This window comes from Oncorhynchus tshawytscha, linkage group LG11 (genome assembly GCF_018296145.1).
Source record: "Oncorhynchus tshawytscha isolate Ot180627B linkage group LG11, Otsh_v2.0, whole genome shotgun sequence".
Taxonomy (NCBI): domain Eukaryota; kingdom Metazoa; phylum Chordata; class Actinopteri; order Salmoniformes; family Salmonidae; genus Oncorhynchus; species Oncorhynchus tshawytscha.
The window spans coordinates 27642340-27750704 of NC_056439.1; the positions used below are offsets into that span (position 1 = coordinate 27642340).

General features: G+C 42.9%; 1 protein-coding gene across 6 annotated transcripts; it reads right to left on the reverse strand.

Moving 5' to 3' along the window:
- Nucleotides 1–9001: 9001 nt before the first annotated feature.
- LOC112261629 (fermitin family homolog 2) lies at nt 9002–100874 on the reverse strand. 6 transcript variants are annotated; one of them, XM_024437102.2, is made up of 16 exons: nt 100488–100874; nt 99590–99747; nt 55174–55407; nt 41792–41923; nt 37976–38008; nt 31541–31869; nt 26928–27035; nt 23808–23942; nt 17298–17347; nt 16036–16160; nt 15779–15885; nt 15417–15641; nt 13115–13135; nt 12190–12314; nt 11818–11959; nt 9002–11624 (listed from the first exon to the last, which is right to left on the reverse strand). In XM_024437102.2, exons 2-16 carry the CDS (start codon nt 99744–99746, stop codon nt 11451–11453), a joined length of 2097 nt encoding a protein of 698 aa, XP_024292870.1. In that variant the 5' UTR covers nt 99747; nt 100488–100874; the 3' UTR covers nt 9002–11450. The 6 variants fall into 6 exon arrangements, with proteins under 6 accessions (XP_024292870.1, XP_024292871.1, XP_024292873.1 ...); XM_024437103.2 differs by having other exon boundaries at nt 41795–41923; nt 100488–100873; XM_024437105.2 differs by lacking the exon at nt 37976–38008 and having other exon boundaries at nt 100488–100872.
- Between the last annotated feature and the right edge of the window lie 7491 nt (nt 100875–108365).

The following is a 108365-nucleotide window of genomic DNA, read 5'->3' on the forward strand; positions in this document are numbered from 1 at the left end:
CTCTCATGAGGACCGCCACAGGAAAAGAAGACCCAGAGTTACCTCTGCTGCAGAGGATAAGTTCATTGGTGTTACCAGAAATTGTAGGCCAAATAAATGCTTTACAGAGTTCACAGCATTCTGACAGCACACAGCACTCTATAGTAATAAGACATCCTATCTGGTATGCGCTTAATGGGACTATCATTTGTTTTTCAACAGGACAACGACCCAACACACCTCCAGGCTGTGTAAGGGCTATTTGACCAAGGAGGAGAGTGATGGGAGTGCTGCATCAGATGACCTAGCCTCCACAACCACCCGAGCTTAACCCAATTGAGATGGTTTGGGATGAGTTGGACCGCAGAGTGAAGGAAAAGCAGCCAACAAGTGCTCAGCATATGTGGGAACTCCTTCAAGACGGTTGGAAAAGCATTTCAGGTGAAGCTGGTTGAGAGAATGCCTAGAGTGTGCAAAGCTGTCAAGGCAAAGGGTGGCTACTTTGAATAATCTAAAATCTAAAATATATTTTAATTTGTTTAACACTTTTTTGGTTACTACATGATTCAGTATGTTATTTCATAGTTTTGATGTCTTCACTATTACTCTACAATGTAGAAAATAATAAAAATAGAGAAAAACCCTAGAATGAGTAGGTGTGTCCAAACTTTTGACTTGAACTGTATCCACACCGTATCCATCTATCTAATATAACTTTGTGATTGGTTGAGGAGCAGTATTGCAGACCCTAGCACTCCCTCTCTCTGAGTTCCATCACCCTGAGGGCTGCTTTCACCCCTTCCAACCCTTGCAACACACACTCCTCACACACACACACACCTCTCACACACACCTCTCACAGTGGAAAACATAAACATCATTCCTGCCCATGACATCACTGTGGTGGAGCTGGGCTCCAGGAGAGGAGGGAGTGAGAACAAGGCGCCCTAGTCCCTGTGTAGAGAATAGGGTAAACAGGGGGATGAGAGGGGAGCGGAACGGTAAGGCCGCTCTTCTCCTAGCACGGGCCGCTTCTCCTCTCCCCATGCGGACAGATGGCTGCCTTCTCTGATTCAGAGGGGTTGGGTTAAATGCGGAAGACACATTTCGGTTGAATGCATTCTGTTGTGCAACTGACTAGGTATCCCCCTTCCCTTCCTCTGACTGATCAAACACTCCATTCAAACAGGGCATTCATGTGGCTTGTTTATTCAAATCAGTATGTTGAAGAGTTCATACCCTGGTCATTACAGTGAAATAGGATTACGTGAGAGATGTAGGAGAGAATTGATCTTTTATCATCTGATGGGTGGGAAAGCAGGGCATGAGATCTGCATGTAAGATTAATATACATGTGTATAGTTTATAGAGGACAAGGCTTCATTTCTAGCGTGTGTGTTTGGTTGTGTATCTCCTTGAACCAAACAGTGGGAGTAAATCAAACAACAAAGAGCATGTTTTATATTCTTTCATCAGAGTGATTTACTGGCTCTTGTTAAATCTTGTCTTATTTTTCAACATTTCAAATCAAACAAATGTTATTGGTCACATACACATTCTGCAGATGTTATTGCGGGTGTAGTGAAATGCTTGTGTTCCTAGCTCTAACAGTGCAGTAGTATCTTACAATTCACAACAAAACACAAATCTAAAGTAAAATAATTGAATAAAGAAAATATATAAATATTAGGATAAGCAATGTCGAAGTAGCATTGACTAAAATACAGTAGAATAGAATACAGTATATACATATGAAATGAGTAAAGCAGTATGTAAACATTAAAGTGATTAGTGATTCCATGTCTATGTATATGGGGCAGCAGCCTCTAAGATGCAGGGTTGAGTAAACGGGTTGTAGCCGGCGAACGATGGCTATTTAACAGTCTGATGGTCTTGAGATAGAAGCTGTTCTTCAGTCTCTCTGTCCCAGCTTTGATGCACCTCTGCTGACCTCGACTTCTGGATGGTAGCGGGGTGGACAGGCCGTGGCTCGGGCGGTTGATATCCTAGATGAACTTTCTGGCCTTCCTGTGACATCAGGTTCTGTAGGTGTCCTGGAGGGCAGGCAGTGTGCCCCCGGTGATGCGTTGGGCAGACCGCACCAATAGTGGACATCTTGAAGCAAGTGGGGACAGTGCATACCCAAATTATTTTGTTCCAATTCGAGTAGATTTGTGTGAAGTCAAATGCTAATCGTCATTCATCTCACAACCTTTTATTAACGTTAGGCAGGAGAGGCAGGCTGAATTTCTGTGACACGTCACCCATAGCCATACCATTTATTTGAGTCACACAGTTGGGTCGTGACCTGACTCGCATTATAAATAACCTAACTTTTCTTGCGTTCTGCTTTATGTCTCACGATTCCCTTGTTCAATTAAGTTGCTCTGCTCGAGTGTATCTCAGTTTAATACCTAATCATACTTTATTCTAGCACAATGCTCCACACAAGCGGAAGTAATTAAGCTCTGTTGAGCATTTCGAATTGGATCAGATTCACTATGGTAATTCGACTGAACATTTCTAAAGAAAACAATGAAACAGTGTTTAGAGTGAAGGTGCAGTATGCTTTATAATTCCAACTACTACTTCCTTGATGAGGTACGGTCAGGCATAACGGTTCGTCTTTAGAAAGACTTTCTCTGCTGTTGAACAATGTGTCACGTGACTAGGATTGTTCAATGACCTTTCAATCACAAGGTGAAAGCAGATCTACTCTACAGCCTGGCCTGTGGTATACACCAGGAAGAAAAAGAGTAGACTGTACACAAACATACACTTGTTTTGTGCTTGCTGTATTACCTTACAACACTTCCCGTTCAACAAATATGTTTGAACAACACAGTACTATGCAATTATTTCATCTCAGGGAACCCTTATTGAGTACTTGCTGTGAATACATTATTTCCTATCCCAATATGTTATATAATGTTCATCAGCAAAGAAGAAGAATCTGCACTCCAATATAAACTCAAATTAGTTTGAACATTATCACAATAAACACATAAGGGAGAATTGACATGTATTGCAGAGCAATTATATACTAAATAGTGGGCCGCCAACGATGCACTCTAGAACTGATGTTAAACTGGAAGCTTTACATGTTGCCAGTGCCTTTTTATATGGAGACTTCCCTGAGAAGCCATTTCAGCAGGAAAATATCATTGAAAAGACATTTACAGCATTTTGATTTCCTATATAAACTCTATAAAATCACTTTGATTAGACTTTGAGGCAATAAGTATGAATCAATTAAGGGCTTTCAAGCAGTCACAAGTAATTCATTTCTGGTCAAAAGAAATCGTACTTGTAGTAGGGCGGTAGGTAGCCTAGCAGTTAGAGCACTAGGCCAGTAACCAAAAGGTTGCTGGTTCAAATATCTGAGCTGACTACATGAAAATCTGACGATATGCCCTTGAGCAAGGCTCTTATCCCTGATTTGCTCCAGGGGTGCTGTACTGCTTGCTATGACTGACCTGGTAAAACAACACATTACACTTAACCTCTCCAGTGTGTGACAATATGAAGTGCATTGTGCTAACACTGAGAAAACATTTCATCTTGCGCTTTGCCTAAAGGCAGCATCTTAACTTAGATGTGAAAGCAGGAATTTCAGAGGAATCCCTGTATTGGTTAATATTCAGCCATGTGGAGTACAGTGCCTTGCGAAAGTATTCGGCCCCCTTGAACTTTGCGACCTTTTGCCACATTTCAGGCTTCAAAAATAAAGATATAAAACTGTATTTTTTTGTGAAGAATCAACAAGTGGGACACAATCATGAAGTGGAACGACATTTATTGGATATTTCAAACTTTTTTAACAAATCAAAACTGAAAAATTGGGCGTGCAAAATTATTCAGCCCCCTTAAGTTAATACTTTGTAGCGCCACCTTTTGCTGCGATTACAGCTGTAAGTCGCTTGGGGTATGTCTCTATCAGTTTTGCACATCGAGAGACTGACATTTTTTCCCATTCCTCCTTGCAAAACAGCTCGAGCTCAGTGAGGTTGGATGGAGAGCATTTGTGAACAGCAGTTTTCAGTTCTTTCCACAGATTCTCGATTGGATTCAGGTCTGGACTTTGACTTGGCCATTCTAACACCTGGATATGTTTATTTTTGAACCATTCCATTGTAGATTTTGCTTTATGTTTTGGATCATTGTCTTGTTGGAAGACAAATCTCCGTCCCAGTCTCAGGTCTTTTGCAGACTCCATCAGGTTTTCTTCCAGAATGGTCCTGTATTTGGCTCCATCCATCTTCCCATCAATTTTAACCATCTTCCCTGTCCCTGCTGAAGAAAAGAAGGCCCAAACCATGATGCTGCCACCACCATGTTTGACAGTGGGGATGGTGTTCAGGGTGATGAGCTGTGTTGCTTTTACGCCAAACATAACGTTTTGCATTGTTGCCAAAAAGTTCAATTTTGGTTTCATCTGACCAGAGCACCTTCTTCCACATGTTTGGTGTGTCTCCCAGGTGGCTTGTGGCAAACTTTAAACAACACTTTTTATGGATATCTTTAAGAAATGGCTTTCTTCTTGCCACTCTTCCATAAAGGCCAGATTTGTGCAATATACGACTGATTGTTGTCCTATGGACAGAGTCTCCCACCTCAGCTGTAGATCTCTGCAGTTCATCCAGAGTGATCATGGGCCTCTTGGCTGCATCTCTGATCAGTCTTCTCCTTGTATGAGCTGAAAGTTTAGAGGGACGGCCAGGTCTTGGTAGATTTGCAGTGGTCTGATACTCCTTCCATTTCAATATTATCGCTTGCACAGTGCTCCTTGGGATGTTTAAAGCTTGGGAAATCTTTTTGTATCCAAATCCGGCTTTAAACTTCTTCACAACAGTATCTCGGACCTGCCTGGTGTGTTCCTTGTTCTTCATGATGCTCTCTGCGCTTTTAACGGACCTCTGAGACTATCACAGTGCAGGTGCATTTATACGGAGACTTGATTACACACAGGTGGATTGTATTTATCATCATTAGTCATTTAGGTCAACATTGGATCATTCAGAGATCCTCACTGAACTTCTGGAGAGAGTTTGCTGCACTGAAAGTAAAGGGGCTGAATAATTTTGCACGCCCAATTTTTCAGTTTTTGATTTGTTAAAAAAGTTTAAAATATGTCCCACTTGTTGTTGATTCTTCACAAAAAAATAGTTTTATATCTTTATGTTTGAAGCCTGAAATGTGGCAAAAGGTCGCAAAGATCAAGGGGGCCGAATACTTTCGCAAGGCACTGTATTACTGCTACAGTGCTAACTAAATGGGCTGTGACGCATCCAACATTAGTCATCACTAGGACCCTGACCAAGAAAAAAAAACTGGCCATTAGTTATAGTTTATACAGCCAATATAGAACCTACAGTATAGCTTGGGTCTTTCTTCATCAGAACATTTCACACCGCCTCACTTATCAGCACAACGCACTCTGCTAACAAGAAATAATGCATTATCACGGTCTGGGACGAATGAGATCCTTAGTGCAGTCGTCTATCTTTACATATACACTACAGTTCATAGCATAGCTTCTCCTCTGCAGTCCCTGTATCAACTGCAGAGACCTCATCTTCAACACATCCCACCCTTGTCTCCCCATGTCCCCAGCAGGCAGTAACCCAATCAGTGACGACTCTTTGTTTTGTTGTCAGATAACTGTCAGCCGGCCAGCTAATTTAGCCAATCAATGGCCAGACAGCCCCTGGGTATGACAAGCAGCTGAGGAGCCAATTCTATTTTCCAAAGTCCAATTTGGGCTTTATTACAGTCAGTGTCTCACATCGGGAAGTTCTCATATCTATACCGCAGAGGGCTAATGTGGCGACACGTAGGCTGTCGGGTCCCGGGGATGAATGGTGGTGACGGAGCTTATTGCCTATTACGTTTCTATGGTGGAGGGTGTTAGAGATGTTAAGCAGCAGATATGGAATCAATAGATACCTGGAAACGGATGAGCTGACTTAGAAGAGGGTAGATTTGGACCCGGTGGGCGGCTCCTGTCACAGTGATCTGCCAAGGACAAGATCATTGATAATACATTTATAATTGATTGTGTTGAGGCGATGTAATTTGGCAACACACAATCAAGAGAGATCTCACTGAGACCTCTTAGACAAGGCGGTTTCTTCTAAACATAACGAAATAGGCTACTGTACGTAATTAATTTGCATACATTTTTATTCCTCCCTTGGCTATCGTTCTCAGTGGTTTAGTGTTGAGATTGATGTTTTTTTTACGACTCTTACACAACATGTAATGTAGGCCTATGTCAATGGAGCACTTCTCCCACCCCCCACAGGACATGCAGGTCCCAGCACCCCTGACTCATTGTTGATCCTCACACCCGTTTTCCATGTTCTTAAATAAGGTCAATGCTCCAGACTGCATTAGCAGTCGTGTGAGAAACAAGATTTTACTGAATTATAAAGAGGCTTTTGGGGGTGACGGTAATGCAAATGAGCCAATTGAGTCAGAATGCCTGAAGCTGCAACCTACCCTGGGAGAGAGGATTATACCTTGAGAGGTTCTGACTAAACACAACTAGAGAGATAATAAAATGTTTACCAAGATGCAGATTTGACTTGGGAAATTATATTTAAAATGTGATTATTATGTGATATTTAGTTAGAATTTGATCAACAAAAAAAAGCAATATCATTTGGGAGTGTGTAAAGGGGTGTTCACAGTGTGCCTGTGAAAGTAACGACTGGCCGCAAATTATACAAACTTTGTTGGCTCCCATTAGACACAGCTCATCTCTATAAACACCATCTGACCTCATCAGAGAAGACACCCTTAGATCATGTGCCAAAGTCTTTATGACGTACAAGCTTCACACTTAAGGCGCATGCCCTGGCCCCAGCCAACAGGTCCATCACTGACATCTGTACGTATCAATGGTCCTTGCTAATCAAACAAGGCTGAGGACGTTCAATACAAGTTGAGTGTTTAATGATTGACTTGACATGATTTGATGTGCGTGCACTAATGTACCTTAACCATGTGCGCTCCATAGCACCTGAGGAAACGAGTACCCTCTACAGGCAAGGAGAAATCCTACAAGGTGGACATAATACATCCATTGTCCAGAATGCAATCACTGTATTTACTAAGGCAGCATCTGAACACAAAGACAAACATGTTTCCCCAGTATGGGAAGATGCCTTCGTCCTGAAATAAATAAATATCCAGCTCCAGAGAATGACTGTTTAATTGCCCATTGGTTTATAGCCTATTGTGGTCTGCTTTCCTGGACGGCATTACACTATTCCAATGTGTAACATTCAGTTTTCCGATAGACTGGGAGTATAGAGTTGCCTGCCAAATACAGTTGGCCTTTTGATGCAGTCATGAGGAAATGTAAGCAGTGCACACATTTTAAACATCAACCTCGATGAGGATGAATGTGTACACGTACGTACGCACACACACACAAACATTAGGAGCACCTTCCTAATAGTTGCACCCATCCTAACAAACAAAAATCCTCATTCAATCAATCAATCAAGTTAAAATTACTCAACCCTCAGTTCCATTACCTTAACTAGGTATGAGGAAGACGAGGAAATATGCTTCCTAGAAATTAAAGCACTGTGGAAGACAGCTGGCACTTGAGTAGTTACGGGTGGTGTCAGATACCTTCCGTGTAATGCATGTCATTTCATTAAATCAGTTGAAACGCAATGTAATTCTATTCAAACTCAACAGGGTGGATTTTCTTTGAAGAGTTCTACTCCTTCTGCTCACATCTCGGTGGACGTCACCCTGTTGTACCATGAGGTCACAGGAATTCTGTGACACTAGGTGGAGTGGCGACGGGTTGAGGACAGGCACTTCCCCACTTCCCATTCAGCATCACACACACAATGGGAATATTCCCTCTGGAGAAGACCCAGGGAAGGGAGCATGGGGAAAGGATGTGGCTGGCTGTGAGATGAGGAACTGACACAAAAGCACACTGAGGATACACACACACACAGCTTTAGTTGGTTGAGTGACATCCTCCATGCAGATATACATGTCTGAACCACTACCCCTAATAAAAATAAGGGTGCTTTGAATAGTACTTTACTGTGTAAATGCTACTGCAGAAGAATGCCTCGTTTTGTCCCGATTCTGTCATTCTGACATCTTTTTGAAGGGCAGGGTGTTCCTTGTAGATTTCATTGTACCCAGAGCTACACGATTAACACCTCATCTGACCTCAGGACAGGACTGGACTGAGGGTGGAGTTCTATTCACATAGAGGGATACTGAATGTAATAGCCCAAGGCAGTAATCTTAAATAATCCTACATGCTCAGATGTCTCTGCGATTCCATGAACATGACTAGATTATACTTCCCATTTTGTTTTCTAAACTGCACTGTGATGTGCATGATAACATTTTCTCTCAGATAATGTAGCTACGATCACATATGTATAATCCAAAGAGACAGAATAAATCCAACCGTCTACACCTCTGACACACTTGCTGAGCATCCCCCCCATGACCCCCCCCCCCCACCTCTGTCGCCTGTCTGAGTCACACCCCACCACCTCAACCTACAGGATGCAAAGACACTGCGGGCACCAGGTGGCCCGAGTGCCATCATCATGGCACCTCCACACCATAGCTGCTCCACAGGTGAGACGGACGGTTGCCGTGGCAGGACGGGGAGCCTGTAAACGAAGACAGTTGGTAACTCTGAGCTCATTTTAACTCCCCATCAATCTGCCACTCTGTTTGACAGATGCCAGATAACATTGGAAGCCGCTTTAAGAACAGTGAGTGACCTTTAGAGAAGTTTGGATCCAGTCCTGGATATGTTGTGAGTGCAGCAGTGGGTGGAAGATTGAGTGGTTACGTACTGCCCTCTGGTGGAGACAGGGTAGAATCACCCAAATTTCAATTGTTGCAGATACAGAAAATTACATACTTTAGCTTTAAAGCGGTATCCTAAATGATTTCTGGTCCTCAGTAATCATTACTGCCTCGATGTTTGAATAAGTAGGAATATAATATTATAACTCAAACCTTAAATAAAAAGTATTTTTATTTTTTAAAATAAATGCATTTCTTTGCAGTCTGAAAACAGCAGGCCATGCACTGCTGCTCTGGACATTGGGGGCAAACAAAAAACAACATTATAGTAGGAAAAAAAAATAGGCTAAGCTTCCTTCTCTTCAGTTAATTTACGCTCGTTTGTCTCAAACACTAGGTTCCATCTCAACTAAAAGGGTCTCCTTCATACCAAAAACATTGTTCAAAGAAAAGCTACAATGGTGATCAAATCTGAAAATTAAGTGATATATTTTTTAAAGGCACTGAACAGAATAAGAGTTTGATAGCCTAGGGAGGTGTCATTGGTGAAATTTTACAGAGCTAGAGCGCAAATTCAGTGCCAAGAAAAAGGCAAGAATAGAAATTAGCAATGTAATTCTGCTTATAGGAGAGGCAAGAAGAAAAAAGTACATTGAAAAGCCCTTTTATCAATGGTTCTGAAAATAATAATAAGTAGTGTGAGACAAATCTTCATTAACTTTCTACCAACCTGGAGTTTGAGACTAGTGTTATCTTCATATATAGATCATGTTAACTCAATAAGACCGTAACATTGGCAGGCACAAATCTTCATACTACACAATGTTGACTAATGGCTCCCCGCTCTTATCTGGGAAAAAAAATACACCCCCCACCCCCCAAAAAAAAAGCAGCAACAAAACAACTGTACAATTCAATTAAACCTGTGTTTTTACATAAGTTACAAAAAACGAATACTTCATTTAATGTTCCTTCATACCGAGAAAAAAAAAACCCGGACTTTGCATAATTCATTCTTCAAACTTGGTGACCTATTGCTGGTGCGTAACAATGAAAACGGTACTGAATAATAGTAATACTATACGGTGTAAGATAAAGAACGTCGATAACATAAAGGAGGCGGCTGCATTTGGGAACGCTGTTATTGGTAATATCCCTCCAGCTGTACTATACATGCACAATGCAATGGCAAGGGTCTGAGTCTCAAGGCAGAGCTGAGGCCTTTCCTACATGCTGTGGGCATCTGACAACCCTATGTGGCTGGCAGCATGTACCTGAGCCACATCATTTGGCCAACAAGCCTTCATGGCACCACATGTTCCATGACAATAACATACTCATTCGCATTTTCAGTAATTACCTCAGGACTTGTCAACATAACCAGAAAAATAACTTCTCAAACAGAGTATCCTTGAGTGACCCCTTCTAGATGATCAAGCACCACACTGACATATTTTAGCTGTAAGAACTAGGCATGGTTATTGAGGTGTTTACAGAACACATTGTAGGACATTCACCCTGGTTGAGCTCTGTGTATATTCAGAACCGGTTTTTCTGACATACTAAATAATCAAGACAACAGGAAAACACGACTGTAGGTGTGCACCAAGGCTTGTTTCAACTCTTCAAGCACACTACTGAACACAGGGGAGAGGAAACTGCCACTGGAGGTATGCTCAGAAAGAAAACACCATAAAAAAACATTAATTTAACTACTACAGCTTATTCATAAAGGGATCATATGTACACTGGAGAAGTGCTTACACGTGACTTCATATGGACTAGTTAGATCAAATGAAAATCCTTCATTGGGTGGAGAGGACAGTCTCTCCATGAGCTATGCGTTCCTCAGCCTTTCCTTAATGACGGAAGGAAATTACCCCATATCACTTCCTGTCTCTGCCGAGGAAGTAAGTGTGTCGCCGTTTTGCTGATACTCAGACTTTGGTGATTGCTACTGCCTATATTGATACTAAAGGGAGTTAATATGTGGGTGTACAATACGTGAGAGTGAAGTGGCACTCCGCAGCATAAATTAGACAGAGTATCATATCACAGGAGTAGCATGTGAGGCAAACCACTGGCCACTTCAAAGACTAAGTAGAGCACCACATCTTACTAAAATGCCAGATTAAAAGAGGAAAACAAAACATGGATAAATAAATCATGTGATTCTTCATTAACACATGATTTTGTGGTCTGGTCGGATTACGACGACGTAGTGGAGTTGCTGACGGGCCAATTTGATCAGTTCCTTCAGGTGAGTCGGAGTACGGGGGGGGTCTCCTGACATGTGATACGTTCTCAGGGACATAGCTTTGTGATAGCTGCTTGAGGAAGTAGACGATGTCCCCTGTGCATTGGAGAATGATGGGGGAGCCACAGGCAGGGTTTGGAGTTCAGAGATCATCTGGGCTGCAGCATTGCGCAAAATATTAGTGTTTACAAATACCTTTGTCAGCATTAACGCAACAAAAAATAAAGGGTGTCAGCTTCTTAACAGCAATAACGATAGTGGGCAGCCGTGTGGGCCTCTTCAGCACAGCTCCAAAATAAAACCAGCAAAAATATATAACAAATCAAATAAACTGATAAGATCTAGTCCCCACCATCCCTCCCCTCTTGACCCCTAATCTCTGACCCCTGGAATAGGGTAGTCAGACTCAGACCCAACCGCTGGTCAGCTTGTAGAACATCTCCTCATCCAGAGACTCGTTCTGGTCCTTGGCGCGCGTGGACAAGAAGATGTAGCCTCCGATGAACTCATGTACCACCTTACAGTCCACCTCCGCACAGATGAAGGCCAGGCTGGGCTCATCTGCAAACTCCACCGTCACCTAGGGCACAGGGTGATCACACAGTCAAAACCATAGGACTTTACAGACAATTCATTTAGTAAAGATGAAAGATTTACATGTGAAATGCCATGTTAAGATGGTAAAGCGAAAACAAACTGACGGTGACTGTATAGATTACTGAATGCATCGTCTCAAACTGTTAATTTCCTGGTCTATAAGCTGAAATTTGTACCATCTTGATCTCCCAGTTGACGTTCCACTGCTTCATGTTGGCGAACCTCCAAGTCTTGATGGCGTCTCCGGTGTTGGCGTCCATCCGGATCAGACGGTTGTAGGTGATACCGATCAGCTCATCCCGCTTCCCACCCTGGAATCTGGGAATGACAGAGAATTCCAAGTGAGCACACTGCTTGGGATGTGGTTCTTGGAAGTAATATGATTATTGGATTTCAACCATGCATCTTTGTATCCGACAATAACATCTCTGTTAGCCATAAAACAACAAGTCCAAAAACAAACAGACACCGAGAGAGGCAGACAGAGACACAGACTTGGGGAAAATGTCTGTTATTTTCTGTATGAAGAAGAAGAGAGAGGGACTCACTTGGCCAGGAAGTGAGTGATGCCAAACTCGGGCAGGGACTGCCAAGCCTGGATGAAGCGCATCTTGGCCTCGATCAGACTCATCTGGGCCACGTTCTGGTGGGCCTCCAGGATCCGGGCCGAAATCTGATTAACACACATTGAAAAGCTGTTGAACACGTGACACACCAACACCACCTCCACTCTGAAACCAAGCCCCAGACGAGCGCTGTTCAATGTTTGTCCTGGAGGGCTGAAACACCTCTGGTTTTCATCCTCCCTTTTTAATAAGGGACTAATTCAGACATGGGACACCAGGTGAGTGCAATTAACTACCAGGTAGAAACAAAACAAAAGATGTTTTTCAGCCCTCCAGGTCCTGAATTGAACAGCCCTGCCCTAGACACAAAGACATTGGTCTACTGTGCACACATGGCCCCACCCTCACCACACTAAAACCACGCTATAAACCCCTAAACCCAAAGACACCTTCCCGTAAATATAGGAAGGCACACAAGGTCACCGAACTAAAGTATGAACCAACAGTTGAGATCCCCAGAGGCCAGTCTAAGTCTAATGGCCCATGAAGTGCCTCCCCGCCCTGGCGCGAGTGTTTCTTTACAGCCCTAAAGTTGAGTTCGGAGCGGAGCAGAGCAGCCCAAACCCATGGTGTATGAGTCAGTGGGATGAGGAGTAGGACAGATGCTGACCTGGGTCGTCAGGACAGACTCACCACTTGACCATCTTACTATCCCATTGAGAGTCTGTTAGTAGTTGAAGGAGAAATGGGGAAATGAGGCTTGAACAAAACTCAGTTAGCAATCACCCTTAGACTGGGAAGTTTCAGTTTTCTTAAGACTAAAATGAAACAAACTAGCTATTGAGACTGTTAAACTACTACTATGGTAAATCTACCACGACCCCAAGACAAAGCCATTTCCACTTACCAGGTCCCTGATATAGCCTGGCTGAAGAGGGAGGGAGGCAGGGATGGAAGAAGAGTGCAAAAGGAGGAGAGGTAGAGAGAAAACAGAAAGGAAGAAAGAAAAACAAGCAGGTGAGAACAAGGCCATCGAGCAAAGAAAATAGCTCCAAAATAAAGCAGCAGAATCCGAATCAGAACAGGGTAAATGAACAGGAGAGTTGAGGTCTGAAGGATCATGCAGCAGTCTCCACGTGGAGAGAAAGCAGCAGCAGTCACAGTACAGTATATGTCAGGGCAAGCAGAGGGTTTAGTTATTTGGACACAAACGATTACAAACTGATTTAATTGATTTACAAGTTCGAAACATTTAATTGGAGTAATTATTTCTTGAAAGACCTGGGTGACAGTTGAAGGTTATATTTAACACTTAACTAGCTTGAGTACTATACTATAGGGCAGGCCAGTTGCCTTGTGTATGCAATTCCCATTATGTCCGCCAGGTGGCAATACCTACCAAGGCATCACACAGCTGTAGCATAGAGAGCTACAGCTCTCTGGATTTGGTTAATTAGCAAAATCCTGGTGTTTGTTATTTGGCCTCTCCAGTTTGCTTTCTCTTATGTAAAACTGTATGTTTAGCTAGGAAGTTAAGAAACCATCTATAAATTCCTGTGCATATCTGCTGGGATTGGAGCACGAAGTCCCATGGGGAGGGGTTGAGAAGAGGAAGTCCAGTTTGGGGGGGGGTAAAGGGAGAGGCAGTACCCTGAAAACATCTCTCCCACAGCACAACTAGCTGACTGACAGAGTGGCTTTTCTCAGCCTAGCTTCCCATTCTGCATTCCCAGGCAGAACTAATTTCCTCAAACTCCCCTCCCAAACACACACAAAAACTACAGAACAAATTCACAAAAAGCACACAATGCTCTTCAAAACTTCCTTTGCTAATCCCACTACCAGTAGCCCTGTCCAGCCAGAGATGAAAGGAGTGTTTCATGAGGTGCCTTTGGGCCATCCCAAAGACAGAGACGGGCCAGGACCACAGCCCCATACAGACAGACTGCCCCACAGGCCTGGGTAAAGAGGCTAGGAGGGGTGAGAATTTGAATGAGATCTGAGTAGGAGGCCCATCACACTACAGACTATACACACACCTATCCTGTTTTTAGGCAGCAAAGCCAAAAACAAGTTTGGCTCTTTCTCATTCCTTTTTTTTTTAGAACAAAAACACAATTTCAATGTGATTCAGTGGACACAGTAATGACTGTTTTAGGATGTCCACCCAGGATAGACATTTCCTGTTTGATGAGCTCTCCCCTCCTCCCTTCTCACTCACACATCAGGAGTGGTCTTTCCCCATGCTCTTTTCCTAGATGACCCAGTAACATGCCAGGCTGAAGCTATGGTTACAGTCCAAACCCAGACTAGTATGGAGTCATCACTTAACCACCGAAACACACACACCCACACCAAAATAACGTCCCACTTTTCCTATACAGCTTAATCAGAACCACATTGAGTGAGTCAGCGAGGGAAGGCCACTCCCCCTCCCATCTGTAGAGGCATGTGCTCTGCAGGTCTAATGTACAGTATATACATCAGCCTGTTATTTACATGGGAACACAAGTACAGAGCACAATTATACTGCCCCTTAAACAAGTTAATCTAATGCATAAATGTGACTTATCATTGGTTGGCTTTGGTGGTTTGCCTCTGAGTTCTCAGTGAGACAACTCCTTTAGGTTGTCTGGATTTCTCTGGCTGCGTCTCTCAATAGTCTTCAGTATTATATTTCCTCTTCTCCTTTCCTTCTTGAGCACAGATCTGGCAGGGCATGGATGGGTGAAATTAACATGGTTGGACCTCTTTCCAGTCAACTAGCTTCCTTGCTAGTCACCTTTCAGTTATAATGACAGAAAGGAGACGAGAGAAGGAAGCTAGTTTAGAGTAAGGAGATCGCCTTAGAGCTTCACTTGTGGTAATCCTCCCTTTTAGACTGCTGAGTGCATGGTCCGCTGTACTGGGTTCCCCTTAGAGGGAAGGTGGGAGCGAGAGAGGGAGGGAGGTTGCATTCCTGTGCAGGACAACCCAGACGCCAGGAGGCGCCCAGCTGGGGTGCATCGGGTAGGGGGTAAACAACAAACTACCCCTGGAACAATTACTTCCCCATTATCTCGCCAGGGTTGTTTTCTGCTGCCATAGCTTTGTCTGTCCACTCGCAGTGTATGTATCCACCTGCATGCATATTTGAATCCATGGCCATTCAGCTGTAGGCTACATAAATGGGGTCTCCTCTCCACACAGACCCTTGTTATTCCAGTTACCTGCTTGTTCTTGTACTTCTTCAGGTAGCGTGGAGACACCAGGCACTCAGAGTTTATGTCGTTGGTGACTGCTGGCTCCGCAATGAACTGGGGGTCAGGGTTCATGTGCTGCATCTTGAGGAAGGACAGAATGTTGTGGACCTCCAGATTGTAGGAGCTGTCTGCCATGGTCTTCCCCTTAGAGGCCAGCCGGCACGCTGCCATCCAGTGGGCATACTGCTTCTCCTGCATGGGGAGGGGAGGGAGTAGACAGAGAGAAGGATGGTGGTTATGATTATAAGATGACTATATGGACTGCATTTACAGTATCAGTGTTTCCCCTGGGGGGGTCTGCCTGTGGGGGGCCAAAGAGCCGTACTCACAGCGTCACACCGCAGCCAGATCTCGTTCATGCCGTCAGCTACCGGGATAAGTAACTTGATGTTGAATTTCTGAGCGGAGATGTTGACATCTGGTGTCACCTCGCAACCTACAAAAACACGAACAGTTCAGAGAGAAAGGGGGCGGTAGGTGGTCAAAGCCATCCATCACACACCATTGGGGATCACACAGACTCAGGTCGTAAAGGAACTGTTGAATTATTTAGTGTGTGTGTGTGTGTGTGTGGGTGTACTAGTACCTCTTAGATTCATTTGGAGAGAGGGTGTCCCATGAGCCTCCTCTTTGCTCTTGTAGCAGGAAATTGTGATGTCCTTGAACGTGCACCAGTACTGCTTGTAGCCTTTCAGTGTCAGTTTCTTTGGCCTGGAAAACACATAGAAGAGAGAGAAAAAGAGCGACAGGGGGGTAAGTCAGTTCTGCTTGAATCACAAAACACATAGCTTAGCAACGCAAACCCAAACCCAGACACCAAGAGGAGAGCCGTCAAGCCACATAAAAAAGGGGGTGCTTTTTCCACTTGAGAGGGGCCAAGTCTAACAGAAAAAGACGAGAGAAAGAGACAGCGAGAGCTTTCTCAGCCTCCTTCTGTGGTCCATAACAGAGTCAGTAGCATGAATGGGAGAGGAGCCAACGTTGGACATGAGTTTTAATGGAGGACAATTACTGTGGAAATACCTCTCAGTAATAGTCTACAGCTTATATTTTTATAACATTATTTAAGCTGCAAGAGCTACCTGCTTGTCAACACGGGCCTGTGGCCAAAAGGCTTTTATGACTAGGGCCAGGGGTTTTACTCACCACCTGACCAGACCAGGAAAAACTTTGGGCGCCTAGCTATGTATAAGATATTGCTCTGTGCCCTAGTTAGAGCCTATAATACAATAATAATATAACATATTCCATTTAGCAGACAAAAGCAACTAAGTCATACGTGCATAGATTTTATTTATGGGTGGTTTCTTGAATCGAACCCACTATCCCAGTGTTACAAGGGCCATGCTCTACCAACTGAGCTACTGAGGACCACTATAACCCGTCATGAGCTAAAGAGGACCATTATAACTGGTCCTAGTCCTAACGTAAACCCAAATCACTGCAGTAATCAGTGTTTTTGATACATCCTGAGCCCCACCAATAAGCTGGTCCTGGGAACAAGCCAGCCCACAAACCCAATCCATACAGCCAAGTTTGATACTGAACAGACAACAGCTCTCCAATTTAGGCCCAAACCTTGTTTCCTGCTCCCATAGTATTAGATTTAACATCCCAGGGACAATGCCTTCTTTAAAGGCGCATGGCCAGTCATTAGCAAACATCAAGAAAGGGCTAAAATGAATCAACGGAGGCAGTCTGGAGAGTTAGGAGGAACTGGCTGGTTGGCTCTTTGCCACTATTCTAAGGTCAGTTTAGAATTTTGCCCTAATGGATTTCAGGATGATACACTGATCCTAGATCTGTGATTAAGACAACTTCTACCACCGAAGCAGTTGTTGAACTTACTTGAAGACTTTGACGTAGTCAGCCAGTTCGGGAATGGACGTGATATCACCCTGAAAGGAAGAGAGGAACAAACATGTTTAGTGCTGGTTGAATGGCTATTATTCAGAAAGGACAAGGACAGGATTATAAAGCACAACTTTAACAATGACCTCAAGTTTGACTTTCTATGTTTGCAATGTCATTGCTCAGAGTTGCATATAAAAGAAAACAGTTAGTTAATCAAGCTTCAACTTCCTCAGATAAGCTGTATAAACTTCAGTTGGTTGGGGCAGACAGTTTTAACAATGGCCAAATCATGTGATACCCACTACCCATACAGAATTGACCAATAATTTATTTATATATATACACTAGGGTGATATACACTAGATAACTGACAGGGGGTGCTGTTTAAGATACCGTACCTCCATCTTGGCACTTCCCCACCTTTGTAAAAACTATTTTAGAAGCTATAGAAATGTATTAATGTCAACATGTGTTTTTACCATGTTTATTCTATTACAGACACCTAATGCATACTTTTAAATTATATGTGAGCTAAACATAGAAATAATCAAATATATAACATTCTCCTTAAAGTATAATTGTTAGAAAGTGTTAATGTTACAGTCCCCACTACAACAACAAAATACTTAAATACACGTCATTTTGTCCTTTAAATATTTAATTGAAATACTGTAGAATTCCATTCATTCTTGTGGAGGACCGCTATTACTGGGGAGTGCCAATATGGCTGACCGGTGGCTTTAAAGCCTCTCACTGACCAACACATAGCATCAGCATTCTAGTCTTTATATACATCATTAGAACGTACACCTTCTGAAGTAGCTTTTTGCCCTGCAGTGAAGTTCTCACCCAGACCCTAGTCAAACTAAAAAAAAAAGGTTTTAAGTGAGAAGTAGGCATTGGTCTGAAGCTGAAAAAGGAAATGTACACCACAATGCGTACTTCACCGATGCTCTAAGGTTTTCCAGCACACAGCTTTGACCTAATGTACTATAGTAGCTATGCTGGTCTATTGTACTACAAATAATGTGTAGGCAGGTTGCTTAGGATTCAAACTTTCTACTACAACCTGAATAATTGCCATGGTTTTTACACCAGAAGGTGCTTATACAACACTATTTCACAACATTATAATACAGCAAAACATAACAATAAAAGTAAAGTAAAAGTACACAATAATGACAAATGGCAACTGAAATAATGTAGTTATTAGTATTTATTTTATATTAACAGCTGATTTTCCAGAGGGAAGCGAAAAACCAGAAACCCATTTAAGCCAATATATGGTATAAACTTAATTATTTTTCACTGATCTCTTGTAACAATAAAAACCAGAAACCCATTTAAGCCAATATATGGTGTAAACTGAATTATTTTTCACTGATCTCTTGTAACAATAAAAACGAGAAAGCTACTGGAAAATACAAAATAATCAACATGTACCTATTAACATGAAAATGTACTTTAAAGTCTACTAAAGAAACGCCTAGTAGGATACTACATTACCTGTAAACAATATTGAGTTATTACAAAATATACAATGTACAATCGTATATTCATCAGATATAGTTCAGGGATGGCCATAATTGCTCTTTAAGCGCTACAGGGTTATGCAGGATTTATTGTTCAAGCACAGTTCTACCACACCTGACTGTACTATTCAAGGTCTCGATGAACAGCTGAGGTCTTGATCAACAGCAGAGTAGTAAAATCAGGTGTGGTAGCACGGGGCTTGAACAAAAAAAGCCTGCATAACCCTGTGGCTCGTCAATAGCAATCTTGGTAACTCCTGATACAAACACTGTGGCAAACTGCTGAGAAACACCTGTAATATACAAAGTCAATAGACAAGTACAAAACACTTTTAAGAACACATATTTACGAATCTGACATTGGATTGGCACGCTAAATTAGGTACAAATGCTCTTAGTAATGCTGTACACAGCTGTCCAACAGCAGTAAAAGAGCACACATTCCCACATTTGTAAATGGCAGTATAAATATGAAAACAGATGGGAGTACTCATTTGGAAGAGAACATAGGCTGCTTAAGTACTACTGATAGTGTACAATATGCTTAAGATGAGTCATCTTTCAGCTCCACCCAGGCCAGCTTGAGACATTTCTTAGTTTCTCAAAAGAAAGTGGCGTCAGAAAAGGAAACGTTTACGACCTGTGCAATTTATTGTGTGCATTTGTACTGCAGGGATGGAGTGCGTGTTTTGGGAAAGGGAGGGGTGTCAAAATCTATACACGACAGAGAATGGTCAAAATATCCCCTCCGGTAGGTGAACCCAGGACCTTCAAATCCGAAGGGCAGTGATGCCAACCGTTATGCTACGAACCCTGTTATAGATACATAAACTTAACACTATTTAAATGGATATCCAGGTTCCCAGGTCAGCAGTTTACACAGATGATTTCAGCCATATGAAAAACCCTCCATAGGAAAATATACCTAGCTACCTTCCTTTTGCTTCTCATCCAACTGGTGTAAGCTAGCTAACTAGCTACAGCTGCTAGATTTCTACTAGTCAAGTTGCTCTACCCGGGCTGCGGTCCAAAACCACTCACAGCCCTCAAATTTTGTGGACACTTCTGATGACGTATCATGATGTCTGACAAGTATACACTTGCAGGGCAAGGGAGCAAGGAATTATTTTTAAATGGACCATCCATGGCCGGAAATTCATCACTCGTTTATCCTGTGACGATTGTGTTTTCAGCCACCGGTAGCTTGTGTGTGTGTTTTATATGCACTGTGTCAATTATGAGTGCATGTCTATGTATATTAAATATATTATTATTCACCTACTGTATGATAGCTATCAAATTAAATAACATTAGCCTGCCTAGCTGGAACTTCTGAAGGAAAATGTTTTATTTCTACAATTTCCAAAAGATTTAAAAATATATATATTTACGCGACGTGTTTGTGCATTAGTAGCACAATTTCAAACTTATTTGCATTCGTTTTTACTTACACTTGTAACGTAAACGCACCCCATTCCGTGCAACTGCAACATTCAAACGAGGCTACAAAGAAAACTAATGGGACTGTAGCGACTGTGTTGACGTCAAAATCGGGGGTGTGAACTAGGTTTCTTTTCAAGGGGTGATTGACATGGTAATGGCTCTATAGTATTGGAGAAAAGTTTTAAAAAACTGACCCTCCGTTACATCGTGACGTGTCGTAACGTACAGCACGCATAAAGGAACTATTTCTGTCTTACAATCTCTCTCCACCAGGTGTAGCACTTCTATCATCCTTTAAAAAACAAGAAATGAACAGTGACGGGAGTAAGGGGGGATACCTAGTCATTTTTTTCGTCATCATTGCATGCGATCATCATTCTCAAAGCCGCTGTTAACTTCGAAGATCACTTTAGCACAGCCCTAAAAACACGATTCAAATTCGACACAAACCTTCAAATAGGCATGTAATGACACATTATATAAACTCTTTATTGTGTTTTATTTACATTTTAAAGGCGATAAGGTGATAAGTTGGACAGATCGAGTGAAAAAAACAAACATCTCTCCTTCTCACTATCACGCATTAGTTTCGCTTCCCCACCTGCCATTTTTAAAAAGACCCGACGGGGCTCATTGCCTGCTTGAATTATGCAGAAATGGGCAGTGTTTAGGTCATGTAATTGATTCTGTTGGAAAGGGGAGAAATTGTGCTTTACAATGGTATGGACATTACCGTTGATCTGGAAGTATTACGTTTTGGGGTGCTAAAATAAGGGCGATTGTACGGACCAAGGCGATGTACGAGTTTACGGTATGTTGACTTCTCCATTGATGTTGTTTTTAAGTTTGAGACTTTCCTTAGCGGATGTACAATCGTCGCAAATTGAATTATGGGGAGTTTCAGGCCCCGGAGTGAACATAATTGTACACTCACAAAGCCGACTAAAAATGAGGGCTGAGGGACTTACATTGCAAACTTCCCTTGCTTGTCTAATCATTTGGACCACCCTCCAAGATGGCAACAGCGATTCCCCAAGGGCATAAGGAGGGTAAGTGGACGAGGGTGTGTCTTCTAAGTGTTTTGACCGCAGCCCCGGTTTTAGAACTCTGAGATTTGGCAAAAAAATATTAGCATTGTCAGAAATTAATTGTCAGAAAAAAAGGTAGCACATTGATTTTTATTGGGCAGAGATGTGCATGTAGTGCCAATTAACTTATCCAGTCTAAATGGATCTAAGTCTAATGGTCACCATATGGACGCTGTAGCCTCGTTTTAATCGGACGTCTAGAATTTGAGCTAGGTTTGGGCAAAAATAATTCTGACAACCGTAATACTAACAAGACCCCGTCAACAATCCAGTATAGTGGTTCTCGGTAACGGCCGGATGGATTATGACGAGAGGTGTGTTGTGTACCTCAAATTTTCATCTACATTGGTGTCATATTGGCATAAATATGATGGTAGTGAGATTTGAATTTAAAATTCCGATTCAACCATAATATGCCACTCTGGATGTGCCCAATAACATTTGCTCTAATTGAATGTACCACTAGAGTAGCATTGAGGTAAAGTACAGTAAATTGCATAACTACGGTAGTGTGTTTTACAGTAAAGTGCAGTAGTTGTTCCAGTGTATTGAGGTCTTGCCTCCCTTCAGGGTGATCTCTGGGTCTGGCAGGGTTAGGGTTACAGTGCCTTGCGAAAGTATTCGCCCCCCTTGAACTTTGCGACCTTTTGCCACATTTCAGGCTTCAAACATAAAGATATAAAACTGTATTGTTTTGTGAAGAATCAACAACAAGTGGGACACAATCATGAAGTGGAACGACATTTATTGGATATTTCAAACTTTTTTAACAATCAAAAACTGAAAAATTGGGCGTGCAAAATTATTCAGCCCCCTTAAGTTAATACTTTGTAGCGCCACCTTTTGCTGCAATTACAGCTGTAAGTCGCTTGGGGTATGTCTCTATCAGTTTTGCACATCGAGAGACTGAAATTCTTTCCCATTCCTCCTTGCAAAACAGCTCGAGCTCAGTGAGGTTGGATGGAGAGCATTTGTGAACAGCAGTTTTCAGTTCTTTCCACAGATTCTCGATTGGATTCAGGTCTGGACTTTGACTTGGCCATTCTAACACCTGGATATGTTTATTTTTGAACCATTCCATTGTAGATTTTGCTTTATGTTTTGGATCAGTGTCTTGTTGGAAGACAAATCTCCGTCCCAGTCTCAGGTCTTTTGCAGACTCCATCAGGTTTTCTTCCAGAATGGTCCTGTATTTGGCTCCATCCATCTTCCCATCAATTTTAACCATCTTCCCTGTCCCTGCTGAAGAAAAGCAGGCCCAAACCATGATGCTGCCACCACCATGTTTGACAGTGGGGATGGCGTGTTCAGGGTGATCAGCTGTGTTGCTTTTACACCAAACATAACATTTTTGCATTGTTGCCAAAAAGTTCAATTTTGGTTTCATCTGACCAGAGCACCTTCTTCCACATGTTTGGTGTGTCTCCCAGGTGGCTTGTGGCAAACTTTAAACAACACTTTTTATGGATATCTTTAAGAAATGGCTTTCTTCTTGCCACTCTTCCATAAAGGCCAGATTTGTGCAATATACGACTGATTGTTGTCCTATGGACAGAGTCTCCCACCTCAGCTGTAGATCTCTGCAGTTCATCCAGAGTGATCATGGGCCTCTTGGCTGCATCTCTGATCAGTCTTCTCCTTGTATGAGCTGAAAGTTTAGAGGGACGGCCAGGTCTTGGTAGATTTGCAGTGGTCTGATACTCCTTCCATTTCAATATTATCGCTTGCACAGTGCTCCTTGGGATGTTTAAAGCTTGGGAAATCTTTTTGTATCCAAATCCGGCTTTAAACTTCTTCACAACAGTATCTCGGACCTGCCTGGTGTGTTCCTTGTTCTTCATGATGCTCTCTGCGCTTTTAACGGACCTCAGACTATCACAGTGCAGGTGCATTTATACGGAGACTTGATTACACACAGGTGGATTGTATTTATCATCATTAGTCATTTAGGTCAACATTGGATCATTCAGAGATCCTCACTGAACTTCTGGAGAGAGTTTGCTGCACTGAAAGTAAAGGGGCTGAATAATTTTGCACGCCCAATTTTTCAGTTTTTGATTTGTTAAAAAAGTTTGAAATATCCAATAAATGTCGTTCCACTTCATGATTGTGTCCCACTTGTTGATTCTTCACAAAAAAATAGTTTTATATCTTTATGTTTGAAGCCTGAAATGTGGCAAAAGGTCGCAAAGTTCAAGGGGGCCGAATACTTTCGCAAGGCACTGTAGTATAGGACAGTAAGGTGTAGTACCAGGGTGATCTCCATGTTTGACAGGGTTAGGGTTGGGGTTAGTATAGGACAGTAAGGTGTAGTACCAGGGTGATCTCCATGTTTGACAGGGTTAGGGTTGGGGTTAGTATAGGACAGTAAGGTGTAGTACCAGGGTGATTCTCCAGGTCTGACAGGGTTAGGGTTAGTATAGGACAGTAAGGTATAGTACCAGGGTGTTGGAGGTCTTGCCTCCCTCCAGGGTGATCTCCAGGTCTGACAGGGCAGCGTCCACCTCGTCCACCTCCTTCTCACTGTTGTTCATGTGGTTGTCTGACGACATGATGGACAGCTTGTTGATGTGGTACTGGGGGAGAGAGATAAAGAAAAGGGACTAATGTTTAGCCAACAGTCCTTTATGCCATGACTGTGAATAATGTGTCAACACCAGTCTCCTGTTTGATATTGTGAATGTCATTACTGGTAATGTAACTTTTCTGGTTTGCTCCACTGGCGCCCGTTTCTGTGCACATTGGTAGTGATTTCCTCGTCCCTTTCATAGCATATGAAGTGGTAAAGTGGTAAAAACACAAAAAAATACCTGCTTGTCCAATAAATACTTTTGAGTTTCTTTGGGTGTTGTAGAAGTGAGTACCATGAAGCACTAACTGTTGATTAACAATAATTCATTTGAATTCTTTGAAATGAGTAAAGGGGGGGGGGATATTTAGTTGATGAAATAGTGACTGTAAATGTGTCTTTCCTTGGAGCACATGTGAGTAGTGCAGACTTGGGACATTGCGTGCAGCATTTCTGCATTGATTCACAATGGAAATACCATCTAGTCTGGTCAGAATCCTGGTTGTTATATTGGGACGAGTCTCTGGCCTGGCCATTCATTCACACTATCCTCTGGACCAACATAGAGCCAGTCTCACCATGTTATGTTCTGGTCTGGTCTACCCCCCCTATGCCTCAACACTAAGACCAACTTGTTGACAAACTGTATTTATACTGTCAACCCCCCCACCTCCTCAATATGAATGAACAGCTGCCTAGAGGGAGCGAGTGAGTTAGAGAGACAGTGTGGGGGTGAGAGAGAGGTAGAGGGAGAGGAAAAGAGAGGCATATTTCAGGACACACTGCACTTCTGTGGCCATAGCCAGCTAGGGTTTCAGAATGTAGGACAAAGGCTTCTCCCTCCATGTCACCATCTCTGACGCCCACGCTCTACTGACACTGGGGAGAGGGGGATGGTGTGTGTGTTTCTGGTGCATACATGTGTATTTCTAGCGCATATGTTTTGTATGTGTAGGGTTGGAGTTGGGGGTAGTGGGCTAACAGGCATGCCCTGGGCCTTTATCCCCCAAATACAGTCATGTTTACTGTGCTGAACATGGCAGGCTAATCGCTATACTTAGCCACATGGACATATCCAGGTGATAGGCAGAATCCCTGGACACAGAGACCATTCAACTCTTACTGTAATAAACCCACCCCTTCTCTTCCTGCCTGATCTCCTCAGTGACACCTTAGCCATGACTGTCACAGCTACCATTAACTTAGCAAGAGATAACGATAGATAGTGGCGCTAACAGACAGGTAGCGACATGCTAGCTGCTAATCCAAACACACTACAGATTAGCATCTTGAGCATCTCTTCAGGGGGGATGAACCACTAAACCGACAACCAATGATGTATTAATAAACACATCGGCTCCTGTTGAAGACCCTAGCAGTGTCACCTTTCAGTGTAATTGGGGATATTGAGGAATGTGTAGGAGATTACAGGTTGGGTTGGAGTGATCCCTCCAGTGGGGTGAGTCCGGTGGCTACTCTATAATTACCCGGTGGGGAGAGGACACACTGGCGTCCCCATGTCCTGTCCCTCAGGCTTTACGAGGTTCGGAAATAGCAGGGCTGCCAGGGTCTCAGGGAGCAACCCAAAGGGATACAAGAGACTCGGATCCCCACACCCCCCCAAAATCATACCTTCACTGTCCTTCCCGCTCTTCACTATTCCTCTTATATTACACAACTTGTATAAAAGAAGCAGTGACATAATCAATACGTCCACAGAAGTTAACTATGGTGTTGAACAGCACTTGAACAAGTCTAAAGTGTCAGTGACGTGTCTAGTCTAACCATCTTCAATGACAGGTATCTGGAATGGGTTGTTTCTAGAGCCAAGGCATCACAGACAGGATCATTTGGTTTAATTGTAGTTGCTCCGTGCAAGCATACAGCCTTGCATACAGTTATCAGGGGGACCATGTTTCTGTGTACTGCTGCAAAGGTGGAAAGTTTTAAGTTTCTCAGTATACACATCACAGACACACTGAAATGGTCCACCCACACAGTGTGTTGAAGAAGGAGCAACAGCGCCTCTTCAACCTCAAGAGGCTGAAGAAATTTGGCTTGTCACCTAAAACCCTCAAACTTTTACAGATGCACAATTGAGAGCAACCTGTCGGGCTGGTATGGCAACTGCACAGCCCACAACGGCACGGCTCTCAAGAGGGTGGTGCAGTCAGCAAAACGCATCACCGGGGGCAAACTACCTGCCCTCCTGGACACCTACAGCACCCGATGTCCCAGGAAGGCCAAAAAGAAAACAACCACACGAGGAGCCACTGCCTGTTCACCCCGCGACCATCCAGAAGGCGAGGTGGTCAGTACAGGTGCCTCAAAGCTGGGACCTTCTATCTCAAGGCCATCAGACTGTTAAACAGCCATCACTGACACAGAGGCTACTGCCTATATACAGGTCTCAAAATCATTGGCCACTTTAATAAATGGATCACTAGTCACTTTAATAATGTTTACATATCTTGCATTACTCATCTCATAAGTACATACTGTATTCTATACCATCTTGCCTATGCCGCTCGGTCATCCCTCATCCATATATTTACATGTACATATTCTTATTCCATCCCTTTAATTAGACTGGTCTGTATTAGGTAGTTGTTGTGGAATTGTTAGATTACCTGTTAGATATTACTGCACTGTCGGAACTAGCAGCACAAGCATTTCGCTACACTCGCATTAACATCTGCTAACCATGTGTATGTGACCAATAAAATTTGATTTGAAGCAGACCAGTCACCCACCACATCAGTGTCAACACTGGACAATACGCCCATTCAAATAATTTGCTGTTCATCAGGCAGTGAGACCATGGAGAAGATAACTACTGCAGTCCTCAAATCAGGCCAATTAACATTATCTCTACACACGCACAAACAAATCAAATCAAATTTTATTTGTCACATACACATGGTTAGCAGATGTTACTGCGAGTGTAGCGAAATGCAGACAAACTGACACACACACATTACACAGGTCTCACCTGCAGGGCAGCAAACATCATCATCTCCTCCTCGGTGCACTCTATTTCCTCCAGCAGGATGGCCCACTTGGCCTGCTCATAGAGCTGGTTCACCCGGATGGCATCATACTGCAGGGGGAGAACAAATACTGTTAGCCCTGGCACCAAGCCTGTCTCTGCACAAGCACAGATCCACACACAAAGCACTCCGAGACAGTCCAGCTGAGAAAACAGGACAGCCCAGAGGGGTACTTCCTCCTCTCCACACCCCCCAAAATCTGTCAGCTGCAGATGCTGAAGGCTGGTGGGGAGTTGTGTGTGCGCATGTTTAAATGTGGCATTAACATGTTTTAACCACTCCTATAAAACAATTGTAGACTATCAGATACTCAGCAAGAAGCTATGATTTCTCCATTACTGAAACAGGACCCAGATGGTAAAAATAAAGATCCTGTCAACCCCAAAAAAACTGGAGACACCTTACACTTGTGTTGTGATGCCAAAATCCTAGCAAAATGCATGGCTTATAGAATTAAAGGTATTGTCGGATATTATTCATCTATCGGACAGTTTTATTTTTTTACATGACAGTACATTGGAGATAATATACGACAAGTACCGGAAACAATAGAACACGATGAAAAATCTGGGAAACCAGGCCCGGTATTCAAAGCTGACTTTGAAAAGGCCTTTGATGAAGTATGACTGGAATTTATATATAAATGCCAGAACTATTTTAATTTTGGAGAATCTCTTATGCAATGGGTTAATGTTATGTATAGTAACTCTAGGTGTAAAATAGTAAATAATGGCTACTTCTCAGAATTGTCAAGAGGAGTAAAACAAGGCTGTCCGCTAATCTATTTATTATGGCTATCGAATTGTTAGCTATTAAAATCAGATCCAATAATAATATCAAGGGACTAGAAAGCAGGGCTTAAAAACAAAGTTGTCATTGTATGCTGACGATTCATTTTCTATTTTAAATCCGCAATTTGGATCCCTACACAGCCTCAGAGGATCTAGATAATTTTCAAACCTCTCTGGATTAAAACCAAATTAACATAAATGCAGGATATTACGTATCTAAAAAAAAATGCAACCTTGACATTACCGTGTAGTTTACCAATGAAATGGTCCGACAATGAAGTGGGCATACTTGCTGTAAATATCCCAAAATAAATAAATTCTCATTACAATACATTTTAATAGAAAGTTAACCAATTGGCAACCATGGAAAGGACAACACCTGTCTATTTGTGGAAAAACCACCCTGATTAATTATTTAGTCATATTTACTTTTGGCCCTGCCTACACCTAACGGCCTGTCACTTTTTTTTTTAAATCTTTTTTTTTTTTTTACAATGAATTCGTTAAGTATTCAGACCCCTTTGCTTTTTCCACAGCCTTATTCTAAAATTGACTTAAATCGCTTTCCCCTCTCATCCAGCTACACACAATACCCCATAATAAGAACACAAAAACAGATTTTTAGAAGTGTGCGATTTTAAAAATTAAATATCACATTTACATAAGTATTCAGACCCTTTAATCAGTACTTTGTTGAAACACCTTTGGCAGCGATTACAGCCTTGGGTCTTCCTGGGTATGAAGCTACAATCTTGGCACACCTGTATTTGGGGAGTTTCTTCCATTCTTCTCTGCAGATCCTCTTAAGCTCTGCGAGGTTAAATGGGGAGCGTCGCTGCACAGCTATTTTCAGGTCTCTCCAGAGATGTTCGATCGGGTTCAAGTCCGGGCTCTGGCTGGGCCACTCAGGGACATTCAGACTTGTCCCAAAGTCACTCCTGCATTGTCTTGGCTGTGTGCTTAGGTTCATTGGCCTGTTGGAAGGAGAACCGTCACCCCAGTCTGAGGTCCTGAGTGCTCTGGAGCAGGTTTTCATCAAGGAGCTCGCTGTACTTTGCGCCGTTCAGCTTTCCCTCGATCTTGACTAGTCTCCCAGTACCTGCCGCTGAAAAACATCCTCACAGCATGATGCTGCCTCCACCCATGCTTCACCGTGGGGACGGTGCCATGCCAAATAGTTAAATCTTCGTTTCATCAGACCAGAGAATCTTGTTTCTCCTGCTCCTAGTGTCTTTGGGTGAATTCCAAGCGGGCTGTCATATGCCTTTTACGTCTGGCTACTTTATGGTAAAGACCTGATTTGTGGAGTGCTTTCAATGAGCGGGACACTAATCCGGAAGCTTGTAAGAAATCCCGCTATGGCCTCAGACGAACCATCAAACAAGCAAAGCGTCAATACAGGATTAAGATTGAATCCTATTACACCAGCTCTGGCGCTCGTCGGATGTGCAGGGTGTGAAAACTATTACAGACTACAATGGGAAACGCAGAGGTGAGCTACCCAGTGACGCAAGCCTACTGGATGACTGTGTGATAACGCTCTCGGTAGCCGATGGGAGCAAGACCTTTAAACAGGTCAACATTCACAAAGCCGAGGGGGCCAGACAGATTACCAGGATGTGTACTCAAAGCATGCGCGGACCAACTGGCACGTGTCTTCACTGACATTTTCAACCTCTCCCTGACAGAGTCTGTAATACCTACATGTGACAAGTAGTGCACCATAGTCCCTGTGCCCAGGGAAGCGAAGGTAACCTGCCTAAATGATTACCGCCCCGTAGCACTCACGTCGGTGGCCATGAAGTGCTTTGAAAGGCTGGTCATGGCTCACATAAACAGCATCCTCTCGGATACCCTAGACCCACTCCAAATCACATACCGCCCCAACAGATTCAGATCGCACTCCACACTGCCCTTCCTACCTGGACAAAAGGAACACCTATGTGAGAATGCTGTTCATTGACTACAGCTCAGGGATCAACACCATAGGGTCCTTAGCATAGTAATGAGGTTTGTGGGCACTAGGACTAAACACCTCCCTCTGCAACTGGATCCTGGACTTTGATGGGCCGCACCCAGGTGGTAAGAGTAGACAACAACACGTCTGCCACCCTGATCCTGAACACTGGGGCTCCTCAGGGTGTGTACTTAGTCCCTTTCTGTACTCCCTGTTCACCCATAACTGCGTTGCCAAACATGACTCCAACACCATCATAAGTTTGCTGACGACAACAGTGGTAAGCCTGATCACCGACAACGACGAGACAGCCTACAGGGACGAGGTCAGAGAAATGGCAGTGTGGTGCCAGGACAACCTCTCCCTCAGTGTCAGCAAGACAAAGGAGCTGATCGGGGACTACAGGAAAAGGCGGGCCGAACAGGCCCCTAAAACATCGACAGGGCTGTAGTGAAGCGGGTCGACAGTGTCAAGTTCCTATGTGTCCACATCACCAACGTACTATCAAGGGCCCAACACACCAACACAGTCGTGAAGAGGGCACGACAAAACCTTTTCCCCCTCAGGAGACAGAAAATAAATTTGGCATGATCCAAGTTCTACTTCACCATCGAGAGCATCCTGACAGGTTGCATCACCGCCTGGAATGGCAACTGCTCGGTATCCCCAAGCCATAAGACTGAGGAACAATTAATCAAATGGCCACTGGCCTTTTAACATTGACCCCTCCCCCCCATTTGTTTTGTACACTGCTGCTACTCGCTGTTTAATATCTATGCATAGTCACTTCACCCCTACCTACATGTACAAATGACCTTAACTAACCAGTAACCCCACACTGACTCGGTACCCCCTGTATATAGCCTCTGGATTGTTATTTTATTGTGTTACTTTGTATAATTTATTTTACTTTAGTTTATTTGGTCAATATTTTCTTAACTCTTCTTGAACTGCACTGTTGGTTAAGGGCTTGTAAGTAAGCATTTCACGGTAACTTCCCCACTTGTATTCGGCACATGTGACAAATAAAGTTTGATTTGATTTGCTGCAGAGATGGTTCTTCTGGAAGGTTCTCCCATCTCTACAGAGGAACTCTGGAGCTCTGTCAGAGTGATCATAGGGTTCTCGGTCACCTGCCTGACCAAGGCCCTTCTCCTGATTGCGCAGTTTGGCCGGGCGGCCAGCTCTAGGAAGAGTCTTGGTGGTTCCAAACTTCTTCCATTTAAAAATGGAGCCACTGTGTTCTTGAGGACTTTCAATGCTCCAGAAATGTTTTGGTATTTTGGAACCCTTCCCCTGATCTGTTCCTCCATACAATCCTGCTCTCTGAGCTCTACGGACCATTCCCTCGATCACATGGCTTGGTTTTTGCTCCGACATCCACTGTCAACTGTGGGACCTTATATAGACAGGTGTGTGCCTTTCCAAATCATGTCAAATCAATTGACCACAGGTGGACTCAAGTCAAGTTGTAGAAACATTTGAAGGATGGATCAATGGAACCAGGATGCACATGAGTTTCGAGGTATAGGGTGTATGTTTTTCTAAAAACCTGTTAATGCTTTGTCATTATGGGGTATAGTGTGTAGATTGATGAGTAAAAACATGTATTTAATCTATTTTAAAATAATGCTGTAACAATGTGGAAAAAGGAGTATGAATACTTTCCCGAATAGGGGATTGGAAATGATGCAGACAATTACGTTGATAGAAGCCACAATCTATCTGCAATATTAAAGCTGATCTACCCCCTAAACATTTTTTAATAAAGACTCATTTGATGGAAAGAACGGTTCACATACTGTACCTTGGGGTTGAGGTCAAAGAAGCTATGGTATTTAAACCGCAGGAGGAGCACCTCATTCTCCTTGACATCCTGCTCCATCAGAGACCTGGATGAGTCCATCCAGCCCTGGTTGATCTTGGCCTTGTCCAGGAGGGATTGGGGCTTGTAGAGCTTGGCCAGGATATCGGGCGAGGAGATTGGCTGGCTGACAGCGAGGATGCTGGGATTGCCCTCGGACAGGGGGCTGTCTCCAAACCAGGCGGTAGTGGGGGATAGGGGGCTTCCGTCTCTGGAGTCATAAGTGGGAGTCATGGTCTTACTGTACAGGCCGGGACTGGAGTAGATGCTCCCTGCAAACCAGACAACACATGTTTAGTACCCTGGGGTAGACTGAGGAACATTGGGCTCAATTCCATTTCAGTTTGGGAGATTAATTGAAATTCCAATTTTTTAAAAACTGAAAAACACAATCAATTTATTTATTTTTTCAATTCTTAGACTGGGATTTCAATTAACTTCCTGAATTGAAATTGATCCCAACTGTGTGACTGAGATCCATGAAGACAAAGAAAAAGACATCACCATACCTGCAAAATACTGAACATGATAAAAAAACATGCTCACAATACAGTCCACTGCAAAACAATCTACAAGACACATTTGGTACCAAGCACAAGAACCTCCAAAAATTAAGTGACCATGGTTCCACAACACACATTTGCAGCCTGCAATTGACAGTAATGTGGCTGGTAGCACCACCTATCTGATAGGTGGTCTTGATGCTCTGCTGTTGCTGCTGGGGAATTATGATGCGCTTTAGCATGCAGATGTTGCACACAATCGTGGTCACATGGTCCACAACCTGCGAGGTGCACATGGCAAACTATACAGCACAACCAGCAGCATATAGGGAGGGATATGGGCATAGGGATGGGGCAGTGGAGGGTGGTACACCAATGTGAGACAGCGTGGTACCCAAAGCTAGCGTCACTCTGCTTTGTTTGTGTTCCATTTTTGGAGAAAAAGGTGGATGTGTGTTTGGAGGGAGGAGTGTAGATGAGTGTATGCACGTGGATGTGGTTGGGGAGTGTGTGTAGAGAGAGATGTGTATGTATGCAAAATGTTGTTCTATTCGGATTTAAGCCATTGCCAAAAAACAAACAAATAACCAATCTGAAACCATGAAATGTCTTGTTGGCTGGCTTTGGCCAGTATGTTAGGGCATAGTAACAGCCCACACACTATGCAAGTCTATAAGTGACTTAATTTAGCCTTAAATTCTAAACAGGCAAATGACAAATCAATACAATGTTTGCAATATCTATTCCTAAATGGGTATGCATATTTTGTGACAAAATTCTAATTTTGGTAATTTTAGGTAATATATTGCATTATTAGTTTCATGATGGAGTATGCATGACACCTGACAATTTGAAAAATAAATAGTGTGTTTAATATTTAATTTCCAATATACTGTCTAGTACAACACTAACACATTTAAAAATCAAATGTAAATGCTTAAAATGACAAATCATTACTCATGTTTGCCATTTCATTTCCTTGTCGTGACAAAAATAAAATAAATTCTCAGTTGCAATTGGCAATTCTTTTCCATACTCTGGGTGGTTTAAGACTGTCAAAATTCAAATTATCAATATAATTTGATAAATCAATCGCATTGCTTAATTTTGCCATTTCGTTGCGCATTTATTTTCGATATGTAGGTGTAACATATCGAAAATAAAAACGCAAAAGGTGCAACGAAATAGCAAAAGTGAAAAATTAAACAATGTGAGGTGGAAGAAAAAAAAGTGAAAAATTACACACACAAAACATTAAGAACAGCAGCTCATTCCATGACAGACTGACCAGGTGAAAGCTGATGCCCGATGTCACTTGTTAAAGCCACTTCAAATCAGTGTAGATGAAGGGGAGGAGACAGGTTAAAGAAGTAATTTAAAGCCTTGAGACATGGATTGTGTATCTGTGCCATTCGGAGGGAGAATGGGCAAGACAAAATATTTAAGTGCCTTTGAACGGGGTATGGTATTAGGTGCCAGTCGCACCTGTTCGTGTCAAGAACTGCAACGCTGCTGGGTTTTTCACGCTCAACAGTTGCCGTGTGAATCAAGAACGGTCCACCACCCAAAAGACATCCAGCCAGCTTGACAACTGTGGGAATCATTGGAGTCAACAAGGGCCAGCATCCCTGTGGAACGCTTTTGACACCTTGTAGAGTCCATGCCACAACGAATTGGGGCTGTTCTGAGGGCAAAAAGAAAGGGGGTGAAATCCAATATTAGGAAGGCATTCCTAATGTTTGGTATACTCAGTGTATATATTTTGAAGTTTGATTTTGTCGCACTGCTTTGGCCAGGTCACAGTTGTAAATGAGAACATGTTCTCAACTGGCCTACCTGGTTAAATAAAGGTGAAAAATTATGTTTAGGCCATTAGGGTAAATGCAGATAGGCAACCCCATGCTTCAGCCTATTTATTTGCTCTTTGCTGCATCAGTATGGCTACAGGTGATAATGTTTATTGCTAATAGCATACCTGGTAATATGTACCATGCATAGGCTATATACATGGCCCAATCTGTTAAAATAATAGTAAAAAATGTGTTATTGGGTTCATTCTGGAGGTGGAAACTATATTTGAGATGGTGCCCACGTACAGTTGTAGTCGGAAGTTTACATAAACTGAGTTTAAATGTTTTTGGCTAAGGTGTTTCACAATTCCTGACATTTTAATCATAGTAAAATGTACCCGTCTTAGGTCAGTTAGGATTACACTTTATTTTAAGAATGTGAAATGTCAGAATAATGATTTATTTCAGCTTTTATTTCTATCATCACATTCCCAGTGGGTCAAAAGTTTACAACCTCAATTAGTATTTGGTAGCATTGCTTTAAAATTGTTTAACTTGGGTCAAACGTTTTGGGTAGCATGGGTAGCCTGAGTCAGGACTGTAGGCCTCCTTGCTTGCACACGCTTTTCCAGTTCTGCCCACACATTTTCTATGGGATTGAGGTCAGGGCTTTGCGATGGCTACTCCAATAACTTGACTTTGTTGTCCATAAGCCATTTTGCCACAACTTTGGAAGTATGCTTGGGGTCATTGTCTATTTGGAAGACCCATTTATGACCAAGCTTTAACTTCCTGACTGATGTCTTGAGATGTTGCTTCAATATATCCACAGAGAATCATGAGGAAGGAAAATTATGTATTTTGTGAAGTACACCAGTGCTCATGATGCCATCTATATTGTGAAGTGCGCCTGTCCCTCCTAGAGCAAAGCAACCCCACAACATGATGCTGTCACCCCCGTGCTTCGCGGTTGGGATGGTGTTCTTTGGCTTGCAAGCCTCCCCCTTTTTCCTCCAAACATAAATGGTCATTATGGCCAAACAGTTATATTTTTGTTTCATCAGACCAAAGGACATTTCTTCAAAAAGTACGATCTTTGTCCCCATGTGCAGATGCAAACTGCAGTCTGGCTTTTTTATGGCGTTTTGGAGCAGTGGCTTCTTCCTTGCTGAGCAGTCTTTCAGGTTATGTCAATATAGGACTCGTTTTATTGTGGATAAGGATACTTTTGTACCGGTTTCCTCCAGCATCTTCACAAGGTCCTTTGCTGTTGTTCTGGGATTGATTTGCACTTGTCGCACCAAAATACGTTCATCTCTAGGAGACATAACGCGTCTCCTTCCTGAGCGGTATGACGGCTGCGTGGTCCCATGGTGTTTATACTTGCATACTATTGTTTGTACAGATGAACGTGGTACCTTCAGGCATTTGGAAATTGCGCCCAAGGATGAATCAGACTTGTGGAGGTCTACACATTATTTTCTGAGGTCTTGGCTGATTTCTTTTGATTTTCCCATGATGTCAAGCAAAGAGGCACTGAGTTTGAAGGTAGGCCTTGAAATACATCCACAGGTACACCTTCAATTGACTCAAATGATGTCAATTAGCCTATCAGAAGCTTCTAAAGCCATGACAATAATTTCCTGGAATTTTCCAAGCTGTTTAAAGGCACAGTCAACTTAGTGTATGTAAACTTCTGACCCACTGGAATTGTGATACAGTGAATTATAAGCGAAGTAATCTGTAAACAATTGTTGGAAAAATTACTTGTGTCATGAACAAAGTAGATGTCCTAACCGACTTGCCAAAACTATAGATGGTTAACAAGAAATATGTGGAGTTAAACGAGTTAATGACTCCAACTGAAGTGTATGTAAATTTCAGACTTCAACTGTACATACATTTATTTATTTTCATTCATTTTGGAGTAGAATGTCCTTTTAGTGATGTTTTAGTGATGATAGTGATGTTTATTTTGATGGGCAAGGGAGGAATAACTTGTAGTATTGGTCACCATCTGGATTTGGTCACCATCTCCAATTTGCTCCATCCTACTTGATTTTATTTAGAGTCGGACAGCAGCCTTCACCATAAATTACTTGTAATATTGGTAGTAACCATGTGGATGTCACCGTGACAGTCTACACTGCTCAATGGGGAGAACTTGCGCTGCAAGCCGGCAACAACTGCACGGACACAGTCCTTCGCTCCCCCTTGTCACAGTAAGGAGGGAAATAGCTAGCTTGAAATTGTAGCCAATATCAGGCCAGGGTGACAGCTAAAATCACATTTATTGTAGTGATTTTCACCAAAAAAATGTATAACTATGACATTAACATTTTTTAAAATGAAAAACGCTCCTTAAGTCCCAACTTCGGTAGACAAGTTTAAAATATTTTCTGAAGTTTCTAGCCACAAGCATCAGAACGACTGACTAGCCTGAACCCATTCGTCTCCACATGTCCATGTAGCCTCCCCTGTTGCCAGGAAGCAAAGACAACCTCTTCCGCCTCACGTTACCGAAAACCCACCCATAATGGATCGACAATCAACGTCGAAAACGATAACACAAATGAGGAAATTAAATCACAAAATAAAGAATTAGAATTGATTTATCGAATTTGCATTTTGACAGTCAACCACACAGAGTATGGAAACGCATTGTCAATTGAGAATGTCACAATTCATACTAACACAACAAGGTAATTAAATGGCAAACATGAGAAATTATCATTTAAGGATTTACATTTGATTTTTAAATGTGATAGTGTTGCACTGGATAAAATATCAAACACACGTTGCGATTTATTTTTCAAATTGGCAGATATTATGCATACTCAAACATGAAAATGACAATGCAATATCTTTTTTTTGCATTTCAATTAGAATGTCAAAAAATGCACCCCCATTTAGGAAAAGGAATTGCAAACATGATACTGATTTATTATTGTACCATTTGCCTTTCCAGTAGATTTTCGGCAGCTAAATACTTCCATAACACACTGACCAGTCCCCACTGGCCTAAAAAAAGCAGGCAGGCCAAACCACTAACCAAAATCCAAACAGGAAATGGTGTGTGTAATACAGTAGAGGTCATGAGAACAGGGACCAGGCCACAACAACCCACCCCTAAGGGTTTATGGAGAGTTTCTAGAAGGGAGGGAGGAAAATAAGGTCAGCTAGTGTGCTGCTCTCCCATATGGTCGCAGGAGACATCCTAAATATCTATAGAGAAAGCTGATTACAGTTTACCCCCATCTCCTCTAGAGAAGAAAAAGAGTCATGCAGCCTCATGTGTTTACTCCCAGCCTTTGACTTTCAGTGGGATAGTGCCTTCCACAGGCTGGAAGGCACCGACTATGTTAACGTTTCCTAATCCTTAATCCCCTTTCACTGGGTTCTGGTACGGTCTGGACGGCTAGACCACCCTGCACTTTGTCGCCTAGATGTAAACTAGGAGGGCTCATTACCATATAAAAAAGTGTCACCACATGGCTTCTGTGTGGGTTTGGGATGGAGGCGGTGGTCCATCTGAAATGAGGCGAATGTGTTGTAGACATAGAATCCCACTAATAGCCATTTATTCAGTTCCATTTTGATTCTTTAGGGCAGCGTTTCCCAAAGTCGGTCCTGGACATTTTGTTTTTGTCCTAACACTACACAGCTGATTCAAATGATCAAAGATTGATGAGTTGGTTATTTGAGTCAGCTGTGTAGTGCTAGGACAAAACTAAACGTGCACCCAGGGGAGGTCCCAGGACAGACTTTGGGAAACCCTACTTTAGGGTACCTGTTGAGCAAAATGTGAACAGCTGAGCTTTCCAGCAGAACAAATGCAGTGTGCAAAGCTTTTTTATATTTTTCAAAAAAAGACGGGAGCGAGTTTGGTCCTGTTGGAGTGGGGCAAAGCCTATCATGTGACCTGAGTCAGCAGATATCCTCAAGTGACAAGGGCAGCAGCTGGCTTCCTTGGGATACAGCCTAGGCAGGTGACCAGAACATCACTCCAGCTGAGCGGTGAGTGGGTAAGGGAATGGGGAAGCAGTGCAGGAAGAGGGAGGACAGAAGACCAGGAGAAACCTTACCTTTGACCGGCCCGATGTAAATTATCTCAGAGGCTGGAGTGGAAAATGAGAAAGAGGGAGGGAAGGAAAGCAGAGGAAGAACAAAAACCAGAGGACAGATGAAAGAAATATTAAATGATAGATATTAAAAAGACGAGGGAGAGGAGGGAGGAGGAGTTTTTTTAAAGAAAATGGACGAGAATGAGAACCAGGGAAGGGCTGTGCCAGTGTGCCAACCTAACCAACCCAAGATTAGATGAGTCACTTTGCCCTCTCAGCGGCGGGAAAAGAAACATGGCACGACAAACCCTGGTCAGTTCCCATCCATCCACCCATTCATCAGGATCCAATGTCATTCCTCATTGAAAAGCCAGGCAGGGTGTTGGTTAGAATGACCCAGCACTGCATAACAGTTCTAGTGAAATTAAAGTTATGGACAAATCAACTTTCCACCATGAGAATCCCATAGATATAATCATCTGAGAGGAACAGTTCAGCAGAGTAGCAGACCCAATGGCCCTGAAGGAGTAGACAGGGCCATGGTTCTAGTTGTTATTCGTAGGCTACGGTTTGTAATATGGGCTATTCCATAGTAACGACATGCATGTTTCTCTTAATGGAATGTGGGTAGGGGTCTGGGATTTCCCAGACATGTGGGTGGAAGTAGGTTGTGGTTTTAGACTCAGAAAAAGACTGATTCTAATCTAAACACTTCTAACTGGACTTAGAGCACAGATCAAGCCCCCACATCCTCTTGGTCTTGGGTGAACTTCTAAACTAAAATCTTGCCAACTCAACTTGACCTCAGTATTGACCCGTTACCCAGTTTCCCCTGTGGTCCAGTGAGTGTGTAAGGAAGGAGGTGAAGACTTATCAAGAGTTGACTCAGAGAGGCCACAGAGGGCCACAGAGGGTGGAATGGACTGAACTGTAGGGAGAGGCTGTGGCTGAGCCCCATACAGATTGCATCAAGTGTTAGGGAGATGCTGTGTGTGTGTGTGTATGCGCGTGCGTGCAGACTGCAGCATATGCCCTTATGAGTACCATCAGGCAGTGTGGTGCTGGAGACCCCAGCCTTTCCCCAGAGGGGAGGTAACACAACATCAGGAATAACTCCCAGCAGCTTGGCCGTGAAACACTGCACATTAAATACTCACTCCTGCCATGTGAGCTGGGGGAGGTGTGTGCAACTTCTGCACATTTTTTCTTTGTGCACTGTACACAAGTGTTCTCCTGCATGTCTTTATTATCTTAAAGCGATTCTGAATATTTGTACAGAGTTATGACTTGGCCTAATTCATTTTAGAAACCCCTGGTCAACAGCTCATTAGGATAACAGAGTGTGGATGTAGTTGGAGCAATACCAGTCATACATAAGGGTGTAACTCATGGAATTAGGGAAACTCTGGCTTTGTTCTAATAATCAGAAAGACTCCCAGGATTCCCATGGAGTCAAATGGCAATGGGAACCAACAAGCATATAATTGTCATAACATTGACGAGGGAGCCAAGAGTCAGAGCTGCTTGGCTTAATGTCCCTTCTCACACTCCCCTTTTTCCCTTTCCTGCCCCTCCTTACACTCTCCCCTTTTCCCCTTTCCTGCCTCTCACCTCCTTCTCACACTCTCCCCCTTTCCCCCCCCCTCCACACTCTCCCCCTTTTCCCTTTCCTGCCTCTCTCCCCCTTCTGTCCCCTTCTCACACTCTCCTCTTTTTCCCTTTCCTGCCTCCCCCTTGAGCCTAAAGGCTGTGTGTGTGTGTGTGTGTGTGTGTGTGTGTGTGTGTGTGTGTGTGTGTGTGTGTGTGTGTGTGTGTGTGTGTGTGTGTGTGTGAGTGAGTGATGCCGGGCCAAGTAGCTACAGGGTTGGGCTGGGTCTTTAGGACAATGAGGACCATTCACAACGCCTTAGCCAAAATCGCTAAAGCTAACTAACGCTGCATAGATACCACAGCATGGCCCCAAGTGTTCCTCCTCCCTCACATCAGTGTAGCTCATTTATTGACAAGACTAGCAGGCGGGAGGAAGAGGGGCTGGTGTAGCTCAAGCTCTGCAGCCTGGTTTGGATATAAAATGGCATGGTGACCAACTACGCAAGGAATCCCAACCATTCCCTCTCTCCCTCCCCGAGTAAGGAGCCCAGAGTCCGCAAATCATATCATACCGCTGCTCCTCACTCATTCTTATTTGGGCACATACAAAAACAATTGTTTTGGCACTGTCTCGACTTGTTTTTAAAACCCTATGGGCGGATATTGATAGAAGGGTAGATACAGTGGGGAGGACAAGTATTTGATGCACTGCAATTTTTTTTAACAAAGCATGTAGAGGTCTGTCATTTTTATCATTGGTACACTTCAACTGTGAGAGACAAAAAACAAAAATCCAGAAAATCACATTGTATGATTTTTAAGTAATTAATTTGCATTTTATTGCATGACATAAGTATTTGATACATCAGAAAAGCAGAACTTAATATTTGGTACAGAAACCTGTGTTTGCAATTACAGAGATCATACGTTTCCTGTAGTTCTTGACCAGGTTTGCACACTGCAGCAGGGATTTTGGCCCACTCCTCCATACAGACCTTCTCCAGATCCTTCAGGTTTCGGGGCTGTCGCTGGACAATACGGACTTTCAGCTCCCTCCAAAGATTTTCTACTGGGTTCAGGTCTGGAGACTGACTAGGCCACTCCAAGACCTTGAGATGCTTCTTACGGAGCCACTCCTTAGTTGCCCTGGCTGTGTGTTTCGGGTCATTGACATGCTGGAAGACCCAGCCACGACCCATCTTCAATGCTCTTACTGAGGGAAGGAGGTTGTTGGCCAAGATCTCGCGATACATGGCCCCGGCCATCCTCCCCTCAATACGGTGCAGTCGTCCTGTCCCCTTTGCAGAAAAGCATCCCCAAAGAATGTTTCCACCTCCATGCTTCACGATTGGAATGGTGTTCTTGCGGTTGTACTCCTCCTTCTTCCTCCAAACACTGCAAGTGGAGTTTAGAACAAAAAGCTCTATTTTTGTCTCATCAGACCACATGACCTTCTCCCATTCTTCCTCTGGATCATCCAGATGGTCATTGGCAAACTTCGGACGGGCCTGGACATGCGCTGGCTTGAGCAGGGGGACCTTGCGTGCGCTGCAGGATTTGAATCCATGACGGCGTAGTGTGTTACTAATGGTTTTCTTTGAGACTGTGGTCCCAGCTCTCTTCAGGTCATTGACCAGGTCCTGTCCTGTAGTTCTGGGCTGATCCCTCACCTTCCTCATGATCATTGATGCCCCACGAGGTGAGATCTTGCATGGAGCCCCAGACTGAGGGTGATTGACCATCACCTAGAACTTCTTCCATTTTCTAATAATTGCACCAACAGTTGTTGCCTTCTCACTAAGCTGCTTGCCTATTGTCCTGTAGCCCATCCCAGCCTTGTGCAGGTCTACAATTTTATCCCTGATGTCCTTACACAGCTCTCTGGTCTTGGCCATTGTGGAGAGGTTGGAGTCTGTTTGATTGAGTGTGTGGACAGGTGTCTTTTCTACAGGTAACAAGTTCAAACATGTGCAGTTAATACAGGTAATGAGTGGAGAACAGGAGGGCTTCTTAAAGAAACTAACAAGTCTGTGAGAGCCGAAATGCTTACTGGTTGGTAGGTGATCAAATACTTATGTCATGCAATAAAATGCAAATGAATTACTATTGGACTGGGAAGAAGTTATTGCACCTTGGACATTCCAGGAGTGGAAGTGTTAACAGAATTCTCCAGAAGGCTCTTGGAGATGGGGTTCAGGGTAGGCCTGCAAGGGGTGACTGAGTTTGAGGTAAATGAGTGGAACTTACTACCTGATCCTGGGGTGAGTAGTGGCCCCTCCAGCTCCAGAGCCTCCTCCTCAGCCTCTTCCAGCTTTTTCTTCTTCTTCTTGGGGTCGCGGGGCTTACGGAGTAGAGATGCCTCCTCTGGATGACGGATATCTGGAGAAAGAGAGAAAAGGGGGAGAGGGGAAGAGAGAAGGAGATGAGGGGAGAGAGAGGGAGTCAAGGAGTTGTCACAATCCCAACACAGTGTAGCCCAACACTAACCAAACCCAGGGACCTCATGGAGAGGAAGATGGTGAGCAAGTGAGAGAACAAAAGATGGGGGAAAGACAGAAATATAGTGAGAGAAAGAGGGGGAGAGAAACTGCGAAAGACAGCCCAAGAGTCAAGGGGGTTGTGAGAGTTCAGCTTAAAAATCACAAAAATAAAACAGACTAGCAACTAGGCTAACCTAACCCTGACCCCAAGAGATGTGCTATTGTCCTGGTTTGCAGTTAGGAGTCTTTCAACTACAGACCTCACATTCACCCTAACGCATAGTTTAAAGAATTTGAATGGGGGAGAAGGCAAACCCAGTCAAAAGATGTGATGGAGAGACAGAAAGAGGCAGAGAGAAAGATTGAGAGGGGAAACAATGATAAACAGCGGTGCACATGCAAGGTGGAAAATGTATAATCCCATTTCTCAGGTCACCAACACCCCCCTAACAACCCCCTCACTAAAACACCCTAACCCTCTCCCAACCTCCCCAACCCCTCACAACCCTCTCCTAACCTCCTCCAACCCCCTCCCAACGAGAGGGGTGTGTGGTCGACTTAGTACACACACTAAATATTTCTGCAGAGTAACAGCTCCTCTGATACCACACAGTGTGTGTTTAGCAGCAGTCACTAAACAATGAGCTAGTGGTAATAACAAACATTATCTGTCAACACCCTAGCCTCTAACCTAGCGCTTCTTCACAACACACTGGATGAGAGACTAGCCTCTAACCTAGCGCTTCTTCACAACACACTGGATGAGAGACTATCCTCTAACCTAGCGCCTCTTCACAACACACTGGATGAGAGACTATCCTCTAACCTAGCGCTTCTTCACAACACACTGGATGAGAGACTATCCTCTAACCTAGCGCTTCTTCACAACACACTGGATGAGAGACTATCCTCTAACCTAGCGCCTCTTCACAACACACTGGATGAGAGACTAGCGGAGTTGCAGCAGATGGCATAAACAACTACACATCAGCACAGAGCTTGTATCTATATCAGACTGGCTGGCAAGCAAAGGATGAAGTAAACAGTCACATTGCAGTTCAGTTTGAGCGTGTGTGTCTTCAGAAAGTATTCATGCCCCTGAACATATTCCACATTTTAATGTGGTACAGTCAATTCAAAATGGATTTAAATGATTATTTTCTCACCAATCTACACATAATACCCCATAATGACAACAAAATGTAGAGTTTACAAATGTATTGAAAATGAAATACCGAAATCTAATTTACAGAAGTATTCACACCCGAGTCAATACCTGGTAGAAGCACCTGTGTCAGCAATTACAGTCTTTCTGGGTAAGTCTCTAAAAGCTTTGCACACCTGGATTGTGCAACATTTGCCCATTATTCTTTTCAAAACTCTTCAAGCTCTGTCAAATTGGTTGTTGATCATTGCTAGACAACCATTTTCAGGTCTTGCTATAGTTTTTCAAGTAGATTTACATTAAAACTATAACTCGGCCCCTCAGGAACATTCACTGTCTTCTTGGTAAGCAACTTCAGTGTAGATCTGGCCTTGTGTTTTAGGTTATTGTCCTGCTGAAAGGAGAATTAATCTCCCAGTGTGTGGTGGAAAGCAAACATCCAGGTTTTCCTCTAGGATTTTGCCTGTGCTTAGCTCCATTCAGTTGTTTTTTATCCTGAAAAACTCCAGTCCTTAACAATTACAAGCATTCCCATAACATGATGCAGCCACCACTGTGCTTGAGAATATGGAGAGTGGTACTCAGTAATATATTGTATTGGATTTGCCCCAAACATAACACTTTGTATTCAGGACATCTTTTTGCAGTATTACTTTAGTGCCTTGTTGCAAACAGGATGCATGTTTTAGGATATTTGTATTATGTACAGGCTTCCTTCTTTTACCTTTGTCAATTAGGTTAGAATTGTGGAGAAACTACAATGTTGTTGATCCATCCTCAGTTTCCTCCTATCACAAACTCAGTAACTGTTTTAAAGTCACCATTGGCCTCATGGTGAAATTCCAGAGCGGTTTCCTTCCTCTCCGGCTACTGAGTTAGGAAGGACACCTGTAGCTTTGTAGTGACTGGGTGTATTGATACAACGTTCAAAGTGTAATTCATAACTTCACCATGCTCAAAAAGGGATATTCAAGAGCTGTTATATTGGAAAACATCCCTGGTCTTTGTGGTTGAATCTGTGCTTGAAATTCACTGCTTGACTTAGGGAGCTTACAGATAATTGTATGTGAGAGTCTAGTTGCGCACATTTTTACTCCTGACCTTTAGGTTTGCCATAACAATGGGTTTGAATACTTACTTATATTTCAGTTTATTTGAAAAAAACAATCCCACTTTAACATTATGCACTATTGTGTTTAGGCCAGTGACAACAAAAATCTCAATTGAATCCATTTTAAAATTCAGGTTTTGTGCGTGTGTGGATGGAATGAAACTATGTTTGGGCTTTTGTTTAACGTCTCCTCTGACAGACATACTGCAGTGCTGATTTAATGACTCAAACAGAGCTGCACCAACCCCCTCAACATCCCTCTTTCCTCCCGCTCTCCACGCCTCTGCTCCCTACTCCTCTCCTCTCGCGACACTCCCCTCTGTGTTAGCTGGAGAGGCCAGGGAACCATTAGTCAACATTAATCTCCAGTGTTCAGGACGGTTTTGGAACGGTTCGGAGGAGCTGGCTGAATATGCCAGAATGTGTCTGGAAAAGATAGATGTGCACCATCTAGATTTTAAAAGCACAGCTGGGGTAAATGTCTGTGCTGTCTTTTATCTATGCTTCTACACTCATTTAAGAGATGTGTGGATGACTGGAATTTCAATTTCATAATATTAATTTGGCTATTGTCAAATTTTTGCCTTTTAAAATCTATTTAAATCCCTCATGCCCTACAACTTTCACTCCCTCCTTTTTCCATAGCTAGGGAGGACAATGTGTGATAGACAGACAAAGAAAAGAACGGCGGGAGAGAGAAAGAGAGCGAGAGCAAACGAGAGCGACAGAAGAATAGCGAGAGAGAACTTCTTGGCTTGGTGAGAATTTCTTGTTTAGTTTGTGTTACTAAAGCAAAAAGCATTCCAGGGTTTAAGAACAACCAGATGGTAGCTCGCTCTCCCTCACTCCCTCCATCTCTCCTCCTTCATCGCTCTTGCACAGCACAAGCCCTGTGCCCTTATACAGCCATGTAAGTGCAGGCCTGCTGCCTGGCCTGAGCACAGAGGTGGAGCGAGTGTCGGTAGTTGCACCAAGTGTCAAGAGCTGTTGTTATCCACAGACTAAAATCTGTTAGCAAAATACCATTTTACATGGCCATTTCAAATATCAAAGTTAGGATTGCTACCTCCAACCCCAGCAACTGCAAGAGATGGGCTGAAGAAAGAATGGACAGAGCCCTTCTTTTCGTCAGTCACATGAATGTGGGAGAAGAGCAGAGAGCGGGATAGTAACATCAGGAATGCAGGCCCCTGATGTAGCCTGCCAATAATTAGAAGGAGTAGCGAGAGAAAGAGGACAGGGTGCAGGATGAAGTAACACTGTCATACTATCCAGAAACAGCAGGTGTTGTTGACGGAATAGGATTTGGGCCGCGTGACCTGATCCGAGATCTGTGGGTAAGTACAATGCTTCTACCCAATCAGATTCATGCAGAATCAAAGCAAAGGTCTACAAGTGGTTGATGTTCATTACAGAACATGATGCCCATAACATAAGAAGCAGCTTCATTCAAATCCTTTTGACATGATCCAGGCTCATAGCCAGGTGGACGGACTGACTGACTGCCAGCCCCGCAGTACAATTGTAAGAGTAAGACATGATTCATTGCCATGGGAGTGAGACCCACCACACAGTACCATTTACATTTTAGTCATTTAGCAGACACACTTCTCCAGAGCGACATTGGCCCTTTCTGCATTATAACTAGGGGCAGGAGTTTTTGTGTATGGCCAAATAAAATGTTAAAATATTTATCTTCTGGCTAACATGTTACTTGTGGAGTAGAAAATGAAACTGTGGTCAAACCGCATTGACATATTATCAAAAACCAAGCCTCGCCACTCTGGAACCAGGTCAGTGCGATTGTCCACAAATATACTGGACCGCAGTAAAATTGTTGATACATCGAACACTAACTACACTGACCATGGAGAACAGAACAAAGCCTGGGAACTGACCACAAGTCCCACTTCTCTCAATCTCTATCCATCCATTTCTCTCTATACCTCACTCCATTTCCATCTGTCCCCCTCCTATCTAGCCATCTGTCAGTCCCTTCATCCATCTCTTGCACCCCACAAACCATCTCTTCCGCATCTATCCATCACTCTCTCCCCCTATCCATTGCTCTCCCCTTCTAGCCATCTGTTACTCCTTCTATTCATCTCGCTCTCTCTTGCCACATCTCCCCATCTTCCTTATAGGTTAACTTCAGGGCAGGGCTGACCAACAACACAGTAACAGGACAGTGTCAGTCTCAGCAGCAGTCTCTATAAAATCAGGCAGGCCAGTGAAGCAGCAAGACTGACATTAGCACTAACTGGGCCTCTGGATCGCCTGATTGGCCAGAACAGACTTCTCTAGAACGTCTCATTGATCACACCTGGTAGAGGCTAGAGGCCAATCTTCCTCTAAGACCTGACTGCCAGGTCAGGTCCCACAGTCCTGCACAAGTCATAAGTGACGGCCAACATTTCCTGGCGGTCTCCCTTGGTGGAATGGAAGAGGCTTTATAGGGCCCTATAAGCAGCACTGCCTGTGTGCAACACCTCAGCTGTAAATTAAAAACATCAAGAGGGAAACAAATATCTTATTGAAGAGGACAGACTAATCCCATTCATAAGATTACATCAACAAAAAACACCTGACAAAACCTAGACTCCAGAAGACGAAGGTAGTCCACTTTCCCCACCCTAATATACCACCCATATTGGTTTTCCTTCTGCAGACAGACAGGGTGGCAGGGCCGCGCCCCAACGTTTTCTTGGCGCGCTCTGGGATCACGCCCTTTCTCATATGAGGAGACAGACGAGACGCAAGCTGCCAGCTGGTCGGAGTCGAGGCTTTGTAGGCCGGAGAAGGAAAAAGAACGTGGTGGTGAGGGTGTTCCGGATCGTTGCACAACGTCATGGTTGACACTTAGTCAGTCGCCCACTCTAGATCAGTTTCACACATCTGTCCCAGGCCTGCCCTCCTGGGCTGTATGGGCTGGTACTACTGCCCTAACACAATACAAGCTTTAAAGAATCAAGAAAAAACATTTACTAGATTGGCTCCGAGTGTGAAGGATAAACATGGCATTTCATTATCAAAGCGATCGAAACCAAGGAAATGTCTCCCCCTCACTGACAGACCAGACAAGCCAAACACACATCATTGTCCAGGAACACAGAGCTGCCAGAAATTCGATGATAGTAGGACAGTTCAACGCTGGAGTGGAGTGAAGGGGAATTCTGACAATTTACTATTGTATTCTGGGTCCCACTGCACTGCCCCAGATGGACTGTGTGTGTGTGGGGGGGGGGCTCTAGCCAGCTGCTGTGGACATGGGAGAACAGCAGCACTGCAGTAATAATTAGATTGATCGCCCACACTAAATGTATGTGTGATTCACATGGCTAGAGAGACCCCAGCTCTGTTACACATCTGGTTAATGGTACGTAGGGAGGGAGGGGAGAGAATGTGATGTTAGTGATGTGTGCTTGAATGTTAGTGATGTGTGCTTGGATGTTAGTCTATTTTGTTTGTGAAGGGAAAGAGAGAGGGACAGAGAGACAGAAATCCCTGTAGTGGAGGAGTAAACTTGGTCTGCGCCAGGAAACAGCTACTGCGTGACCCCCCCAAAAAATACTCTCCAAATCAATCACTATGAGGAAAGCGAGAGAAAGGGGAAGACGGAATGAAATGAGCGTGGGAGTCAATCTGAATGGTCACTGTCTCACACAGCTTCAGAGAATCCATCTCTTTCTGTCTGCAGTTTGAGCCAGTTGGACAGGCCTCCAGTCTTCTCTTCATGGCCCTGCATATTCCCAATCTCATTCCCTATGCTGTGCAGCTCTATGTCAGTCACACAAACTGAAAGTCACCCAGATAATTACAAATGAAACTACCTATAGAAAGTCCACACTACCTTGAACGTTTCTCATTTAGTTGTGTTAGAAAGTGGGATTGAAATGGATTTAATTGTAATTTCTTGTCATTGATCTACACAAAATACTCCATGTTAAAGGTTCTACAAACTTTTATGAATTAATACAAATGAAATAACTAAAATAGTAATTGTATTAGTATTCATCACCTTTGTTTATGCAAGTTTAAATTTAGTTCAGAAGTCAAATTTGGCTTAACAACAAATCAAATACATTATATGGCCTTACTGTGTGAAATAATAGGGGTTGACATTTTTTTAAAGGACTACCCTTCCTCTGTCCCCCATACATAGTTGCAAGAAAAAGTATGTGAACCCTTTGGAATTACCTGCATAACTGCATAAATTGGTAATCAAATTTGATCTGATCTTCATCTAAGTCACAATAGACAAACAGTGTGCTTAAAAATATTAACACACAAATTGTATTTTTCTTGTCTATACTGAATACATAATTTAAACATTCACAGTGTAGGTTGGAAACAGTATGTGAACCCCTAGGCTAATGACTTCTCCAAAAACGAATTGGAGTCAGCTAACCTGGAGTACAATCAATGAGACGAGATGTTGGTTAGTTAGTTATGTTGGTTAGAGCTGCTATTTGCTCTTCACAAGAAGCATTGCCTGATGTGAACCATGCATCGAACAAAAGAGATCTCAGAAGACCTAACATTAAGAATTCTTGACTTGCATAAAGCTGGAAAGGGTTACAAAAGTACCTCTAAAAGCCTTGCTGTTCATCAGTCCACGATAAAGACAAATTGTCTATAAAATGGAAAAAGTTCAGCACTGTTGCTACTCTCCCTAGGAGTGGCCGTCCTGCAAAGATGACTGCAAGAGCACAGCACAGAATGCTCAATGAGGTTAAGAAGAATCCTAGTGTCAGCTAAAGACTAACAGAAATCTCTGGAACATGCTAACATCTTTGTTGACGAGTCTACGATACATAAAACACTAAATAAGAATGGTGATCATGGGAGGACACCACAGAAGAAGCCACTGATGTCCAGAAAAAACACATTGCTGAATGTCTGAAGTTTGCAAAGAGTGCACCTGGATGTTCCACAGCGATACTGTTTGGAAAGAACACACAACACTATGTGTGGTGAAAAAAAGGCATAGCACACCAACATCAAAACCTCATCCCAACAACTAAAGAATGGTGGAGGAGCATCATAGTTTGGGGCTGCTTTGCTGCCTCAGGGCCTGGACAGCTTGCTATTATCGACATAAAAATGAATTCCCATTGAAGTGCAACAGAAGTCGGGTGATACAACAGGACAATTCAGAAGTAAATCAACAAAAAGAATGGCTTCAACAGAAAGAATACACCTTCTGAAGTGGCCCAGTCAGAGTCCTGACCTCAACCCGATTGAGATGCTGTGGCATGACCTGAAGAGCAGTTCACACCAGACATCCCAAGAATATTGCTGAACTGAAACAGTTTTGTAAAGAGGAATGATCCAACATTCCTCCTGACCATCGTGCAGGTCTGGTCCGCAACTACAGAAAACGTTTGGTGGAGGTTATTGCTGCCAAAGGAGGGTCAACCAGTTATTAAATCCAAGGGTTCACATACTTTTCCCACCCTGCACTGTGAATGTTTACACGGTGTGTTCAATAAAGACATGAAAACAAATTGTTTTTGTTATTAGTTTAAAAGGAGACCCTGTCCATTATTGTGACCTAGATGAAGATCAGATCACATTTTATGACTCATTTCTGCAGAAATCCAGGTACTTCCAAAGGGTTCACATACTTTCTTGCCACTGTACATCTTTAAGGTCCCCAAAGCAAGTATTGAATGTCAAGCGCAGATTCAGCTACAAAGACCAGCAAGCTTTTTTTTTTTAAATACCTCAAAGAATTGCAGTGATTGGTAGATTTATTATTGTTACCAGACATTGAATATACCTTTCAGCATGTTTAAGTTAATTATGCTGTGGAGGGTGTACATTGAACAAAAATAAAAATGCGTTCATAGAAGGAAATCTGTCAATTGAAACAAAAAATGATAAGGTCCTATTCTATGGATTTCACGACTGGGAATACAGATATGCATCTGTTGGTCACAGATATCTTTAAAAATAAGGTACAGGCATGGATCAGAAAACCAGTCCGTATCTGGTGTGACCACCATTTGCCTCATGCAACACAACAACTCTTTCGCATAGAATTGATCAGGCTGTTGATTGTGGCCTATGGTTGTCCCACTCCTCTTCAATGGCTGTGTGAAGTTGCTGGATATTGGCGGAAACTGGAACACGCTGTCGTACACATTGATCCAAAGCATCAAAAACGTGCTCAATGAGTAACATGTCTGGTGAGAATGCAGGACATGGAAGAACTGGGACATTTTCTGCTTCTAGGAATTGTGTACAGATCCTTGTGACATGGGGCCGTGCATTATCATGCTGAAACATGAGGTGATGGCGGTGGATGAATGGCATGACAATGGGCCTCAGGATCTCGTTCACTGGTTCTCTGTGCGTTCAAATTGCCATTGATAAAAAGTAATTGTGCCACCATGGGGCACTTCGTTGACAACTTTGCCATCAGCAAAAGGGTTGCCCACAGAACTCCATACAAGTGGTCTGTGTGAGGCCGGTTGGAGGTACTGCCAAATTCTCTAAAACGATGTTCAAGGCGGCTCAAAAATGAACAGCTCTGATGGACATTCCTGCAGTCAGCATGCCAATTGCACACTCCATCAAAACATCAGACATCTGTGGCATTGTCTTGTGTGACAAAACCGCACATTTTAGAGTGGCCTTTTATTGTCCCCAGCACAAGGTGCACCTGTTTGTAATGATAATGCTGTTTAATCAGCTTCTTGATTTGCCACACCAGTCAGATGGATGGATTATCTTGGTAAAGGAGAAATGCTCACTAACAGGGATGTAAATGAATTGGTGCACAAACTTGAGAGAACTAAGCTTTTTGTGTGTTTGGAACATTTCTGGGATCTTTTATTTCAGCTCATGAAACATACACTTTATATGTAGAGTTTATATTTTTGTTCCGTGTATATACACCAATCAATCAAGACGTCAAAGATTCAATCGTATTTCTGAACTGACAGGAAGGAAACTGCTGAGGAACGTCACTGAGGCCATTAATGATTTTAGAACAGCTACAGAGTTCAATGGCTGTGAAGGGAGAAAACTGAAGATGGATCAACAACATTGTAGTGACTACAATATTGAGAGTGAAAAGAACAAAAATATTCCAAAACATGCAACAAGGCACTAAAGTAATACTGCAAAACAAAAAAATGGCAAAGGAACACTCCCCCTCCCTTTTCTCCCCAATTTCGTGGTATCCAATTGTTAGTAGTTACTATCTTGTCTCATCGCTACAACTCAAGGTCAAGAGCCATGCGTCCTCCGAAACACAACCTTATCCAGAGTGACTTACAGTAGTGAGTGGTCCCATGTGGGAATCAAACCCACAACCCTGGCGTTGCAAACACCATGCTTTACCAATTGAGCCACACAGGACCATACATCTGCTTGAAAATATATGGCAAGACCTGAAAATGGTTGTCCAGCAATGATCAATAACCAATTTTACAGACCTTGAAGAATTCTGAAAATAATCAAATATGGCACAATCCAGGTGTGGCCGGCTCAGACTTACCCAAGAAGACTCACAGCTGTAATGGCTGCCAAAGGTATTGATCAATGGGGGGGTGAATACTTATTTAATCAAGGTATACTAGTGTTTATTTTTCATTAAATCTTTAAGAAATAAATCAAGTAAGATGTGAAGAAATCCAAGGGGCGTGTAGACTTTCTATAGGCACAGTAGTTCCAGAAAAGACTAGGTCATTGTGAACATGTATGTAGGACATGTTTGAAAACGTCAATGTTCTAGAATTTCCCTATAAATTCTCCTTCTAAAAGGCAACGAGGAAAGGGTGAGGTAAGTATGAGAGAGGCAGAGAGAGATGCACTGCGTGTTCCTTCCCAGCCACCGTAAGTCATTGTATGACACTTCAGCACGCGCCAAGTCAGCCAAGAGCAATTTGTCCTGAATTTCTCCAAAACTAAAATAGATTTATTACCACAGAGGTAGACACATTCCTAACAAGGACTGAGCAGCATAGAGGAGAGGAGCCTGCTACTAGCCTGTTCATTTAGTTAGTCACCTCTCTCTGAAAAACAACAGTCATCCAGCACATTCAGTTTATTTAATACAACATCAAAAATGTTATTTTTCCACTCTCATTTCAAAGAAAATAAACTCATACTAGTTCATTGTGGGCCTCTTTTCACCTTTCTAAATAAAAGATCCTGTTTAGCTAAATAAGAAACAAAGTTCCAGTGTTACCTAGTAGAGCCAACCATAAGAGTAGAGTAGCCATAACTCCTGAGACATGACATGGGCCAGGGTAAAAAAAAAAGAAAAAAAAGACCAACAGATGTCCTTGAAAGTGCCTGATGAATGTTTCATATAAAAAGCGTTTCCCCTCCTGCAGCTGCAATCTTCAGTGGCGACAGAGGGCTCTGGTTGGAGCAGACATGGAGGGGTGACAGAGATCCATGTTACAGGGTCAGGAGGGCATTGGTACACAGTTCAGACACTCATCGGTACCACACAAGACATGCAATCAGAGGTCTCTTCACAGTTCCCAGGTCCAGAACAGAGACTGGGGAAACTACATGGAACTCTGACACAACTCAAGCTAGTAATAAAACCAGATTTTAAAAAATAGATAAAGAACACCTTACCGCACAACAGGGACTGAAGAGACTGCTATTTTTATTTATTTTGTATTGTAATTTGCACTGTATTATGTAGGTAAGTGGCATTGCACAAGCCTTGGCCATCTCCTGTTTCTGAAGTGTGATGCAGAAACAGAAGATTATAGTGTTATGTATATTATATTACATACAGTGCCTTCAGAAAATATTCATACCCTTTGTGTTACAGCCTGAATTCAAAACAGATTAAACCCATTTTTTTCTACACACAATATCCCATAATGACAAAGTGAAAACTTGTTTTTAGACATTTGTGCAAATGTATTGAAAATGAAATAAATAATTTTTTACATAAGTATACACACCCCTGAATCAATACTTTGTAGAAGTACCGAGAGTCTTACTTACCCAGAGAGTCTTACTTACCCAGAGAGTCTTACTTACCCAGAGAGTCTTACTTACCCAGAGAGTCTTACTTACCCAGAGAGTCTTACTTACCCAGAGAGTCTTACTGGGTAAGTCTCTAAGATAATTCCAGACCTGGATTGTGCAACATTGGCCCATTATTATTTTCAAAAATGTTCAAGCTCTGTCAAATTGGTTGTTGATCATTGCTAGAAAACCTTTTTCAGGTCTTGTGATAGTTTCGACTTAAATCTACTTGAAAATCTAACTCGGCCACTCAGGAACATTCACTGTCTTCTTGATAAGCAACTCTAGTGTAGATTTGGCCTTGTGTTTTAGGTTATTGTTCTGCTGAAAGGTGAATTCATCTCCAATTGTCTGGTGGAAAGCAGACAACCATATTTTCCTCTAGGATTTTGCCTGTGCTTAGGTCCATTCCATACATTTTTTTAACCTGAAAAACTTCCCAGTCTTTAACAATTACAAGCATACCCATAATATGATGTATCCACCACTATGCTTGAACATATGAAGAGTGGTAATCAGTAATGTGTTGTATCGGATATGCCCCAAACATAACACTTTCTATTCAGGACAAAAAGTGTATTGCTTTGACACATTTTTAGCAGTATTACTTTAGTGCCTTATTGCAAACTGGTGCATGTTTTAGAATATGTTTTATTCTATACAGGCTTCCTTTTCCCTTTGCTATTTAGGTTAGTATTGTGGAGTAACTACATTGTCGTTGATCCATCCTCAGTTCTCCCATCACAGCCATTAAACTAACTGCTTTAAAGTCAACATTGGCCTCATGGTGAAATCCCTGAACAGTTTTCTTCATCTCAGGCAACTGAGTTAGGAAGGATGCCTGTATGTTTGTAAAGACTGGGTGTATTGATACACCATCCAAAGTGTAATTAATAACTTCACCATGCTCAAAGGGATCATGTTAAACAAAATCAGGCACACAGTGTGAGTCCATCCAACTTACTATGCGACTTGTTAAGCACATTGTTACTGAACTTATTTAGGATTGTCATTACAAAAGAGGTTGAATACTTATTGACTCAAGACATGTCAGCTTTTATTCATTTGTAAACATTTAGAAATACATAATTCCACTGACATTATGGTGTATTGGGTGTAGGCCAGCAACAAAAAAAATCTAAATGTAATCCATTTTAAATTCAGGCTGTAACAACATAAAAGCCTTAAGGGTGTGAATACTTTCTGAAGGCACTGTATATTATGTATTTGTTGTGTTTTGTTCCCCGTTTGGACCCCAGGAAGTATAGCCGGGGATCCTAATAAATCAAATAAAATGAGACTGGTGTTCTCCTCTGAACTCTAGCTGACAGGGCCAGGGGCAGATATCAATAGAGGGGTGTCTGACCTCAGTGCTCGTCAGGGGGCAGGGCCTCGAGGGCTAAATCTGGACACGGTAATGTGTGTGTGTGAGATAATATCCATCTCAGAACGTGTGGGTCATTACGCTGTACTAGATTGATAAACTCTGCTAAACCTGTCTCAATCCTGTTTAGTCAACAGACAGCGCTATTCCAAGGACAGGTCTAGCAGAGTCAAGGTGCCTGAACAGTCACCTGTCAGAAGTGGTGGTGAAGTGAGAGCTGATATCTGATAGCTCAGGCTCTGTTGGATAAACACAACAAAAGGCTGAAAGGGAAAAAGAGCAGCAGACTAGATTGGAGGTAGAGAACACTTCCGGTAGTTCATCTAAAAAATAGCAAGAGTATTATGGCAAGGTTAGAGTGGACGAAAGGAGGTACCATCATGCTCAACCAACCTTATAGAAAGAGTATACACTGTAGACTATACAGGACCCTTTGGTAGGATAGGTGCATTATAGTTAGAGTTGACAAAACATCTGACTTACTGAAAGTCTTGCAGATGTCGGACACGGCCTTGAAGACGCGGTCAGAAAAGTTGACCTTGACCTTCATGTGCTTCATGTTGGGCAGCTGCAGGCGCAGCAGCTTGTGCTGGGGAGTGAAGAGGAGCCGGGCGTCTGCCTGGATACCATACTTGTCCAGGGTCCAGTGGGTCTTCAGCAGCCACGTCTTCTTCTTCTCCCACCACAGGGCGTGGTCCGACCAGTCCTTCTTCACATCTGATGGGAGGAGAGAGTATTAGTTTGTCAGTAACCATCACTACATTTATTAGTTTGATACAGTGGCCAGAACAAAAATAAACTGGATGTCAGTGACCAGAAACAAACTGGATGTCAGTTTAGTTGTCTGTTTCATAACTATCAAAAGAGTTGAGTAACACAAAACTGTACTGTGTATGGAATTCATTCATGTCACTGCAATGACCGTTTTATGTCCTGCCTATGGCCAAACTACTAGATTTATACTAAACCGATGACGCTAAAGCCAACAGTCCTCATTAATTGAATTATGGTACAACTAAAATCAAGACAATGCAAATGAAAGGAGAAACCTCTGTGTGTCACTGACAGATTGATGGAACACATTTAGGACCAGGTGGGTGAGGTTGAGAGAGTGAAGGCTTCTGGATTATTTCAAGAGGGAACTCAAAAGGGAGGAGAAGTGTGTGAAAGAAGCCAGCTGTTTACGTGACACTGTGGGGATATCAGGTTCAAAACTCCCTCTTTGTTCCAGAGTCACACAGTGATCCCAGTAATGCCAGAGACATGCCACCCAAAACCCCTCACCTCCCAGTAGACTGTTTGACGGGTTCAAACCAATGACATAGGACCTGGGTGTGTGCGTTTTTTTCTGTAATACTGCTTTCACATAGGATTTATGAATTTGAATAAATCCATTGAGAATATACACCATCAAAAATAAATGTATTAATTAATTTATGCATGTCCTAAGAAACATAATACAAAACATTTTCAAAAATAATAAAATAGCATATTTTGAGTTTAATTAGACCTGTTCAGGGCCTGTGCAGTCATTGCTGCGCCATCCAAATGAAATCAATAGGCCTACAGTACACTTGATTTAGGCTACATTATTGCATGCTAAATGTTTCTGATCAGTTGATCGATGAGCTATGCCACCTCACCTCCACTTATTTTCCCAGTCAGAAACCAATTAACCAAATAGCCTCTGAAGACAGAGATTCAGTTTAACAAAATCACATTGATTGATTATCAGACCAGTCAGTTAAGTCACATGCTTTTGGTTGAGAGTAGGTCTAGGCTACTAAACGACTGAGTGAAAAGCAAAATAATCTACTTGTTAAACTAAATAACATGGAAAAATGTTTGAGCCCACTAGACAAGATGACCATGGGCAGCTCTCACCTCAACTAACATTTCCCCAACCTAATTGTAGCCTAACCAATATCCAAACAACAAAAATCAGACATTTATTGATTTATCAAGACGAGTCCCCACAATTGGTCTCAAAGCAGTGTGATTGCGCGGTCCCAATCAAAACAGTGCTGAAATCATCCTCTAGTTGACCACACACGGGTAGGCTATTGCTTTAAATATATTACAAGGATTGGATGACTTTGGGAGTTTCAGTAAGCAACAATTGAATACATGCCTTCAATTGCCATTCACTGATATGTATTCCCACAGTAATTCTTTATGGATCCATCCAGGTGTGGGTAAGGACACATGCTTAGTGGTGGGCTATGTGAAGTGCTTGCAACATTTAGAACTGGCAGGAGGATGGTTAACTGGCGCTGCCTAGCAACCATCAAGAGTTTAAGAGCATAATGCTTGCCAATGTCGCCTCAGCATTGCTCCTACCTTCCATACAAAGCAGTAGGCAGAACGTTAACAAAATTATTACTAGGTCGTTTGGGGGAAATAAAAGTATTGGCTTTCATGCCGGCAATAGCTTTCAAATATAAGGAAGAGAAAAAAAAGTTAGTGGAAAAAAGTAATAGTATGAAGGGATATAAGTGTGTGTCCCCTTTGAGCGCTGTCTTCATAGAGAACGTGAAAAGCCCAGGGATTTGAGGTAACTGAAAGCAGCTGGTTAAGAGATTACTTTGCTTTCTATTCCAAATGCAGTATTGTGATGACCTGCTTTCTGAGGCTGTTTTCCCTTTGAACCTCTAATACCTTAGAGCCCAGGAGCAGAGAAAATATGTTTTCATGCTACCACTCACAGGTGAAAGATGGACAGCCTGTACTGTTCCTTAAGACCCACATATTGGCAGTGGAAGAATGGATATCATATCTGATGGCACTGGGATACATGGGGAATATAGCACGGTTTACACTTCTGATGCAGACATATCGGGGATCAAGCACTTCAAGTATCTACTGATTTTTGCAGATTCAAACGGATGTCATACCACTAAGCGTACGTGTGTGTGTGTGTGTGTAAGACAAGTAATCATGACGTAACCATTGTGAGATTGTGCTGGAAAAAAATCACGGACAACATTAATGGGCGTATCAGCGGATGTTCCCTACAGCAACGACAATCACTCTGGCACACGTCCAGAAAGACACTCTCCTGAGTGGTGTCCCATCCCATCCCCCACCCCTCTCACCCACCCCCTTCTCTCCTGGAAGCATTGAGTGAAGCACTGAGTCACTGTTTCTTGTGGACTATGACATTGATCCAGTCAGTCTTTCCAGGGGCCACAACTCCACGTTATTTCTATTTCTAGAATATCACTGAGTCATCATCATCATCACAGACCCTTAAGATGCCTCAATTCTGCCGTTTTAGAGCAGTATGACCCTATATAGTAGGTTGGGACCCACTGCTGTGTTGTGGCATTCTAATCCCTCTTCGATTAATAAAAAGGTGGTTGTGGTTAGAAACATGGTTTTGTCCGTTTAGAGGGAATAGCCTAGACTTTGGGAGGGTCATTATTTTAGAGCACGCCTCTGTGTAGGAAAGCTACCATTATAATTATGACTACCTGAAGGGAGTCATCTGTATGATGCTCATTTAGAGTACTTACAGTGCATTTGGAAAGTATTCAGACCTAGACTTTTTCCACATTTTGTTACGTTTAGAGCTGTTGCGGTGACCGTATTACCACCACACCGACAGTCACAAGTCATGAAGGCAGTCAAATTCCACGTGACCATTTAGTCACTGTAATTAGGCTTCTCCAAGCTCGGATGCTGCTGCTGGTCATTAGTAGCCTACCCAACTTGCTAACTGCCTGGTACTCAGCATTCTATTGTCTCTCTAATCACTTTGACATCAATGCAAACATCTAATCAAACACTCCATGAGTGCCCATGAGCTCATGTTGCGCAACATTTCTATAGGTTATGCAATTGCTTAAGAAAACAGACTGGTGGTCGCTTATAAAAAGAGGATACCCTCAGGCATTCTATAGGCAGGGCCTAGTATATTTATTTCTCAACTCTCCTGATATTAAGCACATTGCTTATATTTACAACATGAGTATAGACTACCAGGCTGGCATGAAAATGAACCACAGGGAAAAGAGTCCTCCATTCGCTATTTAAGTTCATAGATTACATGTATTTTTTCCCGCTGCCCCGTTTTGATTCAGGTGCGTGATAATGATCCAGGTTTGTATCACACCTTATGTAGCCTAGCCCATAGGCCTATATGTTTTAATAACACCTCATGTAGCCTAGCCCATAGGCCTATATGTTTTAATAAGGTTTGTATCACACCTCATGTAGCCTAGCCCATAGGCCTATATGTTTTAATAAGGTTTGTATCACACCTTATGTAGCCTAGCCCATAGGCCTATATGTTTTAATAACACCTCATGTAGCCTAGCCCATAGGCCTATATGTTTTAATAAGGTTTGTATCACACCTCATGTAGCCTAGCCCATAGGCCTATATGTTTTAATAAGGTTTGTATCACACCTTATGTAGCCTAGCCCATAGGCCTATATGTTTTAATAAGGTTTGTATCAACTAGTGGCCAAATAACTTCAAATTAAATTAAGCCTAATTGGCATACATAAGCAGCGGTGAGTTTCAAGGTTGGGGAAGATAATTTACCATAAAAATGCACCTTTATAATAAAAGAGTTATATGCATAATTGCATTTGTGGTCACTTTTGATAATGCCGTTTTCTGCTAATGGAACATTCACGCTCATAGCCTACTACCATGTGCACATGGCTGTGCTTATAAATAGAATAAATAATTAAGTAAGCAAGCATATTGAAAATCGGCCGATATTGGCGATGTTGCCATTTTTAGCTATCGGCCAGATGTCTAGTTTAACGCAGATGTGCAAAACCGATGTCTAAGCTGAAGTGCATACCTATATAACGTAGGTAGATGACGTAATGATACCACGGAAAATACAGAGTTACACAGAACAAAAGCAGAAACATACTACGGGCACACTTCCAACAACTAAACAAGTTCAAGTCCAGCAGTCATTTGAAAGAGTAAGAACATTTCAGATAGACAACTGAAAAGGCAAAATCCATTAAAGCCAAGATAATTCATTGCCCTTGACAATCAACCGCTCTCGGTCGTGGATGATGTTGGCTTTCGCCGACTGGTCGAGCACCGATATACACTACGAAGTAGGCACTATTTTTCAGATGTTGACCTACCGGAGTTACACAATACTGTTGAAACGCACATTCATGAGCTACTTGCTATGAGCGTCACTGCTATTAGCTTCATGACGGACATTTGGACCAGCGATGTCAGCCCCATGAGCATGCAGAGTCTGACAGCAGTGGGTCGACAAGGATTTCCTACTGAGGAAAGCTGTATTGCATGTTCAAGAATATGCTGGTTCTCATTCCGCTGCTGCCATTTTAATGGGATTTGAGAACATGTTTGAAACTTGTTAACATGAACACACTTCTGGCGCCATTCAAACAACTGACTGGAGAAATAAGCTCAACTGCGTCTGCAGCAGAAGTGATACCCTCTGTCATGGCATTGAAAAACCTGCTCAACAAAACTTCCGACACATACCGTGGGGTTAAAACTCTCAAATGTTCTCTACAAGAGGCTGTGAACAAGCAATTCGGTGGCATTCTCTCTGCGCCTCTTTACTGTGTAGCCACCATGCTCGATGCTAGGTATAAGGGCTGCTACTTTGATGCAGACAAGAAACAGGGTTAACTTGACATTCATCTTTCCCTTGATTCTGACTAGTCTCCCAGTCCCTACTGCTGAAAAACATCCCCACAGCATGATGCTGCCACCACAATACTTCACCACAATACTTCACCGTAGGGATGGTGCCAGGCTTCCTCCAGACTTGACGCTTGGCATTCAGGCCAATGAAATCAATCTTGGTTTCATCAGACCATCTCCACAGATGAACTCTGTCAGAGTAACCATCAGGTTCTTGGTCACCATCCTGACCAAGGCCCTCCTCCCTCGATTGCTCAGTTTGACCGGTCGGCCAGCTCTAGGAAGTCTTGGGGGTTCTAAACTTCTTCCATGTAAGAATGATGGAGGCCACTGTGTTCTTGGGGACCTTCAATGCTGCATACATTTTTTGCTACCCTTCCCCAGATCTGTGCCTCGGCACAATCCTGTCTTTTGTATGGACAATTAATTTGACCTCATGGCTTGGTTTTTGCTCTGACATGCACTGTCAACTGTGGGACCTTATACAGACAGGTGTGTGCCTTTCCAAATCATTTCTAAATCAATTGAATTTACCACAGGTGGATTCCAATCAAGTTGTCTGAATACTTTAATGAACGTTTGAGTTTTAACGAGTGCTATTAGCATTTGGCGTGGCTGGACTTCCGGCGCCGACAGAGATGGCCGCCTCGCTTCGCGTTCCTAGGAAACTATGCAGTTTTTTGTTTTTTTACGTGTTATTTCTTACACTAGTACCCCAGGTCATCTTAGGTTTCTTTACATACAGCCGAGAAGAACTACTGAATATAAGATCAGCGTCAACTCACCATCAGTACGACCAAGAATATGTTTTTCGCGATGCGGATCCTGTGTTTTGCCTTACAACCAGTGTAACCGAGTGGATTACATGCAGCGACCAAAAAAAAAAAAGAAGAAAAAGAGGGAAACGAAGCGGTCTTCTGGTCAGACTCCGGAGACGGGCACATCGTGCACCACTCCCTAGCATTCTTCTTGCCAATGTCCAGTCTCTTGACAACAAGGTTGATGAAATCCGAGCAAGGGTAGCATTCCAGAGGGACATCAGAGACTGTAACGTTCTTTGCTTCACGGAAACATGGCTAACTGGAGAGACGCAATCCGAAGCGGTGCAGCCAACGGGTTTCTCCACGCATCGCGCCGACAGAAACAAACATCTTTCTGGTAAGAAGACGGGCGGGGGCGTATGCCTTATGGCCAACGTGACATGGTGTGATGAAAGAAACATACAGGAACTCAAATCCTTCTGTTCACCTGATTTAGAATTCCTCACAATCAAATGTAGACCGCATTATCTACCAAGAGAATTCTCTTCGATTATAATCACAGCCGTATATATCCCCCCAAGCAGACACATCGATGGCTCTGAGCGAACTTTATTTAACTCTCTGCAAACTGGAAACGATTTATCCGGAGGCTGCATTCATTGTAGCTGGGGATTTTAACAAGGCTAATCTGAAAACAAGACTCCCTAAATTTTATCAGCATATCGATTGCGCAACCAGGGGTGGAAAGACCCTGGATCATTGTTACTCTAACTTCCGCGACGCATATAAGGCCCTGCCCCGCCCCCCTTTCGGAAAAGCTGACCACGACTCCATTTTGTTGATCCCTGCCTACAGACAGAAACTAAAACAAGAAGCTCCCACGCTGAGGTCTGTCCAACGCTGGTCCGACCAAGCTGACTCCACACTCCAAGACTGCTTCCATCACGTGGACTGGGAGAAGTTTCGTATTGCGTCAGACAACAACATTGACGAATACGCTGATACGGTGTGCGAGTTCATTAGAACGTGCGTTGAAGATGTCGTTCCCATAGCAACGATTAAAACATTCCCTAACCAGAAACCGTGGATTGATGGCAGCATTCGTGTGAAACTGAAGGCACGAACCACTGCTTTTAATCAGGGCAAGGTGTCTGGTAACATGACTGAATACAAACAGTGCAGCTATTCCCTCCGCAAGGCTATCAAACAAGCTAAGCGCCAGTACAGAGACAAAGTAGAATCTCAATTCAACGGCTCAGACACAAGAGGTATGTGGCAGGGTCTACAGTCAATCACGGACTACAGGAAGAAACCCAGCCCAGTCACGGACCAGGATGTCTTGCTCCCAGGCAGACTAAATAACTTTTTTGCCCGCTTTGAGGACAATACAGTGCCACTGACACGGCCTGCAACGGAAACATGCGGTCTCTCCTTCACTGCAGCCGAAGTGAGTAAGACATTTAAACGTGTTAACCCTCGCAAGGGGATGCCGTCTGCAGGCCCAGACGGCATCCCCAGCCGCGCCCTCAGAGCATGCGCAGACCAGCTGGCCGGTGTGTTTACGGACATATTCAATCAATCCCTATACCAGTCTGCTGTTCCCACATGCTTCAAGAGGGCCACCATTGTTCCTGTTCCCAAGAAAGCTAAGGTAACTGAGCTAAACGACTACCGCCCCGTAGCACTCACATCCGTCATCATGAAGTGCTTTGAGAGACTAGTCAAGGACCATATCACCTCCACCCTACCTGACACCCTTGACCCACTCCAATTTGCTTACCGCCCAAATAGGTCCACAGACGATGCAATCTCAACCACACTGCACACTGCCCTAACCCATCTGGACAAGAGGAATACCTATGTGAGAATGCTGTTCATCGACTACAGCTCGGCATTCAACACCATAGTACCCTCCAAGCTCGTCATCAAGCTCGAGACCCTGGGTCTCGACCCCGCCCTGTGCAACTGGGTACTGGACTTCCTGACGGGCCGCCCCCAGGTGGTGAGGGTAGGCAACAACATCTCCTCCCCGCTGATCCTCAACACTGGGGCCCCACAAGGGGTGCGTTCTGAGCCCTCTCCTGTACTCCCTGTTCACCCACGACTGCGTGGCCATGCACGCCTCTAACTCAATCATCAAGTTTGCGGACGACACAACAGTGGTAGGCTTGATTACCAACAACGACGAGACGGCCTACAGGGAGGAGGTGAGGGCCCTCGGAGTGTGGTGTCAGGAAAATAACCTCACACTCACTGTCAACAAAACTAAGGAGATGATTGTGGACTTCAGGAAACAGCAGAGGGAACACCCCTCCATCCACATCGATGGAACAGTAGTGGAGAGGGTAGCAAGTTTTAAGTTCCTCGGCATACACATCACAGACAAACTGAATTGGTCCACTCACACAGACAGCATCGTGAGGAAGGCGAGCAGGCCTCTTCAACCTCAGGAGGCTGAAGAAATTCGGCTTGTCACCAAAAGCACTCACAAACTTCTACAGATGCACAATCGAGAGCATCCTGGCGGGCTGTATCACCGCCTGGTATGGCAACTGCACCGCCCTCAACCGTAAGGCTCTCCAGAGGGTAGTGAGGTCTGCACAACGCATCACCGGGGGCAAACTACCTGCCCTCCAGGACACCTACACCACCCGATGCTACAGGAAGGCCATAAAGATCATCAAGGACATCAACCACCCGAGCCACTGCCTGTTCACCCCGCTGCCATCCAGAAGGCGAGGTCAGTACAGGTGCATCAAAGCTGGGACCGAGAGACTGAAAAACAGCTTCTATCTCAAGGCCATCAGACTGTTAAACAGCCACCACTAACATTGAGTGGCTACTGCCAACACACTGTCAATGACACTGACTCTACTCCAGCCACTTTAAATCATGGGAATTGATGGGAAATGATGTAAAATATATCACTAGCCACTTTAAACAATGCTACCTTATATAATGTTACTTACCCTACATTGTTCATCTCATATGCATACGTTGATACTGTACTCTATATCATCGACTGCATCCTTATGTAATACATGTATCACTAGCCACTTTAACTATGCCACTTGGTTTACATACTTATCTCATATGTATATACTGTACTCGATATCATCTACTGTATCTTGCCTATGCTGCTCTGTACCATCACTCATTCATATATCCTTATGTACATATTCTTTATCCCCTTACTCTGTGTATGACAGTAGTTTTTTTTGGAATTGTTAGATTACTTGCTCGTTATTACTGCATTGTCGGAACTAGAAGCACAAGCATTTCGCTACACTCGCATTAACATCTGCTAACCATGTGTATGTGACAAATAAAATTTGATTTGATTTGATTTGATTTGCATTTCCTGATGGCTGGGTGGGACGCAGACGTCTCAGGTGGCGCTAAGAGTGCACTATAATCTACTTAATATTCAGGATTTGTAGGCTAGTCCATCAGCGAATATAATTTCCAATCCAAACTACCAAGGGAGAGTCCGGAAACATTTGTTCTGTTTGACACGAGCTAACTGGTTATGTCTAAGCAGTCTCATACATCGGGACATTCAACAAGAACCTACTTCTGATTCATTCTGCACCGCTTCTGCCTTTCAAATCCAGAGCTGGGTGCCATGGCAACCTCAGGCAAGGTAGTGGGCATACTGTGCTTTGTTGACAACCTTAAATCACTCTTACAGGTGAGTGACGTGGGTGAATTTACATTGTGCACTGAACCCAACTACTGACTGTTAGCAAACCTAACCAAACTGGCTGAGGTCTAGTGATTTCAGATTAAGATGAGGCAAAAGTAGAGAGAAAACAGCATCTCAGTGTAAACTGGTTCAGATACTATAATATTGTGTAGGATAATATTGTGATAGTTCTGGGTCAGGTATTCCCAAACTGGGATACAAATAAAAGTGATTGAAATGTAAAAATAAACATTACAGAAATTCTTTATTTTCAAACAGTCCATTTATATTTTCCAACGGGGTTATACATTTGGGTGAGGTTTTATTCCTCGCCTGAGTAGCCTCGTTTCACTGCCAAACATAAAATTAAACCATCTAATGTTCAGCGAAATAACAATACAATGTCAAATACAGATAAGCCTAGTCAAATAAGTAACATCCAATCACATTAACCGTTACTCTCACGGGAAACCTTCACTCTTCTGCAGACATTTAGAAACATGACAATTTGAAAAACAAGCCATGGGAGTTTTTTGAGCGAGAATAAAGATGACATTCGAGTAGTAAGACATGTATAAAAGCAACAGATACCATTAATTAGAAGGGGCTACAAGCGTCTTATATGGTGAGTGGCTAGGACAGGCAAGCCCCATACTATTGTGGAGGGCTTAATTCTTCCTGCTGCTGTGGATTTGGCTGGGACAATGCTGGGGGGAAAGGCCCAAAAAACGAGAGACAAGGCCTTCATCAAACAACAACACTTTCACGATGCATCAGTGACATGACAGATGTTTTGAGTCAATTACTGCTTCGCATACAAGCCAGTGAATTATATGCGTTACAGCTGGATGAGTCAACAGACATGGCGGGCCTGGCACAGCTACTGGTATATGTCCGTTACGTTTATGGGGTGTCAATTAAGGAAGACATCCTTTTAAGTACTGGACAGCTTTGTGACATCAAATGGACTTTGATGGTCAAGATGTGTTGGTATCTGTACTGATGCCGCAAAAGCCATGACAGGGAGACATAGTGGAGTGGTAACGCGCGTTACAAGCAGTTGCACTGTAGCATCCACCAAGAGGCCCTTTCTGCCAAAGGAATGCCTGAAAGCTTGAAATACGTTTTGGACACTATAGTGAAATCTGTTAGCTTTGTTAAAGCAAGGCCCCTGAACTCATGTATTTTCTGCACTTTGCAGTGATATGGGGAGCGACCATGTAACGCTTTTACAACATACAGAAGTGCGTTGGTTATCAAAGTATTGACACATTTCTTTTAAATTGAGAGAGGAGGTTAAATTTTTCTTTACTGACCATCATTTTCACTTGTCTGACCGCTTGCATGATTAGTTTCTCACACGACTGGCCTATCTGGGTGATGTTTTTCTCACCTGAATGATCTGAATCTAGGATTACAGGGACTCTCCACAACCATATTCAATGTGCAGGACAAAATTGAGGCTATGATTAAGAAGTTGGAGCTCTTCTCTGTCTGCATTAACAACACACAAGTCTTTATATCATTGTAGGATTTTTTTGTGTGGAAATTAATTCTAGCTTACGGACAATGTCAAATGCGATCTAGCAAAATGATTGATTATTATTATTTGTGCTCTGGTCCTATAAGAGCTCTCCCCACGAGCCGGGTTGTCACAAAAACTCACTATGCAAAAAACAACATTTGAGAGTGCGCCGACTCTGGTGCTAAAGGGGGTTCGCTGCTGGAGATTGAATTATGGAAGGGGTACGGGACTTTAAAAAGTTTGGGAACCACTGGTCTGGATGAATGGATGACGGTGTTGTGCAGGTAAGGGAGTTGTTTGTCAAGCTGTTGCTTTGGAGTGTTTATCTATGTGGGTTATCTTGGCACTTGACTGTAAACATTACACGCTTTCTATTCAGGAGAGTGTATTTGTGGGGTCTAGTTGTCACCAGCATGTTCTAATGCCTCCGCTGTGTGGCATACAACTTCATTGCCCCAAGCAAACTTATCTAGTATATTTCTGAAGTCTGGTTATGGCTGAACTGAGGAAAGAGGGAGAAAGGGATATTGAAAATAGACACGTGTGTATTTTCATAGCTATCCTCAGAATTTCCCTTATGCAACCTAGCAATTTCTGGTGTTTTTGCACCAAGAGTACTATGCATTGGGCAATGTAGGTCTTAACCACAGTCCAATGTGTAGCTATAGCGGTTCTCCTTGGCTCTACATGTATACAACATACAGCAGTCGTTCTCCCTCGCCAGATGGAGTCAGTTTCTTTCCACTTCCCAGAGGGCTGTGCTGCTGCTGAGGTTCTGTCCCAACCTCCCCGCCCATTGCCAAACCCCATTGGCCAGCATTTTCATGATTATTTTATGACATCACTGCGTTGTGCTTGGGAGAGGGCTGGTCCTATAAATATCCGTCAAGCAGCCTCAATAAAAACCTGGTAATTCAATCTGTAAAGAGGAGAGAGGGAAGAGAGTGGGCCAATGACATCTCCCAGATAAAAATGCTACCTGCTTGCTTGCCAGGTCTGACGTAATGGGGGGGGGCTAAGTAATTGGGTGTATTAAATGCAGACCCCGAGTCCTTGGGAAGAGTGGTGAGGGATGGAGAGAGGTTGTAGAGTGGTAGAAATAATGTTTTATGAACTCTGTGGACACATGTTCTGAAAGGAGGTGTGTGTGTGCGCACGCATATCAATCTATCATCTTTCTGTACAGTGAGTGCGTAGTCTGCGTACTAATGTGAGTAATTTGAATTGGTAAGTGCTGTCAAACAGTGCTTTTCATTCACCATCACGACCATGGAATTGCCACGGTTAACACAAACAGTTTATAAACCAACCAAGCCCTTCCCTTTCTCACTTTCAGGTCTCTATTTTAACAAGCCTAACGCAACAATCAGTCAATCTAAGCACTGGGCAGTAGTGCTATAGGTTTCGAGGGTGTGTTGCTATTTTCACAAGCACAATTATTGGCGCAGTTGCTGGGTGGGTGGAGGCTTGGCCCCTCTCCGGCCAATCAGAACGTGCTCTATGGCTAAATGTGTGGTTGCTTCAAGTTGTGTATTAAAAGGTTTTTGGGTATTGTCTTGGAATCAACTCCAATTCTAATGTTAGTCTCTTATAGTTCGTTAAAAAAGCTTAAATAAAAAGTAAATGTAAACTTATCCCATGTTTGCTAATTGTGTCCCATTTCAGGAAGCTAGGCATATGACGCACCTCACTAATTCACAGGAGAGGTATTTGAATGTAATTATTGGCTGAGATAAGAGATGAGTCCAGATTGGTCTGCCATGTATGCTTCAGGCTATAACATGAGCTGCTTGGTATGTGTAGATAACCCTTTAGTACCACAGTTTTTTCTAAGACAATGTTATCCATGGAGAACGGCAAAAGTCTTGCTACTGCTCTGAAAATTGCTGCCCTGAATTTAGCAGGCGCTATCGACAAAGTTAAGTGGGAAAAAGTTGTGATTGAACTTTCTGAACACGGTCAGTGTAAACCGGAGTGATTTCACACGACGGGCCAAGCAGTATAAACAAAAAATGGAAACGACACAGGACGTCTTAGTTAATAAACAGGGCACCAGCCTGCCGTGAAGCATTCAACCATGTATACGAGTTTACCTATATTTTCAGACATTGCAAGTTTCTAATTTTGTCAAAGTAATTCGTTGCAAGTTGAAGTGTACTGTTAGCTAACGAACGTTAGCTTGCTAGCTAATGTTGTGTCTGATTGGTAATATTAATAATATCTCACAAAGCCGTTTGATTTGCTAGTTATATCCTAATCTTAGCTAGCTAACATTGAACCTAGTTTTTTAGCTTTAGCTAAGTGCAGATTCCTACTACAGAATTTCATGCATGGTGGCTAGCTATGACAATCTGTTTGTATTGCTACTGTGTGGGTTGGGAATATGGTTCATTGTTTAGCTCGCTAGCTACATGTCTAAACTAAAGCCAGGTGTGTTTGGGGGTGATTACGGCCATCTATTGTATTTCATGAACATGTGTAGCTAACATGTCTACACAACAGTGACCCATCCACTTAGCTTGATGTGGCTAGCGGTGGTTATAGCATATCTTTCAAATGAAGTGTGTCTGGGTAAGCGTCATCTAATAATTATACAATGTTTTAAATTGGGACAATTTTTTTCATATTGTTACTATGTAAATATGCAAGTAACCATTTCACTGTAGCATTCCTTCTGTATCCTTTGCATGTGACAAATAAACTTAGATTTTATTTGATATAGTGGGTGTTGACCAGAGACTAATGTGAAGAACAACATGACCTGCACCAAAGTCAGATTAGGATATAGGCGAAGGACTAGTTAGTGTACTTTTACCTGGAGTTTATCCTTCATCTTTTCATACATCGCCCCAGCGTAAGTTGGGTATTTATTCACGTTATGTCAGAATGCGCTCACTGTTCCAAAATGTTATTGTTACACAACAGGACAATAAACACGTGCTGGCTGTTAATTATCTATAGGCAAGTTGTATTTTCTAACAGTTTAACATTTATCAATGTTTCCTTAAATCAAGTATGCAGACATTTAAGTCCAGCACGAATTGGCCAATTTTCTGGTTGGTGCTTGCATCGCCTTCCTGGTTGTTTTCCTTACAAATAATAACTTTGGACATGTGTGCATTCCTATCAAATGTGCATTCCTATCAAATATTGTGTTGTCGTTGCTACTATAGCATACAGTATGTATGGAGCATAATGTATTTACAGCTTTATGTTTTGAAGATTGTAATGGACACCTATGACGTGTGTAAAATACTTTTTAAAGGTTGTACTGATTATAATAAGCTAATGCTAAGCTATTTGCCAGCTAAGTGTGATGTATAATGTCAACAAACATGACATTATACAAGGCATTCTGGGTGTCATGTAAACATCTGTCAGACCAAAGATGTTATAAGGTGAAGGAATGGTTCACATATTTTTCGGGTAAAATTCCGGTAGTGAATTAGGTGAAGTGAATGATCATAGAAGACACAGCCCCTTCAACATGCATACTGCAAACAGACCAATCTCATCTTGTCTCCTCCCATCTTTGTTTGACTCGAATAACAAAAATGGCGGTGCGCACAAACTACAATCAGATTACTTACGATTTCTAGAAAGTGTTTTACAAAATTATTTTGGTCAATGTTGAGCTCACATGTGATGCAATTACAAATAGTAATTGCTATTAACATATTCATATTGTGGTTTCTAAATATGACCGCTTGTGTTACGTTAATATTTCCTCAGTTAGCGCTAGGACTAACGTAGCTTACAATTTCTGGTTTGGATGATTGTGTATGCTGTTGCTACTTCTGTGAATGTCTGAACATTGCATCCAAATATATACTGGTCACATTCAGGACTTAACTTTGTAAGGACTGTGTTTGAGAAAAACAGTGTGGCTAGCTCAAAATTCAGACTGTTGCGTCAATCGAAACATTATAAATAAGTGTTCTAATCAAATCGGAATGATCATACACGTTTGTTAGTACATGTGAAAAGGTTCACGTAGGCTACTACTTTCACCACAGCCTTTTTTTACTACACTACCTTACACTCAGTTTAGCACATGGTCTCACATGTGAATCCTTAAATAGATGGGTGGGGCTAAGGCTTAAGGGAGTGTGAACGATGCTGAATAGGTGTAAACAAAGAGCTCTCTAATAGGTGCAGCAAAACATTCAAGGGACATTTTCTCAAGTGGGGCCACACCGGCAGTCACAAGTCATGACTGCAGTCAAATTCCACGTGACCACTTAGTCACGGTAACTACGCTTCTCTAAGCTCCGATGCAGCTGGTGGTCATAAGTATCCTACCAAACTTGCTATCGATTGTCCATCTAATCATACTGACATAAATGCAAATGTAGTCAAAAATCAAATCAAACACTCCATGAGTACCCATGAGCTCATGTTGCGCAATAATTCTATTCGTGGCCTCTTTTTAACAGAGCACCCCATCAGCTTTCTATAGGCTAGGCCTACTATATTTATTTCTCAACTTTCCTAATATTAAGCACATTAAGGAGCTTTACAACAGGAGTATAGCCTACCTGGCTGGCATGAAAACTATCCTCTATTCGAGTACATAGATTACATGTATTTTTTCCCCTGCCCCTGTTCTGGAGACAGGTGCATAATAAATGGTCCACACTAAATCAAAACTAATTTCATACATACAGTGGGAAACAAGCTGGTTGAGAGAATACCAAGAGAGTGCAAAGCTGTCATCAAGGCAAAGGGTGGCTACATTGTTTAACACTTTTTGGGTTCCTACATGATTCCATGTGCTATTTCATAGTTTTGATGTCTTCCCCATTATTCTACAATGTAGAAAATAGTAAAAATAAAGAAATCCTGGAATGAGTAGGTCTGTCCAAACTTTTGACTGGTACTGTACATATTGGAATCATCTTACCGATCGCATTCACACATCTCCAGAAGTTGCATTGCATGCTCACCACGGACGTTCTCACGATAAAACCAGAATGATTCATTCTAATAAAAAAATAATAAAAAACAAGTACTGTTTTTTCAACAATAAATCAAATGTGAGGACATCATAAAATTGGCAGGATAAAAAAAAGATAGCGCGTTGTTGATTCAGACTTCGTTATAGTAGGCCTAGGGTAAGGGTAGCATACGGAGTGCATGGGTTTAAAAAAATATGGAACAGAAAAATAAACAAGTGTTACAGGAAAGTAACTTGAAATACAAGGTTCTCTCTTGTTTCATGATAGGTCTAGACACATAATGGAGGGGGTTTTATGCACATCCAACGCATGGCTAAAATAATGTAGGCGTGCCTTCAAAACATAGATCAAAAATAAGTAACGTCAGCTCACTGTTTTGCTCTTCTCAAAAATGATATTTTAATAAAGCTTTGGTGATTAAGATTTATTTCCAAACAGTCTCACGAGCAAAACACTATCAATGGTCTTATTTTGCCTACTTGATTACATTGGGCAGGACAAAAAGAAAAACAGTCTTCATTAAGAGGAGAGGCTATGCTTGTTAACTAAAAAAAAGGGGAGAAAAAACAGTAATGATATGTTTCTAGGTACAGTACTAAGTATAGAGGCACCAAAAGCACCAAAATCTTGTTCCATGATCATATGCAGATGGCATTGAGGAGTACACCACATCAGTCACTGGCTTCATCAAAAAGAGAATCGATGACGTGGTCCCCACACTGAAATGGATTACTTCCGGCGCTGACAGAGACGGCCGCCTCGCTTCAAGTTCCTGGGAAACGATGCAGTATTTTGTTTAGTTACCTGTTATTTCTTACATTGTTACCCAAGGTAATCTTAGGTTTATAACATACAGTTGGGAGGAACTACTGGTTATAAGAGCAACGTCAACTCACAATCATTACGACCAGGAATACGACTTTCCTGAAGCGGATCCTCTGTTTAGCCCACCACCCAGGACAATGGATGGGATTCCAGCCGGCGAACCAAAACAACGTCGCCGTAAAAGGGGCAGACGAAGCGGTTTTCTGGTCAGGCTCCGGAGACAGGCACATCGTGCACCGCTCCCGAGCATACTATTCGCCAATGTCCAGTCTCTTGACCACAAGGTTGCTGAAATCCGAGCAAGGATAGCATTCCAGAGAGACACAAGAGACTAACGTTCTTTGCTTCACAGAAACATGGCTCAATCGAGACACGCTATCGGAGTCGGTACAGCCAGCTGGTTTCTTCACGTATCGCGCCGACAGAAACAAGCATCTTTCTGGTAAGAGGGGCAGGGTGTGTATGCCTTATGATTAACGAGACGTGTTGTGATCATAACAACATACAGGAACTCAAGTCCTTCTGTTCACCTGACTTAGAATTCCTCACTATCAAATGTCAACCGTATTATCAACCAAGAGAATTCTCTTTGATTATAATCACTGAACAAACTTTATTTGACTGTGTAAACTGGAAACCACATATCCTGAGGCTGCATTCATTGTAGTTGGGGATTTAAACAAGGCTAATCAGAAAACAGACTCCCTAAATTCTATCAGTATATTGATTGTACTACCAGGGCTGGTAAAACCCTGGATCATTGTTATTCTAACTACCGCGACCTATATAAGGCCCTCCCCTGCCCTCCTTTTGGAAAAGCTGACCACGACTCCATTTTGTTGCTCCCAGCCTATAGACAGAGACAAAAACAGGAAGCTCCCGCGCTCAGTTCTGTTCAATGCTGGTCCGACCAATCTGATTCCACGCTTCAAGATTGTTTCGATCACGTGGATTGGGATATGTTCCGCACTGCGTCAAATAACATTGATGAATACGCTGATTCGATGAGCGAGTTTATTAGAAAGTGCATCAGCGATGTCGTACCCACAGCAACTATTAAAACATTCACAAACCAGAAACCGTGGATTGATGGCAGCATTTGAGCGAAACTGAAAGCGCAAATCACTGTTTTTAACCAGGGCAAGGCTGGTCAGTAAGCGTCAGTATAGAGACAAAGTAGAGTCGCAATTCAACGGCTCAGACACGAGGTATGTAGCAGGGTCTACAGTCAATCACGGATTACAACAAGAAAACCAGCCCCTTCACAGACCAGGTTGTCTTGCACCCATACAGACTAAACAACTTCTTTGCTCGCTTTGAGGACAATTCAGTGCCACGGCCAGCTACCAAAACCTGCGGACTCTCCTTCACTGCAGCCGACGTGAGTAAAACATTTAAACGTGTTAACCCTCGCAAGGCTGCAGGCCCAGACGGCATCCCCAGCCGCGCCCTCAGAGCATGCGCAGACGGGCTGGCTGGTGTGTTTAAGGACATATTCAATCAATCCTTATCCCAGTCTGCTGTTCCCACATACTTCAAGAGGGCCACCATTGCTCCTGTTCCCAAGAAAGCTAAGGTAACTGAGCTAAACGACTGCCGCCCCGTAGCACTCACTTCCGTCATCATGAAGTGCTTTGAGAGACTAGTCAAGGACCATATCACCTCCACCCTACCTGACACTAGACCCACTCCAATTTGCTTACTGCCCCAATAGGTCCACAGACGACGCAATCACAATCACACTGCCCTACCCATCTGGACAAGAGGAATACCTATGTGAGAATGCTGTTCATCGACTACAGCTCAGCATTTAACACCATAGTACCCTCCAAACTAGTCATCAAGCTCGAGACCCAGGGTCTTGACCCCGCCCTGTGCAACTGGGTACTGGACTTCCTGACGGGCCGCCCCCAGGTGGTGAGGGTAGATAACATCTCCACCCTGCTGATCCTCAACACTGGGGCCCCACAAGGGTGCATTCTGAGCCCTCTCCTGTACTCCGTTTGGCCATGCACGCCTCCAACTCAATCATCAAGTTTGCAGATGACACTACAGTAGTAGGCTTGATTACCAACAACGACAAGACGGCCTACAGGGAGGAGGTGAGGGCCCTCGGAGTGTAGTGTCAGTAAAATAACCTCACACTCACTGTCAACAAAACAAAGGAGATGATCGTGGACTTCAGGAAACAGCAGAGGGAGCACCCCCCTATCCACATCGATGGGACAGTAGTGGAGAGGGTAGTAAGTTAAGTTTGTCGGCATAAACATCACGGACAAACTGAATTGGTCCACCCACACAGACAGCGTGGTGAAGAAGGCACAGCAGCGCCTCTTCAACCCCAGGAGGCTGAAGAAATTCGGCTTGTCACCTAAAGCACTCAAAATTTTACAGATGCACAATCGAGAGCATCCTGTAGGGCTGTATCACCTCCTGGTACAGCAACTGCTCCGCCCACAACCGTAAGGCTCTCCAGAGGGTAGTGAGGTCTGCACAACGCATCACCGGGGGCAAACTACCTGCCCTCCAGGACACCTACACCACCCGATGTCACAGGAAGGCCATCAAGATCATCAAGGACAACAACCACCCGAGCCACTGCCTGTTCACCCCGCTATCATCCAGAAGGCGAGGTCAGTACAGGTGCATCAAAGCAGGGACCGAAAGACTGAAAAACAGATTCTCTCTCAAGGCCATCAGTTAAACAGCCACCACTAACATTGAGTGGCTGCTGCCAACATACTGACTCAACTCCAGCCACTTTAATAATGGAAAAATTGATGTAAAAAAAATGTATCACTAGCCACTTTAAACAATGCTTACATACCCTACATTACTCATCTCATATGTATATACACTGTACTCTATACCATCTACTGCATCTTGCCTATGCCGTTCTGTACCATCACTCATTCATATATTTTTATGTACATACAGTGGGGCAGAAAAGTATTTAGTCAGCCACCAATTGTGCAAGTTCTCCCAATTGTGGGCCTGTGCCCAAGAACACTAAGGTAACCTTGCCTAAATGACTACCGACCAGTATCACTCACGTCTGTAGCCAAGAAGTTGCTTTGAAAGGCTGGTCATGGCTCACATCAACACCATCATGCCATAAACCCTAGACCAGCTCCAATTTGCATACCGCCCCAACAGATCCAAAGATGATACAATCTCTATTGCACTCCACACTGCCCATTTCCACCTGGACAAAAGGAACACCTATGTGAGAATGCTATTCATTGACTACAGCTCAGCATTCAACACCATAGTGCCCTCAAAGCTCACCAATATGCTAAGGACCCTGGGACTGAACACCTCCCTCTGCAACTGGATCCGGGACTTGCTGACGGGCCACCTCCAAGTGGTAAGGGTAGGTAACAAGACATCTGCCATGATGATCCTCAACACGGGGGCCCCTCAGGGGTGCGTGCTCAGTCCTCTTCTGCACTCCCTGTTCACTCATAACTGCACAGCCAGGCACAACTCCAACACCATCATTAAGTTTGCCGATGACATAAGGGTGGTAGGCCTGATCACTGACAACGACAAGACAGCCTATAGGGCAGTGGTCAGAGACCTGGCCGTGTGGTGCCAGGACAACAACCTCTCTCTCTCAACGTGATCAAGACAAAGGAGATGATTGTGGACTACAGGAAAAAGAGGACCGAGCACACCCCCATCGACGAGGCTGCAGTGGAGCAGGTTGAGAGCTTCAAGTTCCTTGGTGTCCACATCAACATGGTCCAAGCACACCAAGACGGTCATGAAGAGGGCACAACAAAACCTATTCCCCTTCAGGAGAAAAGATTTGGCATGGGTCCTCAGATCCTCAAAAGGTTCTACAGCTGTACCATCGAGAGCATCCTGACTGTTTGCATCTTTGCCTTGTATGGCAACTGCTCGGCCTCCGACCGCAAGGCACTACAGAGGGTAGTGCGAACGGCCCTGTACATCACTGGAGCCAAGCTTCCTGCCATCCAGGACCTCTATACCAAGCTGTGTCAGAGGGAGGCCCTAAAAATTGTCAAAGACTCCAGCCACCCTAGTCATAGACTGTTCTCTCTGCTACCCCACAGCAAGCGGTAGCGGAGCGCCAAGTCTAGGTCCAAGAGGCTTCTTAACAGCTTCAACCCCAAAGTCATAAGACTCCTGAACACCTAATCAAAAGGCTACCCAGAGTATTTGCATTGCGCCCCCCCTCCCCCTATCCACACAAGAACAAACAAAATTGGTCATATAGACACCGAAACGCTATTATTTTACTGAAATAAACAATAACTTCAAAAGGGTGTTGTTAGAAAGGTTATGTCTCAACTCAAATGTTTTACAGAGCAGATCCTACTAAATGAAATAATCATCTTGATTTCAATATCTTAAAGTGAACATGCTATGCTGTTCAAACAGTTGGAGACTATTCAAACAATATGGTATATTGAGAATAGTTTAATTGTTCTACCTTGTCAGCAAGTAAATAGATTCAAGTAGGCTTGACTTGAAATATAAAGATTAGCTGTCTACTCACTACCACGTGGGCTTGAGCATGAATTCTAGTTTATGAGACCTGTGTTAATGTTCTATAATGCCTGCAACAACAAGTTGGTCATTATTAGTGGAAGTGCATTGTTCTGGTAAAATTTGTAACAAAATGGCATTTTTTCATAGACAGACTTGAAAGCCAGATCAGTAATTATTACAAAAAAGGTTCAACAATTTTGATAAAATAATTACATTATTAGTGGGTCTTGCGGTTCTAGCCTTATATTTAGCCTAGGTAAATGCAGTGAATTGAGCTTTAAAATTGTGCAACAAAGCTTGTTTAGAGAAAATGTAATAAGATTCCGTATATCGTGAATCACCCATAAGTGTGAAAAAAAATATCTATATATAGTTTAGGCCATATTGCCCAGCCTTATGACAGGAGAGAGAGAGGGAGGGAGAGCGAAAGTGAGAAAGGAGTGGGATAGAGGGAAGTACATTATCCTGTCACATGTTGGCAGCTGCCAAGCTAGAAGTCACACGCTTTCTGTTGGAGTTTACCATGCTCATAAAAGTAGACATAAGCTATTCCGACATTTGTGACAAGCCAGATATTTCCATTTCAAAACATAGCCTACACATTGACCATTTCAGCCTGTGTCATGTCAGAAGGGTCAAAGCCAAGTGGCAAAAACGTTCAAATTAACATTGAACAACCTCAAGTAGAACCACCTCCCATTTTGTGCCTATTGACTGATGCAACCCTAGCTGACCGTCACAAACTACATTATAACTTAGTGGTAAAAGAATAGCAACAACAGTCTCATGTCTGTAGAAGACGGATCTAGGACCAGAGATTAACTTGATAAGAACCTTAGAGTAAGGCCCAGAATCAGGCCCAGTGAACCAAATGGCCTTAAATAATCTGAATCTCCTCATGGCAAACCTAGAGCTCTAGGATTATTCTGCCTCTCCAGAGAAACATGACGGCTCTGCTCTATTCCTGATGGCTCTGTAATGGATTACGCCTTTCCAAGACCGTTTCTTACACACACACATTATATTCATAGCAACAAACATATTCATGTTCAACATCTTACAAACACACAGGTTTGTAGTTGGCCGATGACATCATTACACCCTGGGTGAGGTTTGGTCACATCACGCTGTGCCCTGGCGTGCGTTTCCCTGGCGACTGACTTCTCAGGTGTAGACTAGTGGTGTGAGGCGAGCAGAATGCTATCACATACAACATGGCTGTCCTCCCCTCATGGCCTCCAGCTCACTGACTTCTATTGGAAACATTGACAACACTTCACATCCAGAACACAGGTAGAATGTATTTTACTCTATATTCATTTTAAAAGCAGCCATTTGAGTCATATATAAAATGGCCAAATAGTATCATAATGTACCACTAGTGTGGCAATGTGCAAAGTTGCAACATAAAATTCATTATCGAATCAAGTAAATAGATATTATGGCAACATTCAATCGCATTGCCTGCTATAACATGAGCTCCTTTTTGTAAATATACCCTGACTGTCTTCGGAGTAGGGGGAGGGAACAGAGTAGGTCAATGTTGACCAGCTGAGAGACAGTCATTCCATTAGCTTAACTGTACATCGTATGTAGTAGTATGGCATTTAGCAGTCTTTTATTGTACTCCTAGTTGCTGATACTATGATTTTCATGTCACAAAAGTTATATGATACGAGGAAGCTGATTAGAGAGGTGGTGACTAGGGGTGTTAACAATTAAATGTTTTAACAAAATTGTGACAATGTTAAGAAAAAACAGATTAACTTTTATTCTTTCAAACTAAGTTACAGTGCAGTTATCACAAAACTACCACTAACAGGTCCCGATCATCATCAAGGAAAACATTTCAATTAAACCAATGCCTAACGCAACAATGCTGTAACGTATTTCAAATGATTTCCGCAAAGCGGAAACGAGGACGGCTTCGCGGAATTTGGTAATAAAAATGGAATCAACTGTAAAACGCGGAATATTGCAGAATTTTCCATAATTTGGCAGATTATTTTTTTTTAAAAATCTAAAGTAGGCCAAATTATTGTAGTAACGTAAATTACAACATTACAGACAAGTAGGCCTAGATAAAAATTCAGTTTTTGATTGGGGTGTTTTGAGGGGGGTGTTTACACTTGAAATAACACTTGTTGTCACAATTTATTTTAGGCTAAAACAAAGTTTATCCTCATCTTTCATTGCGGGTGTTGAAAACCAGTACTTTCTGGTGGATGTCATGTTCATGGACGGATGCAACTACTCAACGTTTTCCCAAGCTATACTAGCCTCCCTCCACAGCAATGATCTGAACCTGAAAGATGCGTGGGCAGTGGTCACAGATAATGCCTCCTACTGCCTGAAGGCATACAAGGAGGTTCTGAAAGGAGTGATGCCCAACAATGTCCATGTAACCGGTCTCTGCCATGTCATCAATCTGGTGTGAGAGACCTGGCAGCACTACAAATACAAATACTCTGAAGTTGCATCACTTGTGACATGGATGAGATCTGCCTTATTCAAGAAGCCTGCCAGAAAGAGAATATGGTTGAGCTTGCAGAAATGTCATCCCAGGCAGTCAAACATCCTCAGTCAGCTGGTAACAGAGAAGGTGCTGGCCCTCACTGTTAAGCTAACCATCTCGGAGGGATGCTCCAAACTGATGACAGCTATGTCAATCCTGGAAGGAACCCACCATCCAACAGCAGTGTCTGCATACAATGTCTAGTGAATGGAATAGCAAAAACATGTGGATATGGTGTCAAGACAGATGAGCTATTGAGAAAGGTGGGGATTGGAGAGAGGAAGGTGTTGCTTGACCATCTCCATGATGCATTCCACTTGGCCTTCAAAGTTCTTAAAGCACTGGGACACATCCAGCCAGAAAGGACTACAAGCTGGCTAGTGTGTTTGATCCTAGGCAGGCTCCAGCCATGAAAAAGCAGATTGAAGCCCACACACAGAACACACACACACACACAGAAACCCATGGCAAGCCCATCAACAGAGCTCAGTGAAGAATGGATTGCCTATCAGCTGTGTCCAGGGAGCCCTCACCTGCTTGCCAAGTGGAACTTGCTGATTCCTGGAGGGGCCTGAGTGCAAGATTCCCAAGAGTTGCAGAAGTGGCCATGCCCTACATCTACTTCCCAGTCAACTGTGAGAGGAGTTTCAGCAAACACAAGACTCCACTCATAGACAAGTGAGAGGCACTCACCGAGCTCAACAGAAAAGTGGCTGACAATCATGTACTTCAATGGAGATGTCTGTGATAGATGGAAACCTTACAATGGACACATATAGGAGCTCATAAGTTAGTTTCATAGGTTTTACATATTGCTGCATTATTGCCTAGATTCTTGCATTACTTTTTTCATTTATAATGAAACTCTAATGAAGCACTTGCCTTGATAAAAAAAAAATAGTGCAATGTTGTGTGGCATCATTACAGATTTACTGTTATATCTTATTACATTTGACCTTTAATTTATAAAATACTCAATTAACCTCTTGAACCTCTGGGGGCAGTATTTCATTTTTTGGATGAAAAACGTTCCCGTTTTAAACAAGATATTTTGTCACGAAAAGATGCGACTATGCATATAATTGACAGCTTTGGAAAGAAAACACTGACGTTGCCAAAATTGCAAAGATATTGTCTGTGAGTGCCACAGAACTAATGCTACAGGCGAAACCAAGATGAAATTTCATACAGGAAGTGAGCCAGATTTTTGAGGCGCTGTGTTCCAATGTCTCCTTATATGGCTGTGAATGCGCAAGGAGAGAGCCTACACTTTGTCGTTTCCCCAAGGTGTTTGCAGCATTGTGACGTATTTGTAGGCATATCATTGGAAAATTTACCATAAGACTACATTTAACAGGTGTCCGCTCGGTGTCCTCCGTCGAAACTATTGCGTAATCTCCAGGTGCGTGCATTTTTCCATTTTGAACAGAGGAGAAACCAAACTGCCACGAGTGACTTATCATCGAATAGACATGTGAAAAACACCTTGAGGATTGATTCTAAACAACGTTTGCCATGTTTGTCGATATTATGGAGTTAATTTGGAAAAACGTTTGCGTTGTAATGACTGAATTTTCGTTTTTTTTCTTAGCCAAACGTGATGAACAAAACGGAGCGATTTCTCCTACACAAATAATATTTTTGGAAAAACTGAACATTTGCTATCTAACTGAGAGTCTCCTCATTGAAAACATCTGAAGTTATTCAAAGGTAAATTATTTTATTTGAATGCTTTTCTTGTTTTTGTGAAAATGTTGCCTTCTGAATGCTAGACTTAATGCTATGCTAGCTATCAATACTCTTACACAAATGCTTGTGTAGCTATGGTTGAAAAGCATTCTTTGAAAATCTGAGATGACAGTGTTGTTAACAAAAGGCTAAGCTTGTGAGCCAATATATTTATTTCATTTGCGATTTTCATGAATAGTTAACGTTGCATTATGGTAATGAGCTTGAGGCTATAATTACGCTCCCGGATACCGGATTGCTCGTCGCAACAGGTTAAAATGGAAAAAACAGAATTTGGGATTAAAAAAATTCCCTAGTCCCTAGATAAACTCAGCAAAAAAAGAAACATCCTCACTGTCAACTGCGTTTATTTTCAGCAAACTTAACATGTGTAAATATTTGTATGAACATAAGATTCAACAACTGAAACTGAACAAGTTCCACAGACATGTGGCTAACAGAAATTGAATAATGTGTAGGGACACATTATTCAATTTCTGTTAGCCACATGTCTGTGGAACTTGTTCAGTGCAGTTATCACAAAACTACCACTAACAGGTCTTGGATAAGGGGGGAGGGGGTTTAAAATCAAAAGTAAGTCTATCTGGTGTGGCCACCAGCTGCATTAAGTACTGCAGTGCATCATCTCCTCATGGACTGCACCAGATTTGCCAGTTCTTGCTGTGAGATGTTAACTCTTCCACCAAGGCACCTGCAAGTTGCCGGACATTTCTGGGGGGGGGAATGGCCCTAGCCCTCACCCTTCGATCCAACAGGTCCCAGACGTGCTCAATTGGATTGAGATCCGGGCTCTTCTCTGGCCATGGCAGAACACTGACATTCCTGTTTTGGAGGAAATCATGCACAGAATGAGCAGTGTGGCTGGTGGCATTGTCATGCTGGAGGGTCACGTCAAGATACCACGAGGGAGGTGGATGTCTTCCCTGTAACGCACAGCATTGAGATTGCCTGCAATGACAACAAGCTCAGTCCGATGATGCTGTGCCACACTGCCCCAGACCATGACGGACCCTCCACCTCCAAAAATCGACCCCACTCCAGAGTACAGGCCTTGGTGTAACACTCATTCCTTCGACGATAAATGCGATTTTGACCACCACCCCTAGTGAGACAAAACCGCGACTCGTCAGTGAAGAGCACTTTGACAGTCCTGCCTGGTCCAGCGACAGTGGGTTTGTGCCCATAGGTGACGTTGTTGCCAGTGATGTCTGGTGAGGATCTGCCTTACAACAGGCCTGCAAGCCCTCAGTCAAGCCTCTCAGCCTATTGCAGACAGTCTGAGCACTGACAGAGGAATTGTGCGTTCCTTGTCTAACTCGGGCAGTTGTTGCCATCCTGTACCGATCCTGTGCAGGTGTTACACGTGCTCTGCCACTGCGAGGATGATCAGCTGTATGTCCCGTCTCCCTGTAGCACCGTCTTAGGCGTCTCACAGTAGGGACATTGCAATTTATTGCCCTGGCCACATCTGCCGTGGTAAGGACTGTTCAACATTGGTCTGACCAACTGATTGTTTTGATCACGTGGACTGGGATATGTTCCAGGTTGCCTCAGAAATGCAAGGCCTCGCATTAATATTTACAAAATAGAGTTTGAACTTCAGAGTTCACCCCATTAGTTTGCACTGTATAAAACATATCAGTCCCTTGTCAATGCAACAAACCAAAACAAATCTAACTTTGAAAGATGGAGTACGTGATTTTGTTGTAGGCAGAGCCAGAGCTCAAAAGAGTCTAATTCTATTGGCTGGAGTAGCCCACGAGAGGCTTTTCAGATAAACACATGTTGATATTCTTTGCTAGTTCGCGATTTATTAACCCAGTTTTAGCTAATTATAGGTCAGCAATGGGGAGTCACTGCTTTCTACAAGAGAACAAAAGGTGAAGGCTACATTTCAAGCGGTCTTTGAAAAGACAGTCAGGTAAAAAGCTTAATGTCTTAAAGGGGTAGTGTTGTATTTTGAGACAATGTGTTGAAATGTGCAAATAAGCCAATAGGCAGAGGGGTACCCTATATTGTCTAATTCGCTGTATGGTAATAATTACTTTTATTTTGTAAAGTGGTTTCTTGCATCATACAGCACAATACAGTTTACTCACCTATTTGGCCCATAGCTTAATCAATCAACGCCAAGCCATTCATAATGTAAAAACGTTATTAAAAAAAAAAAGTCTCATGCAATGTTGGCCTGCATTGAACGCCACATATTGGCTACTGTAGGCTATATCATAGAAATCAAAAGCTAGTTTCACAAGCCACTGTTAACTAGCGTTAGTGCAAGGACTGGAAGTTATGGTATCTACTAGCATGCTAGCGGCAATTTGGACAGCAAGTGTGCATCGTCTCAATGCTTATTTTAGCCAAAACCCTTTCCCTCAAATGATCACTATCAGACACACACAACAGCAAGTGGCCACTCAACTGCAGTAGATTGAACTTCATTTCCCCCGAGCAGTCATACTGAAATAGGATCATATTCTGCATTGTGAATTCACATGAAACTTTATCAATCTTCCTTATAGTTTAACAGAAACGCAAAAACAAATTTGCGGTTTAAATGTTGTGGTGACAAACTGTGGCATGCATGTAAAATTTCATTACATGGTGTTGCAGTGTGAGATGCTACTGTGATAGATTGCGTTCAGCCTGGGGACACACAATCCAGAGCTATTTTGTAAATATCCATGTACATCAGAAAAGGCTTTGGTGAATAGATTGGAGCAAAGCACGCAGGAAAACTTGTTATGGTAAGACTAGGAGAGATCTTTAGATATTGACTGAAGAGTTCTGATAAAACTGAGCAACACTTTGTACACATTCGTCACCACTCAAGATAGATAGTTTTCCAAGACCACATTTCCTGAGCTCGGTCCTCAGGATCCCAAGGGATGCACGTTTTGGTTTTTGCCCTAGCACTACTCAGCTGATTCAAATGATCAAGGCTTGATGATTAGTTGATTATTTCAATCAGCTGTGTAGTGTTAGGGCAAAAACCAAAACATGCACCCATTGGGGTCCTGAGGACAGAGTTTGGGAAACCCTGGTCTAATATTTTGAGCAAAGTAGGGCTGCAGATTTATAGAGTCTCGTATAAATCTTCCCTCAATGAAGGAAGGATGCATTCTGAAGTATTCCTAGAAAGCCAAAGAGTACATCAACAACACATACAATAAACAAACAGCTGATGACTGGAACAGATCTATTCTTACCATCTCCCTCTGGAGTTTCCTTTGTACTAATGCTGTACAACATTCCAACTTTATTTCTAAATGGGTCTATAGTTTAACCTGGGGTGAGTTTAGAATTACACTTCTGAAGAGCAGGCCAGAGTTGCCAATAACCAATCAGAGTGTTCTGTAATAGTGTACCATGCACTAACATGAAATATACATATGGTATAGCCTTTGTATCCCTTTTCTCAGACGCTGAAGTTTCTAATGCTTTCTGATCAAGGCTATAAGGGATCCAGCTTTTTTATTTTTGCATTTTAGCTAACTCTAACCCTTTTCCTAACCTTAACCTAATTCTCCTAACCTGCTTCGGAAAGTCAAAACTGACTAAATGTGGTTTCTTTCTAGCCATGAACATGGAATCTAGTGTAAACCAGATGGGAGGCAAAGGAAGACGAAGAAGAGAATGAGTTTGATAGCGAGGGAAGACTAAGTTAATTAATAATGTTTTTGGTGACAGCTTTAAAATTCAGCATATTTGCAGTAAGTACTAGGGTAGTGAATTAATCTGTAAACTAGCAAGGAAACTTAGCCTACAATTAAAGCTGGAAGCTACCGGTATCATCTTGCATTGGAGAAAAAAAAGAGAAAAAAAAATCTAGCCTGTATGGACATTGTTTTGCGAAAAGTAAGGAACAGTTTTGACATTTCTACATGCAGTGTTATATTATTCAAGTGTTAACTTCTGTGCAGCATGAGTGGCGACTGGGGAGCTAATGCAGCCCAGACAGCTCTAGCAATGAATTAAGTGGAGAAGGCTCTATGTGCTATAATGGGGCTGCACTGATAGACAGACTTGATCCTCTCAATCACGTGAGACAGTTGACAGAAGTCCTCTGAGACACAGAATAAAAATATTCCAAAACGTGCAACATGTTGTTTTCAAAAAGGCACTAAAGTCACACAGAAAAAGATTATCCTGAATACAAAGTGTTGTTTGGGGCAAATCCAATACAACACATTACTGGGTACCACTCTCCATTTTTTCAAGCATAGGGGTTGCTTGCATCATGTTATGGGCATGCCTGTAATCATTAAATTCCTCAGTCCTTTTCAGGATAAAACAATAAAATCTACTTTAAGCACAGGAAAAATCCTAGGGGAAATGCTGGTTCAGTCTGCTTTCCACCAGACACGGAGATTAATTAACCTAAAACACAAGGCCAAATCTATACTGGAGTTGTTTACCAAGAAGACAGTGAAGGTTCCAGAGTGGCCGAGTTACAGTTGACTTAAATCTGCTAAAAAAAATCTATGCCAATACATAAAAATGTTTGTCTAGCAATAAACAATCAATTTGGCAGAGCTTGAATAATGTTTGAAAGAATAATTGGCACAATCCAGGTGTGGAAAGCTCAGAGACAAATCTCTGCCACGGGTGATTCTAACATGTATTGACTCAGGGGTTTTTACAAATGTTAGCACTTCGACAGAGTATTTTGTGTATCGTTGAAAAAAGAAAAAACAACATTTTAATCCCACTTTGTAACACAACAAAATGTGGAGAAAGTCAAGAGGTGTGAACACATTCTGAAGACAGGCATCCAGACAGAAAAGACAGGCCATTTGATAGTTATTAATCCTGATGATCTTATTGCCAGGCACACTAACCCTTTCTCTGGGACACCAGCTAAAAAGACCCTGCTCAACAGGACCAGGTCAGGAGGACAGACAGACACGTTCCAGTTAAAGGCCCTAGCTACTGTCCATGGTTAAGCATGCTACTAGATGCTAGCACAGAGCCCATGCTCAGCATTCAGCCAGGCAGCAGCTTGTGGATTAGAGGTGGAGCTAGGAGTATCCTGGAGGATTTCCCTCACAGGCTCACCCAGGCTTTCCCCAAAGATGCAGTGTGTTATGGTGAGGGAGAATCAGTGTAGAAGACCCATGAGCTACCTAAGTCCCAGGATAAGCTCAGAGCTAGGGTTAGAGCTGAGAGTGAGAGAAACACAGACCGAGAGAGAAATGGACCAAGAGGTCCATTTGGTAATTAGGATAAGCATTGGGAGGGGAAAAAAAAAAACACCCAATATAAAATCTACATACAGAATTCTGCAGATATATCCTAAATATCCAAAAGAAAGTACAAAATAATGCATGCAGAGCGGAACTCGGAAGATTACCTTTGAATGTAAATATAAAGAGAAGGACACCAACATTTTGGCACCATTTGAAATTAAGCACCAAAACAATTGGAAACCCAAAACAACCCTAATATAATCCAAACACATGGGGAAATTTATCAAATTGTTACAGAAATTAAAACCTATTTGAGAAAATGAAACAAAAACAGAATAAACTCAAATTGCTATTTTTCCCTCAAAAGAGAATACAAATTAGCAGAATATCTCTACTCTCAGACACAAAACAGAGATAGATTCTCACCATGTACAGGCTCAGACCACTAATTGGCTATAAGAAAGGGAAACCCAAAAAGGAGTGTGTGGTCACGGCACAACAGAGGAGGTGGAGACAGAAATGCACTTTGTCCTCTACTGTGAGAAATCCTCCCAAATATCCCAATCAATTCCCAACTTCTGTTAATTTACTAATTACATAAAGCTGGGAATTATTCTGGGTAAGGGAGAACAAAACATTACTGCCAGTATATGAATGCCATAGCCAGTATATGAGTGCCATTAATTCCCTGAAGACAGCGACACACAGCGAGCGAGAGCGACACACAGCGAGCGAGCGCGACACACAGCGAGCGCGCGCGACACACAGCGAGCGAGCGCGATACACAGCGAGCGAGCGCACCACACAGCGAGCGAGCGAGAGCGACACAGTGAGCGAGCGAGAGCGACACACAGCGAGCGAGCGCGAGCGACACACAGCGAGCGAGCGAGAGCGACACACAGCGAGCGAGCGAGACACACAGCGAGCGAGCGAGAGCGACACACAGCGAGCGAGCGAGCGCGACACACAGCGAGCGAGCGCGACACACAGCGAGCGAGCGAGAGCGACACAGCAAGAGAGATCGACACAGCAAGAGAGATCCAGAACATCCAAGCAAAATAAATCAGAATAAACCAAATTACAACAGGGGGCGGCAGGTAGCCCTGTTGTTAGGATTTTGGACTGGTAAGAGAAAGGTTGCAAGATCGAATCCCCGAGCTGACAAGATAAACATCTTTCGTTCTGCCCCTGAACACGGCTGTTCAGGGGCAGAACCCACTGTTCATAGGCTGTCATTGAAAATAAGAATTTGTTCTTAACTGACTTGCGTAGTTAAATAAAAAGTCCAAACAAAACTACATTGCTTATTGGGAAACACAAGCAACAGTACACCGTGGCTAACTATTTGACCATAGTTATTGATCAAAACCTTAGAAAAACCTTGACAAAGTACAGGCTCAGTGAGCACAGCCTTGCCATTGAGAAGGGTAGACACAGGAAAACCTGGCTCCCTGTAGAGGAGAGGCTGTGCAACCATTGCACAACAGCAGAACTCGAGACAGAGCTGCATTTCCTGACAAAATGTAAAAAATATAAAACAATTAGAGTGTAATTTCCCCAAATTTGAAACCCTTATTCAAGGTTTCAAAGACCTCTGATGAGAGTAGACTACCCGTCCTGTTGGGGGAGGAAGCAGAGAGCTGTGGGTTGGCAGCACACGACATTGCTGCCTGACATAAGATGAGGGACAGTGTCTGACAGACCAATCAACCTACACATGTCATTTACTGTATGCTTATTGTATGGTTATTTTGACCCTTGGTTATTGTTGTTACTGTTCCTCCGTTTAACAATTATGATTCTTACTATTTTCATATTGTAAATATCCAAAGCAAGCTTTGGCAATATGTACATTGCTACGTCATGCCAATAAAGCAAATTGAGAGAGCGAGCGAGCGAGACAGGTCCGTAAGGGGAGAGGTCTGGCCTTACCTACTGAACATGACCCCTAGGATTTACTGAGAGTCAGGCCTGTATCAGAGAGATGGGGGTGATGGAGAGATCTGCTGCTGTGGGGGTTATTAGATAACAAACAAAAGGCTCACTCACTCCTCCGAGACTGATAGTTTGTGTCCATTGGTGTCATCATCCAAACACAGAAAAACAATGGGGGTGCATCACACTGAAAACAGCTTTATACAATTACATTGCTGGGTTCAGAGTCAGGCCCCACAGACCAGTAAGATTTCTAGCCCAGGATAAACGTAGTAGAGCGATAGAGAAGACATCCATACATCCCCCAAGGCATCGGTGATGGGAGATCTGCCATACTCACGGACAATCCATCATGCTAATGTGATGTCCCCCCAATCTCTGACCAGTATAATTTTCAGAGAAACCATAACCTTGCTTTGCTCACACCCGCCTTCGCAAAAGTATCAAAACCCCCATAGCCTTGGCCGCCATCTCGAAAGTAGGCCTAGCGCTTTCCAATAGGCTCTAGGTTTCCTGGTGTTAACAGGCTAAGGAGTTGCTAGCATAACAAAAGGGTTCTCTGACAGAAGGAAACAGCTGAGTGGGATGGCTAGTTTGGCTACCCAGGTAAACCAGTGACTGCTCCTTGCCACACCTCACTCAAATAAGAGGGACAGGGAATAGGCAGACTGGAGGTACATAGCTAGTCCATGAATTTGAAAGTTGTTTCTCCAGCCCAATCTCGCAGCATTTTACCAAAACAGTGGTGGGGTGGCTGCTGTGTTATTGTTACAACTGTGGATTGCCGCTTTAATGCTTAGCCAGTTGTTTCTGATCAGTAAAAGAGATTAAATGAGGATAGAGGGGGAGGAGACATGGTTTTGGAATGGAATTTAGGCTAGGCACCAAAACAATAACAATATCAGTTTACTCCATTGACCCACAGGTGCTTGGTGTTTCTCCGACAATGTGGCCGGCAGACAGCTTCCTCCTTGGGCGTAAGGACAGAAGACAGCCAAGCCACCAGGCAGCACTGGGAGAGAACAGAGGTCGGGGACAACAAAAACAACAGTATCAGATTCCAAAAGGAGGAGCCATGAAAGGCCTATCCACTGCATGTTTGAGTTGCCAAACATAATTAAAAGTAGTCTATTGTCCCCGGGGGGGCAATTCATTTTTCAGCACGTAGTAAAAACACATTGAACACATGACAATAATTACACAAAAAAACTATAAATACAGCAATATGTACACAGCTAACTGTACTACTACAGCTTATTGAGAAAGTAGCTGGATTTTTAACAGCAAGCAGAACGGTCCAAGAACCGTCAATTCGCTAGCTTAAGGGAGGGAGAGAAGGGAACAGTTCTTGATTTCTGCCATCTTTGGAAACATTTTGCATTTAGATTTAGTCTCGATATGGGCAATTCAAAACAATTTGTAGTGTCGTGCTCAGCTTTTGACAAGGTGGTGGTTGTGCAACATTTTCGTGATTGTGGGAGTAGACCACCACCTCTTGGGGATGGTGGAGGCCGCAAAGTGTGTGTGTGTGTGTAAGGGGGGGGTGGGGGATTTGGAGACTAAATCCCAGCAGGATCTTGCTACTGTAACAGGAAAGCTCTGGGCAGGCCAGGGTTGCTACTTTGCCTAACTACTTCCTGTATGATAGATTAGAGCAGAGTGGGGCTATCGCCTGGCTCAGTCAGGCCATCTCTCCCTCTATGGTTGTGAAGGGTTCTGACCAATGGACAAGGCTGCTTCACAGTCACGACTCAATCCATGTGCTACCTCTTATTTGTCATGGCAACACGATAGGGAAGATGAAGCATGAACAGCTAACAATGCGGGATATTTGAGACATTTCCTGCTCTTTAGGGAGAAAGGGAGACCATCTGATCATCTTTCTCTTTGTAGGCAGTAAAGACTCTTATTCCAAACCAAAGACAATTCTGGGAAGGCTCTGCATCCGTCCAGAAAGCCCCTAAACACAAGGAGAGCAGAGTGGAGGGGAGGTTAAGAAGCAAAATTACACAGGAAGTCACATCCTGTGATAAATCGCATCCGTTTCCTCACAAACCCCCTGTCCGTGCCATTGTCAAACACAGACCATCTTTCTCTGGGGCCTCATTATAAACATTGCATACCCACAAAACACAGTTGAATTCGGAAGTTTACATACACCTTAGTCACTCAATTAGCATTTGGTAGCATTGCCTTTAAATTGTTTAACTTGGGTCAAACATTTCAGGTAGCCTTCCACAATAGGTTGGGTGATTTTTGGCCCATTCCTCCTAACAAAGCTGGTGTAACTGAGGCAGGTTTGTAGGCCTCCTTGCACGAACACGCTTTTTCAGTTCTGCCCACAAATTTTCTATAGGATTGAGGTCAGGGCTTTGTGATGGCCACTCCAATACCTTGACTTTGTTGTCCTTAAGCCATTTTGCCACAATTTTGGAAGTATGCTTGGGGTCATTGTCCATTTGGAAGACCCATTTGCGACCAAGCTTTAACTTGCTGACTGATCTCTTGAGATGTTGCTTCAATATATCCACATCATTTTCCCCCCTCATGATGCCATCTATTTTGTGAAGTGCAACAGTCCTTCCTGCAGCAAAGCACCCCCACAACATGATGCTGCCACCACCATGCTTCACAGTTGTGATGGTGTTCTTCGGCTTGCAGGCTTCCCCTTTATCATCAAAACATAACGATGGTCATAATGGCAAAACAGTTCTATTGTTGTTTCATCAGACCAGAGGACATTTCTCCAAAAAAGTACAATCTTTGTCCCCATGTGCAGTTGCAAACCACAGTCTGGCTTTTTTATAGCAGTTTTGGAGCAGTGGTTTCTTCCTTGCTGAGCAGCCTTTCAGGTTATTTCGATAAAGGACTCATTTTACTGTGGATATAGATACTTTTGTACCCGTTTCCTCCAGCATCTTCACAAGGTCCTTTGCTGTTGTTCTGGGATTGATTTGCACTTGTCGCACCAAAGTACGTTAATCTCTAGGAGACAGAACTGAGCGGTATGGCGGCTGCGTGGTCCCATGGTATTTATACTTGTGTACTATTGTTTGTACAGATGAACGTGGTACCTTCAGGCATTTGGAAATTGCTCCCAAGGATGAACCAGAATTGTGAAGGTTTACAATTCTTTTCCTGAGGTCTTGGCTGATTTCTTTTGATTTTCCCATGATGTCAAGCAAAGAGGCACTGAGTTTGAAGGTAGGCCTTGAAATACATCCACAGGTACACCTCCGATTGACTCAAATGATGTCAATTAGCCTATCAGAAGCTTCTAAAGCCATTACATCATTTTCTGGGGTTTTCCAAGCTGTTTAAAGGCACAGTGAACTTAGTGTATGTAAACTTCTGACACACTGGAACTGTGATACAGTGAAATAATCTGTCTGTAAACAATTACTTGCACAAAGTAGATGTCCTAACCGACTTGCCAAAACTATAGCTTGTTAACAAGACATTTGTGGAGTGGTTGAAAAACGAGTTTTAAACTTCCGACTTCAACTGTATACATGCGCCAGTTCGTTGCCTTGTGCAAATGTATTTGACATTTTGCAGGATGAAATCTCAAGATGCACTATTTCATTTTCAAGAGTACACTTTTTCCGGCAATGATGAGTTCATATTCCCCAAGTAGCCATACAACAAATTACCACGTACATCTCATTTAATTGTGCCTATTATATTGGCTAATATCATGTCAAGTGTTTGCTCTATACATCCGAAAGGGAGCACCGTTGACAACACAGTAGAATTTAACAGGCTACCACTGTAAAATGGCCTACTGTAGTTTAAAAAAAAAAATCTGAGTAGACAATGTTTCAGAATTCAGGGACAGTGCAGCATATTTAGGTTCGGGAAACAGTAAATGCAAAACATTGAATTCAAACAATCCGTTTACAGGTCCACAACAATTTGCTATCGTTTTTGTCTTTCAGAAACAGCCAGCTACAGCAAATGACACAAGAAAACATTCTGCCAACACCTCCAAAGGCATTTGATCATGTTTGCAATTGCCATTTCCTTTAGACAGCCTACCGTCTTGGCCTAATTCCAATACTTCCGAAGTATACAGCAAATAAAGGCGTTATTGTCACCATAAAAAGGTGAATAATGGGCGTTATTCATGCAGAGTTATAATGCTCGTTCACAGTTTTTCTGATTTATAAGAGACGTGTATGTATGGCGTGTGCCAAGTATGTATGGCGTGTGCAGTCTTTTCAGAAACAGCGCATGCAGACATTTAGTTTAAAAATGTACCCAACGTTTAGAAATGAAGCACCGAATTGGACAGACTTGTCAGGGGGGAAACTGTCCAAAACACAACGACGTAATTGACCACTCAAACCTCCCATTCTGATTGGAGTACTGGGAAAACCTAGTCACCACTTTTTAAAGGAAATGTTAGTTGGTTAAGGCCAATACATCTCAAATCGCTAACTAACGCCCCCATACTACAAACATACCCAGGCAGACCTTTGCTCCCACATTCAAATCCAAAATAAATACATCCGACTTTTAAATAGTGTCTACTCATTAAAAAGACATCAAAATAAAAAAACGACTTTGACATTGCATACATGGCTTATAAATACCACCCCCCCAAAATAAAAATGTTTTCAGGGCGCAGGCTCCTCATACGCAATATATTTTCCAAGAAGGGAGTAGTCGATGGCAGGCACAGAGAAAGAAAGTGAACTAAAGACGGAAAGAAAAAAAAGAGAAGGTTAGAGCTGAAGCAGGCAGCAGGAGGTATTGGAATGACGGCACTGCAGTGTCCACATGCCAAACCCTGGAAGTCATTTCCTGCTCCCCAGAAGACTTTTATGGAATTCTAGAGCAGTGGCTCACATCATACACATCCCCACCTCCCCTCTACCCCCCCTAGCCCACCTCCCCTTCCTCTGAGCCAGCCCTGCGCCACTCTATCCCTTACAACACAGCTCTAGGATCAGCTTAACCCCCTCGAATACTAGGCATATGCATTAGGAAGAGGAAGGGGAAACAAAAAATGTCTAGGTGCAGTTGAATCCTACTCCCCTCTCCTCCAAGCTTTCCACCTCCCTCAGAAATCACTCAGAGTACTGTGTATTAGTAAAGCAACTTCCTCACAACCCCTAAATCAAATGTTTGGCTTTTCTAACAAACCCTATTCCTGGAAATCTCATACACAACCCAAATACATTGTGCAGGAGAAATCTACAGTGTGTTTGCATACACTTGGAAATGCCCACACTTGTCTATATAAAAAGGTCCCACAGTTGACAGTGCATGTCAGAGCAAAAACCAAGCCATGAGGTCGAAGGAATTGTCCGTAGCACTCCGAGACAAGATTGTGTTGAGGCACAGATCTGGGGAAGGGTACCAAAAAATGTCTGCAGGATTGGAGGTCCCCAAGAACACAGTGGCCTCCATCATTCTTAAATGGAAGAAGACTGGAACCACCAAGACTATTCCTAGAGCAGCCCGCCCAGCCAAACTGAGCAATCGGGGTTGAAGGGCCTTGGTATGGGAGGTGACCAAGAACTGATGGTCATGCTGACAGAGCTCCTCTGTGGAGATGGGAGAACCTTCCTGACAGACAACCATCTCTGCAGCACTCCAATTAGGCCATTACGGTCGAGTGGCCAGATGAAAGACACTCCTCAGTAAAAGGAACGGCAGCCCGCTTGGAGTTTGCCAAAAGGCACCTAAAGACTCTCAGACCATGAGAAACAAGATTCTCTGGTATGATGAAACCAAGATTGAACTTTTTGGCCTGAATGCCAAGTGTCACAGCTGGAAGAAACCTGTCACCATCCCTATAGTGAACCATGGTGGTGGCAGAAATCATGCTGTTGGGATGTTTTTCAACGGCAGGGACTGGGCGACTAGTCAGGATTGAGGGAAAGATGAACGGAGCAAAGTACAGAGAGATCCTTGAAGTCCTGAGCGCTCTGGAGCAGGTTCAGGGACAAAGGTTCATCTTCTAATAGGACAACGACTCTAAGCACACACCCAAGACAAAACGCGGGACTCAGAATGTCCTTGAGTGGTCCAGCCAGAGCCAGGACTTGAACCCAATCGAACATCTCTGGAGAGACCTGAAAATAGCTGTGCAGCTATGCTGCCCATCCAACCTGACAGAGCTTGAAAGGATCTGCAGAGAAGAATGGGAGAAACTCCCCAAATACCTGTGTGCCTAGCTTAAAGGGTCATACCCAAGAAGACGAGTCTGTAATCACTGCCAAAGGTGCTTCAACAAAGTACTGAGGAAAGGGTCTGAATACTTACAAAACCAGTCAAAAGTTTGGACACACCTACTCATTCAAGTTTTTTAAATGTTTTTTTTACTATTTTCTACATTGTAGAATAATAGTGACAACATCAAAACTATCACACATGGAATCATGTAATAACCAAAGTGTGTTAAAGTCTAAATATATTTTAAGTTTGAGATTCTTCAAAGTAGCCACCATTAGCCTTGATAGCGTCGCACACTCTTGGCATTCTCTCAATCAGCTTCACCTGTAATTATTTTCCAACAGTCTTGAAGGAGTTCCCACATGTGCTGAGCACTTGTTTTCTGATTTTCCTTCACTCTGCGATCCAACTCATCCCAAACCATCTCAACTAGGTTGAGGTCGGGTGATTGTGGAGACCAGGTCATCTGATGCAGCACTCCTTCACTCTCCTTGGTTAAATAGCCCTTACACAGCCTGGAGGTGTGTTGGGTCGTTGTCCTGTTAAAAAACAAACAATAGTAGGACTAAGTTTAAACCAGATGGGATGCAGGATGCTGTGGTACCCATGCTGATTAAGTGTGTCTTGAATTCTAAATAAAATAACAAACAGTGTAACCAACATAGCACCCCCACACCTCCTCCTCACTTCCCAGTGGGAACCTCGCATGCGGAGATCATCTGTTCACCTACTCTGAGTCTCACAAAGACACAGCAATTGGAATCAAAAATCTCAAATTTGGTCTCATCGGATCAAAGGACAGATTTCCACTGGTCTGATGTATATTGCACATGTTTCTTGGCCCAGGCAAGTCTCATCTTATTATTGGTGTCCTTTAGTGGTGGTTTCTTTGCAGCAATTCAACCATGAAGGCCTGATACACACAGTCTCCTCTGAACAGTTGATGTTGAGATGTGTCTGTTACTTGAACTCTGAAGCATTTATTGGGCTGCAATTTCTGAGGCTGGTAACTATTGAACTTATCCTCTGCAGCAGAGGTAACTCTGGGTCTTCCTTTCCTGTGGCGGTCCTCATGAGAGCTAGTTTCATCATAGCGCTTGATGGTTTTTGCAACTGCACTTGAAGAAACTTTCAAAGTTCTTGAAATTTCCCAGATTGGCTGACCTTCATGTCTTAACATAATGATGGACTGTTGTTTCTCTTTGCTTATTTGAGCTGTTCTTGCCATAATATGGACTTGGTCTTTTACCGAGTGGGTCCATCTTCTGTATTCCACTCCTACCTTGTCACGACAACTGATTGGCTCAAACACATTAAGGAAAGAAATTCCAGAAATTAACTTTATAGACACGAATGTCTTGGGCGTGGCGTAGCATTTGGACTGAGCAAGGAGTCTGTGACCATGGCTGGCAAGCGAGCTGCCTCACATATGCCAAAAATAACATTGCGGGACTGTGGTTGGGTTCTAGACCAGTTCTTGCGGGAGCTGGCGGGAGTCGGACAGAAAGCCGGCGGGAGTCGGACAGAAAGCCGGCGGGAGTCGGACAGAAAGCCGGCGGGAGTCGGACAGAAAGCCGGCGGGAGTCGGACAGAAAGCCGGCGGGAGTCGGACAGAAAGCCGGGCGGGAGTCGGACAGAAAGCCGGCGGGAGCTGGTGGGAGTCGGACAGAAAGCCGGCGGGAGTCGGACAGAAAGCCGGCGGGAGTCGGACAGAAAGCCGGCGGGAGTCGGACAGAAAGCCGGCGGGAGTCGGACAGAAAGCCGGCGGGAGCTGGTGGGAGTCGGACAGAAAGCCGGCGGGAGTCGGACAGAAAGCCGGCGGGAGTCGGACAGAAAGCCGGCGGGAGTCGGACAGAAAGCCAGCGGGAGTCGGGGAGCTGGTGGGAGTCGGACAGAAAGCCAGCGGGAGTCGGGGAGCTGGTGGGAGTCGGACAGAAAGCCAGCGGGAGCTGGTGGGAGTCGGACAGAAAGCCAGCGGGAGCTGGTGGGAGTCGGACAGAAAGCCAGTGGGAGCTGGTGGGAGTCGGACAGAAAGCCAGTGGGAGCTGGTGGGAGTCGGACAGAAAGCCAGTCGGGAAAGCCAGCTCGGACAGAAAGCCAGCGGGAGTGGGAGTCGGACAGAAAGCCAGTGGGAGCTGGTGGGAGTCGGACAGAAAGCCAGTGGGAGCTGGTGGGAGTCGGACAGAAAGCCAGTGGGAGCTGGTGGGAGTCGGACAGAAAGCCAGTGGGAGCTGGTGGGAGTCGGACAGAAAGCCAGCGGGAGCGGTATGAAAAGCTGCGGGATGAAGAAATCCGTCCCTCACAGACCTCTAGATGGAGGCGATGTTTGGTGTTGAAATGTTCTCACGACGTGGCAAACAATGGTTTACGGTGTGAAACTGAGTAAGTAGATGAAGAGAATGGCAACTGATGCAGCAGCTCATGGTTGAGTGTAAAATCAAGTTGGACCAAGTTGGACAATTAGTGCAACTCATTAACCCGAAGTTGATAGTGAACCATAATCTAATAGAAGTTCTACAGATAAAGCTAGACTTTCTACAATGGTTTATATAATACAGTATGACAATTGTTCGATCTTCATCAAATAAAGCTGACTGCTAATGTTGTTATGTTGGATGTTTGTTTCCCCTTCTTCGATTCCAACAGAAAGCTTTCAAAGGAAGCACTCTATTACTCTGTTATTTTTCAATGTCCAAAGCCAGCAGACACAAGCAAGTTAAGTAGTGAGTGAGGGGGCAATCAGAGGGGGGGTGATCAATTATGCAGCCTTAAATACAGCTCTCCTCTCTGCAGGCTGAAGGAGAATGAAGGCTGTAATCAATAGCAAAGTGCTTTCCTGGCATTTCAGTTTAATCCATCATCCTGGAGCTCCTGCTCCCCATCTGAGACTCAGAGATAGGAGGAAGGCCACTGCTTATAGAAGGAGATGGAGGGCTGAGGGATAAGACATGGAACACACACACATGGACAGCACTCGCAAATGGACATGAACAGCACACACACGGACATGCATGATGCAGACATGCCACGGCCCACTATATATCAAAACAAACACAATAAATAAGTCAACTGCTGGTAAAAAAAACAAGTGCTGTGCATTGAATGTGAGCTTTGAACAATAACTGTGAACAATAGCTGTGAAACCATCATAAGAGGTCCTGGGATCTTAATTTAGTATGTGTGTGTGACACAATGCAGCGTAAGGCATGCCAAGGATTGTCCCACAAACAGAAACACAAGGACGTCCTTTGTGTCTGTGACAGAGGACATGCATGCCAGAAGTGTGTGGCACCTAAGTGTCCCCCAGCATGTGTGCTCACTACCTTCAAAAGGTGCCCTACAAAAGAGCCTGCATACTACAAGACAACTATATGACTCGCATCGCATCCAACCAAACAGTAAATCCATATGTGTACATGTAACTAGAGCACTTGAGAACAGTTCAGAGGGGTCTGTTCTGAACTATTCAACAATGTCACGAGTGAGAAAGGTGGGTGGACTTCGAGGCATGAAAGCAGGTCACTTACAGTTGGGGAAAAGCACAAAGAGGTGGCGCCTACACCAGTGTCACATGAGAGGGGAGGGGGATGCCCATGTCAGTTTCATCATGTGAGGGTCCCATGCTCCCACTCAAGTTCAAAGCCAACCTGTTGATTTCCACCCAAAACTCTGATCATACTTGATCATCACATTGATGCAACTGACTAACCGGTTTCTCTGTTGGTCATAGGTACAGTATTCCGAGCAACAGGCCAATGTACTGTACCTGAAAAAGGTAGTAAGTAATGGTGACTGGAGTGACTAGTCATGTGTGAAGTCTACAGAGGGGCTGGGTTAATGATTACAATCAAAAACAACCTGACTAAACCTGTTTTAATGTGAAAACAACCAGCTAACCAGTAAACTGTGGGGAGTGTTTTAGGACAGTCATGGCAGCTACTTAAACTTCTCAACTTGCCAACCCTCACGTGAGTGTAATCAACACAAATAATAGTTTAAGAAGTCAATATGACTGGAGTTACTAGTAACTAGTTAGCCCAGCGGCAGTGCTTTTACTGTAATCAAGAGATAATGAAGACACTGGTGATGTTGCCAATAGGGAGTCTTGTGTGCATCTCCTCACATACAAACTAGGCCTACTCCACTCACATAGTGTTGTTTTGGTTCAGTGTGACCAGAACAACCACCAGTCATGGTCAGCCGAACCAAGCTATTCTAATCCATGGCCATCAAACAACTGGAATCTACTGGCGATAACTCAAAGGACCAACAGGTAGCCAGAGGTAGTCAGGACCATGCATAATATGATTCTTGCAGACTGAGAAAAGTACCATGAACACACAACCTATTGACTAATATTAAGAGCAGTGAAAGAGTTCAATATTTCAACAAGCTGGACAACCCCCTTCAAACACACACACCCTTGTCCTGTAACAAAGAATCCAGGCCTTCAGAATAGAGAGGATTGCATGCACAGCTTCATACAACCACACACATTCATGTCTTCCCACATGGTGCAGCAGCAATGAAGATTATGAGCCTGGTTTAAATGCAGCACAGACGACCACAGGGAACAAAGGCCCCAATTATCCTGAGCTTTAACAGGAGGGCTAAACAGGGAAACGGGCAGGCCAGGGAATACAACTTTGTGCAATGGAGGAAAGTTGGGTATTCGGGCGCATTCGACATGCTGTCAAGACCCAAACTGCACTGCCACCATGACCCTTTTCCACCATGAAACAAGTCAGTGTTCCACAACCTCATAGAGAGCTCTTATGCCCGCTCTCCAATTCAGTCTCTCTCACTCAGGATCTTGTGACATGGCAGCATAATTCCATTGGAAGTGGTTGACTTGATGCTGCATCTCATGTGCTAGAATATTTGAGAAGTTATAGTGTGTCCATATAAAACATTACTGGCTAGATAGATTCTGAATTCCCACTTAAGCCAGTAGCCTGTATCTTTCATACATGTCACTCACTGGTTACAGGTTGCTATTATCTGTTAATGTGTTTACCGGAACTGGCATTCCAGTGGTCAGTTGAGTAACAATGTTTCAAACAAAGATATTTACTGTTCCACAAATATGACAAGGTAACTGCTATAGAGAACCCATCTGCAGATGGGAGGTAAAGGGGATAGGGGCTAAAGAACATTGCCTCATGACCAACTATGGCCTTCCTCCTCCTTGGTCAACCACAGAAGGAAAACAAATTTTGAATAGAAGCATAAAACAACAACGTGGGGAAATAAAAAACATTGACATAAATCAAAAGGGCCAAAACATTATTTATATTCCAAAAGGTTTGAATGATATGGGACATAAAAACAACATGTAAGGCACATTTCTTTTCAGCAGATCTGTACTAAAAGGAGTGTGACACCATTAAACATCTCTCACCGAGTTTCTCCGCGAGTTTGAGCATGACCCCACCAACGTGGATCTCGCCAGTGACCCTCAAAGACACATCCCTGTGCAGGTCTGTCACGTGCATCTTCAGTTCCCACGTCCCGTCGGCATAGCAGCCATCGGGCATCCGTATACCGTCCAGCGCCATCCTGCCACAAATCATAACAATTAGGAAAAATTGCCCAATAATAAACATTGTTCCATTCAACTGGTAGGAAAAATGCAAACCTGTTACCCTGGTCCGTGCCATAGGCTACATTCATTTAGTTTGTCATATGCAGGCTGAAAGTGACTTGAGGACGCACAGGACCCTCACCACCATAGCCGATCAGTGTTAGTGTTTTGATTTGGGAAAATGTTGCGCTTCCATAACTTCAACAGTGTGTTTCCTTGAATCTAAGTCAAATGTAGAAGTTATCTTATAAGCCATTTGAAGAATGTTTGTGATATCACTATGCTTGTTTGGAATTAACAGAGGACGCAGTCAATTATTCAATAACCAAATGAGAACAAAGGGTAGGCTTCAGGCCTAGTTATGGCAAACAATAACACTTCCCATTTGTGTGTTCACCTGCTTTTTCTAACGGTAAAGAGAGCCATTCAAAATATGAAGTTGATTACGTAAGCAGCCCCATGCAAGAACTCCTGAGCACACAATATGGTCAACCAGTAAAACATGCCCATAAATTAACTAAATTAAGTTTCATGAAGTAAAAAGGAAGTTAAAACACATGAATCCTAATTTATTTACCAGATATAACCAGTCTTTTAATGCGCAGTAGGTGTACAAAACTCAATTCCTAGCAGCAGAGTGAGCAAAATACTGACTAGGCTACATTTATTGCGAGCTGGGAGGACGAACATTTAAATCAGTTTGGTGTCCACTCACCTTCTCAAATACACCAAGCCAAATCCAAAAAGCCACTAAAACTTCCGAGGATTCGATAGTCAACGCGTTTTTTTCTTCTAAATCATGTATCTAGGTCTGTTCAAAGAGAAAATCCCAAAGAACTCGTCCAAGTGAAGTATCCCAAAGGGTCTCCTCAGGCTTCAGCTAATGGAGTCCAGCCGTCTCTTTTTCGCCCTCCCTCTTTCCACCAGATAACGTCACTCATTACTCCAGCTCCAATCCGTCTTTTCCTTTCAAATAGTGCAGCAGGGACTCTGTCCCAGCACGATCAGTGCTATCTGGGATCCTTGGAACGTCTCTATGCCACTGAAGTTTAAATATAAAATGGTAAGGGTAGGAGTTAAGGTTAGGGTATGGACGCCCCAAGGAATCCGGATAGCACGACCCGACCGGTCATCCCCCCCTGCTCCTACTATACTTTCTTTATCAGTCATTGGAAGGGAAATGTTACAATGTGACGCGGAAAATTACGCACAATGTAATTTATCATTTTTATTACGATCGGGTCCTTTTCTAGCTGGTATTTTCTTGCCACTAGGCTTGGAGTTTCAATTATGTCCCCAAATTCAAACTCTTATTTAGAAATACATTGGAACAATTAAAACTATGATATTGTCTGTCGTTTTATTCCATGCTTTCATTCATAATTGACTAATTTGAGGAAATGTCAACAGTTTGGTAGGGAATAACAAGGGCATATCCGCTGCTGCATGCCTTTTATGGAAATAGTACGGAGCTTGCGGTGGTACATCCGGTGACCGCTATGGGGCCTACAGAATTGCACACAATTACTCATTTAAAAACACGTTCTAAAGTCCCATCCAACTATCAAATCCAGAGACGGAGCCCCCTGGTCTAAAATACAATGTTGCACTATGTCGCTCTCACTGTAAATATGTTACAAAGTGTCCAGTGTCCAGTCTTAAATACGATTTGGATAGGCCTAGCTACTGCTCATTAATTTTAATTAATTAGGTGTAATGGCAAAATGTCGATTTCTGCCTAAATAGGCATACCCAAAAGTAACTGCTATTCATGTGTAATTACATTATTCTGACATGCAAACATTTGGAAAGAAGATATCTGGGAGACTATGAGGAAAGGATCAGAAGATAGATAGGAGTTACATAGCTTAGAACACACAAGATCAAGCACACACAAAATAACATTTTTTAATTTCATTTTGAAAGTCATCTTTTATTGACAAGCTATACGTGAATTATTGATGACTAGAGCTGGAAACACATCAGATGGCTTCCACACCGTGAACAATATCAGAAAAAAAATTGAATGATAGACCTACAACAAGAAATGGGCAGCTGTTTTAGTAAGTGGTGTCAAGTGTGGTCACGGGACGTTTCCAAATGTCCCTAAACCTCTCCAAAGGGGCATATGTCTGTAAATGAGATAATTCCAGTGCTATTACATATTTGAAATCCCTAAATGTTATTTATTCTGTATAAAAACACAATTTATACCATTTCAACCTCACGGGTGTTATGGGTATCCAGGGTACATTCAAGTGTCCTTTCAATCTCTCCAAAGTGTCAGAATGTGGTAATTGCACTTTTTTTGCACACTGGATGTTAAAAGGTTCTAGCCCTAGCTTTGTCCCACCCAGGTCAACAGCATAGCCCTGGAAAGCATATTTCATTGACTACAATACTGTCAAGGTGCCAAAGTAGCCACTCCCGTGGAATGGATGCCTACAGCGCATAAGAGGGCAACGTCATATGTTTGATGCGCAAAGATATATAGTCACTCGGTGGACATTCGATGTTGCCACTAAGTCATACACCAATAACATTGGTAATAGGCTAGATCTGTTCCTACCAGCCTCAGGATTAATTTGATACCTACCCTGTAGCTATTGCTCAAACACAGACTAAATCGAAGTTTACTGTACCTTGTAAGATGTTTGTAGATAACGTAGCATAAAATAAACATTTTTACTCTGGGGACTGGTGATCAATAACGGTAGGTCACAGGCAGACAAATAAAATATCCTCATGATCTGTGGAGTCCCGGCTTTCGGTGAGTATCAACGTATTCGGTGTTTATTTAGTTTATGCTTCCGAAATGTAGGTAGCAATCATCTTGAAATGAGGTCATCCGCTCAGCCTGCCCTTATACATTTGTTTGCCCATATATGGTAGTAAGTCACAACAAAGATTTGAAGGCACCGATCAATAGCCAAGATACTCAGCTTGGGGAATATACATGTAAGAGGTTTTGAATAAAATGTAAACTGTTTATCATAACAGGCATTGTATTTGTTTTCCTGAAATTATGTTCTACCCTCTCCTCTTATCAGACTGACATTTTCTGTTCATTATTTTTCTTGAAGCATAGCTAAATCAAATAAAGAGAGAAACTCTCAGCCCTGTATTTTCATTTCTGATACATCATTCCAAGACCAACATGAGTGTATTGTACACCGTGGGCCTACAGTTTGAGTCTTTAGCCTAAATGATGAGAAGATTAACAGGCACGAGTAATGGACAATTGAAGGGCAGAAGAATCAACCCCCTATTGAAATAAAACCCTGTTGAGTCTGTATGGATACCTAGCTATTAGTCATTATAAACAAAATAAATCACATATCAATGTGTGGAATTTGTGTTTTTCTATCCACACACTGATTCCACCACTCTAGAGAATGACATATTTATCCAAACTACTTGTTGATGTGCATTCAAAGCCATAGACAGACAAATGGCTAGTTTGGCAGAGATTGAGTTGGTATCCTTTTTTCCCCCATTGCATCTGCTCTTCTGCACAGCAGCATGCACTCCTGCTCCAAGTGGTCAGGGTCAAGGCATGAATCATCTGGGTTTCTGGTTCTCCTCTAGTGTTCTGCTCTTACTAGCTCTGGCAAAGGAATTTGGGCCTCAGACTATGGTCTGCATCAAAGCGATTTATAACCTCTCTCCTGCTGCTCTGAACCCCTAGTCAGAGTCTGGCAGCCAACCCATTGCCTTTTATAGGCTCTGTTTAATTGCAGAGTAAACATTTGGAATCAGATGCAGCGGAGCCAGGAGTGGGGACTGGTGCTGCAGAGCAGGAGATAGTACTCTCTTACACTAACTGTACTGTCTGCGTCAGGTTTCTCTGTACAGTGTCTGACTTTCACACAACACTGGTCTAGTGTCGTTCTTGAATTGTGGTGGCATTTACGTCCCTTGCTTTTGTAAACATGAAAAACCCTTTCAAATGATTAATAGTTAAAACAGTTGAATATACACAAAAACGTGTATCAAAGATATAACCGTTACATTTAAAAAAAAACTTTATTTAAGTCAGTTAAGAACATTCTTATTTACAATGACAGCCTACCGGGGAACAGTGTGTTAACTGCCTTGTTCAGGGGCTGAACGGCAGATTTTTACCTTGGCAGCTCGAGGATTCGATCCAGCAACCTTTCGGTTACTGGCCCAAAGCTCTAACCACTAGACTACAACCGTCATACCGCAAAACTTTCTATTTATGCATTTTTAAAGTACTTAGTGTAAGCGTATTGGCTTGTCCCAGTAGTGATGTAGTAGTGACAAGTTTGGGGATTTAAAGAACCCTAAAATGTCTCACTGGTGTTACCATAATCAGTGTTACTACTCCGATGGGTGGCACACTGCTATCATAATGGTAAACATGATTTAAAGTCATTAAGCTGCCATATTAGTTGATTTAGACAGGAAGACATACCCAAATAAAAATATAGAAAAAAAGTTAAATTTAAAAAAAATGCCATGCCCAAATGCCAAAGCAATTCAGGAACGACCCGTCACGAAAATAATCTCAATCAAATCCAGACAGTCAATTACTGATGTGGAACTTGTACTGTATCCTCTAATGAAGTTCACAACAGTGCCTGTAATCAAGTGGATATGGCAGTGTCCAATGGAAATGTGTAACTTTGTACTTAAATGACACAATCCTGGCAAACAGTCCTAGATATGGACATAAGCATTCAGCTAGAAAGTATTTTACAGTGTTATAGCATGGTGTACAGACAGTCTAAATATTCACTGCCAAAGTATTTGCATGTGATTTAACTAGGAGTTAGTACTGGACAAACTAAATGAAGGGTCAATCAAGTACATCACTCTATAAATCCTTTGTAATAGCTCAGATATACAGACCACCGCAGGGCTGATCAGTAACTGACTCATGCTAATTCTTGCCTCATTGTTAGTGGAGAGAGGAAATGGACTTGGGAGAGGTCTCTGATGACCAGATGGTCAACGGGAGCCATTGATTTAGAGGAACTCATGGGGAGGATTGCCATCTTGTGGCCAAACCTAGAACCAATGGTATTGCCAGGTTTTTTTTTGCCATGGGTATTGCAGTCCAGTGTTTGTTGCATTCACTTAACTTTTAACTAATCCCAACTCTGCTTTACAGATATTGTTTAAGTGCACTTGGATTCAACTACTGTACCAATCTAGATACATAAAAAGTGTTACCCAATATCTTCGGTCACACAAAGCTCCATTCATAAACTATCAATCAGCTATTGTGGTGTGGTTGGAAAGTCTGTGCAGTGCAGAGGAAAGAATTTGATCTAAGGTTCAAAGAAAACAAATAGCAGTATAGTGCTCCAACAGAAACTGGAAACTAGCGAATCGTTCCTGCTTAATATTTTGACAATATCTTCCTCCCTCAGCCTCGTCCCAGACCCCCCTCCCACACATTTTAGCACTTCTCATTCAGACAGACAAGACAGTCCAGAGGTCAGTACAGACCTTCCTCTCATATCATCATCATTGGGACATGACAGAACACATTTAAAAAGAAGCAGATGGGAGAGTACAGAATAAAATAAGAAAAATGTTTTAATAAAATAAAATGTTTTGGATGGCAGTTTGATTACAGGCATGGTGGGTTATTGAACAGCTCTAGGGAGTCACTTTTCCAGCAGAAAGTCAAAGTAACAGTCTTACTGAAAAAGGTTGAGTTCATACAGTCGACTCAGACAATGCAGACATTCCAAGATGGTACTTCTCATTCTGTGGACATAATCTGAAAGGCGAGAGCTCTGGGGCATATCATTAGGTGGAAATTGTTTTGTAACAGGAAAACAAGGCGGTACTATCAGAATTTATTTAATAAGAACACTGACGTCTATATTTCATCCCAAACATACTGTATTCTACAGTGTGCCCTACTGAACACCACCAGTTTGACAGATGATCCCTTAGGGTTCAAAGGTGAACCAAAGCTCTCAAACGGTGGGCGACTCTGTGATAGACCTGTACTTTGACTTCCCTGTGGCTTCACTAAATGTTCAGAGCTGAGATCAGACAATATAACAGACATATCCCTGAGGTTTGTGAAACCTCCCTAACAAGAGAGTCCCAAGACCATTATCAAAACAGAACAAAAACAGAATGTGCACATCAAACTATTTAAACAAATTTCTTCAGCCAATATATTTCCGAACACAGTTGACATTCGGTGCTTGCCTGTATTTGAATAAGGTTCACCTTGTGATAGCTGGCCTGATGTATCGGAACTTTAACCAACCACAATTATGATAGCCCCCTCCAACCATCATTCTAAACCCCATACCATGCAGGTATAATTTTAGCATGCAGAGACATCAGTTAAACTGTCCTTGACCAGTATACTTAAAACATGGGGAGTGTTCAAACCCTTCATAAGAGAGAATTAGTTGCATGACTGCGCAATGTGGAAACAACTTGATTTAAATGGCAGAAAAGAGGCATGGTCTTTCACCTCTGTCAGACATTTAACAGAAACACACAAAAGCAATAAGATCCATGTCTAAAGCGGTCCTGTGACATTTATAGCCATTGAGAATGTGTACCCACTATCAACATTCATTCAACAAGTCATTTTCCCTTACTGCCCATGACATCAAGAGTTGTTCTCTGGTCCTCTTCAAGGCAGCCTGGTCTGAGTCCACTTGATTTGATTCACAAAATAGGCCCCACTAACATGCACATCACTCTTCTGCAATGATCCCAAATGAGCACATTCAAAATAAAAACTAAAATAAATCCATTGTGTGGATTACTAGACCACAGCCCTTAGCTCTAGAACAGTTAGCAAGAGTGTGTGCCATACATATTATTAGACAATTAATTTGACTCTGTTATTCGGATAACAAAGCATAGGACATACAGGGAACACTACAATGACAATGTGCAGTGAGCAGCACACACAAGTTCATTTGAGGTTAGTTCCATTTCATCATCCCGCATCTTATTGCAAAAACAGTTTATTTAAAAACATGCTGCGTGTTTTTTTTTAAGATAATGAGCAGCCAGTGCCAGACCATTTGAATGCAGCTTTAGGATTTCAAACATCTGTTGGCAACACTGCAATAACCCAGATGAGAGACACATTTACATTAAAAATGACCAGATGGGATGCAAAGTGATTCAGGCATCATGTTTCTCTTTCTGAGCCATAAACAAATGTACTGAGCTTGTTTAGCTTTGCATATTGTTCTTGGAAAAAGTGATTAAAGCTGAATAACTAACCTGAAGCCCTTTCGTAGAGGGAAAACGCCCTTGTATTTCAACATGCTCTGTTCATACTGGCTTAGCCATTAAGAGTAAAGCACGCATAAAATAACAGTAATATTTGGCCACCTGCTGAATTCCCTGTTCCCTTAAAGGCCCAGTGGTCAAAAACGTCATTTTCCTGTGTTTTATATATATTTACACACTATGAGGTACAACATTTTCAAAACAATGATAATGCCCTTTTAGTGTAAGAGTTGTTTGAAAAGACTGCCTGTTTTGGTTGGATTGAGTTTTTGCTTACCTGGTGACATCACCAGGCGGTAAATTAGTTAATAGTCCAATAAAAAAAAGAGTTCCAAACTTCTCTGCCAATAAGAGATAGTTTTCAGTTTCCCCTCCCCACTAAGACTACTCACAGACAGTCCTTGACAAATTCTTGTTGAAAAATTGCTCTTTACTAAGCCGCCATTTTTTCTATAGGACCTTTTTAATTCACAAAGTACTTCATTTTTACCCCGAAATGATTTGATATTGATAAAACGGCAGCGTTGGACCTTTAAGGGATCTATGTTAACACTACTATATATTTGAAAATGATAATTAAAAATAAATTGGATAAAAAATATATACATCCTCTTACCATTTTATTGATCAGGGAATCAATGTAAATATTTTAGTGCCTGAAGGTCACTTCCTGTTTATAACCTTTAAGGTTTCTTAGGAGAGTTTCTACTGGCTCAAACCTGTGAGTGACAGCTCCTCCTTCCAACCACAAAATTAACTTGGCAAGTCAGTTCAGAACAAATTCTTATTTACAATGACAGCCTACACCGGCCGAACCTGGACGACACTGGGCCAATTGTGTGCCGCCCTATGAAACTCCTAATCACGGCCGGTTGTGATACAGCCTGGATTAAGCATTGACATGATCTCTCTTTGACACTTGAATTGTATACATTAGGAGCAAATTAGACTTCAGACTATCCATCTGAACAGAACTGACTTCACCTGTGTTTTGGTTAGAATGAAAAGTTGCTCTGTAACATAAAATGGAGGGTACATTTCAGAGCTCCATACAGGGACCTAACATTGCTTCTCGGCGACTAAAAGAGAAACTAAATTACATTTAATGACAATAATGTAAGTTACTAGTCAAGGCCGGCTACAGGCAAAATGACACTCACCAAGCTTGACTTTAACATGGACGGATGTCTGTGTCACTTGAATGTCCTGCTGACATTGTATGAACGTCATCTGAAAATCAAGTGAAAGTCAAGCCAGGGCAACTCACTCCCTGGAGCCAAAGATGAGACCTTCAAATGTACCTCAAAGAAAACAGTTTGCCACACAGCACCATTCAGTCACT

Bases quoted from the DNA above. Each gene is read 5' to 3' on its own strand.
- LOC112261629 (XM_024437102.2), bottom strand. From the start codon at position 99,746: ATGGCGCTGGACGGTATACGGATGCCCGATGGCTGCTATGCCGACGGG. The intron at 27,036-31,540 runs GTACAGTATGTG...CTCCCCCTGCAG, and splicing joins TCTTTGACCTCAACCCCAAG to TATGATGCCATCCGGGTGAA. The intron at 15,886-16,035 runs GTACTAGTACAC...GTGTTTTTGTAG, and splicing joins TCTCCAAATGAATCTAAGAG to GTTGCGAGGTGACACCAGAT.